Below are 144,179 nucleotides of genomic sequence, written 5' to 3'. Positions count from 1 at the left end.
ACGAATGTAGATAGACGAATTGTAGATGTGATTATCTACATATCTTTTAACGTCTTAATTTGCCAAATATCACTTCTGGATACTTTTTGTCTCTGGAAATAACATTCAGCGAATTATCCACTAATATTATAAAAATGATAAAAGCAGTTGTTTAAAGTAAGAATTTTTCAATGAAATTTGATGAAGATCCATAAGACATTACATAAAGACGTCCAATAGGATCAACAAGAAGGATTTTGATGAAATTTTGAATACACGTTTCTTATTAACATAGTAAAAATACTGTCATCGTAAACCACCAATAACTTTCTTTCTCGGGAGCTGATCTGAGGTGAGAATAATACGTCCACTCTTTATTTCAAACTAAAATTGTGATGTTTGCAGAAATGCTGAACAATTGAAAAAGCACGTGGTTATTGATGGTGTCTGCCTCTTTTTAAAAGAATTTTTACTTTCGGTTTTAACTTCCCACTTTTAGACTTGAAATTTCGCTAATTACTTAAAAAAAAGTAATACGGTTAGTGAAGATATTTCAGCCACTTTTATAGTTTTCTCAATAAATTCATTTCCACCGAGTTTTGTTTCAACCAAGCAAAAATATGCAATGATCAAAAAGCTTAGTTTCATTTCTTTTATGAAAAGAATTTATTCATTTCTACTTGAAATAATTAGAATGAAAAAAATTAATAAACGCCAGAAAAATTTCAAAATTTATCAAAACGGGGACAAAAATTGAAGCAGTGAAAAAAAGTTTGAAACTATCTCTAGAAGCACTCGAAATATCGCAGGATAAGGATTCAAACAAAACATATATTGCTGAATGTCAAAGAAATAACAGACATTTTAGTAGAATTTTAGGAATATTCCTTCATTGAAATAATGTTAATAAATACTTTGCTGTTTATACAACATCTTTTACTTGCCTGCCTGGTAGAGCGTTTTGATGAGAAGTTGCATACATTATCAACCCTGTGTCAGCTTTTCTCGTTACTTTAAAATGAGAATATTTCACAAACTCAGAAATGACAGATTGAATTAGGTAGCCATTCCCGAAAGTCGGGCCTATTCGGATTTCAATCTTCTTTAACCACATTTATATTAGTAACACAAAACTTACTTTGATATGTGTCAAACTCTAAAGGGGAGAAACGGAATCAAAGTTATTAAAAATGACTGGTTCGACCTAATGGGTGTAGAAATCTTTATATTATCAGCTGGAGAAAAATGTTTTAAAATGCTTGCTAGCATCTAATGACTCTGAATACACAGAGACTGCATTGCTATTCAATTGCATTCTAGATTGCAGCTTTCATTTCATGCTCTTATTTCACTTTTATATCACATCTCTTATCCCTGAAGGATTTGGTAAAAGAAAAGAAAAAAGTAAGATCTGCGATTATTAACCGAACCTTTTTGAATATGAACTGAGCGTGTTTGAATCGCTGTCGAAGAACGGAACTTCAAATGTTTCTTCTTCGAAGGCTAAATGAAGGTAACCTGTGGCGTTCCTATGATAATCTCAGTAAAATTCACATTGCGAAATTTTAATTGAAAATGAGACAAATATTTTTAATTCTCGTACTGCGAAACAACTGGACACACTTTTACATTCATTACATTTCTGGCAAAAGTGGCTGATCCGACGAGAAAAACTCCATAAATTCGAGAAAGTGTGCTATTAAAAATGGAATGAAATATTTATTTATTTATTTATTTTTAGCAATCGAGATAAATAATACATGAATAAATAGCAAATAATCTTATTAAATAAAAAGACAATGTCATAATTCCAGAATTTTTAAAAATATTTCTAATAAAAAAAATGAAGTAATTATAATGAATAAACAATAATGCGTAATATGAATGCAACACTTCTGCGATAAAAGTTCAGAGCGGAGAGTATTTTTCACATCGAATATCTTTCAAAGCTAATATTTAGAATTTTTAGAACTGACACTTTTTATTGCCTTTTTGATCGAGAGCATAGTCGAGTAATACAATGGCACAATAAAAACAAAATATAAAAGCCTTTAAATAAAAATAGTAATTCTGAAATAATAAGAGTTTTCAGTTTTATGTTACAATTTATTGGTGGGACATTTAACCCTGTTGCCGTATTCGGGTCCATTTCGACCCAAAAGACATTTGATTTTGTAATAAAATTAAAAGCAGCATGGCTATGAATGTGCTCGGTTTTCTATCCAGTGTGATCCTATATTCATTTTTTTTATTTTTATGACAACACAAGTCCGTTTCTCAGAAAAAAGTTTACATTCACCGTGCGCGGGTCCGAAAACGAAAAAGCACAATTTTCTCTTTCGTAATATGAAGAATACCTATATTTATAAATCGAAAAAATATTTATTATTAATGTATATTTTATATATAAGTATATGCATAGTTATAATATTCATTTTATGACTATATTTCGTTGCTCGAAAAGTGTCATGGTGACAGTACATCTAGACATAAATCAGAAGGAAGCTCCAAAAGGCTGTTTCAGGAAATTCTTTCAAACCATGATCCTTAGATTATCTGGAGACGCATGAATTCATAACCACTGTGTAATAAGTTCTATGTAATGAATAGTTCTCGTACTAATTCCAGCTTGCAACAGTGATTTTATTAGTTCTTTAGTTGATAAATAGATCTTTATTAGAAAAATAAATTTATGGTATGTTATTGGCTGCTTCAGACAACGAATTAATTATGTCGGAATTGGAAGAAAACAGTTCTGAATGGTCTGCGGACGACTATAATAATTCAGGAGAAATTGAATTTACGGACAACATCTATTTTTCCGATGCTAAATGGATTCAGGGGGCCGCGATGGTCTGGTGGTAAGGACTCGGCTCGTGAGCCTTAGGGTTTCAGGTTCGGGACCCGATTCCACCGAAGAACTGTCGTGTAAGGGGATCTGATGCACGTTAAATCTGTCAGGCCAAACGTCCTCCCGATGGTGTGGCGTGGAGAGGGACGTGCCAGCTCAAGTGTCGTCCTCGTCATCTGACCGCGGTTCAAAATCACGAGGTCCGTCCCAAAACAGCCCTAGTGCTGCTTTGATTGGTACGTTAATGTAACTAAACTAAACTAAGCTAAATGGATTCAATAGAGAAATGAAATTTCCTTGGAAGCGTGCAAACGTGTCCCGAAGAATATTTTGAACTTTATACCCGGACCTACTGGATGTGACGATTCAAGAATTTATGAAGAACTATTTATTTTAAAATTGTTTATCGCAAAAGACACTGAGAAATTGTCATCGCGAATGCAAATATGAAAAGATACTCTTTGTTTGAGTGGAAAGAAATTGATGCATTTATTTTATTTTATTTATTTTTTGTAGGTTTATTTTTGCTTGCTGGAGTATTCAAATCCTGCGCTGTATGTGCAGAAAGTCTGTAGGACGCAGATAAAGACTAAGCTGCTTTTAGACCTACGATGAGTTTGAAAAATGATTTCATATTTCAAAAGCTGATATCTGATGAGCGCGAAACACGTTCCTCAAGGGATAACAACGTAAATTTGCTGCTATTAGCGACTTGTGGAATACATGAGTAGATATATTGCCAACGTTTTTAAATTCCAACGCATGTGTAATCGTCGATGAACGGTTAGTTTCGTTTAGAGGAAATATTCTTTCCGGGCAATACATGCCTAAAAACAGCAAAATGTGGCTTTAATGAAGTTCTAGGTATGGCATTTATGCAAAACTATATTTGTAGAAGGGATGTAATAAAGTTCCCACTTTCAACGTGTACTTCTAGCTGCTATTCCAAAATGGCGCCGCCTTTTCGCTTAGGCCTGAGCGGTCATTTTTAGTCCAATCATGATAATTTTGAAGAAATAAAATCAAGAAATAATCGTATTCTATTCTTTACACCGTATTCTATTCTTCATTATATTCTTTACAGACATTTACGGAAACAGATTAAAATTTTTTTTAAAAAAAAGACATGAAAATAAGTTCCTTTTGTCCACGGCGACCTTCGTTCTTCTTCCCTCGTCCTTATTTGTCTGGTCAATTTCCTCCTCGTCCTTCTCTTGGTTTATCCCCCTCGGATACCACGTGACCTTCCCCCTCCTGGCTGGCTTGCAACCTTCGTCGTTGAAGGCAGAGAAGCGGGCCTTACAGATGTGCTTGCATCTTAAGAGGCTGCAGCTAAACTAGTGAAATGTATGCAAGGATAATCGAAGAACTTTGGATATTCCATTACCGAAGCACAGAGCTCGGTGGCCGCAAGCATCAAAAGAGCAAACTACGACATCTATACATAATAGATAATAAGTTTCAAAATATATATATGAAGGCACGTATATGAATCGCACTAGAATAAAATATTTTCAAAGTGCATTTCTACGGTTGTTCAGTGGAACATTTTACGATATTGAAAGTACCTTTGTCCATATATATGACAAAAATACAGAGAAGAATATAACTTTTATTGTATTTTAATTACTGCTATTATTTTTTAATATTGAACTATCTAATAAATGTGACAAAGTTTATCTAATATAATTGTAACTTAGCTCTCGTTTTTTATAAAAAATGAAAGTGTTTGATATGTTTTCACTCATTGTTTGTATCTTTTTGGATCAAATGTGGTTTTATTTGAATAGTCAAAAATGAAATTGTTCCTTTAATTTTGTTCAAAAACGAAAAGGTTGTTAGTAATTGAAATAAGAAAATTAGTTCCATTTGGACCGGAACATAGTGAGTATGTATTCGAAATGAACACAGCAGCAGGGTAAAGGGTGCAGATAAAAAAACTGAATTAAAAACGTTCAAATTGCAATATAAAAGTGTATTCGCAGATTCACTTCTTAGATAGTCTAGTTAACTAGCCAAAAGAAATACAGAAATCGCAGTTTCTAATTTGCTTTGCCATCGTTAACATATGTGATTGAATGTGCTGAACTCTCCAAACCCCGCCCAACGCGTGCTTTGGATTGCAATTTTTACCGCAGAACTCAATAGTTCTACACTGAATGATCGGATTTGCAATTTATGCGATGCTGCGTAATGGCTGGATTATCAGCGTCAACTCCATGACGAATTTCATTTCAAATTCAACAAGTTTCGAGATGTTAAATCTATGTACAGAATGTTATCCATCTAGCTCTCTTCGTTTTGAAGTTATCACGTTAACTTATATTCGAACAACCAGATAGGCAGATTTTTTCTTGGTAGATTTCGCTCAAAATTTGTTAACAAATGTAAAAATCTATGTATCAGATTTCTTCCGTCTAGCTAAAAGCGTTTTTGAGTTATCGTGTTTACAGGCAGAAGACAGACAGACATAATTCCAAAAATGTGTTTATTGAACTCAAGAACATGGATATTCGTTAAAATCTTGAATCGAGTTTTTCGACGATTAAAATGCTTTCTCCTTGGAATAAGAGAGCTCCTTCGTATAAGTGAAATTAAAACGAAAATGAGAAATTTCTAAAAGCACAGAATCTTCGAGTTATTTTTAAAAGGCAATGGACTTATCTGTAATACAAAACAGACTGTGCTTGTGCCCGTCACAAAAACTCCTCCCAAACAGTGGGCGGCAGCAACACGATATTCCGTTGTATTCTCGCATGGTATTCCGAGGCACATTTCAAAATGAATTAGAATAAGAAAGGGTACAATGACCGCAAAATGTGCTACTTTCACATTTGGGAAGTTAAACTCCCTAAATTATGTTAAATACTTACACTTTTTTTAAAAAAATATTTTTCGTTACACTATCTGAGAATAGTTAAAATTTTTATTCGCTACTTTTAAAGAATGAATAAATATTGCTTTTTCATGCTTACTGGTATGATTAGAATATTTCATGACGGATCAAAGATTCGAAAAAAAGGGAAATGACTTATAAAGATTCTATTATATCATTATCTATTGGAAAATAAACAATACATCATTAAACAAACATATTCAAGTAGAAATGTTAGCATCTGAATATAAATATGAAATATCAAAATGAAACATTGGTTCTAGCAGTATTTGGATGATCCGTCCATATTCAATATCATCTCCCTCTTCATTTACCGGAAAACTACATTTTCTCTAAAAGGCGTTTTAACAAGATGTTTGATTATAAACAAACCATTTTCTGCTTAGAAAATTTGAGCATTCAATTAATTCTTTGTTGCAATACTTTATTCATTCCCAGCAACCATCAAATATTTTGCCTTCAGAAAATGCCATGGCATTTCCATTTTTGATTTTTTTTCTTTGACTTTCTTCTGATTTGCTGAACTAGGTTTCTTTATTACCACAGTTTTAAAGAAAAGCATGTTTTCTTCATTTTATGCTCTGAATTCTCAAAAGAAGACGGACTGTAACCCTCTCTCCAATTAGAATCTCATCTGTTTTTGCCTAGATATGCTTTCACTTGGTTTCTATTTTTTAATGCAATTTTTGTTTTACTCCATGTTGGGGATGTTAGTGCAGAGAAAGGGAGCCATTTTTAATCCTTTCAAAAGAGATACAACAGATTTTGAAACAGCGAACGTTTCATCACCTTCTTTTGGAACTGAGAAACATTTCACTGCCTCTTTTGCAACTATAGGAGGTGTATCGGGTGGTACTGACACTACTATTCTCTACTCCCTTTCAGTTTTACTGACTGACTGAGAGCACCACTTTCAAAACCACCCGCAGCGTTTTGTGAAAAGAGTATCTCAGTGAGCTGCTTTGAAAAGGCTAGAAAAGCAGTTTCAAAAACATTCCTCATTGACTCTCTTGAAATCATTTCTTTAAAAACTTCCTTCCACTTTATCTTTGAAAGTGCAAAAAATTCAAGGTACACATTATAAAATTATGTCTGATCGATGAATGATATGAACACGAAGAAGATTAAAAGTGTGAAATAGAAAATATAAAGGAAAAAAAAAAAAACACTTTTTTTTTCTTTCTTTTTTTAGTCGTTTGCTGTATAAAGGAAAAAGGACACTAGAGCAATTTGGAAAAAGTTTTTGAATTGAACAGTTCTTCATTGAAAGTTCCTGATTGCATGTATAGTTAGGATTTTTATTCCACTTTACATAAACGATTCTGGAGAGACGTAGACGAAAAAACGCTGTGACATCCATAACAGAAGGCGCTCTTACCCACAAAATTAATATAGCTTTCTTAGATATAAAAATATTTTTTAAAAATAAGTTCTATGTTCTTGATGATACATAGGCAATGTATCATCAGGAACTTTAAACGACATGTGTGGTAGAGTAAAGTTTAAGGTTCCATAGATAGAATAATATATAAAATCAGAATGATACCACTTTAGAATGAAAAGACTGCCAAATCAATAAATTTTGTTGAAAAAATATTATTTATGATTCAAAAGACATAAAACTCTTTATTCTAATAAAGCGATACATTCTAAAATGAATGTCTGTTATTTGTAGACTGCTCGTTTTATCCCATCTCACCCTAATTATTGATATGTAATGAAACAGCAAACATTGGGATAATGTTCTCCAGAAATATGTATTACAAAAAGAACTAATTTTACACCATCTAAAAAAAAGAAATAACCTTTTAATGATATTCATTTAATTTTTAACATTTAAATTAAAATAATTCATTAATTTTTATTTTTTTTTACTTTTGAAGTTATTATAAGAACATATTTCTTTCTTTTGGCATTGACTAAAAATAAATTCATATTTCTGGTATTTCTTTTTGCAATAGCCACCTTTGGCGATCAGCTAGTTCACCGTATTTTGAAAGGATATTCAATAAAATATTTTATGTGTCTTAGCCTTAGCAAATTCCTCAGGAAAGTTCAGTTCAATTGTTTTTAAATGTCAAGCATACTGCTGATTTTATTTTACAAACTTTATATCATTCTATTCATTGTAATATGCATTTTCCCATTTTTTGGTCATTTCCCCTTAAATTTTTAATTTGTAGCGAAAATATTAACTAATATAAAAACACATTTTTACTGAAAGCAAAAATATTTAATAAAAAAAAAGAATATGAATACAGAAGATAGAATTATTTAGAAATTAAGCTCATTTTTTTTTTTTGTAATTTCTTTAATATCTCAGAGAATTATCCAATAAAAAATGTCTCTGGTTCAACATAAAATTTAGTTTACTGCAATATGGAAGCAAGTTTCAAGTTATAGAAACGATATTATATTTTAGTACATCCAGATTACATTACAGCACAGAAAAGTGATCTTTAAAAATGAATGCACTTTAAAATTTTTTCTTCATTGCTTGCAAATGAAATTAAACTATAGTTTAAAGTGAAACAAAATTTCAATAAGCATATGAAAGCAAACTTTTAGCGGGAACCTACTCATCAAGGGAATATAAGTCATGCTTCATGCCCCCACCTTCAACCATGGAAGAAAAATCAAAGGCGAAACATTTGCAGCAACAATGATACCGATTGGGATTTCTTTACAATAGTGAGATGCATTATTCTTAAATACTCTTAAGATCTTTTTAATTCAACTACAAATAGATTTTTAAAGTTCTGAACTACATTTAAATTAGCTAATTGAAAAGATAATTCTTTTGAATTTTATAATAATACAAAAATTATTTTTGTGCTGCAATGGTTTCGGTAGTTATCGTGGAAAATACCAATATTTCTCTTCATTTATAATTTTTTAAAAAAAAATCGCTTCAAGGGTCACATTTCCACCCTCCAAAGTATGAATGTGCTGACTTTGTTAGCTCTAGGTCAAATGGTCTGGCCTGTACAGCACCAGAGCACTCACGTAAAAACACAAACACACATTATAATACGCACAGATAAAAATACATCGTTGAAAGGCGCGGTTAAAATATTTTTTTAAAAATTGATTAAAAATAAAAAAAATTATACAGCAAAAATTTGATTTAATTGAAAAGAAGTTCTTAACCTTTAAGACGAAGCAAAAAATCGTTATTGTGCCATAACATTTTCGGAGGTTATCGCGAAAAAAAAAATTAATTTTCAATTCCTTAAAATTCTGATTAACATTTTTAAAAATCGCTTCGAGGTGCACATTCTCCCTCTCTGAAATATATATGGGCTAAGTTTGGTAGCTCTAGGTCAAACAGCCTAGCCTGCAGAGCACCAGCTGACACACACGCACACTTTCATCTTCATTTTAAGTAAAGAGCATCCACATCTTTCTCGGTGAACTTTCCAATGATATGAATTTGATTGCCATTGGATATTTCGCGTATAATGTTTAAATGGTTCCAATTAAACACCGAAGCATACTGAGTATCGATCCTGCCGATTAAAGAGAAGCAATGCATAATAGAAAAATTGTTTCACTTAGCTTATTTGAAAGACTTAACAATAAAATGCATTATTCTTATTCACAAAAATTATTTATTTTACGAATGCGATGCATTCAAAGTAGTCACAATGCAAGCGATCACAAAAAGAAAAAGGGGAAAAAACACGTGAATTGCATATATTTCAGCAAAGTACGAGAACGAGGCTGCTAAAGAAACCGTTTCGTTAAGTTTAAAGAAAAAAACCTAATGTATTATCAATTAATTTTTAAAAAAATCTGAAACTCTCTTTATAAATGCCCAAAAATAGTTCATTCACAGGCATTCAGTTCTTTAAGTCTATCCACAATGCTTAAAAAACTGTCGTGAGACAAAAATCGAAATTCATGAAATTGGTCAGAAATATCAGCGAACTGATGGACTGCTGAAAAAACTGAACAGAGACATTCCGACAACCCACCTGCGGGCGATCGCAAGATGCAACATCGAAGTCTCTTAGGAAAGGGAAGAGAGTCGGCCCTTTCACAAAGTTTAAACTCGAGAGCTATTGCAAGCTAGGAGCGGAGTGACCAAATGATTCATCTCGACACACTTGACAAAGAACGTTGAATGTTGACTGATGTGTTTGATGCTGGATGGGATGCACTCCAGCTAGAAAGAGACTTCGCCTTTAATCAACAGGATACCGGAAAAATTGTTTACAGATAAGTCTTGGAATAAACTGTAGCATAAATCAATTAATTATAGTCAGTATGGGAACTAGTTTGAATCTATTACAGGTGAAATAGGTTCCTTAGATAGAAAAAATTAAGCAGGTTTAAACTTAAAAATTACTTCAAGATTCGTGACTAAAGAAATGGCAAGACTGAAGAAACAAAGATTCAATCCTAATCAAAAATTATTCATGCGTTAAATTCAATTTCTTCATCTGTTCTTTACAGAATCGTACACAATTCTAATAACAAGAAGCTAATTTTTTATATATTCGAGAATAATGAGAATGATCAGATCACTGAGTTAGAGAAAATAAAAGTTAGCTGTGACCTCACCATTTTTTAAATAAAACTTAAAACAATCACCTTATCAGATATTCTTCTTTTTTTATGACTGGATTCAGATTTTCCTCTGTATGTTCAAGATGCGAGTCATTGACGTGGGAATAAGTAGTCTTTTTTTTTTCCCTCCACTGAGATTTTCATTTAACAAAGCGTCTATCTTCTTAAACAGAATATCTGACTTTCGTTTTAAGTAGATTCTTAGAGGACGAGTACCTATTACATTGGTTCTCATGACAAGACTTCGAGAAAATTTCTGCAATTCTCTCTCTTTCTATATATATTGTAATAATAAGAGACAATCGTCATGGCTTTAATCCACGTATGATTACTATTATTAAACGACTAATAGCAATTCATCGTCAAAAAAAAAAATCGGCAAATATATCATGTTAGTCTATTGACTATGTTCGCCAGTGACATACGGTTAAGCCTAAAGTTTGCCAATGGCATGCAGTTAATAATAAATACAAGAGTGCCGAGGAATATTTGTTTGAAAAACTGAATGAGAAATTTCCTCTTACTCCAATTAATAGTTATTATTGAAATATAAGATCTCAATTCTAATATTAATTAAGAAAAGCAGACGATTTTTTCCCTTCAATATACATGAGAAATCAAACGCTAAATTAGTACTTTCCACCATTAAACGTTATTGTTCGCCTTTAATTGAAAGAGCAATATTTGCAAACGATAATTAATTTAACATTTAAATTAAGAGTTAAGAGTACAGTTCTTGACAACTAATCCAAACTTTTGGCACTTGCTAAAAACTTCAAAACTTTTCAATTATATAAACTTTGTAACAAGCCTAGATTTGTATATTATTTTTATAATGTGTGTGCTTTAATGTTATTTATTTTTTACTAAATTTTTATACTAAATTTTTTGATAACAATATCACATTACCTGCGGTTGCTTCAAAACGTAATACTTCGTTTTTACTTCATTGTAAACGAAGAACAAAGAATGTATTTTAATCGACAAACAATTCAAACTTGAGATTTTGGTAAAACTCTTCGTTTCGGACCTTCCCAAGTACAGAAAACAAAACTTTGTCATTATGTCATTATATCAAGGCTGTCAGTTTGTTTGTCAGTGACAAAGATAACCCCAAAACACTTTGATGTAGATGACTGGAATTGCGTACACTGTCTCCTCTCCAAATTCGTAGATTTCTGTCAAATGTTGATCTATAGAATTCAGAGGAAGTCTGATGTCCACATGTTCGAGTACAAATGGACTGAATAGCTACAAAATCCAAAAAGCTGCGTAAATAAAATTTGGCAGAGAGGTTAAGCATCTCAAATAGAGAAGTCAAGTCACATTTTGAACCAAGTCTGTGGTTGACCATCTGTCGGTCCGTTCTTTCTCAGGCACTCATTCTCAGGCGTAATCATTGAAATTCGTTATGTTATCTTAGGACTACAACTTTAGTCTTGTGTCAAATTTTGATTACAGCCGATGACATTTAAATGCATTTAATTGCATTCAAGTAAAAATGTTTCCAAATATCTATAATATTTTGTGATTAATATTCGCCATTGCCTCAGAAGACATTCGCAACCTTACAATTTTATGCGGGAGGAGAGACCTAAGAGCTTTACGGGAAACTATGCGAGGCATTTTCGGTGAGACCATTCCCGGTAGTTAATGATGAACATTGCTGCGAATCTTGAACCCTGTCCTGTTAGTCCCGCATTCGAAAAGAGGGAGTTACAAAGCCTGCACAGATGACAGGCTAAAAATCGCTGTTGGCGACGAATATTGTGGGTATCTGCAGATTTCGTAATAAATTTGACTGTTTGGTTGAGAAAAACGATGGTAATAGAATACTAAGAAATTGTGGCTCTATCTTTATTAGGAACTGAAACCTAAAGAATCATTTGGAAAGTTCCATCTAACGTCACTCGCTGTCAGAAAGCTGCATAAATCCGAAAAGAAAAAATGAGTTCATCCTTCTGGAGTGCTGTTAGCGGCTCGAGTTAGCAAGGTGTTAGACACTAAGCACTAATGCTGTTACTGTTCTTTAATTAGTGATTTATTGTCTGCTTGTGTTATTAATTTCTTGGAGCACTGATCTTTGTGTAGTAAGAACCAAACTTTTAAAACAACTTTGAAATTCGATATATGGAAGCTCGATTATACATCTGCAAACAATTTATAAATCAATTTTTTAAAAATAAACAAAAATAGTATATAATTTATGTAACTGTATGTTTACTATCTCTACCTCGTGTTTTGGAATCATTATTCGACTTTTGGGTCTACATTCACTGTACATCCACCGGACGGGTTTTGTGACAATATATTTGATTACTCGTCCTTACAAATATTTTCAATATCTGTGAAAAATTCTGTCTAATTCATTATCTAATATCGCTTAATATGTGGAATCAATATTAAAAAAAAATAAACTGATGAAACGAAAGATGGAATTCCGAAAATATTAAAATATCGCATTTTCACCGAAAACACATATATGATATAAAATTTAGAACTTCAGTTAACTAGAAAAAGAGTGCAATTTCCACTTTTCCAAAATAAAGGATGGAAATTAAAATAAAAGCATGTAGAAGATTTGTGAATGACATCTTGTTCCTGCGTGTTTTCAAATACATCTTCGATTGCAATATTGTTTCTGTCAGATATCTGAAATAGAAGTCAAGATTCTCCTCAGAGTTTCTCCCCCACTTTAAATCTTGAGAAAATCACTCGAACAATGAAGCATTTGTTGCCTTTTCTCCCAGCTAGTAAGAGCTCGACAACTGATAACACGCTCGACCTATTCCTTGTCATAGCAGCAGCAGGCACTCTCTACAACGTTTAGCGAGCACACGCACGGCTGCGCAAGAAACGTTGCGTTTGGCAGCTTGTTCAGATGCAGGAACAACCATTTTCTTTTCAATTAGTCCCTTCGCTTTGACAGGATAATTAGGAACTGTGTGCTCACTTGAAATGGGAGAAATTGAGTGCGCTCACTGAACCGTCACCGAAGACTTTTAGGATGTGTAAGAGTTCGGTTAACACCTTTGCGAGAAGTTGTTGCGGATTCGCAAATTTGATTCCCGATTCTATTTAATTGTTTTATCTAAGTGGGAATCTGTCAATCTAAAGAATTTGGCCGTTTGATAGATTGACAATTAGGGGAAAATACGAAGCTTCGTGGGGTTCTTTATTATGTTCTGCCATTTTTTTCCAAGGTATCAACAAGAATATGATCTGCTTTTTTATTTATTTATTTATTTATCTTTAGGAATTTGAGGTCATGTCCTTTAGAAGACCTCAAGATGTATGTTTCCAAAGATTTTGGGGTCATAAGGAATGCTTTTTAATTTCCTCATAATAGTTAAGTTACCGGCAGGCGTGGTGTGCTGAAACTCCGAAAGGTTGCTTGAGATTTGCAAGAATTGCTCAGACATGCAGAAACAAATCACTTTTGTAATAGAGCATGGATTTGGAAATTCAAGAGGACTAAAAGGGGTTTCTTTGTCAGAGGAATAACTAACAGAAAAAGATATATCCTACAAAATGGGCGGTACAAATTTAATTCATTAATGGAATACAAATTTGCATTATCATGGCATCTCGGTTGTATGAATAATAGATAGTATAGATGTCATACATTGTATGACATGCATGATAACGGCACGTAGGATTCGATAGCAAAATAAACTTTAAAAGACATCAAGTAAGTGTTCAAATGACTTGTGGGTAAGTTTGTCATTTGCCCTGCAAACTTTAGGGGAACTGTCTCTGTCACAAAAGTATAATCTTTAATGTCACCTAAAAATAATTTTTAACTAACTACATCGTGTATATGACATTCCGATCGCTATCATACTAAACCATTCTTCTTCACACAAGATTTATCAGCAGTATAGACAAGTTTAACAATTGTTCTTATAATAGTTTTTTAGTAGTGTTCTCGCTTCTTTTGGATTGGTTTGCTCTCCTAATTGATCGAGATGCTTCCACTGAAAGAGAAAGGCCTGTAAAGAAGTCGCAATTGCAGGCACTAATGTAACAAAATTTTAATATCGATTAATTGCTATTTTGTTGTTTGTTTGTGGGTCGCTCGCTGTTTCTTGTGCTCGCAGTTTCTAAAGATTGAATAAACTCTATCAGGGCATTGCTTTGGGGAGGGCCTCGCTTACTAATCCAACTCGCGCCTACCCTCACGTAAGATAATCTAGTGACCATAGTAAACGGAGGCAAAAGTGACGTTATATCTGATCAGAAATGCGCTTCGCATGTTTTTATTCAAGGAAAGATGTTATACTATTGTAAATTTGTATTTCATTTCCTTTTTATTGCATATTTCATCTGGCAAATTATATTCCTTTGATCGGGGATGAAAGCCATTTATAGCGGTCCCTTGTCGCTCCCTCGTTATGTTCTATTGTAAAAAAGAATTGTGCCCGTATGCCTAATCTAACCTTGAAGTCGTCTTAGTTTTGATTCAGAAACTGCTTGACAAGACATTTCTAATAAATCATAAAAAATAAATAAGTTGGCTGAATATTTTTTAGATTAAAATAAATCATTTGTAACAATAAATCTTCGAGTTAAAATAAATCTGTCTTTCCAGTTTTTCCGTCCCTTTACAGAAAGTTACAAATTGAGTTTGTGTGGCTTTTTTTTTTTTTTTTTTAGTACGAACTTCTAAAAAATACAGTAACTTGCGATAGTAGAAATTTGAAACGTTCACGCTTTGAATAATATCTAATTTATTGTAATCTAATAAATTAAATACGAATAGGTTTCAAATGATTTTATGAGATTATTACTTGATTTTCAAAATTTTTGCTGTACTGGTGCATGAATCCTTCTGGGAAGCGCAAAGATGAGAATAGTGTAAATAAGTACGATGATGCTCTGCGCTTCTGGAAATTCATAATGAGGTAGTGGCTATCAACAGCCCTATGACGTAATGCACTTTCTAAACGTTTTGAAATCATGACAGGCTGGCAGCAGGGTCTATTATCAACACTGTTTAGGTCGATTCTTTCGAAAGTTTCCCTAGGAAGTCATTGGAGTCATTTTCTGAATCGAAAATTATGTAGTAAACTAGGATCGGAAGTATTTTCAAAGAATTTTTATGTCTTCTGTTGTCTCTTTAGCTACTTTACAAAATAAATTCAAAATCAAATAAAGAGCAAATCATGAAAAAATGGCAGTTACTAAATAAAAAAATGGATATTTGTAAAAACAACAAAGACTATGAATTTAAAGCAAATGTTTTTTAATCAATAGTAAAAGAACACCTTTTTTTTTTTAAAAGAAAGCTTTAAAACACTATATTTTCTTAATCTTAATCTTTAAAGTAATTAAAATGTTAAATAGCTTTAATTTTTTTCATGGTTTTTTTTTTTTTTTTTTTTTTTTTTGAAGAAACTAATATAAAAAAATCTTGACTGGAATTCTGTCTATTCTAAAGTCTATCTACACAGCATATGTTCAAAACAGACTTTTGACTCAAAGCAGAGTGCAGAGTCAAAAGTCTGTAATAATAAGAATCAAACTTAAATAATAAATTCTTTTCAATAAATCAATTGTTACAGAGTCATTCCTTTATATAATGGTTAAATTAGAGCGAAAAGGTGACTTTGGGTAGATATTATCGATAACAAGAATAAGATATTGAACATAAAATGCGCTGCATGATATAATCTTCAAATACACTTAATGCTCATATGGCCTAACGTGGTCATAATAAGTCAATACTTCTGCATCTTGAGGAATGCGATGACTGCTCATATTAAAAAAGTTCAGTCCGTTGAATATAAAATCCTTTGATAGGAGATCCGTTCACTTAAGGCCCCCAGAGGTCGCGAAATAGTTACAGCAGCCTGTTCTGATTATTTGTCTCATATTAAAAATGTTTCTGATTACTGCAAAAATTTCAATAAAAAAAAAAGAACTGACTCGAATTTTGCTAAACGAAATAATCGATATTTATAGAAGCTATTTACTATATATAATTTAAAAATTGCATAAATAAACATATTTTAAAATCCCAATTTGTCCTCCCCTCAGGGGCTCACCTTCTTTAGGTGAGTACGGGTGTCCCAATCCCGAGGTACCCAGGGATCTATACTCCCTTTCAATTCAATCTCCCCTACGCCTTCTGCTGTTTGCTGCCGTTCTTCCTTCCCTCGATGGCAAGCGAGGGAGCTCTCCATGAGAAGCTGTTGCTGCTCTGTTTCCTTCTTGCTTCTCATGGACAGACAAAACCCCCGCGTGTTGGCCGTTCGTGGCGTCCCATTAGACGGGTGGTACATTCCGGTCTCCGATGTATCAATCGGCCGGTATCCCAGGCATTTAACTGGGCTGCTCAAGAGGATCAAGCGAAGGGGTCACTCCTTGGGCTTGGCGTTAAGGGTGGTCACTGCCCCCGGGGGTGACTCCTAGCGTATAGGTTTCGATCAGCACCATGGTAAGCGCCGAGGCTGGGGTGAGCCAGAGCCGGTGGCTGCCATCCCTTGTTGGGCTCCGTGGTGGGCGGTGCCGTCGAGCCCGAACCTTAATCCATATCATATGGGCTCTTCTTCTAACGTCGTCGTAGCATCATCTAATTCTCGTTTCATGATCATTAGTACCCAAAATACATTTCATAGAGTTTCTCCTTTCCTTGTAAACAAATTAATACAATCAACAATTGGTGAAGTACAAAACATTAAAAAACTACGTTCCGATGACCTTTTGTTGCAGACTTCCGAGAAACAATCTCTTCTTATTAGTAAACTCACCAAATTAGGAGATTTTCCTGCCCAAACAGCCTTACATAAAACTTTAAACTTTTCACGTGGTGTTATTTCCGAGCCGGATCTCATCGACTTATCTGATGGAGATCTTGTAACAGAATTTTCAGACCAGCAAGTATGCGCCGCGCGTCGTATTAACATTCGGCGTGTCGGTCAATTTATACCAACAAAACACATTGTATTAACTTTTCAAACACCAGTTCTTCCTAAGTCAATCAAAGCAGGATACCAAATTTGTAGAGTTCGGCCATATATACCTAACCCTCTTAGGTGTTTTAAACGCCAAAGGTACGGCCATTCCCAGCAAGCATGTCGTAGCAAAATGATAATGTGTGCAAAATGTGCTGAACCTGGACATGAGATAAATAATTGCCATTCAGACACCATGAAGTGCGTTAATTGCTCAGGGTCTCATACTTTTTTCTCCAAGTCTTGCCCTAAATGGACCCTAGAAAAGGAAGTGATATCCACAAAAATACGAAAAAATATATCCTTCGCAGAAGCAAGAAAATTAATAAATGATAGAACTCCAAAAGTTGGTGCATCTTACTCTGGTATACTTAAAGCAACACTAACATGTAGTAGTGCTCAAACCGATTCTCGCATAACTCAATTACCACCCACTAGTTCAGTTTCAAATAAAACTACAAAATTGCCAGCAGTCTCCTCTGTTCCTTCGATGTCATCCAATTACCCTGTAACTGATAAAATTGCCAAACGTAATTGCAGTAATAAAACAAAAATCTCCACGACATCATCTCTTAAAGCGTTTAAAGTAAATGCAAAACAAAGAACAAAAAAGAAAGCATTATTGAATCGACCCCTTGTGGCAGAAGATTTCTTAAAAACTTATACGTCGTCTTCTGAGTTCTCCGATATGGAATTAGACCCGTCTACTACCTCTAAAAATCAATCAGGTGGGGAAAAAAAGAAAAAACCTCCAGATAAATCCCAATCTTGATGGCCAAATTTATTTCCTGGAACTGCCGTGGTTTCCGTAGCAAAACAACTCATATTAAAGATTTAATTAGTGAAACCCATCCGATTTGTATAGCTCTGCAAGAAACGTATTTGAAACCGTCAGACACTATGAAAATCAGACGTTATAGCTTTATACGAAAGGATAATGAATCCGATCGAGCTACTGAAGGTGTTGCTCTCCTTGTATCCCATAATACACCCTCGTCTATCATTCCATTACATACAAATTTGCAAGCTGTTGCTGTCCGAGTATTGAACCCTTCTTTGACGACAATATGTTGTCTTTACTTGCCACCCAGTATTTCGGTAGAATTAAGAGATCTTAATGCCTTAGTGGATGAATTACCATCTCCTTTCATCATAGTTGGTGATTTAAATGGTCATAGCCCTCTCTGGGGAAGTGAAGATATTAATCCTCGTGGGCGGCTGATTGAAGATTTTATTAATAACCATTCACTATGCCTGCTCAATAATGGAGAAGAAACATATTTTCATCATAGTAGCAAAACCTTTCATTCACTAGATCTCGTTATATGCTCACCTTCTCTAGCTCCGTACTTTAATTTTAGAGTGGGAACTGACTTGCTTGATAGCGACCATTTTCCCATCTTTTTAGAACATTTAACTGGAAGTGGTGTAAATACTTCACGTCTACCACGATATATTTTTCAAAAAGCTGACTGGATAGACTTTACCTCAAGGGCACAGATAACACGTAATATGGTAGAGAATGATGATTTAAATAACGTTGTAAACCTAATAACCGATACTATTCTGAAAGCTGCAGATGCTACAATCCCAAAATCGAGATCATGAAAAATCAAATATAAAAAACCATGGTGGAACCAAGATTGTACAAAGGCACAAAAAGATCTTCAGAAGGCCTGGAACACCTTTAGGCGGCGACCAACAACGAATCATTTGATTCTTTTTCAAAAGGCCAAATCTATAGCACGACGAGTTAAGCGACGAAGTCAGAGGACTCATTGGATTAAATTTGTATCGAGCATAAATTCTGATGCAACTTCCAAATATATATGGACCAGCATTCGAAAAGTATGCGGAATATATCCTGATCGTTCCATCTCTTGCCTGAAGAAGAATGGGGAAATTATTTCCAGTGTTCAGGAAATGGCTGATGCTCTTGCAGAAGCTTTTGCCTCTGTATGTTCAGCGAGTAATTACACGGAACCTTTCCTCACGCACAAAAAATACCAAGAAAACATCAAACTACGTTTTAAAACAAAAAAGCATTTATCTTACAATGCTGATTTTACCATCTTGGAGTTGCGCAGAGCATTATCTGTCACAAAACAGACAGCACCGGGACCGGATGGAATTACTTATTCAATGCTGCAGCATTTATCTGACAGATCCCTCCAAAATCTTCTGTTCATGTATAACAGAATTTGGAAAGAGCATGTGTTTCCCGATAAATAGAAATTTGCAATAATAATTCCCGCACCATAGCCTGGAAAAGATCCACAAGAGCCATCTAACTATAGACCAATAGCCCTGACCAGTTGCTTATGTAAGGTGTTTGAAAAAATGGTAAACGCACGCCTCGTTCACATACTGGAGGAAAATGAATTTATTTCCCCTTTTCAAAGCGGTTTTCGGAAGAATCGTTCAACAATTGATAATATTTTGGCCTTGGAAACGGATATTCGAACGGCCTTTATGAAAAGGAATCATTTGGTATCAGTATTTTTTGATATAAATAAAGCATATGATCGAGCATGGAGATACGGGATCATGAAAAATATTTACCTTAAGTTTAGAGGGCATTTACCTCTTTTTATTCAAAATTTTTTACACCAGAGATATTTTAAAGTGCGGCTTGGGAATACCTATTCCAATGTTTTTTGCCAGGAAGAAGGTGTCCCACAAGGCTGTATATTAAGTGTGACACTCTTTATTTTAGCTCTTAATCCTATTTTATCTGTTATACCAGCAACTGTCAACAAGACGCTATATGTAGATGATATGCAAATTTCTTGTTATGCCCGCGACATGCGATACATTGAGAGGCAGCTTCAGATAGCGATAAATAACATTGTAGAGTGGTCAAATAAACACGGTTTCACATTCTCTCCTCAGAAAACAGTTGCTATGCACTTCTGCAAACGTCTCCTTCATCCAGAACCAGAGTTGTTCTTGAGAGGTAATTTAATTTCCATTCAGGATCAGCACAAATTTTTAGGAATTATTTTTGATAAAAGATTGACTTTCCTTCCGCACATTACATATTTGAAGAGTAAATGCCTGAAGTCATTAAACATTCTGAGGGTTTTATCCAATACTTCTTGGGGTGCTGATCGGACGTGCCTACTAAGAGTTTACCGAGGTATCATTCGATAAACAATTGATTATGGATGTGTTATTTATGGCTCTGCTAGGCAATCTTACCTTAAGCGTTTGAACGCTGTTCACCATCAAGCTCTCCGATTGTGCATTGGAGCATTTAGGACATCACCAGTAGCTAGTTTGTATGCTGAAGCGTTTGAGCCTCCTTTGTCAAATAGGAGAATGAAGCTATAATTGTTTTATTTCTATCGTATTTTATCCAATAAACGCCATCCTTTTCATGCGAAAATCAGGAATGACGTTAACGATCGCTTGTTTAATTCGCGCAAATCCTACATACCTCCTTTGGGATTGCGTATACAAAGAATATTGCCAAATGATTTTAGCGATATACAAATATATGCGGATGATAGTCCAAATACAACTCCATGGATGGAGGATAAATTACACTTTGAAGACTCTTTTAAACAATTTAGAAAATCAGACACTGATAGCTCGGTTTTTATTGCACTTTTTAAACATCATCGTGAATTTTATTGTTCTTATGAACCCATCTTTACGGATGGTTCTAAATCATCTGATCATGTGGGTTGCGCATTTGTTCATGGACATCAAATTTAAAGTTATAAACTTCATCCTTTTTCTACTGTTTTTACCTCGGAATTAACTGCTATTTACTTAGCCCTCAAATATATTGATGAACAACAGATCCATAAGTCTGTTATTTACACGGATTCTCTGAGTGTTCTGCAGGCTCTAAACTCTTCATCTCTTGGTCATCCACTTCTACAGGAAGTGAAGAAGATATACCGACTTCTATGTTTAAAAAATATTAGAGTTTTGCTTTCCTGGATCCCTTCACACATGGGCATTTCTGGAAATGAAATCGCAGACACAGCAGCTAAGTCGGCGAGCGTAATCTTGCCCCAACGTCTTTCTTATAAAGATATGCGTACAGCTATTATCAATTGGTGCTATCGCCAGTGGCAAAATGAATGGGACATGGAAACTAACAACAAGCTTCATTTTATTAAACCACAATTGGCCAACTGGTCTTCAAAACTAAGCAGACGCTATGATGTAATTTTATCCCGACTACGTATTGGTCACACTCGCTTGACACATAGATTTTTACTTTTTGCCGAGCCACCACCAGTATGTTTTAATTGTGGAGATATTTTAACAATTCGTCACATTTTAATAGAATGCGCAAGTTTTACTGATCTTCGTTGCAAGCATTTTAAGTCCAACAATTTTACCTTAGATTCTTTATTGGGTGAGACGCATCATCCAAACATTTTTTCGTACATTAAAGATGTTGATATCATCCATGAAATTTAACTTATAGTTTTAATACCTTCTTACCTTAACTTTTGACTAGTTTGAACACTGTCAGTTACACTTTTTGTAACGATAAACTACTTTTTATCTTGCTGTGAAAATTTTAAACTGCTTCGGCGCAGCATATTCTACATTAGGATTTTGCGCCAGAAATCCAAATCCAAATCCAACCCAATTTGTCCTATGCATATAAAATTATTAAATATCCTGAATTGAGTCCCGTTTTCGTCTTTTTGTCCTGGGCTGTCCCATTTTTCTTTTAACAACAGGTTACTAACAGGTAACAACAGGTCTTTTAACAACAACTACTCTAAAAAGATTTAGCAAATTTAATTTTATAAAAAACTAATTATATATTTTTTAAAATTTGAAGTAAATTTTTAAATTTAATTTTATAAAATATTATCTTTTGCAACAATTATTGCACATAAACATGGTAACCATTATGTGACCAATAAGTGTGAATTTAGAAACAATAAAATCAAAAGAAGAAAACATTTTGCTTTGTTTCGTAATACATGAGGTTTTAGGCTGGAAACGTCTTCGTCAGTCTTTGTATTTGGTGAGTAACTTTTCTATCATGCAATTTACGGAACGAATAGAAAGCCTAAAAATGTCAGTACATAATTAATAATAATAATAATATTCTTAATTATTAATAATAATAATATTCTTTTTGTCTTGTCAAAAATTTTTTTAAAAAATCCTTGATCAGCAATGTCTAATTGATTCTCAGGGATATGTTTCTTCCAATTTTGTATTATTTTTTAAGAATTTATTCTTAATTACAACAACAAAACTATAAGTAGAAATTATACGCAGACATATAAACATGGTTACTAAAACAACGAAAGATATTATTGTAAAATATACAGGGTGGTAATAATTAAAGTTCCACTTTGAAAAGGTCATAAAAGGAAAAATACTGGATTAAATGTTATCAAACTTGGAAAAAAAAGTCATAGAAATTTCTTTCCGACAAAAAAAAAAAAAGTTCAGAAGCTCACCACCAGGGGAGAAATGGCACTGCATGCAATATTGTTAAACAAATAGGATTTGAAGACAGCGATTTAAAATATGTTTAATTGTTTTTGAAATATGTTGCAAAGCATGTTCAATGTGGCATACGCTATCTTTTGAAAGCAAGTTAAATCGCATTACTGCATTCCCAACAGTAGCTCTTAGCATATCAGGAGGAAAGTTATGCACATGTCGGTGTATCGCTTCTTTCAGTTCCACCAAATTGTTTAGATTATCATCATGAAGAGCTTTTGAGATAACCCACATTGAACATGCTTTGTAACATGTTTCAGAAACAATTAAACACATTTTAAACTGCTGCCTTCCACACTTGGTAGTGAGTTTTTGAACTTTTTTTTGGCAGAGAAGAAAATCCCGTGATCCCCTTTAAATTATTACCCAGTTTGATAACATTTGGCCCAGTAATTTTCCTTTAATGACCATTTCAAAGTGGAACTTTAATTATAACCACTCTGTACTTTAATTTTTTTTTTAATTTATAAAAATTAGTAAAAAAAAAAAAATTGCACTGAAAGAAATTGGATGGTGGATATACGGTGAAATGTTCAACACTCTCAGCAATTGATAAGATATTTTATTCTGTATTAAACAAGAAACACAGGCAATAAAATTCTGATAAAAATAACACAGAATGGCGCTTTCAAAATTCAACAACGTACAAGCAGCAAATAGTTATTAAACAGTATCAGTATCATGAAGCGCATAGAGGAAACTCGCATTCCAAGGAGATAATTCAATTTTGCTGAACACTGGCTCTCACGAATCGACTCTGCTTCGTCTGTGCACTTTTCCATTTATAACACACGTGACGGGGTTTAAAGTATTCTGGAGCATAAGGAACGCGAATCCTTATGAAGATACGGTCAAATGTAGAATAATTTCAAGGAATTTCGCTAAATTCGTCGCCAAGCGCTAAATGGTCGCAAAGTTTGTTGCCAAGCCAGAGGTCATTGGCCCAGCATCCATCCAGAAATTGTTAGACCTATCTGTGAAATTATCTTTCTTCCGATAAAACTGATTACGCAGGGAAGCAATATCAAAAATTCGTAACACTAAAAAAACATTATTTATTTATTTTTACATTTTAAAATGGCGGAAATTTTCTTGCGTTAGAATTTATTCATAAAAGCATTAAAATATCGATTGCTTTAGTCACAAATTATATTAAAATTTTGAAAAACATCTTCTCTCTCTGTGATCCAATGATCTATTTGTTCTGTAGAACGTTTTGAATGATTTTTGCACTACCATTGATGCATCAGACAATTTATAGACAATGTTCCGAACTATAAAAAAATCATATTAAAATATTATTCAGCATGATTTTTATGTCTTAAATTTTCCTTTAAATATCTAACTATAGTAACATTCCTACAAACGCGAACTCGAAGTTTTCTATCGGGATGTTGTATATTCCTCTCTCGCATCGAAATTTTTCAGTACTAGAGTGAGGGCAGTTGGAGTATGCTGGACATTCTAGGAGCAAAAATTTCCCGAATAGAGTCTAGAAAAAGTCATTTTCTAAAAACGAACGAGGTACAACGCCAGATGCTTACCACTTTGCTCAAATGCTTAAATAAAGTATTGTATCTAGCTAGTCAATTGTGCTAGAAAGTTGATGGAAACAAAGTCAATGAGCTTTTTTACAGAAGTAGCTGACAGTCGACAAGCACGTATCTATAAGAAAGCGAGCAGCTGACGCCTCAAACCGAGACGAAACAGTAAAGCAAATGACGCTTATAAAAGGTATGAAAAAAAGGTATCAACTGAACTGGAAAAAGGTGCAAATTTGCGAATAAAAATGAGTGATATATAAGGCACATACTAATATACAACTCATTTTACATGCATGGCAAGGAATAAAAAAAATTATTAGCTTATTAATATGAAAAAACTTAAGTCGGGGGAGAAGCACTCGAACGAATTCGTAAAACTTCATGAAACCATTTTCATCGAAATAAGACCGTTTGGGGTAACCTTTCTATCCTATTATATATTGTTTCTATTGATATATAAGAAAATTATTTTCTCCGTTACATGTTTTAGTTAAAATGTTTAGTCACATGTTTTAATTAATTAAATAGAGCAAGACGTTGCTAAGCAACGTCTTGCTCTACTTAATTAAAATTCGAAAATGATTATATACAAAATTAAACACTGTCTTACAAATTTTACGCTCAACCCCCTATCATAAAAATTTGATGAATTCCTATATTCCATTTTTCTTATTTTTTTAATGTCTTAAATTAAAATAAGGTTTTCCCAATCCAAATTCCCTAGCCGGCATCCGAGCATGGAGCACCTGGATTCTGGAGTCTTCCGAGCTGAAAACCGAAATTGATGACTTTAATCAGGCAGTGGACAATAAACAGCACTGTATCAATAATTTAATAAGAATATTTTGACACTGTATCATAACTATGTTTAATTTAAATGAAATTTAATGTATAAAGGAGAATCAAAGAATTATTATGAAGGGCATTTCCTCTAAGAAAAGTTTTGATTTAATAAAATAAATTTAACAAATGAAAATAAAGTCTTTAATTAGGGTAGAAAAAATACACACCACTGTGCTGGAAAGGAATCGTTCATTAGGTTCGGGGAGGGGAATAGTTTAGGCTCTAATTGCAAATTCCCCAAGTGATTCCAATGGACCAAATGCAGTGCATTTCCCATGTGGCTATAAATAATAAAGGAGGCGCTCTATAGGGTTTGTTTAGAGCAAATTTGTTTTATTGCAAATTTGTGGAGATGTGTGTCTTTTATTTTATTTTCACTAGAAAACTAAGTAAGAATTAAGTAAAATTTTGGCATTTCCCACAATGCCACTTAAAAATATTGTTATTTTTAACTTTATAATAACTCCTTCCAAAACACGAATATCACGAGAGATCTACTTCGATCTACTCTATGCAGAGAGAACTCACCAATTAACCTCAGCTTTGAAGGTCACTTCAGTTACCGAATAGATAAGCTTACTCCACCTGGAGGATTTTCCAGGAATTAAATGAGCTGCAGATAAAAATTGGGCAAAAAAATCTAGAGAAACCAATTTCTGCACACGCTATTTAGAATTACATGAGAAAAAAAATTGATTTAATAAAAAAGCGCAGATAGTAAAAAACTGATTATATATCTAGTTCCAGCGTCCCAAATATATCTAAAATCCGTTCTATAACTTAGGTATCAAACTGTTTTCTCTTGTAGGCCTATGCTGTTTTTAAACTTCAATAATTATTAAACACTTAATATATGTTTGAAACACTGCTCTTTTTCTATCTGTTATCATGGTAATGCCATTTTTTCCCATTCAGAAGTGAAACCTGGAGATTGAGAACCTTCGAGTTCATGCATTCCCTCTGTCCTGCCCCATAAGTATCATTTTCATATTCTATGACGATGTCGTGGTTAATTTTCGACTCAGTCAAAAAAAAAAAAATCTATAGACATGAAAGCTATAAGTGTATGCAACTAAAATAATACTATTGAAATGTTCGTCTCATTTGAAATTGATAAAATACTCCGTCGAAGCAAACATGAAAAACCAAGAAATGATTGAAATCAATCGGAATTAACATTCCAGACGCATTAACTGGTCGTGAAAGGCACCTATGAGGGAAATTATTAATAAGGATTAATAAAATAATTCAGATTGGCAAAAAAAGTTAAACGCAGGCAAATTTTGAATTAACTGTTGAAAAAATATCAAGAGAATCATCCAGAATGGTACGAGTCTGCTTTTCGGAGATCAAAATCTGATAATCGTGGACAGAGAGATAAATGATGGAGGAGTTCATTGTAAATTCGAATCATTTTTTGGAAAAATATGTTCAAAATATCTTTGGCTAAAATTTGCATTATATGGACTATAAGCTTAAATATATGGACTAAAGTAAAATCTTAGGTCTCATATAATCTAGAAATTTTAGTTAAATCAAAATTTTATTATAGTAACATGTTGATAGTAAGAAGACACATTTTTGTGTAATGTGAAGAAATGACCAATTTGTTACGAGTTTTCTTAATTAAATGAATTGAAAATTGAATGCTGATATTCATATTTTGAACAGAAATATATTATGGCTAAGACTCCGTTAACATATCTGCATTCGCCACAGTATAGTAGTGTCATAAAGTATAGAAGAAAAAAAAAAGAATAACCTGCGTTTTGCGTACATGCTGAATGAATTTCTTCTAGACATTTCGATCACTGGGTGAAGCATTTGACCGCTGGCGTTTGATACCGATTCTTAAGAATGGAATTTGATACTCTCTGTCACGAGTTCACTTGCACGTGAAGCAAACTTGAACCCATTTCAGAATGTGAGTCGTAAATTTCATTTTTATCTACGCCGACGCATTAACCGCCGTAGAGATCGGATTTTTGCGAGATGCGCTGCGAGAAATTTTATGCATCATTTGTTGTCCCCAGAGGATTGGATATCATTCGGAAGAGATAAGCTTCGCCTATTCGCCGCTATTCTATTGCCTCCAGACAAACGATAATAGCTCTTTTTTTTAAGTGCCTTTTAAAAAACTTGCAACTTATTAGATTGGCGAAATGTAGGTTACGAAGCGCAAATCTGCAGAGAATGCTATTATCGTATCAACTTGCAACGAAAATTGCGATCGCATTTCCGGATTATGCCTTCTCAGGTTATACACAATACTGTAAAGCAGTACATGAACCGAAGTAGAAACGAAACATAACATGGAGTGTCGCGAAAAATTAACCCCGTGCAACAATGGTTCCGTCCCAAAAGTTCCAGCTAAACTTTTCAAATTGCGCGAAAAGTCATCTCTAAATCAAACAAATAAAGCAAAAAACTCCGAATATTAGCTGTTGGGAAAATAAACGCCCAAGTATGCTTCCACTTCGACATTCCGAAGTGAATGGTTGCGACTTTTTTTCAAACTTGTCATTTTTGGCTCGACTTAAACATTCGTCATGCTTAATTTTCACTTATGCATGAAGTGAAAAATCGTTGTTCCTTCAAGAAAGTGATTTAAACTTCAGTTTTAATTTTCACTTTGCTCTTCTTTAATCAATTGATCAGTTTGTATTTCTGCAATTCCGATAAATCCGTGTGTCAGGTTTCATAGTATTTATATTCACACTCGCCTGATCAAATAGACAGACAGAACGAATGATTCCCACAAACGAATTTAGATAATAATTTATTAGATATCTACAACTCCGATGTAAGCACTGCACGCGAAATTCCATTCGCCGTCCTTCAGTTCGTAAGCTGTGTTCAACGACAGAATTAGATATTGTTACCTAAATTATTTAATTGAAATTTTTAGCAATCATTAATCTCAGTGAACCAAATGATCGGGAAAGACGTCTGATGATAAACAAATAAAAACATACGCATTTTTACAATTATTTAGAAAATTATCTTAAAAATGATAGTAAATACGTGGATGAAGTTTAAGATGTGACTAGAAACATAAATGCGAGACTCAATTAACCGAAAAAGAAGAGACCAATAAAGTGGCCACAAAATGTCCAAATCCGCTTCCGGTAATATTACAAGACGTTCAACGCTCTTAATTAGTGAATGGTTAAATGAGTGATAATGTTTTTACATTTATTGAACCGACAGTAACCATAAACGGCCCAAAACACAAGTAGCTATAAAAAGTATTCCTAAATTACGAATGAAAAATGTTTTTCCTCTAATATTTGATTCTCATTATACGAAATAATCGTTGGTTGATCTATCTAAATAAAACTTTTGGTTATAGAAATGATTGACACGCATCAAAATAACAATAAAAAATGAAATAAAAACCAAAATATGAAGAAAGAAAACCGATTTATGCTGTTGGATCCTATCCAGAAATCCATCAACCAAGACGTCTAAAAAAATTTCAAAAAAGTTTGGGAGTTCTGAGTTCACGTGAATTTTTAAGTCGGCATCGCATAAAAGACAACATCGGCGGCTCTGTTTCACAGTTTGCTTCTAATCCGTAATTATTCCTTCATTAAATGGCATCAAGTAGCAATGATTCTACGGGGATTAATTTCCCAAATCGATTGGGCTGTAACAACTAATCTGGGAAAGCACCGGGAGTACGAGTCGTAAATTCATTATTTGGGCTTGAGAAGGTTGGCGTTATGCAAAGAAAACTGTTCATTTGACCCCACAACCTTTTATCTCGGAAGTTCGCCTTTTTTTCTTTTTGAAATCGTCTGCAACCGTGACTGGCATTGAGCCCTGGGGCTAGAAGATACGGTTCGCGGTTCCCCATCTCTGGGCCCTGAAGTAAAATCAGAGATGGAATAAAAGAGGTTTTGAAGCTTCATTTTCTGTTTTTAACCTTCTGACAGCTATTTTTGTATCTTAATAGATTTAGTTGTGTTAGTAGGTGAAAATATCGTGCATATTTTTCATTTTAATCCTTGAATAACTTTAACAATAAAGTTAGAGGAGATAATAAAAATGCAGATTTTCATCTCCGCACACAAATGCAGCTTAATTTTTTTCCCGGATGAAAAAATGCTACAAGTCATTTAAAAAAAGAGAGAGAGAGCAGTTAACGCTCGTATTGATTTAAGACATAAATTTAATTACATTCTTTTTAATTAAATCAAAATGTAAACCGAGGTAAAGATGATAGTGAAATGAAATTTCATTAATGAAAAAGCCTCTCTTTTAAATCGTAAAAATACTCGATATGTCAGTGTAAAATCAACTTTTAAGAAATTTTTCACAGAAGCATGTTAGATGATTTTCAAAACATAGTAAAATAGAAAAAAAATAATAGAAATTATTTTCAATTTCCATGCATTAACTCGAAAACAAATAAATAAGAAAATAAAAATAAAATTTTAAAATGACATCAGTTTGACATCAAAATATGCTTAAAAGTCGATATATATCGGGAGAAACACGAATAAGAGTTTGGTAATATGTGCCGATTTGTGAGACAAAGCGAAAAGAAAATAATGAAATATGATTAGTTTATACATAAAAGGGAAATATCACTATCACCAAATGAAATAATTCCGTCTATCCCAATTTGTAATTATGTGAGGATGAATAAGTTTCTTGAGCCGTGAGCAGATGATATCTAAGCCTACGTCGTGTTCTCGAGAACTGACCAACACGCCAACTTCATAATACTTGAGATTGATTACAATTATCATTTGTAAAATCTACTCTATAAGCTATGGTAAAATAATTTTAAATTTTAATGGAATGATTTCTCACCTGATTTAGATGATTATGCTAAATTGGAATCAAGGCTTTTATTATCTATTTTACTCATTTATTTTGCAAAAATCGGATAAAATCGACGACAGAGTTTCTGGCCTCCCTCGCTGAACATTTCAGGCATGAAAACCGATGAGAATGACCTTTCAATACATTTTGTATCGTGTTATTCAACTAGGCTGTGTTCGTAGTTGCCCTTTCCCTATTTCCATTTCTATTGAATGGAACCATCACATATGGTGGCATGAAACCATTCCAAATTTACAATAATGGGGCTGCGTCGAAGTTTAGAGAGTGGAGGCTGCTTCCGTCTTCATCTGAATAGTGCTCGGAACGAAGGGATCCACCCTCGAAATCCCTCTTGAAGTTACAGCAAGAGCCTTGCTGAAAATAGTCAAGAAATGAAATCGAAACTGCATGATGAAAATATATACCATCGAAATCAATAAATTTCCTCATCAAACATCCATAAAGTCGACTTCTTCATTTCGTAAATGGGAGCTAATAAACTCAAGAATAATTTTATATTGCACTATGGATTCTTCCCCGCTGTGTTCGTCTAATGCGTCATCGCCGTAGCTGGTCTTCGTGGTTGCACCACATCTGGAAATTCTCAGTCGGAAATGACAAAGAAATCAAACGGAAAATAACTTTATCTAGGGAGTTCTTAAATATATCGTGTTCATGTGTGTGCTTTTTCCTATTTTTCTGGCAAAATCTTTCTACATACAATAATATCACAAGAGAGAGAGCAGAAACATTTAAAAATGAATGAACTTTAAAATTCTCTTCCCGTTTCTTATATTAAATCTTAATTATATGTCAAAATTTCTACAATTTCATTAAAATTATGCTCATACTGAAATTAATACTTATACTGTTATTAAAGTTATTTGATGTGATTTTTAAATCAGAATTATTTATTTACCTAGATTCTGTGGACAATTATACGGGGATTAAAGAGGTATTTATAACGAATTATAAACGTATTTGTAGTGAATCGTTTCCAGCCTTTAGAGGGTCGCATTAGTTTCCATAGATCAATCCTTACTTTGAGAGTGCATGGTCATTAAGGTTATTTGATGTAATATTTAAATGAGATCTATTTATTTACCTAGATTCTGTGGACATTTATACGGGGATTAAAAGGGTATTTGTAACGAATTAAAACGGTATTTGTAGTGAATCGTTTCCAGCGTTGTGGTGGTCGCCTTTGTTTTCGTACATCAATGCTTACTTTGAAAGTGTATTGTTATTAATGCAATTTCATGTGATTTTTAAATGTGATTTATTTATTTGCCTAGATTCAGTAGACATTTATACGGATATTAAAGAGATATTTGCAACGAATTAAAAAGGTATTTGTAGTGAATCGTTTCCAGTATTGTTGGAGTCGCATTTCTTTCCATAGATCAATGCTTACTTTGAGAGGCATTTTTATTAATTTTATTTGATGTGATTTTCGAATGAGATTTATTTATTTATCTACATTCTGTGGACATTTATACGGGGATTAAAGAGGTATTTTTAGTGAATCGTTCCCAGTATTGAGGGGGTCACCTTTGTTTTCATAGATCAATGCTCACTTTGAGAGTGCATTGTTATTAACGTTATTTGATGCGATTTTCAAATGAGATTTATTTATTTATCTACATTCTGTGGACATTTATACGGGGATTAAAAAGGAATTTGTAAAGAATTAAAAAGGTGTTTGTAGTGAATCGTTTCCATCATTGAGGGGTTCGTCTTTGTTTCCATAGATCAATGTGTACTTTGAGAGTGCATTGTAATTAATGTTATATGATGTGATTTTAAATTGAGATTTATTTATTTCCCTAGATTCAGTAGACATTTATACGGGGATTAAAAGGGTATTTGTAATGAATTAAAAAGGTATTTGTAGTGAATCGTTTCCAGCGTAGAGGTGGTCGCCTTTGTTTTCATACACCCAAGATTACTTTGAAAGTGTATTGTTATTAATGCAATTTCATGTGATTTTTAAATGTGATTTATTTATTTGCCTAGATTCAGTAGACATTTATACGGATATTAAAGAGATATTTGCAACGAATTAAAAAGGTATTTGTAGTGAATCGTTTCCAGGATTGCGGTGGTCGCCTTTGTTTCCATAGATCAATGCTTTCTTTCAGCGTGCATTTTTATTAATGCAACTTCATGTGACTTTTAAATAAGATTTATTTATTTGCCTCTATTCTGTGGACATTTATACTGGGATAAAAAAGGTATTTTTAATGAATCGTTTTAAGCATTGAGAGGGTCGCCTTTGTAACCATAGGACAATGCTTACTTTGAGAGTGCATTGTTATTAATGTTATTTGATGTGATTTTCATGCGACATTTATTTATTTATCTAGATTCTGTGGAAACTTATACTTGGATTAGAAAGGTATTTGTAAAGAAATAAAAAGGTGTTTGTAGTGAATCGTTTCCAGCATTGAGGAGTTCGCCTTAGTTCTCATAGATCAAAGCTTACATTGAAAGTTTATTGTTATTAAAGCAATTTCATGTGATTTTTAAATGAGATTTATTTATTTGCCTAGATTCAGTAGACTATTGTACGGTAATTAACGAGGTATTTGTAAAGAATTAAAAAGTTATTTGTAGTGAATCGTTTCCAGTATTGATGGAGTCGCCTTTCTTTCCATAGATCAATGCTTACTTTGAGATCGCTTTGTTATTAATGTTATATGATGTGATTTTAAATTGAGATTTATTTATTTCCCTAGATTCAGTAGACATTTATACGGAGATTAAAGAGGTATTTGTAATGAATTAAAAAGGTATTTGTAGTGAATCGTTTCCAGCGTTGAGGTGGTCGTCTTTGCTTTCATAGATCAAAGCTTACTTTGAAAGTGCATTGTCATGAATGCAATTTCATTTGATTTTTAAATGAGATTTATTTATTTGCCTATATTCTGTAGACATTTATACGGGGATTAAAGAGGTATTTTTAATGAATCGTTTTAAGCATTGAGGGGGTCGCCTTTGTATCCATAGATCAATGTTTAGTTTGAGAGTGCATTGTTATTAATGTTATTTGATGTGATTTTCAAATGAGATTTATTTATTTACCTAGATTCTGCGAAAATTTGTACAGGATTAAAAAGATATTTGTAAAGAATTAAAAAGGTGTTTGTAGTGAATCGTTTCCAGCATTGAGGGGTTCGCGTTTGTTTCCATAGATGAATGCATACTTCGAGAGTGCATTGTTATTAATGCTATTTGATGTGATATTAGGCAAATAAATGAGATTCATTTATTTGCCTAGATTCTGTAGACTTTTATATGAGGATTAAAACGGTATTTGTAACAAATCCTTTTTGTGAATAAAGTGGCGTTCGAATTTTACTTATTTAAGTTATTTATTTATATAAATTATATTTATATTAATGTATTATAATATGATTATATTAATTATATTATTATTAATTTTAATTATATTAGCTATATTATTATGAATTTTAATTATATTATTATGAATTTTAATTATATTCCATTACTTAATTTATTTTTAAATTATTTATTTACATGTCATTAATTTAAATTTATTATTTATTGGTTTGTAATCCTTTTTAATATACTTTGGCGATTCATTTTCATTTTAAATAAAGTTTCTAAACATATACGCACCAAAATTTGAGTCATTTCTTTTTACCTGAATTTTTTTTGAAAATTCTTAACGAATGGGTTTTGAATCATCTAGTCTTTGAAGATTACTAGATAAACTGAAAAATAAAACTTAAAGTAGAAGTAAGTTTTTCACAGGTGTTTCAATAGATGGCGTCACGGTATATGTAGTTCGAAACTGCCAGGGTAGGCTGTCTTTAACGGGAGTTTTTGGCAGCGTCGCCAAGATTGGACTAGCCACAATTCTATTAAACATTTGGGCCATAATACAAGCAATTTAGGTAGCAACGATGTAAATGTAATTTATGGAAATATTTTTGTGTGAAGGAGCTACGTGGCCGCAGTTACTGAATAAGTATTTTGCATCCTAGTTATAAGTGCATAACAATAGGATATGTATAGCTATCACCAATAAAACATTTTTACAAAAAATCCAATATTCCTTGCAATGCTACAAAGTAAATAGTGAACTATGTTGTTATATCCTTATAATAGAAATTTTTTATAAAGATTTATTGAAATAGTTTGAAGAATAAGATAGTTTTAAAAATATATTTATAAAAATTACTCTCATTGTATCAAAAACAATTCCTAGAATTGGACAGGTAATAATTTATGAAAATTATATGTTCGCCATAAATTTTAAAATTAAAAAAATACTTGATGCAACACTGATCTTACATTTTTCATTTTTATATTTCCAATTGGCTATTAATAATTTCTAATCAATAATACTTTACAGATAAAAAGAGTGTTTCTGCTAAAATTCTATAGAAATTTAATAACTTAAAAAATAATATTGTTATTTTGAAATATTTTTTAAGAATTATTATCATATATTATTACTTTTTGAAATTGCTATGAGCACCAATTTTTTAATTACTCACTTTTAAAAAAAATCAAAATTTTTATTATTTAGTATTGGTGCATCTTTCTTTATTCGTAATTGTCAAATATAAAATACTAAAAAAAAAAAAAATTAAATTGAAAAGAATTTTTTTTAACTCAGTGGATAAAATCTAAATGGTCTAGAATCTCTGTGTTATTTTGAAAAACAACTCTTTCTTCAGAATTTCAGAGAATTTTTCCAAAAGAATGACAAAATATCTCAGAATTTATTCTTTCTTTATTTCGCTTTGAGGTACTTCTTAACAGAAGACCATCAAAAGATAAGGCAAAGAGAGAAACTACAAAGGCTTACCTTATTGTTTTTGGTCTTGATTTTTTTCTTCATATCCTTAATTATTACAAAGATTTTAATCATTATAATGCTGAATTCAAAAAAAAAAAAATATTAATTTAAATGATAAAAGTGTTGTCTTTCAGAATATTATATGTGTTTGTATTTGATATATTTAAACTATATGTACTTAGATATGCTAAAAAAACAGATATATGTACTGGTATCATAGTAATTATATATATGAAAAAATACTATTTCTTTTATATTGAGAAGCATAAATTTGGTAGCATTATTTTATACCATAAATTTATTAAATTAAGTTAATTGATTAAATTTAATTTGAAAAATTACAAATAGCCCTAACAACAACGAAAATAAATCGTCTATCTCGCTTATGGTTTAAAAATTAAATCTCTCATGCCAAATCATAAGCAGCATTTGAAATAAATAAATTAAGTAATTTATTTTAAAGTTATATTTGAACATACAAGTATGCCGAAACACAGGTTGCGTTTGAAATAAGTAAATTGAACTTCTAAGACATTGCAAAGGCTTATATCCGATTTTATGTAATATAAAATCATAAAATGAGTCAATAGTCATACATTAATTTTTTAATTAATTTGAGTGGAGAACTGAATTGTAGCAGTTCATATATTAAGAAGAAATAAAACAATTCACTTAATGTAACAAGCATAAGAAAAATGTCTTTTAGTTTTTATTTCTCTTAGAAATGCCACGATTAATCTTGTTACAGGTGATGTAGTCACAATTCCGAAAATTGACAGCAACACCATAAAAACTACATGCATTTTTTAAATGTAATTTCTTAAATAACTAACATTTAAAAAAATATTATTTTTGATTTAAAAAAAAACTAACGGTAAACATTCTGTTTAAAAAAAAACAACCTCCAGATGCTTTTTTTATCGATTACTTTCGTAAAATTAGATTTTTAGCTGTACTTTACACATTTTAAAAAAAAATAGTTAATAAGTAAGTTTATTCAGAAGTGCAAAATTGTTTAATTTATCGGCATTATTGAAGATAGGTTATAATTAAGGTCTTATTTGTTGGTAAAGTCAGAATTATTCAGGTTTTAAGATTTTATTCAAGAACGATACAGTTCGTTATTTTTGTAGTAGTTTATTTATTTTACGCATAATTATCACTTATTGTATATTTTTAAGAATTCAAAGAATAAAAATGTATAGCTATTAACATGCTTAGTTTAATATTTTGTGTATTTGGCCAAATATTTAAAAAAAAAATGAGTTTTTTCTATGGAGATTTTTTTTTTTTTTTTTGTATGAATGTAGGACTCAGGAATCACTACTATTTTAGAACGCACATTTAATTACATTTAGGACGGACAATTACATTAACATGAAAGAAATGAACATTAAATAGATTTCGTCGAATAAGCCGCAGGATTAATTCACATGTTACGTCGCGTCTTTCGTTCAGAGACCCGTCTTGTCTCACACGTCTTACCTTTCGTTCAGACCCGTCTCGTCTGGCTCCGTCTAACAAGCATCAACACCTGTTGGCCTGCAGATGGCGCTCGTCACTACATTCGGCGATCCTGACGTCTCTTTCGTCCTCGAAAGTTAAATCAAAGTAAAAAAATCTGAAAGAATAAAAAAAAAGAAAACAGTATCTAGATAAACCAATAAACATTTTTTTTTTAGTCTGAAGACCATGCTTTAATGAAATCAGCTGCTGTGGAAGTTGTATTTGGTCCGTCATGACATCCAACTTTTTCCACGTCATAGCGATCCTTAGGTCCACGTCTTAACAATCCGATACGGTCCATGAAACTTTGGTCTTAGTTTGAGTACAGTTCCAAACTGCGTCCTTTGTATGACTACTAATTCACCAAGTTTGTAGATGCGTGCCACTTTTCTTCGTTTGTTGAAACGTTTGCGATTCTCTTCTTGCATCTTCAAAATGTTTTCCCTTGCTTCTTCTCTCATATTATTTCGATCTTCCATCATTGCTTTTGTGTATTCTTCTTCCAATATTTCCTTTAAATGTAAATCAGTTGTATCTCTTAATTTTACTCCAGTTAAAAGCTCAAACGGGGTAAACTTTGTACTCCTCGAAACAGTACTATTGATTATTTTCTGCACTGATGCAACATGTTTATACCATTTGGTAGGGTCTATTATCGAGAGTTTTGATAAAATGGGTATTAAAATTTTATGCATTATTTCAATTTACCCATTTCGGCGAGGAATTCCAGTGCTAATTTTAAAATGTCCAATATTTTCATCCTGACAGTATGTTTCAAATTCTTTTGAGATAAAAGCTGAACCTCTGTCTGTTATTATTCTCGTCGGATTTCCAAAAGTAGATTGTTGAAGCTTAAGTTTAGTTATTGCATCCTGAGTAGATGTTGATTTAACCGGATACAACCAGACAAATTTTGTAAAAGCGTCGACTATTGAAAAAATATGCTGATAGTTCTTATTTGTAGACGGCATAAGGCCAATGAAATCGATGTGATATGTACTTAAAGGCAAATTTTCTTTTGGGATGGGGTTAAGGAAACCTTCACCTTTCCCACGTTTCTTATTACAAAGAATACACTCTACGCACCTGGCAACCACACTTTCTATTTTTGACCTCAACTTTGGTATGTAAAATTCTTGCTTTAAAATTTCTTCCGTCTTAGCCACAGCGTAATGTCCTTTATTGTGAATTTCTCGAATAATTTCTCTTTGTAATGCTTCTGGGACTATGAGCAATTCTCTAACATTATCGTATTTGTATAAAACTCCATTTCTCACAATGTGTTCACTGTCTTCTTGCTTATCTATCAAAGCTTTTAATTTCTTAAGGAATTCGTCCTGATTTTGAGCATTGGCTATTTTAGTGGTCACTTCACTATATGAACGAGTAACAACAGGTACTGCGTTTCGACTAAGAGAATCTACGTGTGCCATTTGTTTTCCTGATCTGTGAACAATTTGGTAATCAAATTCCTCCAACTGTAAAGCCCATCTTGCAACTTTTGGTGTAAGATCTCTTTAATTGGTCAACGACCATTAGCTGCTTTAAATCTTCAAAATCGGTTATTTCTAATCAATTTATCCATTCCACAAAAAAGTTATTCAGTTCAAAACCGAAATCCCGCCATGAAGAAGAAGAATCCCGTTTGTGAGTAAAGAACTTCTGCCTGAGTTGTTCGGAAGTTAATTTAAATCTTTTAAGAAACAGTTCTTTTTTATGTAATCATAGTCATTAGCTGATGGATCAGGTTCACGAGCAATTAAATTGATCCAATAGTAATAACCCGAGTAAATAAGAAATCCAGTTTTCTTTTGCAATGTTAGCCCTACTTATTTGTTTCTCAAATAACGAAAGGTAAACACTTATGTCTCCGCTATTATCATAATTCTTTAGCAATTTTAATATGTCTTAGGCATATCTGATACAGTTAAAGTATTTTTTCTACTTTTTACTCAAGTTCTAACTTTTTCAAAATATATTCACGCTCATTCCGTTCGGCTTCGGCTTTTTCAGCATCTAACCTTTCGCGCTCCTGAGTGATAGTTAAAAGTAAGTTTTTTACGAACTCTTCGTCATAGTCTTTCGACTCTGTTATCATTGTAACTAACTGTCGCACTTTGGCATCCTGTGGTGCCGTTAGTTCTAATTCGTCAACTAAAGTTAGTAAGTCGCTCTTTCATGCTTGTGTAAGAAATGCCATACTTGAGAATAAATCAAAATTGTACTCACAATTTCTACAACGCCGATCAACACTGCGTCTGTCCACAAGGAGTTGGTATCCAAAAGGGTGATTATAGCACCTCAAATTTCACTCCTGTTTGGCTCTTCTTTCGTCTATGTACCGGTCTTCATTAAAATCCGGGCCGAACTCCCATATTTGTAGGACTCAGGAATCACTACTATTTTAGAACGCACATTTAATTACATTTAGGACGGACAATTACATTAACATGAAAGAAATGAACATTAAATAGATTTCGTCGAATAAGCCGCAGGATTAATTCACATGTTACGTCGCGTCTTTCGTTCAGAGACCCGTCTTGTCTTACACGTCTTACCTTTCGTTCAGACCTGTCTCGTCTGGCTCCGTCTAACAAGCATCAACACCTGTTGGCCAGCAGATGGCGCTCGTCATCAGGCGTTCGTCACTACATGAATTTGTGTGTGTATGTGCAAAGGCAGGTTGTAGCAATCGAGTGGAGATAAAAGATGAATAAAAAAATCAGATCAAACAAATGGCTGGACTTTTATAGTCAGAAAAAAATTATCAGTTGAAGGATTTCGGATTCATTGTTGCAAACACATTTTGATTGCGTAACATCTATTTTGCAAATTTCAAATGCTTTCAATTTATTGTGTAACATAACGCAGTAATTAAGTTCAGCATGAATGCATTATTAGAACTATGGAATTAAAACTCAGTAACTAATTAAAATTCGCTTTTCAGGACCAGTATGGCCTAAAAGGGGGCATTATGGACGTTGGTCCGAAGATGATTTGATAATGGCTGTTGCAAGAATAATGGAGATAAAGGTCTATAAGAATGGAGATAAAGGTCTCAACGAATGCAGACGCATTTATAAAGTACCGAAAGCAACAGTTAAAAGATACGCTGATGAAATAGTGTCAGCTGCAAATGAAGTGAAGGCGAAGGTGAGGTGAGTTATTCTCTACATATGGAAGCAAAAAGCTCTTTTGGAGTATATTCTTCATACTAAACTTTTTTTTATTGCTATCATTCACTTGGGAATTATGGAGATTCGTTTTTAATGAATCTGAAAAATATTCTTTGCCATGCTTATTTAATGACAGTAAATAAATAAATGGCAGATAAAAGATGATTTTATACCGCGGAATTTATAACTGTCGATAAATGTACTGGTGTCGAGAAATGTCCATCCTAAAATGGTACAAAATACAAAACTTTAACAAAAAAAAAAAAGAAAAAAAAATCAAAATATTTCTTCGACATTTTTGAAATAAATGATTTAAAAGTTTTTTTTTTTTTTTTTTTTTTTTTTTTTTTTTTTACCTTAACAACATATTTAACTGATGAATCAAAACTGCAACGGAATTATTATAGGGATGTATAACTATATATATATTATTATGGAATTTTCCCGGGGGTTCGTTTGGATAGTGGGGGTTATATGGTGTGAAGAACGCTCAATCACCAGGCGGTAGTAGAAAATAAAACAACGACGTTTATTTACACGAAGACACACAGGACAGCACAAAGACGCAACTATATACAGCACAGAAGACGATTATCTTCAGCCGAGACGTGCAGCATACAACAGTACACACAGCAGCTCTACTCCGTTAGTCCCTGGAAGACGAATTCTTCACCGTCGCTTCCGACTACTCTTCGACTCCACTGGTCCACGACTCCAATTCACGACGACGACTCAGGTTCACTCTACTCTGCTCTGCCGCTTCCGACTTCTTCTCAATTCACTGCTCCCGGCAGCTGCGGGTGCTTTCTTTTATAGGTCTCAGGAGGCGGGGCTAGTAGCCTCTCAACCAACCAGGAACGTTCGAGGCGTATCTCCGTTCCCACTGGACGGGTCGGGAAAAATCTCGATGTTTCGGCTATAATCTATTTTGGCGCCAAAGTCACCAAATTCGTCGCCAAGTCGCCAAATAATCGCAAGTTTGTCGCCAAGCTCTGGGACCTCCTATGGAACCAGCTATGCTGAGAAGCTGCATCACAGGTTCGTAACAATATATATATATATATATATATATATATATATATATATATATATATATATATATATATATGCAAAAGGTTTATGAAAGGTGGAAACTTAAATAAACATTTTGCAAATAATCTTGCTGTCTTTATAATGCCGTTGTTGCTCCAAAAATGTATTGTAATACTTTAAAAGAATGGATTGTGTTTTTTTTTAAATTTATTATGTTGCTCAATAAAACTGATAAAAAGAAAATTTTACATTTAAAAAAGTTGAGATACAAAGAATATGACAAAAAAGTATCAACTGCAAATATTTTCTTTTGTTTTTTCATTATTTTGTGTAGGTTTTTTTTTTTTTTTCCCATTCATAAGATTACACATATTTCTCTTAAAAGAGTTAATTACAGCTGAATTTGTCAAGCGTTTCAGATTTGTATCAGCTAAGAAAGTTTCAAATCAATTAGACATAAAATTTACTATCGAAGATAGGTTATAATTATATCATATTTATTGGTGAAAATAAAATTAACTGTCTATTATTCTAAAATCTGCCTTTCTTTCTATCTTTCATCACATTATTAATTACTGCTATTTTTTCAGAATTAGAAAATACAATTATGAATGCGTTGCTATCTGTTTATTAATTTAATCTGTTTATGTTATCTATTTTTTTCAAATGGTTTTTGAAAGAGTAGACGCTGAAAAAGTAAAAGTGAATATTAATAACAAAATCGCAACTGGTGTAACTAAATAATTAGGGATGGCGAAATTATTTTATGATGTATTTCGGGTTCACTATTGCATGCTATTCTCAAGCGTGTAAAATCTGCTTTACTGAATTTAAATGGTTTCAGTCCCAGAATACAATAATTATTTTTTGACGAAGAAATAGAATTTACGAATTAAGCTTTTATTACAAACCAAAATTACAAATTAATTCTTTTTCAGAATGAAATTACAGGATGGTTTTTCTACCCTTGTCAAAAGTGTGCAGAAAAAATACATGACCAAAGCGTGCGAAGAATCTGTCATTGAGTCACACATGAACAGTTTCGGGGCTAAAAGAGGTTGCTATGGACGTTGATCCGCAAAGGATTTATTGAAAGTTGTTGCAGCCTATAAGAACGGAGACAAGGGTCTTAACGAATGTTGTCGTATTTATAAGGTACCAAAAGCAACGATTAAGAAGCATGCCGATGGAAAATTTTAACTGCTAATGAAGTTAAAGCATTAGGTCGACAACCCACATTTTCCCCGCTGATGGAAAAAATACTTTCCGAGCATATTCTTCATCTAAAAGAATGTTTTTTTGATCTCACCATCACGAAAATACAGAAATTAGTTTTTGAAATGGCAGAAAAGAATTCTTTACCCCATTCATTTCATAAAGACAAAAAAAATTGCTGAAAAAAAAGGGCTTTATGCTTTTATGCGTCGGAATCCACAGCTGTCTCAACGAAAATCTGAAAAAACCTGAATGACTCGGGAACAAGATTTTGACAAAGAAATTGTGAATAATTTCTCTGATATTTTGGAAAAAAGGAAGGCAAGGTTTAGGTGGCAACCAACACTTCACAAAGACGCTGGTAAGTGAGGACTCACGACTAAAGAAGAGGTTTCTCAAAGGACGAATGGCCGTGAAGGCAGCATCAGGTATCTGCGATAACGAGTGGCGGGCGAGGCGTTCATTCAATTGAAGTGCGCGCTGTCAGTGCTATTTGGGTTTATTGCAGCTATGATATGATTTTGAAACTAAATGCTTAACAACGATCTTAAAATTCGAACATTTTCAAGAAGCATTGTTACATTTTCAGACAGGAGATGCACAAATCTTAAGTTATGTGATTTTGTGGGGTCACGAGTTTGTGCTTGATTGAATCAAGTAGTGAAATAAAGGCAATAATAAGTCTTCCAGCATTTCAAGGATCTGTGGCATGCGTCAGAAACTTGGTAACGTAAAACTTTTCTCGGGGCAATCAAATGGTGCTTCTCAACACATTAGCTGTCAATTACTTAGATTCTCTTGAGTGCCTATGAACGTGTTTTACTCAGATGCAAAAACATTTTCTTTGCTGTTATAACGGATATAAATTATATCAAACACAGATGAAACACATGGTAAAGCGGTTACTGTAGCTATAGTTGAAAGAATCCCTGGTATTTGCCCTCTAAATGGGTACTATTTTGCAACTTTCAATATTTTGCATCTTATTGGCGAGTCTTCAAGTGACGATGAAATCGATGCTAATAACTTCGTAGCAGATTATATACTCAAATAGAGAAAAATAAAAACATTTGAAATGATTTTCCCGATATAATCAGTCAATGAAATCCACAGTCGGTACCATCGGTTTTACGAACAAGATGAATGGTCCAAGAAGCAATTATTGTAGTAATATATCCACAAAGGTTGGATTTGTAATAAATAAAAGCAAAACAAAGCTATTTTTAAAATACATTTTTGTTAAAGTGCCAAAAATTAGAATTTTTTAAAACTATTTTCTTCTTTTTAGCTTAGAACTTTTAATTTATAATTATAAGAAGTTTAATTTTAAAATCTATTTTTCTCGAATTCACCACGAGATGTATGGAATCAAAATGTAATCGATTAACTGATTATTAATTTCGGGAAATATTAAACTAGAGTGCTGAAACGACTGAGTAGATATTCTGAAACAAAGCGATTGAGGAAGGAGGAAAAATTCCTTCCTTGCAAAAATGAAAATCCTTAAAAACACAATAATGGGACAAAATGGGCATTCATATTAAATTTTATTCTTGTTTTGCATGAAATGTATTGTAGAAAAATATGCTAAAATATTTGTTTAATTTTTTTTTAAAAACTGAAAAATTATTTAGCAAAGTAATAATAATAAATAATACCAGAAAAAAATTATTTTAAATTTGTTACGATGGTGTAAAAATATTTTTGTGCTATAATATTTTCAAATGTTATCGCGGGAAAAACAGTACAAAATGCCAAAGTTTCGCTTAATTTGTAATTATTTTCAAATCCTTATTAAAATAATAAAGAAAAAAACCTTTTCAAGGTGCATATTCCAAAGTGTATATGCGCCAAGTTTGATAGTTCTAAGTCAAACAATCTGGCTTGTAAAGTGCCAACATGCAGGCGCAAAAACATATTTATGTTTGTGATAAGTTAAGATAAAGATAATATGCCTTGAAATCATAAATAATCGTTTTTAACCTGTAAATAATTGTTGTGTCAAGAACCATTCGGTTTCATTTCAAAGCGGAAAACACAACGCTCCGTAAGTACTCTACTTCTGAGAAACGCTAATTTGTTTTACTGATGGAGGTGAGACGTTGCATCCGCATTTGGTCAAAATGACCAGAAGCCTCTACAGGTGGGAGACAAAATAATACGAATATTCATGAAAAAAGCATAGTCCGCTTCAGAGAAGCAGATAGCGTATGTCAAGCCTGCCACCTGGTGGTTGTGAAAGGCATCAGTCATAGGTATTGCTCGCGTCTATCGTATTTTTTGAAAAAAAATGATGGACCTCATTTTGAAAAAGACATGATTGATGGACGGAAACAGCCGGTCTTTGGGGCGTGCAAGGAATACTGCATTAGCGTGAACGATAGATGGTAATGTGGCATCAGTGGATGGAAAGAAAAAATTATTGAAAAGTATAAAAGAGTGTTAACTCGCTTAGTTGTCTGAAAGCGCAAACAATCTTTATCTCAAATAAAATCCGCGATAAACTGTCACCTTCGGAAACCCATTACATCAAAAACTATCCAAAGGGAACAAACAGTATGCTTCGAACGCTTATGGAAAAATTGCGATTCGTAAACCATTCTTCATGCTTTTCAGATACACAGTGATATAAAACACACAGAAACCGGGCTCCACAATAATGGCAACTAGTCATCTGCTCTGATGAAACTATCTTCACCATATTTCAAGCAAATGGGCGTATTTATGTGTGGATAATGTTAAAGAAGCATTTTTGTCCTGACTGCCTCTTGCCGTTTGTGAAGCACGGAGGTGGTTCCCTTATAATATGGGGTGCGATAGCTTGGACAGCTTGTTACTCTGCATAGGAAAATTACAGCTGCTCGCTGTGTCGATATTCTGGGAAATCATGCACATCCTTCGCTCCACACTTTATTTCTCGGAGAATGCCCACTTTATCGAAACAACAAAGCTTTTATCCATACTGCTAAAATTGCTCAAAAATGATTTGAAGAGCATGAGAAAGGAGAAGGACATCTGGCTTAACCCTCCTCAGTCTCCTGACTTGAACGTTAGTGACATTTGTGGTAATATTTGGAGTCAAAATTCCGTGTTCAATTTCCTCCACCATCTACGCTTTCGAAATTAGAGACTGCTTTCTAGAAATAAAGGCTTCATATTTCATTACATTTTGGTCATGACCTCCATGCATCCATCCCATACCTCATGCAATCTGTAATTAAGTGAAAGGATGCACCAATTCTTATGAATAAAGATTTTCTCTTATTTCATGGGTGTTCGTATTATTTTCTCACCCCATCTGTGGGTAACACATTGCCATAACTGGGCTCTATTTCTGCTTATTATTTTATGTACTGTTTTGGGCTGAGTTTTGAGCTTTAAGGCGGAACGAAACCTTTAGTTGATCCGCAGATTATTAGTTTCTTTGAGATGACCCTATTAGTACAGAGTATTGTTAAGATACTTCATGATGTTGGACGTTTTTCTGAATGCCGTGCAATATTGTCAAGATGGCAGCATTGTTAGGTACTCATTTTAAGCTAATGTTTTTTTAACGTGAACAAGAGTTTTCACAAGCTATTTTTTAATGAATGCCAAATTTGCAACAAATTGATTTATGCAATATTTTTTGTTGTGACATTTTAAGATTATTATCAACTTGCACAGTTCCACTACATTAGATCATTCGTTAGAAAATATTTTAGCTCTGACTTTTGATAGGCTAATTAGAAAAGTAATTTGAGCTAGGAATAATATATATATATATATATATATATATATATATATATATATATATATATATATATATATATATATATATATATATATAGAGAGAGAGAGAGAGAGAGAGAGAGAGAGAGAGAGAGAGAGAAATATATAGAGAGAGTGATTGAAACAAGGGACGCGAGAAATGTCATTTCACAGATTAATCACACAAAATTAATTTCACAGATTAATTAAGCAAGAATTAAGACATTAAACAGAAATTAATGTCTCCGATTGTCTTATTTAATAATTTTAAGTAATTGGTATATACAAAGAATTATTTTAATGAATTTTCAAAGTTATCTTCTGTAGAATTTCTTTTCCAACATTTATTATACATGGTTTATACAGAATTGAATCATCTGGAAGGAAAAATAATAATAATAAATATTATATTTCGCTTTCAAATTCTTCCTGCTTTCTGGGCAACCTGAATAACTAACCATTGCATTGGTTCTGATGCTTTAATCTTAATTTATAAATTTTACTCCCTCACCCTACCACCAGTTGGTATTCTGGATTGAAGTCAGGGAAATCTGACCATTTTAGCAAAAACCCAAAAGAAAACTTCTATGTTTACTTTGTTTGCCAACGCAGAAACAGCAACAGATACAGTTCAAAAGAATTATTGGTTTCTGATACTCCTATCATTTAACGAATAGTTTCTTTCATTTATCAAATTCAACTATGCCTTTGTTGCGGAAATGTGTGAAAAAGCGACTTTACCTTCATAATTAGTTTCGAATTTAGCATTGAAGCTTCTTTGTTATGAAACGAATAGCATGTCAGTACTGATTCAACCTTTGCATCTTCAAACGAATCAATTATTACGATATTTATTATTAACGATCTCATTTATCACGTGGATGTGATACTTGGACGCACCAAAGACTTCACTCTTTCTTGTTCACTGGGTAATTTATTCAATGCCTATCTGAAGATAGTGTAAAAAAGAAAAATTACAACATAAAACTTAGTTACCAGTATTTCTCAACAATGTTATCACTTCATTTAACGCCATGATGCGCTGTAGCTTCGAAGATACGTTATCAACAAATTATAGCTTACTACCAGCGAATTTGTTTTGAAATTTAGATAGAACATGGCATGCTTAAAGAAGATCAATTTGGCTGAGCTTGATTTATGCTTATATATTTCCCATGTAAAAAATATAGTGAATTATTTACTTACAGCATCCTTTGTCACGTGCACTAATAGAAGAGCACATAAAAAGCCATTGCATTTTTGATCCGTCATTTTATCGCGCAGAAATAACTTTATTCTAACTTATTTCAAATAACAGAATCTTTGAAATTTTTTTTTCATTATGATGAAATTGCTTTAATACAATGACTCAATTTACCTTCAGAAACATGAAAGCTTTCGAGAAAAATGGAACTGAGGATTTTGAACTTGACATGGAGCCCCAAATTGCTTGGAGCAGAAAGGAAAATCTGAAAGATCAATTCACTTCCACGGAATTCAATCTCAAAGCCATGTTTCTTAGATTTGTATTCCATCGCCTCGACAGCAAGTAATTCTTATGCGATCATATGTACAGGAATTGCAGCTTCAATTCTGACTGCATGTTTCGTTTTCATATTGACAAAAATTCTATTTTGTGGCATAACTATGTGGATGCATCTGTAGTTGCTTTCAACATCTTAGTTCTCATAATATCTTGCATTTTATGGGTTGTTGTTTGCAAGAGAAAACGACTCTTCGTACAGCTGGTTGAAAGTTTAATGGGGTCAATTCACGGTCATGTGTCAGGTACCGAACAAACCGCTTCTGTTCAATTTTCAACCGTTCTGCGCATATCGTGATGTCTGCCGATAACGTTGACGAAACCATTGTTTAGTAAATATTACACTAGCCGATCAATTATTAAAAACTTTTTTAAGATATTATTTTGAATTATTTTCTCCAAAGTTTCTTATTTATATACTTTTATTTCTTATATTAAAATTTTAATTAGTATTTTCAATGGAATTATTGTTTTCGCATAATTAATTAACATCTCTTTTTAATTCGTTTGGTGCCACTTTATTCTTTGTTTTCCTATATCCCCCCCCCTTTTTTTATCCGAAGAATACATTTTGACAAATGACTATGGCAGTGTTTTTGAAAAATTACATATGTTCTTTTTTACATATTATTTAAATATTATTGAATGTTGAATCTTATGAATATAGTTATTACTGTTGATAAGTTAATATTTTAAAGCTTACTAATAAAATTATTACATTTTTTTTCTTATGTCAGCGATTCTCATCCTGTGGGTCGCGCCCCCCTTGGGGGGCGCGAGCACACTAGAAGGGGGGCGCGAGAATATCCAAGAGAAAATATTATTTAAAAGAGAAAATATTATGACTGAAAGAGAAAATTTGACTGAAAGGAAAGCACACATACACATAGAAAACAAAATACATTTCGACTTATGTAATAATTTATTGAAGTAAAACAACTTACTTAATCAAAACATACTAAATTAAAAACTAATAATTATTAGTGACTTCCTTGGGCCTGTCTTGCAGAGCAAATTTTTTCGAAGAAAGGCTTAATAATAGAAATAGCCAGTCTCAGTTCTCGAATATGTCGACCAAGTACCTCAATTTCATCACAAATAAACTATCGCGAAAATTCTCGCCCTCCTGTCTGTTTTCTTCTTCTACATAGGAAATGGCGATTTCTTCTCTTAATTCATAAACACGTTGCAAAAATTTCCCACGTGATGACCATCTTGCTTCGCAATAAAATAGTAAAGCTGAATGTAATGAACCCATGTCTTCACAAAGTGCGGAAAAGATTCTCGATTTCAGGGGTCTCGTTTTTATATAATTTACTACGGTTACAACTGTAGTTAACACAATACTCAAACCAGGACTCATTTCTTTCGAAGCCAAAGTTTCTCTGTGGATCATGCAATGTGTGCACTGAGGCTATTTTTATTTTAAAAGTGCTTGTATATCTTGGAATCTTCGGACATCGAACAAGCACCATCGGTGCATATTCCGACGCAATTTTTCCATTCTATGTTTGCCTCGTTCATAAAATCATTTAAAATAGCAAATAACGCGAGTGCTGATGTTTTGACTTCTATTGGTTTGCAGAAAAGTAGTTCTACTACTGACATATTACCACAAATTCGAACGTGGCAATTAAATGAGCATCTTTATTACTATCTGTTACTTCGTCAAGCTGTATTGAAAACAATTCGTCACGCAAATTGTTATGATTGTTATTGCTTGTTATATGAGTTTAATTTTAATTCGAAGAATTCTCTGGGTTTGTTGACGTACTCACTATGAAGCGTTTCCGAATGTCGTTTAAGTTTATTAGGTTTCAAGCTCTCTGCGGCCAACAATTTTGAGCAAATGATACACAGGGGCCTTTTTTCTTCATTTACTTCAGTATAAACAAAAAATTAAATATTCTTGAGAATATTTCCTTGATTTTATTTTCGGAACCACGCTCGTCTGTGTACTTGTTGATGCTTGACTATCGTCTAATGCTTGCTTACTTCCGTTTAAAAATTAATTCATGAGTCTGCATAAATCTGCTGCCGTGAATATTTTATATGGTGAATTGCAATTAACACGAAAACATATATAACATACAAATTCACAATTGATTCGATTGCGATAAAAGGATCGACTCGAATGAGACTGGCTGGAATTGAAACTTGTGTATCGAATATTTTCCTTCTTCTTATGAGAAAACATTTACTCCGCGCATGCTCGAGACGGTCTCGATTGTGTGGATTTCCTTGCACAAACATTCCTATTTTTTTCAATTTTTTTTTTTTTTTTGTCATGCTTCTGTTTTATTTCTTTTATTATTCTAAAAAATGTATTCCCCGTTTCTAAATTTAGCTCACTCCGTCTAGGTTAACTTTCATTGACGAATTTTTCTACTTTCATATTCTTTTAACGTTATCTCCCTATTTGACTTTCATTTCAAATATAATATTTAAATTTTCACCGCTTTCATTCGCTTCATCTGTTCACTGTCCGCTTGTCCAAAATGCAAGATGTGGTTTCTCGCCAACGTTGGCTCACTTTTACTCTTGTTTTGGCAGTAAATTAAAAATAATTTAAAAACAAAATCCAAAATACTCAATATACATTATTGTTGTATACATTTTATTGTAAGGGGGGGCGATGAAAGTTATGATTGAAAACTGGGCCATGAATACTGAAAGTTTGAGAAACACTGTCTTATTTAATTACTTTTATAAATATTGAGACTTTGATGTTTTCAGTTTGCTCAGAGGAAAGAACATGAAACTCAAATTAGTATATATTGAATAAATTATGTTTACAATTTCAAATTATGAAATATAAAAGGTATATATACCTTTTTTTAAATCTGAGCAACTTATGAATAAATAATTTCATTTTAATTTGTAAAAATCATTAAAGGAAAACAAACAAAATCACGCTTTCATAATTTTTATTTACACATTACAAATATATATATATATATAGAGAGAGAGAGATAAAATGTATGTGATAATTATTTGAAAAAATATGATCAAATGTATGTTTCAATGTACTCACTAATTCAAAAAACTAAAAAAAACTATTTACTATTTATCAACATTTATTTTTCTAGACACTTAGAAATAATATAAACACAGTATGACTAGAATGTCAATGTAAATGATGAAATCAATTTTATTCAACAGAAACATTCTAGATACTAAAGAACAATTTGTTTTTTTTATCGCTAATAAAAACATAATGTTAAACAATATACTTTTAAAGCAGAATATTTATGAAATTTTTTTAAATGCTAAAGTTACATTAAAACAGAAATCACTGAGGTGCACAGTGTTATAACAGGATATTATGATACAGTCAATTTCAGTTTAAATACAATAAACTAAATTATGTAAACATTTTAAAACCTTCTAAGCATATTCAAAATTATCAGACATTTCACCAAATGTGAATAAAGTAAATTAGAAATGCACTCACGATTTTGTTAAATTGTTTTTGACGGCAAATCGCTTACCGATTTCTTTTTCTTCGAACAGTTTTTCTAAGAAAGTACTGGAAAAGCTATATTTAATAAATGGACACACACTGAATGAATTATTCATATCATCGACTTCAAAGGCTTGAAAAAATCTATACCAAAGCTATCAACCCAAGTCAGGATTGTTGAAAGGAAAATAAGAAAACATTTTATCATGATAGTCACTCTTGTGTTTCGCATTAAAGCATGCATCCATCAGCACACCAGCATTTCCTCTGTTAACACATAATAAGAGGAAAGAAAATGACTCAAAAATTATAACTTCAAATGTAAACAAAAAATCCGCTTTATACTTGGAGGAGAACGTTAATGGCAGACTGATCGACGAAAGCGGTGCGGATGAAACTTAAACGCCATGCGCAAGAAGTACATGACATGTGACTTTTACGTCACATGAATTGACCCCATAGAAACTCGTATTTCTACATCGAATGTCACAAACTCAGACTTCTGCAGAAACGTAATTACCATTTGCTGTTTCATTTGTTTTGTGCCCATCTGGACACATTTGCCAAATTTGTTTGCAATGCAAAAAGAAAGTTTACAATTCTATCTCCATTGCTATCTCCATGCCTCTGAGTTTCCTCAATTTCATCTTCTATTGTAAAGTAGTCATATTGTTAATGCTTCTAACGGTAGAAAATTTCGTTCACTTTTTCTTTCCCAATGTCGTGGTTGTCTTGATATTTTTCTTATGTGAATATCAACAACAATCAGTTACAGCATATACCAAAGAATGGCCACGAAAGCTCATGAAGGACATCCAGAATGGCAAAAGTGGAAAAATGGTTGAAATGTACTCAAAGCTCAGAAAAGATTTCGTTTATCTGCATGACCTCGCTTCTTTTCCTATCCTACTCGTTCTTTCTCAAGAGTTTCTCACTCTTCTTTTCTCTTACTGTTTTACTTTCCAACGGCAACAGAAAAATCTTCATTGAAGTGTTAGAATCATATCGCTTTGCTACGAATGCCATTTTTGCATTGATATTGATTTTTATGTCGGCTTTTAAAATACAAGAAGAACACTGGAAGATTCGGGAGCTGTGTCTGAATACTTATTTACAATTTCGGGATAAGTCTTCAAAGTCAAAATACCTTGAGCCTCGGCCCTGTTGAAGTCTTTTGTGGAACGAGAAGACATGACAGCTGCTGGCATCATGTCTCTAAAAAGAAGACTTTTCCTGAAACTAGGGGCTTCTCTGGTCACCTACGAAGTGATAATTTTTCAACTGGATAGTACTAAAAAGAGTTAAACTTTGGATTGACCCTACAGCGGCACAAAGAAAAAAAAATCAAAATAAATGTAGCCTAATAAAAGATGTCGGTATAATCATTATAAAAAACATACATTGTAATTGCATTGAGTACGGTACAAATTTGAAAGCTTAAATAGTAATAATTAAACTCTAGAAGGAAGTTTGCAAATGGGGATTTTTTTCCGTACTAAGAATAGCTAAGTCCATGTTCTTTAACATGGTCCAAGAGTAACAAATAATCTGTGACAGCCTTACTGAGGAAGAATCCAGCTTACTGCGAAAGATACTGGGGAGGGGATGAGTGTCGTTGCGCGTGAACTGTATTTCGAGCGCGTGGCAAAAGTTTTACTTTGTGGTTAAAAAAAAATACCTCTAAAATTATCTTGTGAAAAGCTTTATTGAATGGGTTCAATTTGAAATGTTCGATTTGGTCAGAAATTTATGCTGTTTTATTTTTTTCGCTTAAGAATCAACAAAAATGACAAAACACGTTTATTGTTTGACTAGGGATTCTAAAACCCTCCGCCATTTTGTGCATGCGGTAGGATGGGTTTAATTCGTCAAATTAGGGGTGAGAGGAACGATGAAAGGAGGAAATGTTTATATTTAACAATAAAGTAAACTGGGATTACTCGCGGACTGAATTAAAATAATAGATCAGAAACGACACGATAGTCACATACACGTGAAAAAAGAATTGAACAAATAGAGCAAAAATCAAGGTCAAAGAATTCTGGAAATGTGCTAATTCTTCCACGTCTCCCCTCTTAATGAGATAGAGTTGTCGAAAAGTGGTCGTCTCAGAATATTGAAACGAACAATATATAGACTTGTGTTTCGGTCTGACGTCGTTAAGTTTAAAATATTCGAATTTTTTCCTACTCTAAAATAAATAGAGAATTTTCAGACACCTAAAGTCTAGGTCATGCAGAATTTAAATGTGTGTTACAAATGGTTATTGTAAATTCTCCTTCACCTTATGTAAGATTTCGTTAATTCTTTCCAAACTGTATAGGAATAGCACAACAATGATATCATCTGTGATTTTGGTATATGACAATATATTTGCTATTTCATTTATCTAATACATAAAAGTGAATTTTTTTTTCGTGTTTTATGCGCTGTCATCCGATAAAACTTTGCCAACTTATTGTTTGCTCTTGCACGAAGATTATAGGCATAATACAACTATTAGCATTTATTTTGAACATAATTAAATGTACAAACAAATCGTTTCATTCGTTTCTATTATCCAACATTATTTTAACATTGGCAATTGACAAAAACAGTAAACGGAAAACGGCACGTGTCATTCAGAGTTAATCGCACATATATAAAACAAAATAAAGTTATTATCATCGATGCCAATCAATGCGAGTGAAATGAAATCGAAAATATTTAGTGCAAGAGCTAACTTTTTTCTTCTTCTAATTAATGGTCATCTGTACAAGATATTGTCATTCAACGTGCACAATATACTTTCTGCGGTGAATCGCACATATTATCCCTCACATACAAAATAGAATTATTATTATCGATGCCGATCAAAATTATATATAATGGAAATTTTCCAATGCAAACAGTAGTTTTTCTATTTATTCCCTGAATCTACAAACGATATTTTGATTATCAAAGTGCATACCGAGTTCAGTGCTTCGACAAAAAATATGCCTCCCAAACCTTGGTTACTTAGTAGATATACCAACGCAACACTTAGAAATGAGCGAATTCAAACGTCTGAAACAAACAAGGAACGACAAGCGAGCAATGAAACAGATCATTTTCGAATTACAAATTCACGTGCTTCCGAATCTCAAGATCAACATGCCGCGAGAATCGAAAGATAACGTTTATGTGCTGCCCAATCACGCGCATTAGAATACCAACATGCGTCAAGGATCGAGGCAACTGTTCTGAACGGAAAGTCGAATGAAGATGTGCTCATTCCACGCATTCCATTATTCCCATCGGCATTCCTTTTGATTTCAAACGCCTGCAGACTGCACGACCATTCGACTTGCATTCTAGACCATCAACAAGGCACAAGGTTAATCACTTCAAGTGTGCGGGTTGAACCTAGAAAATACATGGCCAGTTGGATGTTGGATGTTCACGAGTCGGAGAGCCACGAAATTTATTTGTTTTTGATGAAGACGGAAAAACAAAAAATATTGCTACCCTAAAGCGCTTGAATAATAAAGTTAAAAACATAGAATAAGTATTATTTACGCTTTCCTTTATAAACCATTCCATTTCAATGAATGCAATCATTGTCGACAAGAAAATAAACATCATTCTTTCTATCATTTGTAATTAAATAAGATAGCCATTTCAAATTTCAAAAGATATTTCTAACATTATTTCTTCTGCGGCAGCAACGCACCGGGTACCAGCTAGTTTTTAATAAAACTGTATACGGTTTTTTTTTTTTTTTTTAATGAAGTAAATTCATGTAATGCACATTTTCGAGAGTTTATGTATTATGAATGACGCTCCAAATTTGTCACGAATGAAATGCATTCATTATAAATATCATCACCAGTGTACTCGGAGTTATGTAATTGACGCTTTATTAGTCATGGCTCATATTCTGCGCATCATATAGAATCATTGCTGATTCACTAGCCATTGCTTAAATATTTATTTACATTACAAATATGGACATGTGACATGTCTGTCTTTTTTTTTTTTTTTACTACGCAATCGAAATCGAATCTATGATGCCGATGAGCGTGCTTTTTATGAACAAAGGAAACCTGATCATGAGGAAATTGAAGAGAAATGTGTATGTATGATATATTGCTTCTTAATGTTTTTTTTTCTCTTGGTTCAAATCCATGTAAATAATGTAACTGAATGCCAATAATTTGTGGTTCTGAGATGCAGATACTACTCATTCCCTTTGCGATTTGTTGGTTTACATTTTTTATAATGACTCAAACCGGCCATTCACCAACCACTACTCCATACCGCGACATTGGATTAGTGACCTTCCATTATTTTGTTTCACTCATTTAGGCCAATTGTTTACATTCATTTCACGCAAGTTCCATCGGAAAATGCCTTACTGGAATCCCTTCCACCACTACGCACCCCGCCTCTATACCTGCATTCAATAAGTGTCAATTAAATTTTATGGACGAGTAGTAAAAATCGGGTCAAGCTAACTATATAAATTGGTTTTTAATTAGAATGAATTTGTTTTAAAACCTTGGATTATAAAATTGTATCAAATATAAACTTTGTCTTTTGTTACTTCATTAAAAGTTCCCCTGACCCCCTAAACCAGAAGGATTGCCTTCACTGTCATCACTCTTCTCTACTAGCTGCCGCTGTCTTTCCCACCCGAGTTGACTTTTTATTTGGATAGCATTTTCTTTTTCATATTTATCAAAGTATTGCTTAAGGTGGCTGAGGGTAATATAGCCACTCATATTTCAACTTAAAGTATATTAGTTGTTATAATATTTAAAAAATGAAAAACAATTGGTTCATTATCCTCTTTGTAATAATTTTTGTTTTCACTTTCAAATTTAAAATTTCATTGAAAGCCTTTAATTAAAATTAATATGACCGTGATTCAGGCATCTTCCTATGCTTTTCCATACAAATTTTTATTCTTAGTTTAATTACAATTAAGCAAAGAAAAAAAGAAACGATAAAAAGATACAGCGTTAGTTTATAAAAAGAACTTATTTATTTCTATTTGAAAAAAAATAATATAATATATTTCAAGAAACAAAAACATTCCAACATGTCAAAAATTCAAACGGCTAAAAAAATTTGAAGCTATTTCCTAAATACATAACAGGACAGAACAAATATTTTAACAAAAAGTTACTGATTGTTTGTTTGTTTGAATGAGGGGGATTTAGGGATTTTTAGCTACAAAGACTGTCATCCCAACTTTCAACAATATCTCTAATTAATAAATGTCAAAAAATTTCAAGTGTTGAAGGAAAATATGGAGAGAAAGTTTATCTGCAAATGCTTTGCTCGTGAGTTGTTTGAAATTACAGGTTGAAAGAGAGTTGAGGCCCAACTTCGACCACAGGCAACGTCTGATGCTTGAGTATTTTTGGCAGTGCAGTAAGACATGATCCAAATTATTCAAAGAATGGCATGTCTCGCAATTTGGTTGATTCGACAAGTTAAAACGATGTAGAAGGCCAGGTGTGATGAGTGCTTTGTTAGAAATTCTAGCGCAAATGATGTCTTCTCTTCTATTTCTTGTCCATTTAGCAATATTTTTTATGTCTGGAACTTCTCCAAGAATTTCATAATATTTGCTCTGTCTGTAGCTGTCTGTTTGTTTTTCTTTTTGAGATTTGTTTGATGCGTGAGATGATGTCTTCCGATGCGATCCATTCAATGCATGGGCTGATTTCTGTTACTGATTTTGCGATCAAGTCCGCTTTTTCATTCCATAAAATTGTCGAATGCCCTGGGATCAATAGAAAAGTAATATGTTGGTTAATCTGAGATTTTTCCACAATTTTATGAAAAATGGATGGGGATTTATATGAAAATTTTTGAAGTGCTGTAAGAACTGAAAGACTATCTGTAAGAAGAAGTAAATGTTTCTCATCAACGGAAAGATAGTCCAGAGCCTGGCAAGTTGCAAGACCTTCAGCTGTAAAAATTGAATTGATGTTGTGGGTTCGAAAAGCAAATTGAGACAGATCCGAAATGCCGGCGATTGAAGTTAAGTTTTGTGATTTCGATGCATCAGTTGCGATTATGAAACATTGTTTGAAGTCCTTTTATAGCGTTTCTTGAAAACTGCCATTAATAGCTGAGTGTGGGAGAGATTTGTTTTGAAAAGGGTATTTTGAAGTAATAATACTGCAATTTTCTCTTGGAAGTTGCAAAAAATGTTGATCAGAAATAATGCGATTCCAATTAATGTTTAGATCAGAAAAAATTTTATCCAGAAGAATTTTGTCCTGTTCAATAAGAGCAAGATTGAAATGTTCTAAATCTAATTTGTAGATGGCGGAGAAGGAACTGATAGAAATCTGCTTAATGAGAAATTGTAAGGATAAACGTTTGATTTTTTCACTGAGAATTTCCTGATTGGAGATGTAAAGGAGAGCTTTATTTGGTGTCCACTGTGGAACACCAAGTGCAATGCGAAGTGCTTTGGTCTGAATAATATTACATGCTTCCATGTGAGTTTCTGGAAATTTATTGATAATTGGACTGGCGTAAAAGTGGAGAAAAATTAAGTGGAGCGGTGACTTCATTGGAAAGTGTGAAGTCGCCGCTCCACTTCATGATAGTAACCGGTCTTACTAGTATTCGTATGTGTTGATGCACTGTTCCATACAAATAGTTCTTAATTGCTTGTGATTTGACTTTGCATATATTCCATTTACTGCTGGCGCGATCTATTGGTAGAATATAGAACTAAAGTAAACAATTTAAAGAAATAACATTTATATTTAATTCAAATTTTTCAGAAAATGGTTTACTCCAATACAAAAACTAAATAAATAGTTTTGTAAAAATTTGTAAAAGTGTTTTTGTAGTTACAATAAATAAATAGTTTTGAAAAAATCAAATTTAAGAAGTAAGCTGAAATAGATAAATTAATTCAATCACACGTTACTTAAATTAGTAAATTAAGTATTAATTACAATTAATAAATTTTATATTTAATATTAAATAATAATTTTAAATTAATAATATGATAGAAATAACAGATATTTGGAACAAATATTTAAAAATAACAATAGCAAAATTATTTGTTATTCAAAAAATAGTGGATTTTGCATCTCTAATTCTTAGGTTGCAGAGTGTTTGTCTCCATCGCACTTGGAACGTACGGTGACTAAGGAATTGATGCAACCAAGTGCATATCTTCCCGCAAATGCCCAATTCCAAGCATTTATTTATCAATCCGTCAATATAAACCGAATCATAAGCTTTTGCGATGTCGAGACTAATACCAATGAAATGTATTTTTTTCCCTCTTTGCTTTTGAAATGCTGTAATATAATGAGTAAGCGGCTGCCCTATTGTCCTTGTATGGTAAAAAACCAAATTGTTCTGGATGAAGTTTTTTGTTCTTTGTAAGAAAATCAGTAATTCTCTTACATAAGATACGTTCAAAGATTTTGGAAAAAACAGATGTTAGAGCTATTGGCCTATATGATGTTATCTGAAGCTTGTCTTTATTTGGTTTTGGAACGGGAATAGTAAGTGCATGTTTCCATGTTTTGGGAACATATGCTGTGTTAAAAATCTGTTGAAATAATTGAAGGATGTAATAATTTACATTTTTGTTAAGTTTTTTGAAAAAGGATGCGGGAATATTGTCTGGACCTGGGGTTGTTGCTTTTGATTTTTTAATTGCAAATTGTAATTCTTCCATTTGTAGTGCTCCGTTTAATTCGCTTTCCTGATTGTCCGTAAACTGGATTGGTAATCGTTCGTGAGAACTGGAATTGTTGACATAAAATTCTGCGAACAGATTACTTTGCACGAATGGGTTTGTGATAAAAGAATTCTTAACAGAAATGGTGTTGAAGGAGTTGTTATCTTCATATTGCTGATTCGGTTTTCTTAAGATAGAATAAAATAAACGAGGATTTCTTGCACTATTACATAAGTTATCCCAAAATTTTTGTTTTGCTTGTTTACTATAAAATTTGAATCTGCTTGCGAATTTTTTGTGAAGAATCCAAAATTTAGTTAATATGCATCTTAATGCTTTCTTCCGATATATGATTTTAAGGTTGTAAAGTTTGTGACAGGTTTTATCCCACCAGGGTGGGTATTGTTTGTTATTCAAAGGTATTTTTCTAGTATTATTGGATATGATTTCTGAAATGTTTGATAAAACTGAGTCTAGGTTAAAATTTGTATCTTCAAAAATTTTTTCCGATTGAAAAAGAATAGATTGCCATTTAATTTCTGTGAGGAACCTTTGTTTGTTGTGTAAAACTTTGCAGGTGGAAATTATGGGGAAATGGCCGCTGTCAAAAGATGATTCAGCAACAAAACAATCTGAGCTACAGAAGATTGATTTGGAACAAAGGGTAAGATCCAGAAGTGATTGGTTACCTGCAGGAGTAATGTGCGTTGGGTTCGAAGTATTTAAAATGACAAAATTTGAATCCGTTAACCAATCGACAAAATTGTTGCTGAGTCTGGAAGAAGTGGTTGAACCCCAAAAAGGGTGATATAAATTAAAGTCACCAAAGATGAACGTTGGTTCAGAAAGTTAGTTAAAAAAGTTTCCGAAAATTTGAATGTCAAAACCTGTAGGAGCGTAAATGTTAACTATACAAAAGTTTAGAGAAGCTGTAATGATTTTAACGGTGAGTATTTCCACGTCCGAATTTTGAGGTACATCGGAAGGGATTATGTATGCCGACAAATGATCGGGGACTCCAATTAAAAGGCCCCCTCCCAGTCTGCCTTCCCTATGAGATCTAAAAAACCTTTTTTTATAGAAACTAAAATCTTCTTCAGCATGAAGAAAAGTTTCTTGAAAAATCCAGAAATCTGAAATTGAGAAGGGGCGGGGGGAACCAAGCCAGATTTTTTTTATTCCTAATACTACGGCAATTCCACTGAACAAAACGCATCCTAATAAATTAAACCAACAGAAAAGGAAAAAACAATCTGCAAACTCTGCAAGAGGTCAACCAAACACCGGGGTGACGTACGCGCACACACACACACGCACACACACACACGCACACACACACACACACACACAAAAAAAAAAAAAAAAACCCAAGCATTTGGGAAAGATAAAACTGAAGCAGCGCTTTGCAAAGAGAAAACAAATAACAAGCAGTAAAGCGGGAGAGGAACAGAAAACAGGAAAAAGAAAACAAAGCGCAAAAAAAGATTATTAATCCGAAGTCCCAGCAGGGCCACCAGCGTCCCATTGCATGGGTTGACTAGTAGAACTAGTGAAGTTTTTCGAAGCATTAAGTAAAGCTTTTTTCTTCCTGGATGGAGATTTAATTTTTTCACCTTTGTCAATCACATGAATTAACTGTTGCACCATAGACTCGACCGTCTTTTGAAATATTTCCAATAGCTCATTGAAATGCTGCTCCATCTTTTTGTTGATGTTTTGAATGCTGGATTCCATTTTGTCGTTTAAAGATTTTTCAAAGTCAATGGGTTCCGTGCTCGATGTAGCAACAGTCGCATAAGTTGTATTAGATAATGCATTAAATAAGCGTCGTGCTTCCCCTGTAGTGAGGTGGTTACGACATTTTAGATCCAAAATTTGTTGTTCTTTGACGTACAAGGAACATGCTTTAGATGTTGCTGCATGAGAACCTTGACAGTTAATGCATTTAACTGGGTTTTGACAATTTCCAACGTGTTCTGTTCCACATAATTGGCAAACTTGGTCTTTCGAACATATCCTAGATAGGTGTAAGAAATTGTAACATTTTGAACACTGTCTAGGCCGATCGATAAAAGGTCGAATTTTCTGGAATGTAAGCCAAAGTTTAACTGAATCTGGAAGAGAAGTACCCAGAATTGTTACGAGAATTGAAGTTTGTTGTGTCGAATTTTGTTTGACAAAACGTCTCATCTCTCTGGTTTCAATATCATTAAACTGTCGCAGTTCATCTGCAACTTCTTTGAGTGGAACACATGTGAGCATATCAATAAGCAGAAATCTAGAAGTAACTCCTTCCCAAATAACGTTTGAAGTAACTTTAGTATCGTTAATCTGTTCTAAGCCAAGAAGTTGTTTTGTGCATCCCAGATCCTTTGTAGTAAAAATTAGTTTCCCTCGCCGGGTAAATCTCATGTTCATGATATTTGAGTGTCTGTCGATATTTTGCTTTATGAAAGTTTGCATCAGAATGGGGTTTGTGAGCGGTATTTGAGAAGAAGAATTCGCATTAGAAAAAATAACGTTTATTTCCTCGTAATGTTTCTGACCTAAATTTAGCACAAGGTCCTTGGCAGGTTTTTCATTCAAAAAATAAATGTCAGTAATTTGAGGCATCGTGTTGAAGGCGAGAGATTCAGAATTCAATTGAAAGGAATCATCACTAAAGTCTTGCACTGATACAAATGTGTTACTCAGCTTGCAATGAAGAAAAAATACACAAAATATAAAGGAACAATCTTACCTCGGACAAATTGAATCAAGCAGAGTAGAAATATGAGGAGAAACAAAAAATAAAACCTTGTCTAAACTTGAGAGTAAAATGCAAAAAAAAAAAAAAAAAAATCCACCGTAAAGTATTTTTAAACGCAACTTCGCTTTTTTATAAACAAAAGACCGTTATATCTTTCAAATCAAAAAACGAATTCCCTCTTAAAATAATTCTAAATTTTTGCTTTACACAAAATATTCCGTTTATTCGTTAAAATGTTGTTTTATTATGACGTAAAAAACCAAAAGTTACTGAATTTTGGATGAATAATAGCATACAAGTATTACAGGCACTAATGTATTTTTCGCACAGCTTGGTAAATTAAATATCTTTTACAATTTATGCAAGAAACATAAATTTTTTGAAAATATTCATCACATTGTATTGAAGTGCTTTAAAGTCTTTCTAAGCTCAACCTAGGCTTACGTTAGAAGTTTGAGGCAACCTGTTCTCATTCCTTTAACGATTTTTTGAATATTTCATTAAAACATTCTTACGAATTGTGTTTCTCAAAGAATCTGTAAATATTAAAATATAATCTTAAAATCAAGCTGCATTATATTCGTGGGATTTTTACCATACATGAAACAGCTTTCAAAATATTACAATAATAGCGAACTTGTGAATTACAGTAGACTCCCGATTATCTGCGAGCGGGTTATCCGCGGTGCGGATTATCCGCGCCTGCCGCAAAAAGTTTTTTTTTTTTTGTCTGATTTTTTCAAAAAGGTGCAGTTTTACAGTTATGCTTTTGTAATTACATAATACATTACAGTATTAAAACAGTACATATGTATTAATTTTTCTGTGTATCCTAGACGCCTCTCGTAAGTACAAAGCACTTTTCTGTTTTCATTAACAAAATGCATTTTAGGTTAGTTTTGAGTGATATACTAAGATATTAAGCGTTAGTTAAACATTTCCTGCTGTTTATTTTACGTTTTATTGTACATAAAACGATTTTTCAAAGTTGGAATGACTGTTTTCCTTTTTGCTATACCCATTTTTAGCTTTTTTCGGATTATCCGCGATTTTTGTTATCCGCGGCGGCCGCGCCACCCAATTCCGCGGATAATCGGGAGTGTACTGTACTTGATATTATTGATTTGTTATTTTCAATTACCGCATCATAAACAAACGAACGTGGGAATTGATGATTTTATCTATAATTTTCATTTAAAAAAAAAAAAGAAGTTCCGACCCATCTGGTGTTTCTATTTCCTCATAAAGAAAAGAAATGCAGAGTAAGAAAAAATTGGAAGCTTTTTTACGGGTAAGAAGTTTGAGCTTGTCCAAATTAGGAATCTTGTGCTTCAGCACATCCATTACGGAGCAACAAAGAGCAGAAAATTGCCGGCAACCATCTAAATGACCGTTTGGGTGAACCGGGACGCTGGCTGATCTAATGGAGAATGAAAATTATTATTGATATCACGAAGGTAAAGCCCTTCCACAACAAAAATATTCTGTCCTAAATCAAATATAATGATGAAACTGAATACCTCGAAATAACGTTGAATAAAAGACTTAAGTATAACAACTATATTAATAGTTCAGTTAAGAACTGCAAGTTGCATATGGGTCAATTTTAGCCTTTTCTAGTAAAAAAATTTCAAACTCTCTTTAGAAAACAAATTATCATTGTGGTTAATTGCACCATAGAAATTCCAGAATGTAGAATAAGAGAGGCTGACCATTGCTTTTACAGCGTTTAATTTACAGTACAGTGTTATATATATATACATTGAGTGGCTAGATTATTATGATCCCCCCCCCATACAATGTTGGACCACATCTTGTCCTTAACACTGCATATGGATTCTTCTTGGAATGGAGATGTGGTATAAGGAATTTGAAACCATATCTGATGGACTGCATCTGCCGACTCTTTAAGCTTTGATGGTACTGGATGTCGGTTCAGCTATTCTTAAATTTAATATTGCAGTCCTGGGTGGCATGATAGGCGACGCACTTAGCGAAGTGAGGGTTGCATTTACAATTTATTGCGCTGTGGTAGAAACCTCTACAGCTGAAGCACATTGTGGCTTTATTTTTGCATCTATAGGTTTCAACTCGTATTCTGAGGTAGAGGATGGATTTCAGGTTGCAGATGTCGGCAGTAAATAAGTTTTTATCAGCATCTACAGAGAGACTTTTTAATTCCGACTTTTATGAGACGTTCATCTGGGATTTTAGAGAATACATGCTCTTGTTTCTTTTTGGTTAGGAATTCTATTTTTTTCTTGCGAGATTCTTTACTTTCAAAGATCTGGATGAATCCATTACTGAACTGTTTATCGGTTCTAGGGCACATACTGTTGATTTCTTGTAATATAAGATTGTATCCCGTTGTCAGCTTCAGATTGATGAGAGGAATTTTCCTATTGGAGATATCATCATCTACAGTGATCTATTCAGTTCTTTCCAGGGCTTGGAACTTCTTTTGAAGTTCTAAAGCCGAAGGGGCTTCGCTGGAAAGTCGCTTCTTTTGTTTTTTCCTTGGCTACAGATTCAAAAACATCAGAGAACCATTACAGACTTGCTTTTTGAAGAGGTTCCATTGCTTGCACCTTCCTAGTTCTTTATTTCATCAGAATTTGGCAGCGTTTCTCTAAGTAGGGACTAGTAGCTTCATCTTCGGAGCGGAATTCAGAGAGAGAAACTTCTCTAATTCCATTACATTTGATAGACTGTCTTAGCCCTTCAATTGCAGGCGGAAAGGTTTTTAAATTATATTCCAAGTTTCGTCGGCAACGTGTGTGCTGTGATTTAGGTGCTAGGGGTGGACTCCTGGGAATGGGAACTACCGGTGCCACGGTAGGAGCTTTGCGAGGAGGATGGAGGTGGTCTACTGGAATGGATTTCTTTTATTAGCAATCTGGACTCGGATTCTAGTATCAGTATCAGACTGCCATTACAAGAATATATCAGCGGTCCTTATCTCTCACGATGGGTTGAAAACGCACAGTCCAAAACAGCTAAAACAAGTTGCAATTTCTTCAAATAATAGACGGAGAAAAGCCCATCTATGTAAGGAACTATGGTACATCGTTAATCAATAAAGATTTGATACAGGGCAGCATGCAAAAAAAGTTTGTGTTTAAGAACAGAGCTATCTATATCAAGAAAGGGCCTTGGATGCAGAGCAATAAATGCACGTCATACTGAATCGACTGTCAGAGCGAAAATCTATAAAAAATCCAATTGAAGTATTCCTTGTCCCGTATTCACTTTTAATAGCTCACCCTCTAGTGATAGTAATTTGAAGTTATGGCAGGTGTATGTGTAAGTGTCAAATATAATAATTTGGTTACTCAGTGTATGTATCAATAAAGTTTAGTCCGACATTTCCAAATCAGTTGTAATATAGGAGCCCTGCATAACCATTTAGCTTTCAAAACCGTCCAAGACAGCTTTACAGCAAGAATGGAGCGACTACTACAAGAGTTCATAAACTGCCTAGTTTCCACAATGAATCCGAGTTGCATAACTGTGATCATAATCTAACTCCCATTTCGTCTTTCCATCGTTTAACCTTTCTCGTATAAATAAGCAATGAGGTCAAGGGTGTGGATCATACTCGTATTTCTTTCGTTTTAAATTAACCAATAAGTATACTTTCATTAAAAATCTGTCCATTACTTCTAAATATAAATGATTCTTTTTTTTTTATGTAGTGCAGTCTCTAATCTAGAGAAAATCTAAAGTTCCGAGTCATTCTTAAAACTTCTATATAAGTATCCTACATAAAAATAATATAATAAAATATGATCAATTTTATATATACCAATTTCATTGAGAAATTATTTAATCTAACACTTTGCAAACAAATAATTAAAAACTCCACTTCAATTTGTTTTTAGAAGTATTAAAATATTGGGTTTTTTCCCCCCTCTCTTTCTATCTCTTGTGATACATTTTGAACGTCTATGCGTATATATTATTATTGAATTTTTGAGACCCGCTCGCGTTTAAAATAATCTTGACAAAATTTTTTTATATATATCTGCCATATTTTTAAAGGATAATGTATCAATTGAGGAACATAACAAAAGAAAATATAAACATATGGTAAAAATAACTCTTTCCTTGGTAAAACAACCGAAACACGACTTAAAGGTAACTTTTTATTTCCTGCTTTAGTACAAATTTTCTCAAGTGGGATTTTTTTTAAAAATGTCAATATTTTTTATTGGTTTTTATGATAATGAAGGTTTTTCTTTCATTTATTGACATTACACATTTTTTAAAACAAAAATATTTTTTTAAACGAATACAGTAGTCATTTCTTCAAGTGGGATTCATTCAATAATCTGTACATCTTGACTGAGTATTATCTTGCAAAAACTAATTGTTCAATCCTAGAAAAGAAAAATAACATTTTACCAACATTGAAATTCAATTTTAATCTTCTCGTTCTTGAAACGAATTAAGAATCACATTAAGTAATAAGAAATAAATTACTTGACGGCTTTTGGGATTTATGTCAGATTTGTAATTAATCAATATTTAATTATTTCAAAATTTTCCAAAATAGCAATTTATTGAAATTAATTCAGCTTTTCTCAACAATCTATCACAAAGTGAACCTAAAACTACAACATGCATAGTATATTAGTTTTTGTGTTTCAGTGGCACAATGATTATTCTTTTCTAAAACATTTGCAAAACCATTACTAGGATTTATTAGAACTATGTTTTTTAAGATAAATATGTTTAATCGGTTATTACTACATTCATAAAAGTTTTTGTGCATATTTATACTGTTATTGCAATTGTTGTTTTTTAAATAATGTAAAATAAAAAATTCTTAACAAAATATTTTAATACAGTAAAACATATCCAAATCATTCTCTTGTTGTGTTAAGTATAAAAAATAAAAACCTGAAAATAAGAATGAAAAATTCATAATTTATTTTCCAAGCACCTTTTATCATAAATTTTAAAAAGCGTGTGAACATTAATTGCTACACGTGGATACTGAAATAAATTTTTATTTTATTTAAGTATCTATAGAGTTCTGAAACATGTATGACACATATTAAGATAGTTTTGCGTTTTAAATATGAAATCCTAAATATTCAAATTTATATAAGCTGCTGCCACAATTTTTTGCTATGGAAATTAATGAAATCTTAATACTAAGATTTGTAATAATTTACATCACACAACGGATTTGCTTAGTGTCTTTCAAGTAATACTAAATAATTACAACTAATATATTTATCTCTCTATATATATGCATTTTTTTCAAGTGCTGACTAAAAAAATGAAAAGGATACACAGTAATTTACCTTAATATGAAATTCAAAATTAAATTTTTAATATTCACTTCAAAGTAAGAGATCTTTGAATAGCAGATGCTGAAAAGGTTTCCACATGTAAACAAGCAATAGATATACAACAGAATATTATAAATGGATTAAATGAATAATTTACAGAACAGCAAAAAATTATAATTGTTAAGAAAAAAAAAAAAACCTTTTGTTTCCAACAAACAAAAAATAAAAACATTTAAATACAATTTTTCAAAATAATGTACAACAATAAAAGATATTTATGTACAACTTTACATAGAATTCAACAGCAAAAAAAGTATTAAAATATAAGCAGAATTTATGCAAATTGTTCTTTAAACATTTGTGCATCAGCTTTTACATTATAGTATGATTAAACCATTAAGCATTTAAAGATAGCAAGTAACTGAAATAGCATTCTTAAAATATTCAGCATAAACTTTGAAATCAGAACTCTAACATACAATAGGATTTTTTTAAGTAATTATTTATTTCCATTCAAAAAATCTTAAAATCATGAAACATTTTTCTATTTGGCTACTTCATAACTTGAAAGTCTACTTTCCTTAAAACAAACATTTACTTAAATAAGATTTATTTATAACTACTGACAATGCCCAACTATGGCTAATTGTAATAATGTTAAGTGAAAACATTGATAATAAATAAATAACAGAAAATTTTATTATAAAAGGAATACAGTAAGATGGATAAAGTTTGAATCAAATCACAGACAAAACTGAAAAATAAATACTGATATAAAAGTTAAAACGCTTTTATATAAGACCTGCCTTTATTCATCTGAGGATAAATTTCACTTAATAGAAAACCATAAAAAATTGACTTATTTTGAAAAAAAAAAAAGTTAGAAATTTTCACATTATTATTTATTAAAAAAAACCCCAGAAAAAATACAAATATAATCTCAATGCAAATATGTTAATTTTTAAAATCAAATGATGTAAAATATTCCATTGAAAAAATTCTATCTAGGATGTGAATGTAACTACAATCGGTAATAGCTTTTATTTCCTAACAAACTTAGTTTAAATAAATCAAGTCTTGGAATTATTTAAGTACAATTACAGTTAGTTTAAATAAACCAATTCTTGGAATTATTTAAGTACAATTACAGTTAGTTTAAATAAACCAATTCTTGGAATTATTTAAGTACAATTACAGTTCAAGCTGAAATAACTAAACATAAAATACTATTTTTCACCGATTTCTTTAATACATAATTTTTTTTAACTATTATATACATTCATTTGTATTGTATAGTTTGTATTTATTTCTAATGAGATACATGAAGAAACAGATTTAAAATTATTTGAAGATCCTAATTTTAGGGAGATGTAATTTCTCAGAAATGCACAAGTTCATGAGACAAACAAAGGTAACTGCAATGAAGATGTGACACATACTGCATTTCATTTTTCTTAAAACTTTAGACCTTTTGCAAGATGAATGCTTCAGAACAAGGATACATCTTCCTATTTACAAGACGATGATCTCTTGGTTGTATGCTACAGAAAACTTTAAAATGAAACACAGAAAAGCAAATAAAAGTTTTATGCTAAAAAATAATTTACTAATACAAAATATATTTATCTAAGAATTTAATATCTGTTCTTCTTCTTTTAGTAATATCCAAATTTTCATGAATTAGAATGCTCATACACTGACGAAATAAAACCTTCAGTACATATTAAATAGAATATCTATAGATGTTTACAAAAGTTTCGAATTAACTAATCATTCTATCACAATACTTCATTTTTTTATAAATGCAAAACAGGAATATGAGATGAATGAAAAATAATTTATCAAGAACAAAAAATAAATTTCAAAAAGTGACCAAACTACACTCTAATTAATGATGAAAACTATAAAATTGAAATAGATGGCCATATATTCTGAGAACATTTAATTAATTAATATCACCTGACATATAAAATGAAATATAGTTTAAAATAATATTAAAAAAGTATTTCAATAAAGTTTACGAACAAATATTTATAATTCTTGAAAACACAATATTTATTTTAGAAATTTTTCTTTTATCTACTTTTATAAGTTTATGCTTAGACAGCTACTGAAACTGGAAATGAAATTCTTTAATACAAGGGAAATTAAAAAAATTACGAGAGAATCCTTTCTTTCTTCCTCAATATAGATAATTTAAAGTTTTTATTCAATTATATTATTTCCTTTTCGATAAAATAACTTCAAATGAGAAAAAATAATTTTTATCATAATAGTAATTTTTAAGATATAAATTCAGATATTGTTTCAAAACGCTTTTTAAAAAATCAATCGTTGAACATAAAAATGAATTAAAAAAAAAAAACACAACTTTATACACATATTATGCGATTTTTTGTAGAGTAGTTGATAATTATATAATAATAATAAATAAGTTTTTCTATTAAAACAGTAGCAGCTCACTTGCATACCAAATGTAACAAATACAGTATTTTTAAATATAAAGACATTCTAATCACAAAGTAAACAAATAAGAATCCATCAATTTCCTTTTCTTTCATTTCTATTCAAAATTTATTTCCCAGCAAATTCTATACCAGACATCAATTACAGATGTGCTAATGGGAAAGTACTCACAAGATAGCCTATTGAACACAAGAAGATACAAAATATGCATCTTCAGGAGCATCACATACAGACAATATTAGAACATTTAGCTAATTCAGAATATTTTTGACTTGTTTTATTCAAAATTCATGTGAATTAAAATAAAATTTCAAGTAACATTAATACTTTTAATACAATTTTTTAAAAAAAACCAGCAACATTTTTACACTACAACAGACGAAATACATCATAAATAATAATAATGAAAAAAAAAAAAAAAACTACATCATAATCAACTTGCAATTATATTATAAGCAAAAAATACCAATATGGTAAACAAAACCCTAAATTCACATTTTCAGATTAAAATTTAATTACATTAATTTAATAATATTCATATATTAACTCACTTGGAGAAACTTTGATAACATTTTTATATTTACTTCTAAAAATTTGAAGATTTTTATTAATCATCAATAGGATATGTACTTTTGCAATAACACAATTATCAATTTCTCTTGATACTGTAAAACAATTTAAGCTATAAGACTGCCTGTTTTACAACTTTCATTTGATAATATGGCATATTCCCAACAAATATAACATTAAATAAAATGAAATTTATTAAAAAAATCTTCACAATCAAAATATAAGAAATGTATATACATTAATAATATAAACGTGCTATAAAATTGAATCTGTAAGGGAGGAAAACTTTTAATTATAGCACAAGACTTTAGTCAAATTTTGATACTTAAATGATGAAAAATTAAGACATTTTCTTACTGCATATTGCAAAAGAGAAAATATAAATGTATTTATATAAGATTTGAAATAATAAAAAAATAAAATGCATTATAAACACTGCTTAAAGTTATTTCAATAGTTTAATGATTTATAAATTATAACTTTTACTTCACAGAGCAACTATGTTAACAAATGTTAATTTTAATAACATAAAATCTTTCAATGGCAATGTTAACATAGGCGATGATCAGTTCAGGAATAGTTTGGGCAACAAATATTCTTACAAAAATATTTAATGTTAAAACTATTAACACCTTACAGAAAAAATATTTCAGATTCAAAAATTCTATTTTCTATCATTATTTAGTGCTACCAGAGGAAAAACGAGTAGACAAAAATAGGCTACCAAAAGATTGAAAACCGAAGCAACAGCTAAACAGAAATCAAGACAAAACTGAAAGTGAATATTTTTATATTTCAATGAGCAATTTCAGGGAAGAAAAATATGTCGGAAATCTTTTTTGTACCATTGTTGAAGTTTACTTTCTTAATATTTGAAAAGCATCTCCTCATCTTTACTTGTAAATAATTTTATAATAATGAAGTGTAATGGAAATACAGTATTAGAGACTGTACTTATATAAAAACCATGCTAAAAATATGTATTTTTTCATATATAAACAAATGTAATAAATTATGTCATTTTAAAAATTTATTGTTTGGACTAACAAAATCAGTTCAGATAATTATATTCAAATTCTACAGTAAATCAACAATTAAATAATGAATATCACCTTTGAATGGATTGATACTATATTGTTCATAAAATATTTTTATTTTGCTTTCAAAATAAAATAATCAAAATAATGAGAAAAAGTTTCAGTTGTTAATTTTTAAAATACAATCATAATAAATATTTGTGTGGGTGAGGAAAATATGAAAAACATAAGCATAGAGTTTTTAAAAAATTATCATACAATGTTATAGAACTATACAAAGATGTAGTAATGTCCAGAAAGTTTCTTAAAAATTTTTTCATATATAAATATGAACAATTGAGCTATGAGCCATTGAAGATTTCTTTTTCATAATTGATAAACTGGATTATGTAGAAGTTTTACAATTAATATAGAAATAAAAACAAACCGTAAGTAATTTTTCTGCATATTACTATTAAAAAGAAACATTTCAAGATAATCTGTTCTACTGGAATCATTCATACAATCCAAGATAAGAATCAATAAGGGGGGGGGTGAAACACTTGCTTTTTAATTGAAAGTCATACTGAAACTGTGAAATATTAATCTTATATCTCATTGGATTCATCAGAGTAAAACAATACAATAGGATTATTTCAATAACAAAGTTTTTTTTTAATATAAAGCTTCACTTATCAAAATTTATTTCCTCAATAAAATATTCTTAAAAACAAATGACCATTATATTTGCACAAATTCTCAATATCAAAAATTCATTAATTCCATTTATAATAAATATCCAAAAAAAATTTGAGTGAACTGAAGCACAACTGATGAATTTTTATAATAATTAAAACTAACAATATTTCGAAAATATTATAGCAAATAAATAAATTGATACCAATTTTAAATAAGAACTCACTTTCCTAATTAGTTATTACTTTATATTTGATAATAGTAGTAAAATACAAAAGCTAAAGAAACTTATTATTCTCTTTAAATAAAAAAAAAAAAATCAAAACAAAAATTTGGGTATATTTGAAATTCCAAAAAACTATTTATATTTTTCTAAACAAAGCATTGTTTGTGAAAAAAGAGAACTGCATACTCAAGAAGAAAAACTTACCAATAATAATTTCTTCAACAAAGAGATTAAATAATTTACTGGCATGCTGATTCAGTTTTAATATCTCAAATGTAAAATATTATTGAAATGTATTTAAATGCTATCAAATGTTAACAAAATATAATTATGGATATAAACAGCAAATAATTTTTATAAAACTTTACTAAATAATTTATATATTAAAATAAACCAAAAGTAATTATTAGTAAAATGAAATAAATAACATTCTGAAAAAAAAAAAATATTTTCAACAAATCATGAATAAAGTAATTGATAAATTTTCATTTACTTCTAATGCAACATATAAGAAACTTAAAAACGCATTTCTAAGTGAAATGACGTAATAAATGAATAATGATTATAATGCTTGCTATAATTTTTATGACTGCTGCAATTGGGGTCGAGGATTGTTCTGTAAAGCAAGGCTAAGGAATGCTAAATGGCCTTTAGGACATTTATTAGCATAATGTCCTTTCTCGCCACATTTGAAACATGTCACTTGCTCAATTGGTCTGTATCCAGATTTCAGACCATCTTGTATTTGTATATTTACAAGTTGTGCAGTTGTATTTGGTGCAGCTGCTCTACTGCCTTGTTCTTCTCGTACTTCTGGCGGCAAGTTTGGGCAAGAAATTGCCTTATGACCTGGCTCTGAGCAATAATGACAAGTAATAGTATTCTTTTTAGGTTGTTGGCCTGGATCCTGTATGGGTAAATCAAATTTTGGATGCATAAATTTACAATTAGGGCCTTCTATACAAAACCCACACATATAGTTAGGACAAATCACTCTTCTAGTATGTCTATGCCTACAATTAGGTCCATGCCTACAAAACCCTCGATCATACCAAGGACAGTCTTTGATCTTTGCCTCTGGATCGATATGTAGAAAAGGACATTCTTTATTACTACAAGCATTAAATCTAGAATAGAAATAACATTCGGGCATTTTGCTCATATCATACTCATGCAAAAATTCACATTGATCACCCTTTTTACAAAGACCCCGAAGCCAATGTTTACAGACAACAGTCCTATCACCTTTAACATGTCGAAAAGGACAAGATGAACCTTTACTACATAGGCCTCTAAGGTAAAAATCGCATATAGATGCTCCCGATTTATCCATGCCGGGAAAAGGTAAGGGTAAAGCCCCTAATTGTTGTTCTAATGCAACTTCGATATCAAATCTTAAATTCCCCGAATAGGCGACGATATCCTCCATGTTTATTTTATTTTATTAGCCAAATAAAACAAATAAAATATTACAAAGTTATCTTTGAATTCTCATTTCATACCAACAGCACCAACTACAAACCAATCAAATCCAATATTTTTTGCACTTCACTACAATTCATAACTCTCAAATTCAGTGAAGGTATTGCCATATCAGTATTTGAACTGAAAATGTATTTCGAATAGTAAGCAGTGAAACGTTTTATTTTAAAATAAGAAATATATGCAATTGGAACTAATGTCATATTGGATATTTTTTTATTTTTGTAGAATTTAAAAGCAGATTGTGCAATAATTTTGGAAGAAAAACAGACTGAACGAAAATCTTTTTTATATGTGAAATGGCAACAAATTGAAAAAATTTCTTTTCTTGATCAAGTTTCGGCTTTGTTTTTGTTGACGTGAACAGCATTGAAGTGTTTTTAGAAATTCTTATGTACCAAGAAAATTGTAAAATTTTAGTATTGAATTGAGTATTCATTTCTTGAATAAATCTTCAATTCCTTCAATCATTAGAAAAAATTAAAACATGGCAGTAAGTTTCATCTGAATACCGGAAAGATTATTTTTGCTTTAAATTTTACTTAGTGAATTCGTTGCAGTAATTTGCTTTTAGTTTCCTTCATATAATAATTTATATTTAAACTCAAACTTTTCATTGTATGGAAGAGTAATCTATTAAGCTGTGTCAAATAATAGTAACATATTAAAATTCCTTTTTGTGAATAAATAAATAAATTACATTGCAAAAGCATTGAAAGTATATTCGTCTTTTAAAAATATTATGGTATGGTAATATATATATTTGTTTGATAGTTTGTTGATTCAATATTGTTGATAGTTGTTTGATTCAATATCTTTTGATCTGCATCATGATTTTGTTCTGTTTAATACTGAAATTATTCCTGTCTTGATTTGATAGGCATCCATTATAACTAATTTTCCAATGTGGAACATATCTGATATTGAAAAATTGCTTTTAATTTAGTCTAATTAATTTAATTCAGTTTAGTTATAATTTTAGCATTTTATTAAAAAGAGGAAAATCATCATCTCAGAGATACATCTAATTTAAATATAAATTAGCATTTATAATTCTTGTTGTGTAAGATAATTTATTTACAATTAATATTTAGGTTATATTTTATGTGTGTATTATATAATTCTCTATTAAATTATCTGTATAATTATAATATGCATAAAAAATATAAGAAGCAGAATGTAACTATTTATTAAATTTTTTAAACAGAAATTTAGTAATTCTAGTTTTTGTGATATATAAATTCTTTCCTACCATATCTAAAAAAACTGCTTAGTAAAATTTTAAATTGCAATATGTGCGACGGAGTTAATACATGAAGGTAATTCTATCAGCTTTAAAATTACAAGAAAGATCTATTTTAACTTAAGACATCGGAATATTATTTTGATTTAGGTATATTTTGCATAATCTTTTAAAATTATTTTTTATAGAATGTTCATTTCAATTGGTGTTTTATTGTTTAAAGATGTAATTCATTGATGCTTTAGTAATAAGAATGTGCAATTCATATTTGAAACAGTAATATGTAGATTAAAATAAAGAATCAAGCATTAAAATTCTTATTCATAGACATTAGATGGCAAAATATTAAATTTTTATTTGAAAAGAATGGAGAAATGTATTTGTGGAATTAATTCAAATCTCTTCATAATCTTTTGACAATTGTTTTAAATTACAAATATGTCTTAATAATTGCATTGTTTAAAGATGGGACATTAATATTACAATAATTTTTTAATAATATCCAATATATAAAAATGAATTTTTGTTTGTTTGCACCTTATGTGCTGCCGTACTGTTTAACCGATTGTGGTGAAACTTGGTAGACTATCTGCTTGCATTTGCGCGAAGGTTATATTTTAAAATTGACAAAAGACAAACAGTAGACGGCATATTTCATTCTGAGTTAATCGCACATATATCAATCCAAATAAAATTATTTTAATTGATGTCAATCAATGAGTGAAATGAAATCAAAAATATTTAGTGCAAGCATTAATTTTTTTTCTTCTTACTAACCCCTTACCTGCCGAGTATAACTTGCTAGATTCGGTCCCCAGTGCTACGTATATATATACGTAGCACTGGGGGACGTATATATATGCCAGGGGCAATTAACACATTGACTTAAGGAGACGTATATATATGCCTGCAGAAGGCAAGGGGTTAGGGAATTGTCATTTACCAAGATGTTTTCATTTAGCGTTCATAGTACTATTTTGTCTGCAGCAAGCAGCACATATTATTTAGAGTTTATCTCACTCTTACAAAATGGTATTATTATCGATGCCGATCAAGTTACATTATGCACAATGGAAATTTTCCACCTCAAGCAGTAATTGTTCTATTTATTTAGTGAATAGTCAAACGTTATTTACAAGCATGTATCATGCTGATTGCTTCGACAAAAAATATGTTCCCAAACTTTCATCACTAAAGAGATCTACCAGTGCAGCAGGTAGAAATAAGCCAATTCGAGTTTCTCAAACAAACAAGGAGCAACAAGGGAGCAATAAAGCAGATCGCTTACGAATTGCAAAATCACATGCTCCATAATCTCAAGATCAACATGCGGCAAGAATCGAAAGACAATGTTTATATGCTACCTGATCACACACTTCAGAATCAAAAGAATATTTTGCAATAAGAAGTGAGGTAACCATTTAATGGAAAGTCAATTGGGGAAGATATGCTCATTCTACGCATTTCCATTATTCCCACCGACATGACTTTTGATTTCAAACGACTGCTGTTCCCCATTCGACTTGCATTCTCGATGATCATCAACAAGGCGCAAAGTCAATCACTTCAAGTGTGCTGATTGTACCTAGAAAATCCATGTTTTTCTCATGGCCAGTTGTATCCTGGATGCTGACGAGTCGGACAACCAAGAACTTTATTTGTTTTTGCTGAAGGCGAAAAAAACAAAAAAGATTGTCTACCCTTAAACACCTGAATAAGAAAAAATATTATTTTTATTATTTGTGCTTCTCATTTATATATTATTAAATTTCAATTAATGTATTCATTGTTGACAAGAAAATAAATATCATTCTTTTATCATTCCTAACTAAACAAGACTGCTGTTTTAAATTTCAAATGATATTTCCAAAATTATTTCTTCTGCGGAAGCAACACACTGTTTACCAGCTAGTATGATAATATTTCTAAGAGTATTTAAGATGAATTTACTTAAAATTAGTAATTTATCTTTTTATATGTTGAAATTCTCTTGATATTTAAGCAATTAATTATGGAGAAAGAACTTGTATGAACACTTAGTCATATATGCCCAAGTTATTAAAAACTATAAATGTAGTTTAAATTTTAAATAACAAACATCATCATTGCAGATAGAAGTACGGATATTTTTATTGAAAGAAAATATGCAAAAAGGAAAGTAATGCATAATATTTACATTGTGAAATAACTAAGCAGGCACAGTGCTTGCTGTGGCAGTCATTAACAGGGATATAAAATTAAAGAATCAATAAGAGAAAATTAAGTACTTAAATCATTTGCTTTCTAGATACTAAATTCATAATTTGTACTTAGGCAAGCCCCCAAGAGAGAATAATTTTTTTTTTTTATATATATTGCAGATTTCATTTTTAAAAATTTGAAAAATTAAACTATGACAATGGTATTTTTATGCTTACTTTTCAGTTAAGAAATTATTTATTTAATTAGCAATACATTTAATTTCTAATTAAATAAAAAAAAACTAAACAATCTCTTCTTTTCCAAAAAAAATAATCTTGATAAAATTATTAATAACTTTGCTTCTTTAAATTATATACAGAAATTATTATTATAGAAGTATAAAAATAAAATTTACTGAATTATATGCTAATAATATTTTCCCTTGATTATATTGTATATTTTTAATATATTTTATAAGGCATTAAATAGCTTCAAATACCATATTCATTTTGACTTAATTGGACTAAACAGGATCTAAATTAGTATATAACTAGCAGCAACCCTTTGCAACCAGCCAATTCACCAATATTAACACTCCCTAAAATTTTTAATTAAATATTTTATGTAACTTTCTTTTAATAGCTTCTTCATCAAAATAATTTTAAGCTTCAAATTTTGATACTCGTATAATTCACTCATACTATTATAAAGGCTTTAAGCCATAATGTACTATGTATCTCTCTAATTTTCTTTCAGCTACTGTAAAATTTCAACTTTAAATTAAAATGAAAATGAGTAAACTGCAATTAATATATATATAATTTTTTTTTACTGAAACCAAGCATTTTTTTAGAGATATAAGTGCTAAAAACAGAATTGTTCAGCATTTAATTCTTATGTGCACTACAAAATAATTTTTGCAATATTTCAAAAGTTATTCCACAAAAATTTCTCAGATTAATCATAAAATTCAGTTTTTAGTTTTACTTTTAAAACAATTTAAATGATGTGACTATACTCTGTTTCACCCCAACTTGGCAGTATTGTAAAAGGCAGAAAATGTGACGCTCCGCGCCGGGAAAGAGTTCCCCATCCATTTTGACTTTAAAACAACTAAAATGAGCTGAAATTTATCAAATTATATCATAAATTACAGATATCTTTTTTTTTATCAGCATGTATTTAAAATTATTCTCAAGTTAGAAGTGCTTACCTGTTAAATATTTTGTAAATAAAGCGAACGAATAAAACCAAAAGATTGACATAATGAATTCCACTTTGTAGAACCGGTCTCCAAGGTCAAATATTTGGCGCGCTTCTCTTTACGCCCTCGCCAACTTTGCTCCATTTAGTTCTCACCGTTATTATCATCACACGTACTTTTTTTGCTCTCGCTTTTTAATCAGCTGATATTTTTTGATCTTGTTAATCACATTCATTTTCTATTATTGATATTTATTCAAGTCGTCATTTCTAAAATGTCTGAAAAAGTGTTATCACCGACTACGCTCTATACACCTTCAAGACGAGGGAAACCAATAAAAAGTGCAGCACGTAGAAACATATTAAATGTTCATTCTCGACTCCGAGAAGAAAACCCTCAAGACTTTATCAATGAAATCATTGACAAAGTTTCGCATCTTACGGGCGTTTCGCAAAGAACAGTTTTCCGTTTGAAAAAAGAAAAAAAGGCATCCAGTCCTTTAAGTACCCCTGGAAAGAAGCGACCAGACTCAGAAGGTAAACAATCAAGACTTATAAAATATGATGACTTTACCTTATCCTGCATTCGACGAAAAATTCATGCATTTTTTCGTAGAAATGAGATCCCAACATTAGATAAAGTTTCAAAAGATGTGAACGATGATAGAGATATCTTTTCGAAAAACATCAGCAGAGCAATGCTTTACAGAATATTGAAAGACTTGGGATTTTCTTTTGAAAAACGAAAAAGACAAGCGTTACTCCTAGAGAGACAAGATATTATTTTGTGGCGGAGGAATTATTTGAGAAAAATTGCTCATTATAAGAAACAAAACACGCCCATTTATTAATCTGGATGAGACATCGGTAAATGAAGGCCATTGTCAGAGTCGAGTATGGCAAGATACTAAAATTGAAAGTAGCTACGAAGCCTCCTCTTCAAATTTAACAGTAGGTTTGTCGGCACCAAAAGGAAAAGGAAGAAGACTCATTATTACACATATTGGAAGCGAAGAAGGTTTCGCTCGTGATGCAGCTGAGATTTTTATTGGGAAAAAAACTGGTGACTATCATGACGAGATGAATGGTGATCATTTTGAAAAATGGCTAGAAAGTGTTCTTCCTAAACTGAAGAAAAACAGCGTAATCGTAATGGACAATGCTTCTTATCATTCTGTAAAAATAGAGAAAATTCCTACAATTGGACTAAAAAGTCTATTCAAGAATCGTTATCCCAAAAGCATATTTCATGGGATAAAGACTTGATTAAAATCGAACTTTTGCAGAAAGTTTCTGAAGTGAAACATTTTTATGATATATATCGAGTAGAAACTATTGCAAAAAAATATGGACATACAATTTTGAGATTGCCACCTTACCACAGCGAGTTAAATCCTATCGAGATGATTTGGAGTCAAATTAAAGGACATGTTGCACGCGAAAATAAAACTTTTAAGCTGAATGATGTAAAGGAGCTCGTAATCCAAGCAATACAAAAAGTAACAATTGACAAGTGGAAAAAATGCATTAACCATGTAACAACAAAAGAGAAAGAAATGTGGGAAATTGACGGACTTGTAGAGGAAGTATGCGAAAACCAAAATTTAATAATTTCCATGAACAGTGATTCAAGTGACAGAGAGGTAGAACTAATGAGTGCTGATGATTTTTGATGTCTCATTTATAATGCATATTATAATTAATATATTTTTAAAATGTTCTGAATAACTTTAGTAAGTAAATTTTTTTCCCATAAAATAACTTATTTCTCTTGATATTCTCAATCACTTCGAATTTTAATATTTTACGATATTTATAATACAATAATTTACGATATTCTGAATATTTAGCGTATTTATATATTTGTAAATACTTGATTTTCTGGATTAAATTAATAATGTTTGATTTTTAAATTTGATTTTCATGAATATATTATATATATATATATATATATATATATATATATATATATATATAAAAATTATTTATTATTAATTTAAATTTTCGAATTAATACAATAATTAACGTATTTATATTTTTTAAAATTTCTTCCTTTTGTTAATTTTTAGACTTTACTGAGAAAACCCTAAAACATTTGAAAAAAAATCTCAGTTTAACGTTACTTTTTACTAAGCACTGCATATTGTTTCATCGCAAATAATGTCATACATTGTTATTAATGCAAGGCTTATTACTCAAAACCATTATTATATTTTGTTTAACAGTTCTAAACTTCAATCTCTGAAAAATCAACTTCTTGATATTGAATATTCATTTAAGAAATAAAAACTTTAGCCACTCTCACTTATGCATTGCTTTCAATTATATGAGATTTTAATTAGTCATTCAATCGCGTATAAATAAGTATAAACTTAAAATGAAATTATTTTAATAAATCAGTAAAGTTATGTACCAATAATATTGAACAAAATAATGAAAATAAGGTAAGAATTAATTCTGATTTAAAATGACAATCTAATAAAGTTAATAAATATTTATTATTTGGCGAAAAATTTGGGAGATAAAGTTTCGCCTACCGATCTACATTTGTTTTAACTTTGTATTTTAAAGTAACCCAGTTCCCTTGACAACGACTGCGATTCGGCATGCGTAGAATATCCACTACTGCCAAGTTAGGGTGAAACAGAGTATAACAATATTTTATTTTGTTTCAATCTATAAATATACTTCAAAAATTTATGAAGTCTAAATTCTATAAAGTTCTTTAGGTCCTAAGGAATCATAGTCTGTGAAATATTCTTGACCATTCAACTTTTTAATGAGTTGTATAATAGTTATATAAATAATATTTCTATCTTCTACTGTTGAATCTGAACAATTTATGAAGTTTTGAACAGAATAAAGAGCAATTAAAATTTTCATAATTTTAGGCCAGTCAGTTTTGAGAAACCCTGGGTGCTGATTGTGGTATCATTTTTGAGGCATTCAATGAAATGGTCCAAAATCTCTGTTTTTTTTATTGAATAGTGATATTCAGATGTTCATAAATTAGTCAGTATTTAATGACTGATTTAGTTGATTGGAGTGCAACTCTTTTTGAAGGATATTTTGTAAAATATTGTACACAGAGCAGAAGATCTATATAAAAGCTAAATATTTGCAATTTATTAGAGCATTTATTGACTGAAGTTACACAAAATATAATTATTTACTTCATTTGGACCATTTTAATGCATGTATTTCTATTATTAAAGGCTTACAAACCTGCCGTTTGGCCTTGAAAGGAAAGAATATATATTAAATCGTGTTTGTATTAAATAAAGCTGATTTATTGAATGAATAATGTAGATAGAAAATTAGCATAGAAAAGAAAATCACAGAAAATTTTGTCTTACATTTTTAGAAAATATTATATTTTTTTATTTATTTCATTTCTTTCTCTTAATTTTTAATTAATTAAAATTCTAATTAAAAATTATTTATTTCTTTCTTTTAATTTTTAATGAATTAAAATTCTAATTAAAAATTCAAAAGAAATCACTCCGAAGTGCATCATTTCTGACCTCTAAGGTATATATTTGCCAAATTTGATAACTGGAGGTCGAACGGTCTGGTCTATAGAGTGCTAACACACTCATACATTTATCTTTGTTATAAGCATGGATAATGAACATTAAATAGATTGTTATAAAAAAAGAAGAAGAAAGCATGTGATTTAAATACGTGAAGTTCAGTATTTTAAAAATGATCGACTTTAACAAGAAAAAAAATATCTTTAAAACTCAAAGAAACTATAAAGAATGAGAGAGAATTGTCATTTGTTGCCCCGTGACTCTAAGTCTTTAACTATGTCCTTATAGATTCTTAAAAATTAAAATGATTCCAAATAACTTCTAGGAAATTATAAAGGAAAGAATATGTTTAAAATACTTTCCTGGTGAAGTGAATTCTATTATCAGAGAATTTAGACTCAAGCACAAAATAATATTGAAAAGATTATTTTTATATTCAAGGGAAGGGGGGGGGAAGACTTTTCTATAAGAATTAATTTTTAAAATTTGATAAAACTGAATAAGAAAATAAGGTGTAAAATTCAAATGGAGTTTATTTTGTATATTCTAGCATTTGCATTTTTTAAAAATTAAAATGTTTTTGAAATAAAGTAATAATCTCTATTTGATAAACATTATTTTGTGTCAGTTGATTAAAAAAAAAAGTTTTTCTTGATTATTTTGTTATTCTATAAAACATTATCAGGCCCAAATGTGAAATTTCTTTGAATATGAGATAGATGATATATATATTAGGGTGGCCTTTAACAACAGATTATTTTCTGAAAGTCAAATTTTGTTGCTTTTACCCCCTAATCTTGTTCTGATGAACAGTAACAAAAAGATGCCTCAAATGTCTTGAAGTTGGAACAATCCTTGAAATAACTTGAAAAATTTTAAAGTATTATGTTTATTTTTTAATATGCAACAATTTTTATTGGGGAAACTCTTTTTTTATTTAGAGCAATAATTTCTATGGATTCAAAACTTAATGTGAATGAACAAAGATTGGATATTATTTTTTTTTTCCCAAGAGAAGATTTAATAGCAATTATTAAATCTTATTATTTAGGTCTTTTGCAATAATCTGCAAGATGAATCTTTTATCTTTTTTTATCTTTTCTGAGAAGTTTATTGTATTTCTAAATTTATCCTGTACCTCTTTCTGCAGCATCATTCGCAACAACTGTCTTACCAAGGTTTTTAATTCCACTTTTGTAATCAGGATTATTCTTCCATTTAAAAGGGTCTTTGTCAAGGGAATCAGCACTGATACAAAATCTTGTGAAGAAAGTTTCTGTAAATCGTTTCAGAGCAGAATGTATATCTTTGGGGTTTTTTCCCCCTCCTTCTCCCTATTCTTCGCATTTCTTTACTATCAGTATAACTTGAACCATATTTGACTGTGGTTGGAACATTGTCATGAAATAAAGACAGTCATAGTTTCAGGAATTAATACCGGAGATGAAAATTTTTTAAGAGCAACCATATCGATTTCTAGATTAATATCCTGAAAATGTATCTGTTGGCATATGAATAGAAAATCATGATAAGTTGCTTTAATTGCTTCTGATGATACAAATCAACTTTAAACATATACTTGAATAAGAAGAGTTATCTTTTTAAGGAGTCCTTCTCTCTAATCCGTATCAGATAAAGTAAACATCTTGTAATGAGTAAATTTTAAATATATAAATTGCATTTAACATCCAACTAGATTAACTTACTGCCTCTGGTATTTAAAATGACATCTCACTCTTCAGGTACTTCATTGTTATCAGTTTTGTAAATGCTCTTGGCAAATTTTGTCTAGGGCTTTTCAAAATCTTTTGGAAAATACCATATCTAAACCTGAAATTGCTCTCAATAGTGAAGTGAAGGAGCCTATCAAAATTGTGATGACTGTAAGAGAGATACAACTAATTATGATTGAGCAATTTTTTTAGGTACCATTTTTTTTATGTGTGTTATACTGGCTGTTGAATTGCAACAAAATGCCTGAATTTTATTGGTTGTATCCCGCTTTTCTACTACTTAATAAATAGCCGTAATTTGCTCTGCTCGTTATTCAAGGACTCTCATCAATCATTGCCTTGAAAAGTTACTATTATTGTCAATATAACAATCTTTTCAACAAATCCGAATGCTGGTAGCAGCTTTCCATCCCAATGCAATACTAATTTTTGGCAAATGTTTAAGTTAAGTTTGTGCTGAATTTGCATATCTTGCTACTCTAAAAAAAAATTTCATAGTGTTAAAAAGAAGATACCAGTTCTTAATATTCATCTCTTAATATCATGCTCAAACTCTTCTACATTTGCCATTAATATGTAAACCTCATTTCTGGCAAATGATTTTGTTCTGATCAAAAATGAGGAATAAGAAACTGCAATTACCTTGGTTTTCTGGAACTGTCACTGCTGTTATTTTAGTTTCTGATGTTTCTTTTTGATGACAGAAGAATTTTCACTATCAGTAATTTTATTTAACACAATTTTTTGTGTTTAAAATAAAGTATACATTTCAATACTCCAAACATTCTACCAAAGTTCTCATGAATTGAGCAGTGAGAAAATGGGCCCATGGGCACTGTTAATCAAAACATAAAAGATTGACAAAGAACTAGCTCTAATGAGAACTAAAAGTCCTAGCTTATGGGTAATGGTCTTTCAAGACTAAACACTATCAACAACTCATTGTGTCAAACTTTTTGAAATACAATTTCTGATATGTATTAATTTTGCAACTATCATCCTTAATTGTGTTTTATTTATTCTGTTACTAATGCTTAATACATATGATGATGATTGTGACTAAAATGTAACAATATCACCTTTTAAGCACCAAGGAACCTTTTTTAATTGTGAACAGCTTCTTTGTGGTGAAACTTTGTTGACCAAATTGGCATACAAAGTTGTAGAAAGAAAAATTTTCAGCCCAATAAAACTTGTAATGAGAGGGAAAGTTGCCAACTATGCAAATTTGCCAGAAAATGAGATAACTAAGAAGAAAAATTTGTAATCTGAAAAATGACTTTCTGGGTAAAACCTGTAATACTTCATAGTCGATGAGGATCCCCCTGCAGTTATTATGATACTTACCATATTTTGCAATATCATTTTTTGTTGTTGTGTTTTATTGAACAGGGACTTAAACTTTTAGAGGGTTGAGAAATAAGGATCACTTCAGTATATATTTCTACTTATTGTAAATATGAATGTGTGTATTGGCACTTTACATGCTTGACTGTTTGATGCAAAACTATCAAATTTGCCACATTTATACTTTGCAGTTACTATTATTGTCATAAGTTACTATAATTTCCAAGCAGTTTTTTTTTTAATTTTAACTAGGATTTTAAAATAAAATTTCATTTAATAATTAATGTTTTTCATTAATTATTTATTAAATGAAAATTTGATGTTTTATTGCAATAACTTTTGCAGAAATTACAACAAAAAAAAAAGTGTAGCATCAAACATCTAATAAAAAAAAAATGGTGTAAATGAAGTAGTAAGATATATTTTGTTTGAGTCAATAAATGCTCTGATAAATATTGAATTTTCAATTCTTATACAGATACTTGATAATATTATCAATGTTTATTAACTTCTTTTTAATGTATTAAACATATTTTTATGTTGAATCAGTGAAATTTTTTCAGGTAAGTCTCTGGAATATATTGTATAAATTATATTTAAAAAAAATTCTTGCTACACATAAGATTTAAACACTGAATGATTCTGTCTTCTGTACTTGTAGTTTGAAAAAATGTTTGTTTTTAGCAAATTTCCTTTATTAATTGAAATTTAATCACTTATGTTTCAAATTAAAGATAAACGAAAATTAAAGAAATGTATTATATTAGAGATGGGCCACATTAAATTATCTCAAATATATTTTTGAAACTTAAAAGTATTTTGCTGATAAAGCTATTAAAATCAAATTGTGTAAAATAGAAAGAATGTATTTAAATAGTGACATATTTTTTTTTTCTTTGCGCTTGTCATAGTGGTACCTTTAGGTACCTTAGTGGTACCTTAACTTTCTTTATTTAATTGTTTGAAGTAATTGAAATAAATGTACCATCTTAATAACACAGATAATATAAAAAACATCTTTTTTTAATTATGGATGTTTTTTTTAATTATTTAAATGATGAAATAAACAATGTTTGAATTATACATATAGGTAGTTCGCTTCTTAATATAAACATTTCTAGATATTTCTTAGTCCTTGCACAGCCTATGATTTTGATTAGTAAAACAGCAATATATTATCTCATGTAATAATAATAATAGTTTTTAAATTAGTGTGACCATATCTTTTACTAATCATTATTTAATTGTAAAAGATTTTGTTTTCTTTAAAATTAATATTTGTTTCCCACAACATGACACAACTACTATGTCTGGTAACAAATGAGTTAATTAAAAATTTTCTGTAAATAATGCATTCAATCATTTCATATGAACATAAACTGCTTTCGAAGATATTATTAAATAAAATATGGTTTAATTTTTCTCTTTTTAGCCACAAAAAGGGAAACAAGGAACAAAAGGTCAAAAGCAGATTGTGGAAGAGAACAAGCAAACTTTAAAATTTTATGCCATTATGGCTGTAGGTGCTGAAGTATGTATCCTATTTATTGATGTTGATGTTTTTAATTTTATGACTAAACATTTTTCTAACATTTATTGTTGCAATCTAAATCTAGGTGATATATAATGGCCTAATGCTGACAGTATTTTGGGAATCTTTTACTGCATTCTATATGGTAAGTATAATCAGCAAAATTTTGTATTAAAAAAAAGTCAAAATTTGAGGAAGGTTTGTTTTAAAATGTAAATTATTTTTTTAATGTCTTACATGCATTCTTTTTCAAAAGATGTCTTGTCCTGCATATTCTTTTTAGGGAAGAAAAATTTAGGTGTTAAAACTTACTAGCAAGTCTCATGTTACATTACTTTGAAGTATTAGTATTGTTAATATATCTACTAGTGTAATTACTGAAATTCAAACTTAAATAATTTTTTGGCAATGAATGCGTTGCCAAAATTGATCAAGTCTTTAAAATATTGTTTAATCTTTTTTTAATATGTATTAATTGAAATTCTTGTAATTAAAATAAAAATTGTCAGTCTTTTGGTTAAAATATCTTACAAAACTATTTTAATAACATTGCTGAAAAACTATAAGAATTATAACCATTTCAGATATTTATATACATTTTCCAATTAAATCAGGCCATTTGAACATTTTTCATAGTTTATTCAATAAAATGAATTTAGTACATAGTTATATTTAGTCATTAAATCATAGCTATAGTTTTTGTTTTTACTATGCACATTTTTAATGTATAATGTAACATGAATTGACAAAATATCTGTGTGAGATTTAAATTTTTAAGATTTGAAATGATGACTACAAAAAATATTATTGACAATGAGCAATTCTGAAATGAATTTTTTTCCAATAATGAAAATTTTTAAATTATTTAAACTAATACTGTAATTTTTGCTATTGATAAGATGGGATTTTTATTATAGCATGCTTTCAAACTCTTGCTTGTTCCCCTACAAGGTGAAATAATATTTACTATAATTTTTCTAATGGTTTATAATTTTTGAACGTTTTTTAATGATTGAGTAATATCTCTGTTTCATTATAAAATTATTGCTAGTAAGTAGAGCAATGCTCAAATTGCTCAATTTTTTTAATTTTTATTTTTGTTTCAAAATGGATAATAAGAATAGTGAAGAAAAGAAAGAATGATGTTCTCAATGTAAGGTTGAATTGAAAGAAAAATTATTTTTGAATTTACTTAACATAATTGGAATTAAGGTTTCACACAAAACAAGTAAATTGGTCACTTCATTTTACCAGCTAAGTGTAGATATATTATCACAGTGAAATTGTTTTTCCAAATACTGATGTTATGTAAAAATGCCTCTTGTTTTCTCAATCTTTTTTAGGAGACTATCCTTTTTAAAATTATTAAATTGTTGTAATAATTTATAAATTGTCAATTTTATGCTGTCTTTCCCGTGCTATCTATTCTCAAGTACACCATATTTCAATTTACTAATAAATATTTCTATGTGAAGTTATTAGCTGCCGTGCCTCACGTAGCTATTATTATTTTCTGTTTATATTTGAGAATTTTCAGTCCAGCTTATTTATTGTAGCAAAAGTCAAATTAAAAATTAAAAGCAAATTTGTTTCTATTTTTTTTTATATATATAAAAATTGCTTTTAAAAATACACACTTATTAAAATACTAAAAAAATTATAATGTTTTTTTAAAAATTTCCTTTTATTTTTATCTTTTATTTAGAAATCTTTATTATAAATCTTATAGAATCTTACAACTAAATTGTATTAGATTATGTCTGTATATGATCTGTATTAGGTTTTGTCATCCATTAATGGGTGACAGTGGATGATCAATTATCTCTATTAGTTAAATTAATGAATAATTAAATTCCAAAAATATTAAAATATTATTTTAGTCACCTGGAAGACATAAATCTAAAAAAGATCCTAATTGAAACCCTTCAGGAAAGAAACAGCTATGAAATTTCATCTTTATTAGACCAAAAGATAAATTTAAATGAATAAAAAGATAAATTGAAAGATATCAATTAACCTAAATGTATAGTAGCTACTTTTGATGACTAGCTGGTTTGCTGAAGACATTGATTGCATTTAATTTCTATAAAATCTCTTGACTTTAACTTCATGTCCAGGAATCAATCAGCAATTTATTTTTAAGCTTTTAATTGTGATGCACGTTAAAGCGATGTTCATTGTTTTGTTGAAACTTTTTCTAAAAGCGAATCTTATAACATCATAGCACAGTTAAAAACATAATTTTTTTTTCAATTGCTGTCAAAAAATGGAAGAAAATTGTGATTAAATATTTGACGAAATAGTGAAATCAATTTAAATCTCAGAGTAAAAATGTAATTTTATTAATAAAAATTAAATTAAATAAGCTGCATTTTAAAAAAATGCCAAAATGTAGAACAAACTGAAATATTAAATTGATATAATTAAAATATTATTTTCTAAATTTTAAGATGGTGTAAAAATTATTTTTCTCTTATAATATTTTCATAAATTATTCTTCAAAGTACTAAAATTCTATTTAATTATTAAATGTTTGTTTAAAAATTGTTCTGAAATGCACATTCCCAACCTCCAAAGTATATATATATATATTTGACAAGTTTGGTGGTGCTGATTCAAGCAGCCTGATATGTATATATGAACCTGTAGATATCAATACATACATTCATCTTTGTTATTTGTAGAGATGTACGTGCAAAACTTCCAATTTATCCACTTTCTTAAATTAATTGTTTTCTGTCAGTTGAATTGGAATTTCACTTTAACTTCTGTGTTGTAAAATTTTTGAATTGGCATTCTCAGATTATACTAGATACCAAACTAAAATATTCCCTCATTTAAATTCCTTCTAAAGCTATATTAATTCTTAATGCTTTTCCGTGGTTCTTTTTAACTGATTTGTGCTGCTTTTCAGACTATGTCATGAACTTTTAAAATTCATGAAATATTTTCCACTAACTTCTGACAACATCAATGAAATTTGTTTAAAGAATTCAATGTGTATTTCCTTACAAAAAAATGTACAATATTATATATTTATAAAACTTGATTTGAAAAAGCAGTCATTGTGTTCTTGAATACTTTTTATTTTTTATTTTTCATAATATCAATGAAATAATCCAAATATTTCTTTTTGTCTTAACCAAGACAAATACAGTGTAATGTACTGAATAGGATGTCAGAATGCAGAAAAGAGTGACCGTGAGAAAATATCTGGAACTTATAGTTTTAAAAAAAGAGTTTGTGAGTTCATCAATTTATTCCATGGGGAAAATAATAGTCCAAACTTATAAATCAAAATTACAATGAAGCTGGAATTTGAGTGATTATATAATTATGTTTAGAATATATGTGATATGATGATCGGTAAAATCCATTTTAAGCCTTTTACAATCAAAAGAACATATGATATAGCCAGGAAAGTAATATTACCTATAATAAATTGATTGTTCTGATTTATCATGAGAAGTTACAACATCGCTAATGGTGGAATTAAAAAGTTACAAAAAGAAAAAAAGCTAAAAAATAAAGGAGAGTTGGGGGGGGGGGATCCAGTCAAAAAGTGTAAGTAATACTACAACAAAAACACAGGAAAATTTTCATGGAGTTAATTGTAAAAGTGCTGGAGATATTTGCAATTAAAATTATGGACATCTTGTTGCTTGAAAACAGATTAATTGAATATTGAAGAATTTATTCTCTGCTATTATTATATTGTTTTTCTGAGTTAAGCAATGGTGATATGAAATTTAAGCAATAAAGAAAATAGACAAAAAAAAAGCCCCTTAAAAGGTACTGTATGGAAGAGGTAGAGGATCTGAAGATACATTTTTCAATTTTAGGACAAACCCTTTTTCAAGTCACAAAAAGTTCATAATTTTATTCATAAATAGCACCATAAATCTTTTTCCTTTGTTTTTATTAGTGTAGCATAAAAAACACATGAAAACATGTTTTAGCTAATCTTTATTTTTTTTTTCACTTATTTTTTGTAATTTTCTTACTTTGCCACTAGGGATGCTTTAACCTATCTCAATAAATTCAACATAATCACTACTATAGGTATGCGTTACTTCCACTGTTTTGAATTTAAAGGACTAACAATCTACCTGTGTGTGTGCATATATAATTGCTAATCTGGGTTTTTTCTTTCTATAGTGTCTTGTATTTTTTTCTATCCTTGTATTTGCTGGAAGTTTGCAATTTATGTGGTCCATGGCCAAAGCTACATATTCTGAAACAGGGCAATTATTAGATGGTGGAATTGACTTGAATATGGAAGCTGGTTTTGCAGAGTATGTAATCTTATTATGTTTTTTAATTGAATTTTCTGTATAATGTACAAATCTGCATGCTTCAGAATACTTTTTAAGAATTTAGTATAATTTTGGCAGTTACATGGCCAAAAAAAAAAAAAAAAAAGAGAGACCTTTTTAATGAACAATTTATTTTACTATGGGAGTTTCCTCCTTCTAGTTTTCTGTGACTCATTTGCCTTGATAACTGACTTACGTGAAAGGATGACTTGAAATGATAGGAAGATAAGATATACGGGGTGCTTTATTAGACAATTGTTGCTTGGTGTTCAGTGTGGCCATGTCACTTTTTAAAATTATTCTCGTTTTCTGTCCTAGGTTTGCAAATTTGAATTGTGTTATTTGAAAAGAATATAGAAACATGATAGAAATATATTTATCAATAACCAGAACATGCCTTTTGAACATATTTAACCTCATTAAATGAACAAAAGCACAATATGTTTTTCATACCAGAAGTCAAGAGCGAAAATTTCAGAATTTTTTCATTTAGTGGTTTTATTATGAGATTCCAATAGGGATTTCTTTGACATGTATCAGCTTAGGAAAGGGAATTAGGTATCTTTGAAGTAAATATGTAGTTGTTAAGGATTTTTATCAATTTGCTCATGGCATGGGAAAAAACAGAGTAAGGAATTTTTTAGAGCACATGTTAGCAATAATTCAATAAATTTAAATTTAAATATGAAATAAAAGAACATTTTAGAATAAAGTTAACATAGACTAATTTAAGATACAAATTAGAAAGTTAATTAGGATTTAAATTTATTAAATGATTAAGATTTACATATACTACATATCATATGATTAAGAAATTTCCACTTATCTTCTTGCAAAAAAATTTCTGTAAGCCTTTGCATTGCATTTTTCATTTAATAGAACACGTAACTTCATTTCCTTTTCAAACCATTAAAATAAATTATAAATGAACAAAAATAGATTTATTATTCATTTTTTTTTAAATTTATATTTTAAAAATAATTGGTAGTAGCACAAATAATTGATTTCTCTTGGAATATCTATTAGTAAGTTCACAAATGTAATTTGCATCTGAATAATATTTAAATAGTTCCTTAAAAATTCATAGATTAATTTTGTAAATCTTTTAGTATTAATTACATTAATTTAAAATAACATATGGTCAATGCTAGTAATTATAATTACTTAAAAATCTCGTTTGCTTCAATTTTCTAGAAAAGAAATATATCTTATTAAAGATCAGGAAGAAAATTTCTTCATTAAATTATTTTTACAAATATCACATATCTTTGCTTTAGAATACAATGAAATTACTGGTTTAATTAATAAATTTATATAATTTCTAGGAATCTCTTTTAATTTATGTTCTGTCCTATCTAAATAAGTTTCCTGGTGCAAGTATATGTGTTCTCCTGTATTACCAAAATTCATATCTAATAAAACTTTTACATTACCCACAATCTTAACATCAAATGTATCTTTTAATGATTTAACAATTTCATTTCATATTTCAAAAATTTAATAAAATATTTTCAAATTGTCTGTTGAAAAGAAATATTTATCTTTAAGTGAATAAGTACTTTTAAACAGATTTTATTTTGAAAAGGTTATTAAAGGCTTTTCCTAGATTGTAAGGCCATTTCATAGGCTGACTAGTATCATCCAGTGACTAGTATCAGGCCAATGTATCATCGATTCAAGTTAAGGGGATAACTGCCCTTTTTTGTGATATCATTCAGTTGGTGATAGTCTACACAAAATCTTGTAGAATCATCTTTCTTTCGAGCATAAATGTGAGGAAAAACTAAAGATTTGAGGAGGCAATGAAGATATTTTTTTCTTGCATATTTTTCAAAAGTTTTAACTTCTCTACTTTGACAAATGTAGCTTTTGGGCTTTCTGCCTGATGGGGGAATGGTTTCTTGTGTCTATTTAATGCTGAGTTAATTCTGATATCATCGGTAATATAGAAAATTATATTTTTGAATTTTTTAATAACTATCTACTGTAATTTTTTGTTTATTATTTAATTTGGTGTTCTTAAGTAATTCCATTCTTAAATACTTAGAAAACTTGTTTGATGTCGAAAAAGTACTTCTCTCAATACGAGTGAATAGAGCACTTTCAGCTAACACCTTACCCTTTTTTATGCCTCTTGATTATCACTTTCTCTGATAGGTATGGCTCATTTAGAAGGATCTACAAGTGATGAAGCCACTATAATTCCCTTCAATAGATTTCTGTTGAAAAATTTAACAAAATCAGAAATTTTTCTTCTCATCAGTAGTTTTTTTTTTCCAAAATGATCTCGCTTCTAGCTTGGATGCTGAAATTCATTCGGGCAATAATTTGATGACATGATTGGATTCCACCAGTACGTAACTTAAATAAAATGACATCTTCTGAAATTCAATGTGGAGAATTATGAGATTTTATTTCCTGCCACAGTTTGGGGAGCATCACAAGGTGGAAGGAGATAATTTTGTGTTTAACTCATTGTACAACATCTTGACACTTGATGTTTACATTACATCACCAATTATTCAGTTGAAAAATCCATTGATGAAGGCTTCAGTGAAAAGATTGTTTTTTCGGTTGCTTCTATACGAGATTTGCAAAACTTCAAAATGAGGCTTGTTATCATTTTGCAGCCTGTTTGCAAACTGCTATATTCTAATTTTCATACTGGTTATTTTTGACCCATTGACCTTGATAGACTTGGCATTTTTGTTGAGCATGGGCTTTGGTCCCACATTTCTAGTACTTTATGGCCCTCTATCTGTATTTGTTAGATGACTAGCTGATATTCTTGGCTTTGAAATGGTCAATACTATATAATGTGTAAATTTTTTAATACACATAATCTTTGAACTTTTTATCAAACAGAGAGCATCAAACTAAAATTTAAAATAGCTAAACATTAAGAAACTTCATAAAATGTAATGCTTTTAGAGGCCTTGAAAATTAGAGGTCATTAAATTTCTTTATTCTTTTAAAAAAATTTAATTGAGAATTGCACCAGAATAAACCTGAAAGATCGCTTTGTTAATAATGTTTAGTTTTCAATGCATAAAACACTATATATATATATATATATATATATATATATATATATAATATTTCTTTGAAACAATAGACAAAACACTTTTTTTAAGCTTTTTGTCATTGGCATGGAAAAAAAAGGAAGAAGAAAGCTATTTAATTTCTAAAATTCTACAAGCGGGGAAAATAGTTAAACACACTATCCATATGTGAATAATCTTCCAGCCATTGGGTGCTTTGCCTCATTTATGTGGGAAAAGAATTGGCCACCTTCTCCCATTGGCAAAGGAAAAGAGATAGAGAGATTTGAGTAGCAAAAAATAGTTTTAAATTAATTTAAAAAAAGTAACTATTTGGTTAATTATTACAGAACTTTCCAGGAATCATCTTGATGCCTCATTTACATGTATATGCATAATTTGAATAAAATCTGCCCATTAGGCTTTTAGTCTGTAGAAGAAACACATAAATGGACATTGCTTTATATATGTATATATAGATAGATGTAACTTTCTTCCTTATCATAAAACACAATTTTTCCTTTGTGTTTGCCAAATTTGTTCATGCATAATCCAACTGATGTTGAATGTCTACATCTTTTGAATGAATAAAAGGATGAGGAAAAATGCATTATGTTGTATTTAAAAGAAAGTTTTTTATTACAGTTGTTTCTATGTTAAAAAAAATTGCTATGAAATTGTGGTAGAGAGGACTGTGATAAATAATACAAAAAATAAAACCATGCAATCTGTTATTTTTATTTTATTATTATTATTGCATTGAATCATTTTTCTCCATTATAATAAATTCTTAAAATTTCAACTGATACAAATTTCTTTATCTCATCCATTTTTTTTAATAATTGTATAGTATATATTTTTTTTCAATTTATGATTTCAAATTCCGTAATATTTTTTAAAAAATAACTGTGGATTATTGTGTCAGATTTTTCAATCAATGTAATGAAATTTTTAAGAGAAGGGTTAATATGATTATAGAAAAATAAGAATGTTTTCCAAAGGTTTTTAATTGTTTTAAAATGTTTATTATATTGTAAATAATAAAAAACATGCGAACAATCTTTTTTTAAAATTATTTCTCACTCAAAAACTGTAGGTCCATTCTTCATTTTATTATTTTGAAAGAAAAAAACTTATTTTTCCTATTAGAAATATTTTATGACTTTTCATAAAAATATATAAAAATCAGTTCTAGTGTTGGCTCTGATAAAACCAAATAAGTAATTATATTTCTTCTAGTTATAAAATGTCATGAAATTACATTAAACTCAGTTTTAATGAATTAATTTTTTTCCCTGCAGGAACTTAAAAGATTTAATTATACTAACTTCTAGTATCTTGTGCCTGTCTTTGATATCCAATTACTTTTGGCTGTTGTGGCTACTGGTAAGTTTCCATTTACCACATTAAGATTTGGACAACATGTGAAATTTTAAATTCAAGTTCCAGAGTAATTCAACGTAATGGTGAAGTTCAGATTAAATTATAACCTCTGAAAAATATTAAACAAATCTTTATTACCAAGGTTTCTACAATATTTTGTCAGCTTATAATAAATATTTTTGTGTGTGTGTGTGTAAATTAGATGCTTTAAATTTTGATTAAAAATGTGATTGTTTTTTTTTAAGTTATTGAGGTTTGGTAACTATTTTTTTATTGACTTCAATTTTGTTATTCATATAAGGGTGTGGTAATGTCATGAAAGGTGGTTAAATTTTGAAAACATTTTTTAACATTTTGAACATTTATGATTTTGGTGAAATCATACAAATAATTCTTGTAATGTCACATAGCAATGCAACTAGATTTAGAATCAACAAAGATGTACTTGTAAAAAATGTAAAAGAAGATTTTTGTAATTAGTATAAGAATTGTGTATAATACCATAAAATTATTCTTATATATTCCAATTCCATCTTAAATATTCCAATTTCAAGTGATTTGTGTAAGTATGCAAAATAGTACATGTGAAGTATTATTAAGTGTTTGGAACGCAGTAAAAAGGTCAGGGGGGGTGTAGAGTCTAACAAAGCAGTGCAGCCTTGTAAATTAAATTGTTGCAAAAAAAAAAAAAAATATGGCTGAAATATTTACAGAAATTAATGTTCAATTATATAAATTGGCAAAAAGAGAGATAGAGAGATTTAATGTTTTGTTAAGAAACCATTAAATGGTTTATATCTTGATAGAAAGAATAATATTTTTTGTTTTATTTCACCAAGTCCTTAATTTTGTTTAACTTTAAATTAAAGAGCATGAGGTTAGTAATCAATAGGCAATAAATAAAGGAATTTTTTATTCTCTGTATGTAATAATAAAATTCATTGAATATACTTTTAAGTTAAAATTAAATTGTTGCTTACTTCCCCATGCTTTTTCCATTGGTAAGAACTAAGAGGTTGTTGTTATTCTATTATAACTTACACATGAATACTATTTGGGCCTTTATTCTTATACAACATAGGCATACTAGAATTTAGAGTACATTGGCAACCTTGAGTTTGAAATGTATATAATAAAATTAAGTGAGCAGTTTATCAGAAATTATTCAATGAAATTTAATTTTTACACTTAAATTGCAAAAATCTATTTTCTAACTGTTCAGGAAGCAAATTCATTAATTATTTTTTCATGATTTATTTTGTTGTGTTTAATTATTCATATCTGAGAGCAATGTTTAAACTGCTTATTATTTTCAACCTCATACTGTTTTTAAAAAAAATGTATTTTTATTATTAAATTCAGTTTTTATGAGGAATTTTCAGGCTGTAAGGAATGTAATGCATGAGTGCTGATAATAAAATGAAGCAAGAAACCTCACTGAAGGTTAACAGCAATTTTGCTAATCCTTTAATTTTAAAAAAAAAATTTCAATTTCTTTTTTAAATGATGTTTTTACTGAAGGTAATTGATATGGAAATTATGAAAACGCTTTTTTAGGAAACTTTTGCTTGTGATCAAATACATTATTATGCATGCCTTTTTCCTTTGCTTTTCTGAGAAATTGAGGATGAATTACTAATGAGGATCAAGAAAATTTTACATACTTTACAAAAAAGATGACATAATTTTGTGTAGAAAGTATCTATCATTAGGTAAAATGCAGTTACCTAAAATGAATCAGTAGACCAGAGGTTCCCAAACTTTTTTTTCTCGTGGACCACTTTCTAAGTTTTCCTACTTTCGGTAGACCCCCTGCTGCTACATTTCTACTGTATTCCCAAAACTCCTAAAAAATATCACCCTAAATTGGGGGTGTTAAGAAGAAAAAAAAAGTAGCACATTTTCTTGTGTCCTATTTATAAAAATGATACTTGTGGTTATACAAAATTATAAACATTTAAATTTACAAACAATCAACAATTGACAAAAAATCAACAATGAACTCTGAAATGGAAATCAACAATAAAAAATAGTCATACTTTTAATGAGACGGATGTACTTGATCAATTGACAGCAAATTATCAATATTTGGCTTCAGTTTTGTAAGAAGTAATCTCAAATCTCCCCGTTCTGTGATGTTCAATCTGTTTTTTTTTTTTTTTTTTTTTTTTTTTGTCAACAGGTTGGTAACGGCACTAAAACTTCTTTCGACAAGATATGACAAGGGAAACGCTATCCAAAATTTCCTCGCAATTTCCCACAGCCCAGGATATTTTTCGGGGATTTCAGCCTGCAGCCAAAATGTTTGATAGCCTTTTTTAAATTTCACCTTCAGTTCCTCGTTGGTGCTGGGTTCAAGTAGCTCCTCTTGTAATACACATTCGCATCTCCCGTTTCATCAAATGGGGTTATGATCCATGGTGGTATTTCCATCGTCAGTATATATTCAAATCTATTTTTGAAGTCATCATGCAGGGTATTTAAATGTTGAGCGTATGTCTGAATATCCTCATCAAGACATTCTATCTGTGACAAGTTCGGAAACTGGGAGAATTCGCACCTACTAATATTTTGCTTCATTAATTTCAATTTACCAAGAAAAGCCGAAATTACACCCTTTGTTTTTATTAAATTAAGGCTGTCCCCTTGTAACTGCAAGTTAACATCATTGAATTTTATGAACAAATCTGTTAAGTACGCAATTTCCACTTTATATTTGATCAAATTTTCTTTTAAATCTGGTGCTTTAGTTTCCAGACACTCTATCACTGATTCGAAAAGTGAGTAAAATCTTGATAAACATGCACCTTTCGACAACCAGCGTACTTCAGTATGTAAGAGCAGTCGTTGGAAATCATCATTTTCATCGCACAATAGTGCAAATAAACGGGTATTCAAAGCATTGCTTCTTATTTCATTAACTGCGTTAATCATAAATTGAAGCGATTGGTGCAATCTATCACTCAAATTTTTCACTACAAGGTGTTGTTGGGGGATGACACAGTGAATTATAATTAGTCCTGGTATTATTCTTTTAAAATGGCTTATAAACCCACGATATCGCCCAAACATGGCAGGAGCTCCATCTGCTGCCATCGAAATAATGTTTGTAAATGGAATAGATTTTTCTGTAAAGAAATCACTCAGGACATTAAATATATCAGGTAACAAATGAGTAACGTTTTGTTCTTGGCATTCGTATTTATAATAATGTAGATTGCAAGCACAGCGCAAGTCGCATTTCATCCCTTTGCAGGTCTAAACAAGCATCTCAGACGAGCAGGCGAACGGGCGGCACTTTGCAAGTCTCGACATGTGGTGTACACTTGTACTATTATCTATTGTTCTATTCAATTCTGTGTTTGAACTGAGTCTCGAATATTTTTGAGTACCTACCGATGCTACCTGCCTACGTTGATAGGTAAATCCAAGCCAAAATTTTTGTTATTTATTATGAAAACTGGAAAATTTTTCGTGAACTCCCACTTACAACTTGTGAACCCCTGTTTTCTTTTCATTTCTACGTGGACCCCCGTGTGGTCTCCTATGGACCCCTGGGGGTCCACCTGGACCACTTTGGGAACCTATGCAGTAGATGGTTACCTAAAATGGTAATAAAACATATAACACAGTTATATAAAAGATTATGGATCTTTTGATTGGACATCATTGCATAATTCATCGTAATGTTTCTTCACTTTTCTAATCCTACTCTGGGTCTTCTTTAACTGTTTGTTAAGAATCAAAATTCTCTGTTACAATGTATAACAATTTCCCAAATGTTGGTAAATTTAAGCAAAGAATTTGCTAGCAACACATATGCTAATAATATATCTGTGGTTCCAAGTTACAAGGACTTTGAAATAATGGTTAGAAAACCTAAATTTTTGCATTATATTATTAAAAGCAGAACTAGGTCAAATATTTCCATTTTTTCTTCAACTGTACTTCATACCTTTCCTTCCTCTTTTGGATAATAAGAATCATGTGGTTGAAGCATTTTATCACATCAAATTTAGCAAATTGGGTTGAAACTTCTAGTGTCATTATCATATTATATAATTTTATCTAGTACATGATTTTTAATTCTTCCTGGCTAAGAAATAACCTTTTGTAACCAAAACTGTAATATGCATTTTTTTTTTGTTTACTTCTGTTGTATTTTTAAAAAAAATTAATTTAGATTATGAGCAACATATTGTATGAAGTAAGCAGTTATAGCTTTTCTATTTATCTATTGGTGACATTATTGCACTGCCACACTACCCTATAATTTACTAATTATCACATCTTTACCTGTGACATTTTATTTTGTTTCTACTTTTCTGGTGCAGCAATATCGTGATTTTTTCTTTCCTTCAACGTGTTTTGAGATTGATCTTTTATTTTTCCAAAAAGGAATTTTTAAAAATCTCAAAATGTGAATTGAATAGTTTTCCAGTTTCATCATTCACTAATTTTTCACATATCTACAAAATTCTTTTAATTGGCCATTTTCACTGATATTTTCAGTTTTATCTAAAATAAATGAAAAGGGGGGGGGGTGGCCATTATGGAGTTACCAAGTGGTGCTTTCTGCAACATCAGATGCTATGAAGTTGATATGCTCATTTTTGGTTTTCGACAGAAGTATTTTACTGCACTTTGTTGTTGCTTATGACAGTGGATTATATTTTAACATCTGCTGCATGAATGACAGAAAAATTCCCTTGCTGCTATATTTAAGGTTCTCTATAATTCCATAGAAAGTAAGATTGTATGTTGCTAGAGTAAAAATATCACATTCAGGATTCTCCTATAACTTTGCTCTAAAAACTTTTTCCATCTTCCAATCAATTGTTTCATCTAAGTCTGCTCTGTCACTGTCATTCATTTTCAGTAAATGCATAATCATGAAATCTTCCTTGACTTCCTACCTCTACTGTAACATGCTTCCAATATTTAACTCCGAAACTTCTTGATATCTTTTGTAGTACAACTCTTGTTCTTAGGAAAACAACCAGCAGGATAATCGGTAAATACATTAAGCTTCTTGGACTTGCATAACCAATTTAAATTTAGGTTTTTATTTATTTATTTATTTTTTTTTTTGACCAGCTTTTAATATTTTACTTGCTTTGGGTTCTCATGAACTATGAATCAAACTGCAAGCAAATGAAGACAAAGCCCAGAAATCCAAATAATATTATATTTTGTTATTTTATATTAAATTTGCTAATAGTATTATAATAGATTTTGCTATTTTGTATATAGTAATAACACTGTATACAAAATGGCAAAATAATAAACATATTCATATTATCTTTTGCTAAAATATTTTGAAAAAAATATACAGAAATGGACATAAAATAATACCAATTTTTATGTCTGTTTCTGTAAGCTTTGACATGTACATTACTAACATACTTCAAAACACTTGTCATTCACTTTTCATAACTTGTGAAGCCTCTCCTCATTACAGATTTCATTGTTGCTATGATTCTATATTTTAGGTGACATATCAGTAATTTATTCACAGCACACAATATTTTTAAGGATTCCTAGAATAAGTGCAAAGAGTTGAGTTTAGATACTTTGTCTTTCCCTATTTGTACACGAAACTTTAAATAAGTTCCAATTCATGGAATGAACATTCAAGATAATTCAAGTTTATCCTTCTGGATTTCATCAAAAATGTATACAAAGAAGAAATTGTTGAATCTGCCATCTAAATACATAAACCCCCAAAAAAGCGGCACTTGAAATTGTAACTTCAGAAATTTGTTGCAAAACTAAAAAAGATACTATCATCTTAATATGGTATGAGTGATTAATAGTGTGTATATTAGACCTACTTTAGCAGAAAATTTTGAGCACTTCATCATATTTTATGTGTATATATCCCCCCCCCCAGTAGCAGAATTTTGTAATTATGCCTTTTTTTTTATGATCCTATATTTTCTTCAACATCTTTTTGAATTCGAAATTTTATAGTATATTTCTCTCTGTCTCTCTTTTTATTTTATTTTGTTCATGGTCACTATCCTTAGATTTTCTTTAAATTTGCTATATAGAAACGTATTTATTGGGTTTACTGTCATCTATTGTACTTTTATTGTTTTTTGAATAAATCTACTTGCATCTAGATTACTAAAGAACTACATGTGTTGCTGTTTCTAAGATCTTGCATATTCAGTTAGACTTTTTGAATTGAAACTTGGATTAGTTTAGCAGTAGAAGTAATTTCCAGATATCACTCATGTATTTTGTAAAATGTTCTCAAATGGTAAACAGATATAGAACATAGTAAGGTTTGATCAAGATATGAATTCTGTTATATTTATTATTTTTAACAGTAGGTAATCAAATAACAAAACTGTTTAGATTGTAAATGTCACAGATGTATTAGATTATTAATTGTTAATAATTTAATTGAGATAATTTAGATCAATATTACACAACCAGTTTTTGTGTGAAAGATTTCTGTAGGATTTTTGCCTCATGCTTGTATACTTTTGTCTACTATCTTTTGATGACACTACTGGAGAGACAAACAGACAAATGTGAAGTACCAGAGGATTGTCAGGAGTAGCAATAAATTGCTAGATGAACACGAGGAAAACAAAATTGGAAATGAAAACTGCAAGATTTATAATATAGAATCTTTCTTAACTAGTAACTAAAGGTATCCAAATTCAACATTTTTCTGGATATTTGAATATCATTTGCTTGTGTATATTTGTGATGCCATCTGTAAAAATTACAAAATGCACATCCTTTGGTTATATTTTTCAATTAATTTTGATTAAATAAATAATATCAAAAATTATTTAAATTGTTTAAAATTAAACAATGTATTAATATCTCAGTACATATGTTCATATGAAAGTTACATATATCTTTAATGTTTTGGCATGTGAGTTTGAATATCTGCCTATTTACAAGATTGATATCAGCATTCAGAAAATTCACTATGTATTCATTAAATTCTCATTATACTATGAATTGATATAAATAAACATCGCTGAGTAAATTATATCAATGCTTGCAATCCCTTGCTTGCTTCTTTCCTTGTAACTTTCTGGATCTTTTTTTTTACAGAGTATGTAGTTTCATTGAAGTCCATAAAAACTGCTTATTTTTTAGGGTTCTTATATAAGGGCTGTAGAAGTGCCTTTTTTTTTATAAAAAAATTCAGATGCTATATTTTCTTTCTAGTAATGGGGGGGGGAGAGTATTTTCCAATTATAGGCTTTTTTTTTTTACCTTGGTGGATTGTTCAATGTTTAACAGATTTAATAAATCTGGAGATCAGTGGTTACGTTTTTATCTCAATGTTGGAAAATGATGATAGAATAGAGGAAATATATCATTTTCATGCACTTAACTCTTCTTTCACTTTTTTTTAAATAGGGGCAAATATATTCATAATTCTTCTTTCAGCTCCTTTCCTGCTTTAGATAGAGGGAAATACTTTCTAATTTAATTTTAGTGTTCAGATAGATAATTTTTTTATGTTTATGTAAAACCATGAGTATGGATTTTTAGCAGTACCTTCAACTCATTGTTACTTTTCTACTCATTCTTGCTCAAGGTGCCTAGGTTGTCAGACAATAATACTTTATTAGGGAGTAGGGAATGAAGTATTGGAGAGACACTTTCATCTGGTTTTACATATGTTGTCGAGCGTATTAAGCCATTTCTTGAAATATGCCAGAGTGCTGACTCACTTTTTCCTTTTTAGGTATTTGATATACATTTTGATGCATATTTAGTAAAACATATGTTTGTGTTTTTTAAAGTTTTAAGAGAAAATTTCAAGGTTGGAATTATTTTTTCAGAAAACTGTTAATGCAGACTGATTTTTCTAACGTATTTTGTTCTGCCATTGGTAAAGTGAGTGTAGGCTTAAGAATGATCAACTTATTAAAAGTCTTATATTCTGCAAAAACAGTATCCAATAAAATTATATTCTTTGTAAGCATGATGATCAGTATCTTGCTTTTAAAATATTATAATAGTTTATGAATAGTTCTTCAATAAATTTTACTTCCGCCGGAAATGTTGTTTGTCGAAAACAAGTAAATGTGGACAAAGGAAGCATGTCTTGTGTTGTGAAGAAAGGATTAAAAGATATTATGAAGATGCTATTCCCTTGGAATTTAAAGATTTCCTAATCAAATCATCTTGATTCAATTTCGATAATTATTAATAATTATCATATCAGAAAAAAGAAATTAGAGTTGTTTTTTTGTTTTTTTAAAGAACATAACTTTAAAAAACTCTGGAGTATTTTGAAAATTGTTTTCATTCTTTCTCCTGATCAAGCATTTAATGACAGAGGATTCAGTATTAATTAAAATATTGAAGTGAGAAATTTAAATAAAAAATATCATACATTTCTGAACATTTAATCTGTGAAGATATAAAACCATCTTTCAGAATCCATTCAATAAACATTACTAAAGTACGTTAGTAAAAGACAAGAAGTAAAGTAAAGAACATTACTAAGCTGATGTTGCTAGAGAATGCTAGCAACATCAGCTGATTCAAAATATCACTTATTTTTAGGGAAGCAGATAGTGGAATAAATAATTTTAAATGACATTTTTAAAAAATTAGATTGATTTCTTGATCTGTTTGTGGAAAAAGGAAATGCCTAAAATTGAATATTATAAGCTTATGCACTTGTTCAACAAGCCAAAAACTTTCCACCACTTACAAAATCTGTTGAGGTGGAGAAATTTGTTAGTGAAAAAAATTGTATGAATTAAAAATCTCTCTAAAATTGAGCATGACTTTTGCATTCTAAATATGTTTATTTATGCTTACCTTTTTTTAAGAAACTCGAATATTTAAATGAAAGTCTTTATATTTTTCAAACAAAACTTGCATTTAAAAAAACAAAAACATTTTAAATAACTTAGTTTTGAAGTTGGTGGAAAATGTTAATTAATTCCTAGTTGTATTTTATGTTTATATTTGTATAAAATTGGACAACTTACTTAGTTAATACCATCAATTTATCTCATTAAACTCATGGTTTTATAATTTAAAAAATACTATGTTTTATTTATTTTTTTCACGAAAAGTACTTAAAAAGTAAAATAAAATGCTTATTTTTTAAGATAAAGCTAGTTTGTGCACCCTGACATATCATCTTCCTCTTTATCACCATCATTTTTTACCCTTATATTTGATTATTTCATCATAAAAATAGAGTATAAAAAAAAGGAAGGGGGGAAAAAAACAGAATTTACTGTATCTATTTAAACCTCCATTAATCCAAATTGCTCGCACGCACACATACACATACATTTGTACATATAAAATTGTGGCTTTAAATTACCTTCAAAAATGCCTTTATTTTAATGCTGACATTTAATTGAATATCAGTTATAAAATATTTTACTGTACATCCATGAATATTTTCTGCAACCAGATGCTGTTACTTGCAAACAGTATTTTTTGGTACATAATTGAATTCTGTTCTATGAATTTTTCTGAAGAATCTTTAAAAATTATAATAAATAAAAAAATAAGTACATAATATTTATCTACTGATGAAATCTTGCACAATTCACTCTCGAATGCAGGGTTGCGTTCGAGAGTGCACAGAGAAAACCAGGAAAAAACAGGAAATTTTCGTAAAAGCAGTTAAAATACAGTTTTCTGGTTATTTTTTTTCCCATCCAAAAAATGCTGATCGCTAAAAATTTCAAAAAATAAAAGGTCTTAATCATAGCTCCAAAAACAAAACACTACCATTTGTGATTACGTAATGCGGAAAATCATCCCTTTTCTCATGCCCCTTTATTCTGTATAGATCATTCGGGTTTCGATTTGTGAGACAGTTGTTCTTTTTCCATGAGATTCATTAATTTTGTGTGACTTATAATTACGGAGCCTGAGAGGTAATATATGCCTTCTTAATATATAAATTTTGTTTTGCTAAATTCTAAATAATAAATAAAGATTTTTATTTCTGTATGTAAATATAAACCTTCTTATATGCTATTATTTTGAATAATGTTAAATTGTTCTTTCCTTTCCTTGCCTTTTCCACTCTTTAAAACCATATTCCATTATAACTAGCACAAGCATGCTGTTTGCACATTTTCTTATATCTTGAATGGACATACAGGGAAAACAGGAAATTTTTCTTTCCAGATTTGCCTGGCAACCTTGCGAATGCCACTTGATACACTGTTATTATCACCCTTGTCAGTACAGCCCTCCTAATTTAAGATTCTGGAACAAGATCATTTCTTGGCTTTCCAGAGCTGTAAGTGCACTGTTAGGGATGAAAGAAAAATATTTCCGAAATCACGTACATATGTTTTTGGCAGTTATTCAGATTCTATCAAAAATATGATAGCCTGCTGTCAAGGTGACATGTATTGTCTTTGTTTTATATGATGTGAAATATATTGTTTTCCTTTATGCCCATTAATTGATTGCTTGTATTATTAATTAAAAAATTTCCATTTTTATATTATTTCATACTTTTATGTATGTGTGTTTATTCATAAAATAGTTATAAAATAATTTTTTTAGGCCCCAGGTAGAGCATTTTACATGCTTTGGGTCAATGTTTTGGCTCCTTGGATTTTCAGCCCTGCACCAGAAGTGGATGAAAAGAAGCAAAAGAAATTAGAGAGAAAAGCCAAAAGACGATGATCTTATTCTTTTTTTAATCAATCTAATTTATTTATTTTTTTGTTATAAATTTTATAATTTTTTATGATCTTCCTAAATATTCCAATCTGTTGTTTTTTTACTTCCTTGGATTTTTTTTTTTTTCTACTATGACTGTTATTATAGAATCAGAATTTTTATTTTACTATTGTGGTTTATTAGGACTGTTTTTGTACTTCAGAGGGAAAACCCCAAAAAGAATGTTATTTATTTCAATTATGGACTGAATTATATTGATATTTTGTGCTCATTTTCATATTTTATGAAACTGAAGCTATGAACTCAATTGCAGTGTTTTATAGAAGCTATTTTTACATTAAAATAATAAAGATATCAATAAAGAAGCCTTTTGTTTTTCATTTCCTTTTGTATAATGAATTGTTTGATATGTATTAAGAATTTCTTTTCCATTCATGTAATGAAAGCTCCATAATTTAGAGTAGCTCCATAATAAAGAATGAATATCATCTGGCAAAAGTTTTCATTTACAGTGAATATTATATTCCTTTCAATAACCTATGATATTTTATTTTAAAAATATTTGTCTCAACTTTTTTTCATATGAAGAATAAAGATCCTGTTCCATCAAACTTTTTCTTTGTTCCATTCATTAAAAATTTCATTCCAACTGCATTCTAATCTGTGGGGGGTTTCTAAAAATTATTTTGGAGATTAATGTATTCCTTTTATGTTGTTTTATCACCATGTATGGGATCAGTAGATTATTTTCAATTAATTATCCTTAATGATCAGTTCATTTCCTATAATAGTGCAAAAATTCCCTTTCATTTGAATCTCTTATGCATGTTTATCTTAACATTGGATCTTTAAACTTTGAATTACAATTCATATTCAAGACATTTTATTTTAGTATCTTTTTCTTTGTATATATGAGAACTTACTTTATTCTTTGTATATATGAGTATCCATCATAACATCAAGACACAATATAATTTTCTATTTCCTTTATAATTTAATAGCACATTGCCAGTGTCTTTTACAATTTCCCATGCAAAATATATAGTTGGTTCAAACATTAAAATAGTGCTAGATATTTTATGTCCAAATAGCAAGTTAGTCAGATTTGAATATACTGACAAAAAGAATTTTTTTTATAAAATGGCATCTATGCAAATTGAGCTTACTGGACATAATTTTTGCATAAAATGTTAGTGAGCTTTATATATAGATTTCTTTAAGTTATTGCAAAAAATGTCAAGATGTTGCTTTATTTTTACATTAGCAGTACTCGTAATCGTTTTTATTTTTAATAGAGGTGACTTAAATCATGAACAATTTAATATACAGTGGCTCCCAAAAGTGTTCGTACACCTACAAGAATCAATTAAAAACCTCATTATTTACCATTATATATTCTTATTTTTACATGAAAATTTTTTCATAGCATATTTTTACAGTTCTTAATAAAGCAGTGAAAAATAAATTTTAATTACGATGCAAATTATTTTTTTAAAAATGACAATAAATAAAATTGCACAAAAATAGGACACAAAAGTGATCATACACTTTAAAAAAACATCACTAAATATGAAATTTTCTAAATTTTTATAAATGTTTAGTATTTAGTAGGATATCCTTTATTCTTTATAAGAGCTTTTAAACGTTTGGGCATAGATTTAACTAAACGGTCGGTTACTTCTGCACCGATCTTGTTCCATTCTTCGATCATTACTGCTTTCAGTTGAATTTTCGATTTAATGTCGTGACTTCTTATTCGCACCTCTAATTCTTTCCAAATATGTTCTATAGGGTTTAAATCCGGTGATTGAGCTGGTGTTTTAAGGGTTTGAGGGCAATGATAGATTCAAAAAAGACGAACATTCATGGCCGTGTGCTTAGGATCGTTGTCTTGGTGATACACAAAGTTGTTTAAAATGCCCAATTTTTGTGCTGACACTTTTAAATTATTATTGAGAATATTTATATAAACTCTATGATCCATTATACCATCAATGAATACTAAATTGCTTACTCCAGCCGCTGACATACACCCCCAAACCATGACACCTCCACCGCCATGTTTTACTGTTCCAACTAAATTCTTGGGATTAAGTTCTTCATTTTTTTTTTCTCCATACAATGATTCTCCCATCCGACCCAAAGATGTTAAACTTACTATCATCTGCAAATAAGACACGATTCCAATAGTTCTCTGGCTGGTTTATCATAGATTTGGCAAATTTAAGCCTAGCAATTCTGTTCTTCTGACTTACAAAGAATTTTCTTCGTGCAGAGCGGCCATGTATACCAGCATTCCGAAGAACTCTACGAATAGTTTTACAGGAAATAGAAGTTCATTTTGATTCATTATATTGTGAAGTAAACTTTATTGCACTCAGACGTGGATTTTTTAGAAATTTACTCACAATATTTCTTTGACTTCTTTCTGACAGAATTTGAGGGCGACCATTACGAGGCTTGTTTGCAATCCTTTTTCCCTCTCTGTAACGTTTTATTATGCTTTGCACCGTTGAATGAGGTAGATTAGTTATAGTTGCAATGCCTCTAATTGATTTTCCAGCTTTAAAATGAAATATAATTAATTTTCGTACGTCTAAACTCGTTTCTTTACGAATGCGCGTCATATCTAAGAATAAAGTAAATAGAATAAATAATTGTGATATTAAATACTGAAATCAAACGATTTTAGTGTATTTTTCAATTAGAAGAAAAATAAGCCGCAAAAGATATTTTTATGATGAATTTAAATAAATAATGTTTGGATGTACGAAGACTTTTGTGTTCTAATTTTGTGATATTTTTTATTTATTTATTTTTTAGAACAATACTACTTGATTTTTTATAAAAATATTTGTTCAGTTTTATTAAGAACTATTTAAAGATGCTAATTAAAAAAAACCAACTAATAAAATGCTTTATTAAGAAGTATAGAACACAATTTCTGCAAATTTCTTTAATGTACGAACACTTTTGGGAGCCACTGTATATGTGGTCAAAAAGGATATTTCTTATCTCTTGAAACTTGAAAAGTAAAACACTCTTCAATTTTATTGCCAAATTTCTGGTTTTAAAAAGAAATTTGTGATTTCACCTAATTTGTTTTCTAGAAGTTTTAGGGAAATTCACAATATTTACATTGAACTTTTCTTTTATTCCATTCTACTAGCCGCCTTTGGCGACCAGCCGGAAGCCAATCTTAATGCTCGTTAAGATTTTAATAATTAAATATTTTATGTAACTCCTTGTTTTAATAAAGTGTAAATGGTTAAATTGAAATTAATATAAGAACACTTTTTACTAAAACGAAGCATTTTTTTCGAACGCCTGTGGAGTGGCAACACACATTGAACTTTATATGGATATAGGTTATTGAAACATATGTTTATTATACTACATTGTAAGTTATGACGAAAAAGATTTTTAAAATTTAGTTTTTAAGGAAAATTCTGTTTGGGCCGATTTTTTTATTCCCTGAGTTAGGATTTAATAGGTTTGAATTTGTAATTTTAGAAACAATAATTGGGCTGCTAGTATGGATTGCGCTACTATCTCCAGGAAAGCTGATATGAAAATATTGTTGAAGAATTATTATTTGAAAAATCCTGTTATATTTCTTAAAAGTTACACGGAGTAAAAACAAATGAACTTAATTAAGCGATTTATTTCCATATTTTTCTCTAAACGCCTTTAAGTTTATAATTGTATGATTAAACTCCTTTTAGCTTTTTGCAAACTAAAGTTTCTAGGATTCATTCTCAAAATTAACATTGGTTTAGTGTATTCAACACAAAAATTACCTTATTGCTGTATAATCTGCAAATTAAATTGCAAATACTCTCCCATAGATTTTTACCTCGGGCAAAGTTGTGTTACTTGTTTTAAAATATTAAAAACTACAATTAATATAAATTTCTTTATTTCAGTGTCTAATTATGCAAATAAGATTTCATATTTAATAATTATTTTATAAGTAAGACATTCATGCTTGATTTTTAAAGGATGACTTTCCTGTTAAAATAAAAATAGATAAATAAATCATTGTATCAGCTGAAGTTCAATTTGCATGGATCGTCATCTTTTGGGAAATTTGCTATCGTTCATTCATCATAATTCACTGTTACCATCATATTTCGTAGCATAATCATGTTTTCTATAATTTACCCTCTTCCATTTTGCACCACCCATATAATCGGAGATGGCGAAACATCCACAACCAAAGCAGGACATAGCATTTATTTTGCAGACGTAGGATTTCGGACGAGCCATTTCCATACCTTTTATTAATAATAAAAGAAATAAGAGCGCATTGATTTAAGGTCTTGAATCTAATAATTTTCAGCTGCTATCAAGGCGGGATTTTTTTTCTGTGCTTCCGTCAGTCAGTAGTGATGTCCACACTTCGATTGAAACACCTCCCCCATCGGGCTGGCAAACGTGGCTGCGAGTCGTGCTGATAGAAGTAACAAGCCGGGGTGCTAAAGGTGGGAGGGGGAGATGCGATGTTCCCTAGCAGGGTGGGGTGGAATTATAAATAATGACCAACTACAGTACAAAAATGATTTTTACATTATCTTAAGATTTAAAAAAAATAATGTATTTCAATTTTACTTAATTTATATGTTCAATTTCAATTGAACATATAAATTAAACTCCTATTTTTAATCAATTTTTAGAAAATATTTTGTACTACCGCCTTTGGCAATCAGCAGGTTCGCTAATCTTAATGATCGTTAAAATTTTCAATTAAATATTTTATGTGACTTGTTGTTTAATAGCTTCTTCATCAAAATATTTTTAAACTTCAAATTCCGATATATTATTCCAAAGGAATCATATTCTGCGAAATATTCTTGACACTACACCTTTTTAATAAATAAATGAGCGTTTCTATCTTCTGTTATCAAATCTGATTGATTTATGAAGTTTGGAATAGAATAGTTTAGAACAATCGAACATTTTCATAATCTTAGCCCAATCAGTCTTGAGATGAATAGGGTATCTTTGAAACGATCGATGAAGTGGTCTACAATCGCCCATTTTTTTTGAATAGTGACATAAAATATATTTATTTTATAAAGACCATTTTAACACATGTATTTCTATTATTAAAAGTACAAATTAAACGTTGGTCCTGAAATGAAAGGATATGTATTAAATCACGTTTGCCTTAAATAAAACTGACATATTGAATTAATAATGTAGATATTATAAAAGATCATAGAAAACTTTGTCTTCCATTTATTTTTCAGAAAATATTATATTTCATATTTATTTCATTTCATACAGAAACGTGCTAAAAGTTATACTTTTACAGATATAATTTCCAGTAACACTTAACTTATTTTCTAATTTGAGCTTTTATTAATATAATAGCAACACGTTGATAAAAGCTAATTTCTTCCATGTACGCAAAACGTGCTCTTGCAGGTTAAATTTTATTTTTATTTTGCGCGAAATAAATGGCTGAAAAACTTGGCTAAAATATTTTTTTTAAAAAATTCGTTAAAAATAGAAACATTTTATAGATTAAAACATTGGTGTAATTGAAAAAAAAATTATTTTTTGAACTTGATGTAAAAATAGTGTTTGTGCTATGATATTTTGGAAGTTATCTCGAATAAACATCGCAATTTCGCTTAATTTTTAATTATTTAAAATTCAAAAAAAAAAAATCTCTCCAGTGTGCATATTTCCGAGCACTATGTATACACGTGCCATTTTGGAAGCTGCAGGTCGAACGGTCTGGCCTATAGAGAGCTAATACACACACACACACATTGAGCTTTATTATAAGTACAGTACACTCCCGATTATCCGCGGAATTGGGTGGCCCGGCCACCGCGACAAAATCGCGGATAATCCGAACAAAGGTAAAAACGGGTATAGCAAAAGAGAAAACAGTCATTCCAACTTTAAAAATCGTAAAATAAACAGCAGGAAATGTTTAACTAACGCTTACTATTTAAGTATATCACTCAAAACTAACCTAAAATGCATTTTGTTAATGAAAACAGAGAAGTGCTTTGTACTTACGAGAGGCGTCAAGGATACACAGAAAAATGAATGCATATGTAAATTAATATATATGTAATACATATTATTCATCAGAGGGGAAGGTTCCGAGAAGACCTGGGATATTTTTGCCATAAATATGCACGATGTTAGCAAATTTAACGTTTCGCTCAGTTTTGTGAACATTTTTATTTTCTTTGCTTTACGCTTGTACAAAAAAAAAAAAAAAAAAAACTTTGTGCGGCAGGCGCGGATAATCGGGAGTCTACTATATATAGATATAGAAAATAAAATTTAACTTAAAATTTAATAATTATAGAAAATGAAAATAAAATTTAACCAGCACGCACACATTAGGATTTAATGAGAAAAATTAGTTTTTATTAACACGTTAGCAGAAACTCAAATTAAAAGATGAAGGCAAACTTACTGCAAACTGAAGTTAGAAAGGGGTAGCGTCAGCAAGTATCTGTAAGAAATGGAATAAACCCGATATATATTAAGCACGAAATTCGATATTTTGTAGAAAAAGATTCCTCTGAACTTTTAAATCTTTTTTTTTAATTCTATAATTCTGTTATATTTATGGCAAATATGGATTGTATATACAGGATAATCATTCCAATCTTGCCCCATAACATAATTTCTAAAAAGTTAGTATTAAGCATATACATCTAATAGGAAGAATATCTAAATCAAGTAAAGAATACTATTTTATGCAATTTTAGCCAATAAATTTTCTGTTGAATTACGAAATTTATATTTTTATACTGACACTTAGTTCTATTTAATAATATTTGGCAGAATACTCTTGAGAAACTATTATTTTAAATAAAAATAAAAGACTACTCTATTGCGCATAAAGCAGAGAGAGTTATGAAAATTTTAATATTGCTAATTTATAAAAACACGCGATTTCGGACCACTCTATTTATTGTCTAAAAAAATGCTATGCCAATCAGCGATCGGATTTCCTCAAAGCTGATTAGTTTAAATTATGAAATTGAAAAAAAAAATTGTAATGTTATTGTGCTTTGCCAGATTTAATCACAGAAGACTGAAAGTTTTTTAAAAAAATTTAAATATTGAAGTGTAATGCATTGAATTAAGATCAAGAGACTGTTTTTCAGAAATACATTTATTGACTAAAACAAAAGAAAATATTATTATTTGCATCACTTATTCTTTGAAAGTAAAACTAAATACTGGATTTTATGAAGAATCAGAGAAATTTTTATTATATATATATATATGCAATTTTGAACGATTCTGCTTACTTTAATCATGGTTTAAAAAAATTTAATGCCAGCTAATAAAATGTTTCTTCATTTTTAATCATTTTCATAAATGTTTAATCATTTTTATTTCAAGTTCAAATTTTACAAGAATTGAGCGAAGGGTAGTACGATGAACAGAACAACTTAAGGCTTCTAATAAAGTAAGAATAATATGACTATCAAAATTTGAAGTTTCACAATATTTTGCAATTAAGAAACCAAGTTACATAAAATATTTATTTGAAAGTTTTAGAAAGGTACATTAATCTCGGTGACCAGCTGGTCGCCAAAAGTGGGCAGTCCATAATAAAACATTTAACAAACCTATTATTCTGCTTTATGAAATTTCAGTTCCCTTTGCGAAACTCTACATAATTACTTATACTTCATATATTAGACATGGGACGGTCCAAAAGCAGTGACCGGGTAGCTGCTTGGAGCTCTGGGCTGCAGGGCGACTAAATAATGTTACTAAGATAGTTGCCTAAGAAATGAATTTCAAATTACAAAATGCTAAGTTGTGCTAACGTTGTATGTTGACACTGAATTAATAATTGTTAAATAAACGCTGACTAAAATAATTGTTAAATAAAGTATGATGGATTTTTTTTATTTGTATTTTACCGGCAACCTGGTACAACAGAAATAACTGCGACCACTGATTTGCTGAGGATATTGTCTATATCTAATTTCCTCTAAACAGTTTAGATATAAGTGCACGTCCATCATTCCTTAAAATTGTCAGACAGTAAAATCTTGCTATTTTTTATTGTTTAACATATGTTATATACATGAACTATTCTAATGGAGACCATTCCTTTGTCATCACAGCGCTATTAAAAGCGTCCATTCATCTCCTAAATTTTGTAGGGATGTTATTTCTCTCTCTTTTTTCTTTTTTTTTTTATTCGTCGCCTAAACTACGCAGATTTTGAAACAAAATTTTACTTTATTTTTAAACAAGGGGTGAGAAGCATGCAATTAAGTATTTGGTGTAATAATGAAAACAATTTGAATTTCAGGTAAAATCTTTTGTTGGAGTTTAGACAAAACAATTTCATGACTATTAAATGAACATCATTAAAATTTTGCAATAATATCAAATTTATTTTTGTACAAAATGTTTTCGAAAGTTATCACATGAAAAATGCCAAAAATTTAAATAAATTTTTGGCATTTTTAATTAATTAAAATCTTTAAAAAATCCTTCCGAATGGCACATTTTCAGCCTCTCAATTTATATCTGTAAATATACCAAATTTGGTACCTATATGCCAAACGGTCTAGCCTGCTGAGTGCCAACCAAAGGCCCCCACAATAATCATTATTATTAGGAGAGATGGACATTGGAAATTGATTAATCTTTTATCTAGTAACATTTCAATCCACAGATCCTTCAAAAGGATAATTTATAGCACAATGTTAGTTTGAAACTTGTAACTTATCTCAAGCTTCATACTTTATCAGAATAATTAAATGCTTTTATTTCTATGTAGGTAAATCAGTAACTAATAACTGTGATCGGACCCGCCCTGCCGAGCGTGCGTGCACACTCGCGACCGCCTTCTGAAACTCGCCTTCTCCTTTTCAAATGCCAATAACTTGCCGTAACGAAATTCAGATCATGAGACGTGAAGTACCCAGCCCATCAACAGAATTTTCATGTTATGTTCAGTATTTGTTTCTACGATCTTTGTTATTGTTAAAACTCGAAAATGAAACTTATACCCCAGGGCATTTTGGCTTTTGAGTTTTACAAATTAATTAAACTTTTAGCCAGATTACAAAATTCAAAATTTCTTCTAGATATTATTTTCGAACTTTTTTTTTTGACATAAAAGAAACTGCGAAAATGTTTAGCTTGAGGCATACAGATTAAAAAAAATATCTTCATACTATAGCATGGTTTTTTCAAACTATTATACATATACCCATAGAAGGCATATGTTAATAGTTTGAGGTTATATTGTTTTTATTACATGCATAAGCCACATTATTTTTAGTTTCGCAAAAAATCTAAATGAATGTAAAATAACACTTTTAACATTTCATCTACATTTTTAGCATTTAATTATTCTGATTTTTAGTAATAATTTTAATTAAAAAATAAACTGAACATTTTTGACTTTTTTTTTTATTTATGGACATATCGAAACTTATTACAACAAACAGGCTTACACTTCACATTCATCCAAATTTTTATCTCTACCAGTAATTGAGGTGAAAGTGCATGCATGTTTTGGCACTCTACAAGCTCGACCGATTGAACCTATTGTTTCCAATTTTGGTACATATATACGTTGGAAGATAAAAATATGCATCTCAGAAACATGTTTTAAAAATTTTTATTAATCAAAAAGCAGGCTGAATTTTCGAAGTTTTTTTGCGATAACTGCCGAATATATTAATGTAAAAACATGAATTTTGCGCCTTTGGGAAATGTAAGTCTTTTTTAATGATAATAATTTAACAGCCGTGGGAATGTTTACTGAATTCTGATAAATTTTTAAAAATATATGTTTGTTTAATTTCCAGAAATGTAATGCAGTGCTTCATGAGATTCAACACCGAACATTTTCACTGAACATTTAATTGCATGATTTTCTTCCATTGCTGAAAGAAATTTTTTTTCAACTTTATATAGTTTATTTACGAGATGAATATAAAAGTGAACTTACAATATCATTAAAACTAGGAGTTAGATGAACTAGAAATCAATGTTTTTAATAGCATTATGAATGCTATAATATTGCTCTTCATTAGAAAGGTTCGTGTATGTAATGAAATAAAACATATGTTAGACAATGAAAATTAGGAGGGCTCTAGTGCCTGAAAATTGGATGGAATCCTCAAAACAATTTAACTGAAATTAAATATAATCACTATCTACGGCGAATTGTCTGTCGCCAAAGGCAGTTCGTCAAGAATAAACCTTTTTTAATATGTGTTATGCTTTATTACTACTCACTATATATTACAATATATGGTATGGTTATATTTTGTTATAATGTAAAAGCTTCATCTACAACTTCCTTGAATAATATGTTTAAAGTGCTTTATTCTTTGTTTATAATGCTTCCTTTTAGGATGTATTGATTCTTAAATGAAAAGTGCTTTTACTTTAGAGTATCAATTCTACATCCCTATTTATGTGATGCAAAATTTTAAAAGTTTGAGAATTTCACTATTATCGGATGAAGGTGGAACCGAAATTTAATGGCACTAAAGCGCCTGTACCTCTAGAATTGGGCCTAATTATTTCTACATGTGCGATGACTTTCTACAGACCATGTCGCTTGACCTAGAGATGCCAAACTTGGTTCATAGAGAGTGGAAATGTGACCTCAGAACGATTTTTTGAAATTTTAATTAAACAAATTAAGTGAAATTTTTTGCTTTTTTTACCATCGTTTGGTAAAATATTACAGCAGAAAAGCAATTTAAAATTTATCTTAAAACTCAAAAAATTATTTGTTTAATTATACTAACTTAATATATATATATATATAGAGAGAGAGAGAGATTTCACCAATAACGATCTTCTTCAGCATTAAATGAATCACAGTCGTATTGACATGAGACGTATTTCATGTATTGTACTTCAAGCGAAGGATTTCGAATGTGTGGTGCCACTGCCCGCTTCTGTATATATATATATATATATATATATATATATATATATATATATATATATATACACACAAAAAAAAACTGCCACTAAATACGATCATTTCGAAAATTTAGAATTTTGATTACATTAATCAATTGATAATAATAATTAAATTAAATAATTATATTTTAATCACATCAAAAAAGGAGGGTGAAAACACAAATTTCAGAAATATCTGTAATTTATTTCAAACATAATTAATGAAAAATCCTTAATTATTTCCTCTAGATAATTATTTTATTTATATGTAGACATTAGACATTCTGCATCATATTATTCAACACTTCACTCGTATGTATTTCTCTACTTGTACAGTTTTATGAAATGTGTTCAATGAAACTGCGGGCCGAATTTCAAATGACGAAATGATTGACTCATTTCGGCCTCCGTTACATTTTCTTCGTCTCCGTCGGAATCATCAACGTTTCTCTCTTCATCTTGATGCACAAAGAGCTCATTATTTTATAGAATTTCAAAAAGAAGATGCAGTGAAATTTTCATTTGCGCAGCTTTGCAGTGGTACGTTTTTAGTAAATTTTCATACCTGCTAAGAGTTTTATTTTTGTCGTAACATTCAGTTGAATTTTTTTTGTATACCTTTTCCTCTCGTAATTCAACCGCAGGCAACAGTTGTTTATGGCTGTTCAACGGATTTTTCAAACCCGAATGAGTAGCACGGCTGTCCCTTCAAAGCGGTGTGAATGTCGCTCCATGAGGAAAGCGACTCCCAGATGTTCCTCGCAGGTGGAGCAAGAAGCTGTCAGTCATTGATGCTGATTGAAAATGAAGGGTCGGTCAGTTCTCTGCTTCAAATCTGGTAACATTCAGATGCTGTTGTAATGAACTAAAGATTTAATTACTATTATTATATGGTTTTATTTATTCTAATTTGCACATTTGAATAAGCCGGTTCGGGACCAGAGGTTTTGATAATCTAAACGAATATAGCATTAATCGTGATCATAACATGTAGCATCCACTACATTCACAAAGTTAATAAAATAAAACATTAAAATTAAATAAATGATTAATATGTTGATCAAATTCAAAACGTGAAAGTCTGAAGAAGGGATTTAAGAAGTATGAAAATAAGTTGACCTGGTATGAAAAAAAAAAAAAAAAAAAAAAAAAAAAAGGCCTCACCTGGGTCAGGAGTGCACCCTTCACCCACCCCCTCTAATGGAGGGGAGTTAAACAAACATAGATTTACTTATTTGATTCGTGCTATCGAGAGTTTGACGTCCTCGGCTTAGCTAGCAAGAATGCGGGAAATCAATCAATCAATAATCAACATTTGTAAAAAAAAAAAAAAAAAAAAAAAAAAAGATAGAAAGAAAGAAGGGGGGAAAAACAGAATAAAATATGATTTTCTAAAGAATTTTCATTCTTGCACATCGATGAACGAGTTTAAATGATATTTAAAAAAAAACACTGATTCATTACAAACACCGAGAAAGAACAAATAACCAGAAAGGTGTCTATCGATGTAGCATACGCCATTTAATTTTCTGGAGTTATAGGTTTTCTTTATTGAAATTTTTTTACTAAAACAAAAACTTTTATTGATTTTTTTAATTATTTTTTTAATTTTTAATTAAAATTATTTTAAAAGGAATGTTATCAAAAGCGCTATGTGTATATCGATATTTTATTCAGAGAAAATTCAGTGAAAGTATTCGTTATAGATTGAATCAATCCGTGCACTGACGAGTAATTTTAGTCTAAAAATAGTTATTAAATTTTTCCGGTTGACAAGTTTGTTTGCTTTTTTCCCCACAGAAATCTGATTCATGTCATTATAAATGAAAAACAAATCTAATTCTAATACATAGTGGATACAGTTTCATGCACCACAAATTCATATTTACCGGTCTGTTTCCCCCCCCCCTAATTAAATAGAAAAACAGAAGCAAATTTGCTAAGAACTGACTTAGGAAAGTTCGATGTATGCCCCGTTTAGAAATTTCATCGATGATATATTTACATAGACTTCACAGTTTTGAAATATGATCAGTTATACAGAGAAAAATTATTTATTCTTAATTTATTAAAAATTTACCTTTATGAGTCAAATGCTAATAAGAGCAAATGGTTTGGTTATGAAGCCATTTCTTATTGCCTGCACATCTATCTGACCCATTTATAAAATAAAATTATTTATTTTTACAATTACTGTAATTTCTCTATGAGAGCAGATAATAAAACATCGAAATTAAAAAAAAAAATTCTAGAATTTAGTTATTAATATCAATCATCATTCTAGAGTCATTTTTTCCAGAAATCTCCCCCAACAAATGCATGATTAGATATATTTGGTGGCAACGCATTTCTAAGGGAGGAAAAATTGGTATGTACTGGTTACAATAAATTTAACTCTGCATTAAGATGATACTAAAGAATAAGATGCTCCATTCAGTGGCATAGTATTTATTTTTTATCCACTCCTTTTCCAATTATTGACTTCTCCTTTAAAAACATAACTACTGAACTGCACAAAAATATTGTCCTCTCTTCGTCTCTTAGACTGACAATCGGGACATGTCGTAATCCATTCTTGTCATCATTTGCTAAGCTACTCATCTCCATGCAAATAAATAAATAAATAAAAAATGCGCTCTCCGAAATAAAGGCCTTATCTGCCTACTTTCGCATAATATTATATGGCGGTAAATGCCTTGCGACGAAATATAGATCTTTGTCGTGAATCTAGCATCTTTGATTTGAATAAGATGAAGGTCTAAAATATAGAAATATCGCGATTTGTTAAAAAATCGAGTTCAATTTTTTTTTTTTTGACGATCACAATATTTCTAAACTTTGTATAAAAAAACTGTCATCTGCGTTAGGGCAGTCAGTATATGTAGCATAGAAAGAATCAATGAAATCAATGGATTATATTCCGTAAGAAAAACGACGTCATATAAAATGTTTTATTTTTGTGTCATCTCACTATGGCTTAAAAAGAAAGTCTGTTCCTTACGCCTGTGTTTTCATGCCAAGGATAGCGTTCCAATGTCTTGCATGACTTTTCGGCTTGTCAAACTATTACAAAGAATAAACTTAAAAACCGCGTGCTGCCATTTGATTTTTTGAGATTTTATTACTGCCTTTTCGTCATTCTAGCACGCATGCTTTGAAAATACTTAGATTTCGGATTTCTTACATATTCATAGATCATATTAGCGAAATGATATCGGTTGGAAGAAGTCGCCACTTTCCATGCAGAAGAATGAGATGAGTTCTTTTTTATATTAAGAGAGTGTTTACAAGAAACATCCAAATTCTTTCCATTGGAATGAGATTATTTTTCTTTTGTAGCTTTTCAACGTTTTAATGGCCGAATTCTGAATCGGCTAACAATATTCATAAGATATTATACTTATTTAAAATTATATATCAAACAAATAAGCTCGGGTAAAAAAATTTCATAACTTAAGTCTGCGTCTATAAGAACTCGTATTGATATAGGATGGCAAAAAATCTGCATTAACTAAATTCAATTCGTTTTCTTTCTTCTGTGAAGACTGAAGATGAGAGTCACAGTCACTTGAGATTATCAGAGGGTGCAAAGGGATCTTTCCACATTTCACTTAAGTATTTTCTTATCATATTCACTTCTTCTGAAATTGGCAAATGGGAATCATACATTTTGATTTTTACGGTAAATATATTTTTCTTAAACTCCCCCTTCAAATGGCAGATGATCCCAATTTGTGCCCGCCACTCGGACTAGAATATCAGTTTTTCATCGATCTAGCCTTTTCTCCCACGCATCCGACACTCTCTTAACCACTTCCTGCACCCGCAAATAGCGGCCGCCATCTACCTCTTTGTTATAGCATTTTCCTTCTGCGAGGCAATCTGCGTTGCTAATCTCTCCACTTTCTGCGAATGCCGCTCTCATCACCATATTCTGTACCCGAATTGCCGGCAAGCAAAACAGCAACAGCTTCCCACTCTCATTCATCACACGAAAACGACCGTCCCTTTTTGTTGCTGAAATTATTTACCAACTCGATCAGGTCGCCTTCTTATATCTTCCGATCGGCGCTGAGCGCTACCGAAAACTATTGTTTGTTGTCCATAGTGCGCTCCATTTGATGAATAGACGAGCCAACCAGCTTAACAAAAGAATTGGCCACCGCCAGATCGTGACAGAACTATTGAAGGTGGCTTCATCTGCCTTCCATACATCCCCTCCGTCTCCCTCCTCCCTCTTGTAGTACTTAAGATTAAAAGAAGTAAAAAAAGAAAAGGGAACACGGTTATGGGTAGAATAAAAAATGTAGGCAAACGATCTCCCAAAAGGGTATGGTGGGTGGAGTGGACAAGATGTTTTCTTGGGGCGTCCGAAATTACCCGCTTCTGTTCTTCAACCACCGTTCTGGGACGTCCGCATTCCTTGGACCTACTCTAATGGGCAGGTTCATTTCGCGTGCGGTAATGGAAGTTCAGCAAGGGTCATCGGAAGGTGGGATCAGCGCGTTTTGTCTGCTATCGTCCGATTCAATCCAAAAGCTTTTTTCTTTTGGGAAAAGTTTTTCTTCAGATTCGGTTGGATGATCGAGTCGATTAGGTGACGCGGTTTTCCGCGTGGTTAAGAATCCCTTTGCATTTCGAGGAACAAAATGGAACGTTTCTCTCCCCCTAGAATCTCTTAGGAGCACAGAAGCATGGTGGGTATTTTATAATGTGGGAAGAGTGATATTAAAGAACCCGTGTTCCATTTCTGCAATTTCCAACTCATGGTCCGTGAACTCTTTTAAGTAGTTTCAATTGATGGGGAACATGGAGTCAATTCCAGAATAAACACGAATTCGTCCCGAAAACGATGCAAACGTTTTCATTCGCTTTTTGGAAGAAACTCATTCTTCTTGCCGGTCACTTGCGTAACATCTAGTTTGCTTATTTTGAAAACTAGAAAAATTCGGAAAATACTTTTTGTTTACAAATCAGCAGGCGAACCTTATAATAAAACTATTTTTATGACAAAATTTTTGTGTATTGGAAGCTTTTTTTTTTTTTTTTTCCCATTGAAGGCTAATTAGTTAGTTTTTACCTTGGTTACTATGGTGCGTCTGTTATACACTTTTTTCAAAGCAGAATGATTTCTATGGGAACAGAATAATCTGAAACTTAATATAAAATATGTAGGAATTACTATCCAATGACGCAGCTAAGGCAATCATATTGAGAGTTACATCCGCGCTGTCATAAAATTCGGAGTAATTTGAATAACTGTGTCGCTACGGAAATAAAATAGGCATTGCAGCGATCACATTATAGCTACTATTACGAGAGACTCGTGCATCCTGCCCTTAAAAACTTATAATAGGAGTAAGAGTGACTAGCTCATCTTATACCATTACTGCATTCTCAGGGAAATTGAGAACCAGCCACCATATCGGGAAATTTTCATTCTCATATTTGAGTTGCTTCTGGTGGATAGCAAGCAAGTATCTTCTTTTATCCCTGCCATCACATTCTATTGAGTTCATTTGGCTTTCAAAAAAATGACTTCGTATATATATTGAGGAAAGTAGATTCTTAGTGCTTTCGAATTATTATGCGTAATAAATATCTCATGTTATATTGATGATGGGTCAAACAATAAAGTCATATTCTTGTTGCTACGGTCTTTTTAAAGTAGTGAGTTGTAGCAGTATTTCTCAGTCACTGGTTTCAAAAATAAAAAATGTCGAGAAAAACCGTATACAATTATCTCTCACCAAAAATTCATAGATACATAGTTGATTCATAGATGGCATAGTTTTAAAATATATAAACGAAGAAATCATTGGGCCGAGATATTGCTAGAAATAACAGGAAAAGTCGTTTTTAAAATAATGTTCATTTTTCATATTATTGCATATATTCTTTTATACAAAATGAAAACAATTGATGTTTACATTTTAAGAAAGAACCCATTTTCTGAAAATTGGAAAATTTCAATGAATATATTTACATATGATGTTTGTAAAGAGTCATTACATCTCCAACTTGGAAAGGTTTTATTATTAACATTTATAATTTGCAGAAACGGAATCAATTCCTTAAAGATTTTTGTTATTTCGATACGGCAGTGTGATTCACAGTGATGTGGCAGCACTGAAGCTGTTATATAAATTAAATATAGATTGACTTCCGAAAAAAGTATGCATTCATTTTTCAGTCTAATGTTTACATTTACGTTTTGGAAAATATCTACAATATTTTTAATGGTAATTCTTCTTCCATTGCAATTCGCCTTTGTCAGATAATTAATATAATCAAGACAATTATTTCATTCAGAAAGAAAAGAAGTGGTGCACAGAAAATAAATGACAGGCATTTTTTGTTGCTTAATAAGAGAGATCATCTAACTCATTTTTCTAACTTTTACAAAAGAAATAAACAACCATTTTGGTTCGGGCAGGAGCGATGCATGATGTTCCTATGTGTGGAAAAAATCTGCTATCTTCGTTATTTGTGATAAAATATCGTTTCTTATAAAATTCAAATACAAAATTATTGTTCAAAATTTAGAAAGTTAGGATTGGTGTTGTTACTTGTCAAGTGACGATTTTCAATTATTAAGCTATTTGTTAAATAATTTTTGTCAATTGTGTGCGTTTAATCATACACTTTTTTTTCTTTCAATACAACGAATCATATATCTCATGTCCTGAACTTTGAAAATAAAAATCTGGCTATTCATGGCTTTGAAGGCCTTGCCCAAACTCCCCTATTCTATGTGGAGAAGGGGTGGATAATTTTTTTTAATTGGAGAATTCTCGAGAAAGTTTTTGAAGATTACTCCCGTTTGTTTTTCACTTTGATGTGTACGAGGGTACACAGTGGCAGTACTGATATCCTTCAAACATTTGAAATAGATCGAATGAATTGAACTATTTTAGATAATTCGGATGAAAAAAAGGAAGGAAAAATTTGAGAAAGATGCATCTATTTCTCTATATTAGCAGCAAATTCCAAAGCTATTACAACAAATTTTACAGTTCTCTGAAATAAATTATCAATTACCTTCCATTTTTTCCCTTTCTTAAGCACAAATAAGGTAAAGAAGGTTTGAAAAAATTATGAAGAATTTCCATACTTCAAAGCATTCCTTGCCTAGAAAAGCAAAAGCATTTTTTAGAATTATGTTAGTATTTTTGCCTGTCATGTGAAGGTGATAGCTCAAAAAGGGATGAAATTTAGCAAGATATCCTTGCAACAAAATTGCAGATTAAAAAATAAAAATTTCGTCAAAGCACTTCAACGGACAAAAATGTACGTACATCAAACGACAAAAAAATTTCTTCTCTGTGAGCTTTATTAAATATCTTTTAATTAAGTAGAAAGAGCCATTAAAAAATTTTTAATATGTGCCAATCTTTACATGCTGAAAGAAATTAGTACACGTATTTTAGTCACTGTATTTTTTTAAAGAAGAAATATCGACATATATATGCATGTTTTTATGCTCCTAATTTTTTTAGCTCTCTCTCTCTCTCTCTCTCTCTCTATATATATATATATATATATATATATATATATATATATATATATATATATATATAGAATGTAGATGAAGAAATAATTCTTAATAAAAGAACAGTTAATTGGTAGAATTTACGACGCTCTTTACTTTTCTATCGAGTTCATGTTTCAACTGTATTATTCTTTGTATTGATCAATTCATTATCCACAGCAGCGTTTCTCAACCTTTCAGTATTCGTGGCCCAGTTTTCAATTATAATTTTCATCTCGCCCCCCTCCCCGCTCACAATAAAAAGTATACAACAATAATGTGTATTGAGTATTTTGTATTCTGTTTTGAAATTATTTTTAACTGACGGCCAAAAAAAGAGTAAAAGCGAGCCAACATTGGCGAGAGACCCCATTTGGCATTTTGCAAAGCGGGCAGTGAACAGATGAAGCGATTGAAAGCGGGACAAATTTAAATATTATATTTGAAATGAAAGTTAAACAAGGAGATAACGTTAAAAGAATATGAAAGTAGAAAACTTCGTTAATGAAAGTTAACCTAGACGGGGTGAGCTAAATTTAGAAACTAGGGATACATTTTTTCGAATAATAAAAGAAATAAAACAGAAGCATGATTAAACAAAAGAGAAAAAATAAGTAATGTTTGCGGAAGAGAATCCACACGACCGCTGCCGTCTCGAACATGCGCAGATGTTCTCATAGGAAGAAAGAAAATGTTTCATAACGCAAGTTTCAATTCCAGCCAGTCTCATTCGAGTCTATCGCTGTCGAATATATCGTGAATCTGTACGTTATATATGTTTTCGTGTTAATTGCAATTCACCATATTAAATATTTACGGCAGCAGATTTATGCAGACTCATGGATAAATTTTTAAGCGGAAGTATGCGAGCATTAGACGACAGTCAAGCATCAACAAGTACACAGACGAACGTGGTTCCGAAAATAAGATCAAGAAAATACTCTCAAGAATGCTTAAATTTTGGGTTTACAAGTACTGAAGTAAATGAAGAAGAAAGGCCCCTGTGTATCATTTGCTCAAAAATGTTGGCCGCAGGCAGCATGAAACCTAATAAACTTAAACGACATTTGGAAACGCTTCATAGTGAGTACGTCAACAAACTCAGAGAATTCTTCGAATTAAAATTAAAATCATACAAAAAGCAAAAATCATTTTTTAAAGAAATAATTTTGTCTGTGAATAAAAAAGCTTTAATTGCATCTTACAAAGTTTTATATAAAATAGCCAGATGTAAAAAACCTCACACTATTGGTGAAGAGCTTATTTTGCCAGCAGCAATTGAGATTGTAGAAACTATGTTTGGAGATAATTTTTCAAAACGATTGCAGTCCGTACCTGTTTCAAATGATACTGTTGCTCGTCTAATTGGTGACATAGCTGAAGATGTAAAGTGTCAGCTTTTCTCGAAGTTGCGTGACAAATTGCTTTCAGTGCAGCTTCATGAAGCAACAGATAGTAATAAGGATGCTCATTTAATTGCCTATGTTCGATTTTGTGATAATATGTCAGTAGTAGAACTACTTTTTTTGCAAACCAATAGAACTCAAAACAACGGCCCTCGCATTATTTGCTATTTTAAAGGATTTTATGAACTAGGCAAACATAGAATGGAAAAATTGCGTCGGAATAGGCACCAATGGTGTTTGTTCAATGTCCGGAAGATTCCAAGGTATACAAGTACTTGTAAAACAAAAATCGCCTCAGTGCGTCTGGACACATGGCATGATCCACAGAGAAGCTTTGGCTTCAAAAGAAATGAGTCCTGGTCTGAATATTGTGTTAACTATGGTTGTAACCATAGTGAATTACATAAAAAATAAGACCCCCTGAAATTCAGAATATTTTCCGCACTTTGTAAAGACATGGGTTCAGTACATTCAGCTTTACTATTTTATTGCGAGGCAAGATGGTTATCACGTGGGAAATTTTTAAACGTGTTTATGAATTGAGAGAAGAAATCGCCATTTTCCTTAAAGAAGAAAACAGATCGGAGGTCGAGAATTTTGGCGATGGTTTATTTGTGATGAAATTGAGCTACTTGGTCGACATATTCGAGAAATTAAATAACTGGAATCTTCAACTCCAAGGAACAAATACACATATGTTGGATACGAGTGATAAAGTTAATGCTTTTTGTGGAAAATTGGAATTGTAGAGCAGAAATTTAAAGCAAAGAAATCTAACAATGTTTGCAAATGTGGATGATTGTACTAAAACTTACAAGGCTGAAGAAGAACATGTAAAAGTTGTTTTTGTAACGACTGAAAATCATTTAGCCATGCTGACAAAGAATATTAAAAAGTATTTTCTTGCTAAGACAAACTGAAAGCAAGTTACGAGTGAGTTAGGGATTCATTTCATAAGACTCCTGAAGGACTCTTGATGAGGAAGAAAAATTCATAGACTTCACGACAAGTGGCGAAACTAGAAGACAATTTAGTAATAAATCACTATTTGAATTTTGGGCAGGAGTAGAGGATGATTTTAATTGCACTAAAAACAAGGGCATTTCGCATTCTATTACCATTTTCAACATCCTACCTTTGTGAAACTGGATTTTCTGTTGTGGCTACTTTGAAGACAAAATATAGATCTCGGCAGAACTGAGAGTGGCTATTTCTAATATTAAGCCTTCCTTCGAAAAACTTTGCTCTGCAACACAAGCCGCAGGAAGTCACTAATAATTACTAAATTTGTTTTAGTTTAGTATGTTTTGATTAAATAAGTTTTGATTCAGCAAGTTGTTTTACTTTAATAAGTTATTAAATATGTCGAAATGTATTTTGTTTTCTATGTGTATATGTGCTTTCCTTTCAATCAGTTAATCATTTTTTAAAATAATATTTTCTCTTGGATATTCTCACCCCTCCCCCATCTAGTGTGCTCGCGTCCTCCTAGGGGGGGGCGCCCCACAGGTTCAGAATCGCTGATCTACAGTGAAATTCAGATTTAAGAGCTAAAATAGAAAGTTTGGATGATTAAATAAAAAAAGTAACTAAAGAGACGCAACTTTGGAAGAGGGAGGGATGTTGTTTTTACTGTGGCTTTAAGGCAATATTATATTATGCTTCCATTTGATCGATAAAGGAACATTTCTTTCATTCAATTCATTTGAATTTGTTCAAATTAAAATCAACTAACGCTTAAGTTTCAATATATTAACCATTTTCTTGAAAATTATATTTATCTTGAAAATCCAAATGATCTATTTTTTTATATTTTTATTTTATTTATTTTGTCTTGCCTTTTCAGTTGGGTTACTGATTTACAAACCAATAGACTTGGAAAACATAGTATTTGAATATCTGAAATGCATTGAAAATGTTCCATTATTTTTGTAACATTAGTTTTTAATACTGCTTTTAAATTTAAATTTAGCTTTTTTATACATCAGGTTCTTAAATCCCCAATTTTGAAGTTGACTTAAAATGAACAGTTTTAATATTACGTTTTGTCGTAGCATTTGTACGTTTACGTATTTGTTACATAAAAATGTATTTATATAGATTAAAATCAACTAAAAAGGTGCGTCTTTGAAAGTTTGAGAGAGGGAAGGAAACTTTTCTTCCTTCGTAGTCACTGCCTGTCTGAACCATGTCTTGTTTTCTTGGAACAAATTCGTTGCTAGAGAAATAGAAAATTTAAATTTAAAAAAATCTAGAATAGACTCAAAATTTCTATTAAAATAGTGCGCATCAAATGAATGTAAAAGATTGTTAAAGTTTGGATTTATTTTCTTGCCTTGAGAATTACATTTTATGACGGGATGATTAAAATCAAAAGGGGAGGGGGGGGGGACGATGTTTCTGGCCAGATAACTCGTCTTCGTAAAAGAAGAATTCCTAGTAAAAATTAAGCAAAATGTGCACTTATTTAACTATTGATGCTCAGCAGGAGGGATTTTCAGATTTAGAAATCAGGAAGGAATTCGGAATATTGTTTTAGAAATGCGCAAGAAAGCGAATCTCGGAATAATTTTCAATCGAATACGAATATGCGCACACGCACGCACGCACGCACGCACGCACGCACGCATTTATATTTATCATTCTAAGGAAAAGAGATAGGATTTTTCAGAAGATGTATAAATACATACTTTTCTGCATCTTCTAATACCTGTCAGTCACATGTTAAATATCGCTACGCGTAACATAACACTTAAATGCCTTAAGCATGAATTACGTGAGCATGAGTCGCCAGAAATGCCTTCAGCGTCAAAAAAGCAGGGGGAAGTAAATTTTAGGTTTTCCATAAAAATTTGTTTTGCCTTTTAAGAATTAGAGCTATCTGTGGATGAATTCATGCGCAAGAAATTTAATGTTTAATAAAATCATATTCACACATACACACACACAAAAGAATACTTTGAATGTTATGTTAAGTTATGGATGTAGTGAAAAGCAGAAGCGTTTATAACTTAATGCATAAAACATCTATGTTGAATTTAATATTCGGTATATGAGCACTGTTTTTTCATTCGTGAAAGGGTTAAAACAATACCATGACTGTTTCAACATTTCAAAACAGTGGTTTTTTTTTAGATTTTCAATTTAACAAAATCATCACCATTGTATAAAAGAAAAGGCCTTCACTAAGCATTTCATTAAAATTTCCTGGGTCACGTGATTTCTTTTTTATCACTTATTTATGCCGCTCTATTATTATAACTTTAAGAATTTATAAAAATTAGAAAAAAAATGGATTGGAAATAAAATAAATACCATCGCTAAGCTAAATTTTAAAAATGGGTTAAAATGGTTTATGCGGAATAATACGCTTCGAAGTTATTGAGAAAAATCTTAATATTTAGAATTTTTAAAATAAAGTTTTCAAAACAAAATCTAGAGTTAGTATCCGTGGTAAAAAGAAGATAGGCACTAAATTGGATGACCATCGATCCAATGGCTTCCCTTCAGAAGATTTTGAACAATCTTTGTATGATGATAAAATGTTTAATTAGTATCCAGGGTATAAGCATGATAGAACTGCGATTATTTGGATTTAATGAGTTGGAACCAGAGCCGATCTGGATAATCAGATGACTGAATAACTGACAGGGGGGGGGGAATCATTTCATGGAAGAAGGTCGAAGCGTTATTTTATTTCAAAGACAAGGTTTACGTTTCTTGTACACTGTATTGTTTCCTTGTACACTGTGTTATCATATTGTATTATCAAAATGAGTTTGTTCTTACCCGAGAAGATTTACTTGGGGTTATCATTCCCCCCCCCCTCCCCCTCTCAAAGAAAGGGATTGGAGTCATTGCTGTTCCACTGTTGCTTACAATTACATCACTGTCGAACAGGATCTGATCATTCTCCCTTCTGTCGCCAGATGGCAACACTGTTGCGAATGAGAAGATTCCTAATTGACCGTGAGGGCTGAGAACACGAAAAAGCCGAAATGATAAGAGAGAATAAAAAAATCAAAAGGAAAGGAACTCAATAAAACGGGGAAAGTGAGACGCGGAGCAGTGCAAAGAAGAAGAAAAACAATAACAGTAATAAATGAGTGCCCGTCCACTGCTCGGATAATGGCAGGGGCTCGTATCCATTGTGGGAGAGAGCGGTCTGTAATCTCGTTTTGTATTTGCCCTTGTAAAACGAACGCCCAAAGCGGATGAACACCTTGTTCGAATGAAGGCTCTTCTCCTACGAGACATTTGCGGAATGTTTTTTGCTTCTTCCTTTTCGGAAATCGTTTGCAATTTGCTGGCTATGAGCTGTTGCAATGCCAAGCGCCGCAGAGTGCAGCGGAGATACTTGATAAATTATATATATATTTATATGTTTTTTTTTTTTTTGTTCTTTGCTATTGTGATTCATTGCAAACAAGGTTGTGATCTGCTTTCATCTGTGTGCATCTAAAAAGTTCATTTTAAAAATCTTTAATTTGAAAAATACTTTTTAAAAGTTTTATCGACTAATGATTGAAAAATATTCAATGCTGAAAAGGAAGGATCTTCTCGCGTTCTGTTCTTTCGGAAAGCATCGATTAAAGATTGCAATTCTTTCAAAAAGAATTTTCTGCTCGTTGCTTCTCAGCGCTTATATCATATTTTTCATGAAAAGGAAGGACAGACTCATTTTGCATCTTCAGTAAAACATTATTGAATTCTTAATAATAACATTTAAATCGTTATTAAATATAAACAACAAATAAATAAATAAAATAAAAAAAATATATAATTAAATATTTTGGGAGAGATTTTTTGGTTGCAAATATTTTAAAGCTATGCACTGAATTAAAAAAAAAAAAAAAAAAAAAAAAAAAAAAAAGCTTTTCTTCTGTCCGTTTGCAAGATTTTGAGAGTTTGGAAAAATGTACCGCTTATTGTCAAAATTTATTTTTTATAAAAAAGCTGAAAATCATTTTCCACATTTTGCAAAAGTTATTTAAATTGTTTTTATAATAAAAAATAAAGTTTGAAATGCTACCAGCATTTTGTTGAGCGCACTTTGTCTGAAAATGATGTGGAAGTATCGATTCCATGCAAAAATGCAGTAAACCTATCAAAGCGACCAAATACTTAAAAAAACAGCTGCAGTTTGAATTTTGAATAGTTCATAAGAAAATTAATTATCAAAGTTGAAAATTCATAAATAATTGACCTTCAAAGGACACATTTCTCAGACTGAAATCTGTCATCGTATATAAGTTGATAAAAATAAGTTTGCACCACGTAAATTCCTCTCTTTCCATTTCATTCATTTTTATTTCTTTATCAGGATTTAAACTACGAAATCACGATCTGTTAAAAGACACTTCCGGATCAGAAAATGACTTTTCATGCTTCACTTGACACTGCTGAGTTTCCGTCGAATGATCATGCATTATATCACCGATCGAGAAACTGCCCTTCGTAAGCAGCATGCGACAGACAACTCTCACGAGCTGCCCTAGAGTTTATTATTGTTGCTAAAGAGTGGATCGGGAAATTGCGGCTCATAAGCACAACGAGATCGATGTAAAACTGCAAATAAAATTATAACATCTTCCTTTTCCAACATGCAAAAGATACAGGAAACACGGCTATTTCGCATATTTCGCTGATCTCTTGAGATTTTGAAAAGCTAAGGCTTGCGGCATTATAGTGATTTTAACAGGTGCCAGTACGAATTAACTTTAATATTTAACATCTAATAGAAGTAAATTCTACTCAAACTGTACTGTTTAATTTTTTATTGCAAAAACACAGGCGGAAAATTAGTGTCGTTGTATCTGCATGTTTGGAAGGCACAAATCCTTTATATCACTTTTTAATATTTGATGTTTATCTAAAGCAACTTTTTACAAACTTGACATGTAGGAATTTTTTCATTACTTCCGTTACTTAAAAGTTATAGAAGCAGTTTTTTTTCTGCGATGTTCCTTATCGGAAAAAGTGTTGTCAATGTCTTTATCGATGTATGATTAATATTCTATAATTTTTCTCATTTGTGGAAATGATACCTACATATAGCGAATCAACTGAATTTTATGAGAGATGGACTTTTTCTCCCGGCTGCCAGACTCCCGGGACGAAGAATTCAGCTATTACTTCTCTCGTAAAATCAGTTACTGCGTGATTAAAAAACTATTTCAAAGGCAAATATTCCAAAAAAGGTACGATTTTTACATTTTAAGATACGAGATCTTCATTCGCATTAATTTTAGAAATATAACAATTTTTAAAGAGGCAACAGGTTTCAATAAATGGTAAAATGTTTAAAATGATACGAAAGTTTAAAAGCTTAAATAGTATTTTTCATGAATTTAAACTAAAATTAATCTGTATCCTTCAAAATTATAAAAAAAAAACTGGTGATTAATAACAATAGTTAAATTCACAGGATGAAGTTGAGATACATCTTTTTTAGAATTTTTTCGAATGTCCAAAGGCGCCGTCATGTTAGCAACATTCTTGTCATTCTGGGCCTTTAACTTCTGAAAATCATTCTTTTAGGCAAATTATCGCATTTCATCAAATCAGTGTCACAATTTTCTCAATCTGAATGTTTTAATTTTTAAATCAAAACCAAATGAAAGTAAGTTCTTTTAGAAAAAGAATAATTCTCTTTATATTTCATATTTCCAAAAACAATTGCCTTGGAAACTTGATCTTAAATCTGTTCCAGCTGTCACGACAGACACTCTTTTTTTACTTCAAATAACATACTAAATTCTAATTCGCAAAAAAAGAATAACAATTTAATTGTAAGGACTATTATGCTCCGTATCGAATCGTACTTCGTAATAAACATTCAGTTACCTCAGCCTTATTTTTAATGGTCCAATTTCATAGCATTCATTTAGTTATGATTGGAAGATGCTGCAAGGATATGCACAAATATCCATTTTTCGTTAATTGTTAAATAAATTCAAAATAAATATTTTTTTTTCTTTTTTGTAAGGGGTGGTGACACTAGAGTCCAAAATATTTTTTCGAATGTAGTGTTTTACAGAATAATTTGGTAATATTTAGGAAAAGAATCCAATTGAATTATACTTTGACATGGAAAGATACATAACAGCCAATTTATAGCTATCCAAAACAGACCTCTAAGTTGGCACCTTGATATGTTACTAGATAAGGAAAGGGGGTGGAAATTTCAACACTGACCTTTCACGTTTAAATGAAGAGTTATTAATATGAGAAGAAAAATTTAAATTAAAAAAGCTACAGACATTAAAAAGATTCATGCAGTGAAGTGTCTAATGTAAACAAAGCATTCGAAAAATATTTTCTTGGGTTTTTTTTTTCCCCTTTGAATTTGGGCCAAATTCTTGGAATTCCATTTAATATTGTATTATATAAAAGAAAATGATTGGTAAAAATTTCAGAAAGACTACATTATTTTTTAATTAAATTTGTCAAAATTAAGTTATTGAAAAATGTCTATAAGAGATTTTTTATGACCCAGAATTCACGGAGAAAAAAAATCTTCTTTTGAAATTATGGTTATAGAAGGATTTCAAATGACTTCATAATTGTGTATTTTAAAAAAAAGTAATAAAACTTAAATTTGATAAGAAAAAAATTGTCTACTTGGCATAAGAAAGTTAGCATAAAATACTGTATTTTAACTGATCACCGAAAATCATAAAATAGTAGTGTTCATGATCATAACAGCCATTGGAAAATGAGTTCAAGCTTGATAATGAAGGAAAAAAATGCTAAATCCAAATTTAATTTTCACCATTTTTTAAACGAGCCGTTATGATACTTCCAAGTCTGTTTTGAATAATCGGATACAAGATAATAAAATTGTTGTTATGTATTTTTTTCCCCCACATTTCGCTATTTTTCGTGACAACTCGACTGAATGATACTCGTAAACAAATTTATCGATATAAAAATATTTAGATTATTTTCAGTCTTTGCACTTTAAATTAAAATTAATCATTTGTATAACGAATGTTTGTTCACTTGTCATATAAATAAACTTGCAGTTTTGATCCATCTTGAGGAAATGTACCAGGTGTTCTTTTTACTACAGTATCAAATTACAAGAGATTGCGAGACAAATTACTATTATCTTTTCGATGTGAAAAAGTTTTAAAAATTTTAGCAAGCATTTGACTTTCTTTCCATTATTTCATCTGGAAATAATACCTCGCGAAAATAATATTTACAGCGTTATAAAAACTTTTTTGAGTTTAGTTGACGTACAATTTTTCCTCTAACATTTGAACATTAAAAAAACGTTTTATGAATTGAAGCGAAACTTTTTATTGCTCCTGAAAACTAACATAATTTCATAGTTTTCTTGTGATCCATTTACGAGATTTTATTCTCTATTCTAGCCGCCTTTGGCGAGAAATGTTGATTAACTTCAATCAAATGTCTTTCTTTTGCATAATTTTATATTTATGAATGAAGTATTTTTCAGCATTAAATCATAATGAAATAAGAGCTTTGTTTATTTAAAAGCCTGGCATCTGTCCTGTCTATTATGAGCATGAATATTCCTTTTGCAGTCGAGTCCCATGATGCCATAGTGTCATTAAAAACTTAACTATCCGTCTAATATATCTTCTAATTGCGCGGTGTCTTACACAATATTTCAGCTTTTATTTCTTAAGTTTATCATAAGAAAAAAAAAATGCAAAACCAAGCAGTTAATTATTCAAACAACATAAATCGTTTGAATTTCATAGCAACAAAAATGTTTTTTTTTAATTATTAAAAAAAACGTTAAAATTTTTTTAGTGTGTTAAAAATTGCAATTTAACTGGTATCCCCAAAAAGAAGATTTTTTTAATTTCAAAATGACGTTAAAGCCGTTTCTGTATAAAAAATATGTCTGGAAATTATCTCAGAAAAAATGTTAAATTGTTGATTATTTTTAACACGTTTTTATTCACTCGCTTTCCTGTCTGTTTAATACAAATTTTACAATCTATTTTAAACTTATTATCTATTATGCAACTTCCCAATGAGCCATTTGAAACTTTAAGTGTACCTCAGAACCAACAACAATCAATATTAACTCGTTTTGTTATCTGTTCGTCGCAAATTTTTTCACTGGGTATAGATCATTCACTGGACATAGATCTGGGAAATTCGTTTAAAACCGATCGTAAAATTTAACATGCAGGAAAAATTAAAAAAAAAAATAATAATAATAATTACATAAATACCATTTTTTTATATACCATATTTTTAAATCTGTCTTAAAGTATTATCAAATGTGGCAAATCAGAAAATGTTTCTCATAGAAGAAGCGGATGTTTAATAGTAATATTCCGCCAGTTTGGATAACAAGAAAGACATTACTCGTCAATCACGTTTTGTGATGTCTTCTAGCAAAGATCTTTCCGAATTTAATGATGGGACCCTATAATGCTTTCTAATCACGTCGATGATTTAAACATTTTTCTTGATAATGTTTTAGGAAATTTAGTTCCTTTTTTAAGTTATTTCATTCAGTATTTCAGAACAGCATATTATTCTTTCATCCAATATATATAAACGAAAATATTTTACAAATTTATCAGCTGCTGATTCTTGAACATTTAGTTTGGCCATACACGGACATTTAAATCAAAATATTCAGTATTAAAATATTTTATTTAGAAAATGGACAAAGTAAAAGCAATTTATTGTCAAATAAATTTTGGTTTTCATTCAATTTATATTTTCTGTCTTATCGAGCAATAAGAGTGAAGTTATTAGAAGCTACGCATTTTTCACCAATATTTTAACATCCGGGAAGTCAGGCCGCTGGTATCAAAATTTGCCTTTGAAATGAATCTCCTTCCGCTTCACCACCAAATGGAGTTTTGAGTACGGAATTTGGAATTGCTGTAATTTTGAGATTTACTCTCGGGCGTGTCGGAACCCTTTTTGCTCTGATTTCTTTTCGTAGGTCTAAGTGAGGACCGAAATCTCACACATTTTATTTTTAAATTGCCCTGTTTCATACACGCATGTGCACAGACACGCGCATATAATTCCAAAAGTGTTCATCTGGGACATTTAAAATATCAACGTTTATCAATCTTTTGAAGCAGAATCCTTCGTTAAATACAAAATGTTATCTTTGTTTGTTTTATATTCGATTAAATCAGTGTAATTATAGTTTAAAATCTCAGTCATCTTTCTAATTAAAAAAAAAAAAAGAACGCCGTATATTTTAGTAAATGGGAACAAAAAGTATTTTTATAAGAAATCGTTATTATTATTTACGTTCTAATTTTCATTTCATTCAATTTTCTTGAGTAATCTACTAAAATTTTAAAGGAATCAATCCGGTTCATTTTACGGCTACTCTTTAATACTCTTATCGGGATGTTACATTTTAACTCACATGCTCTTGGGTATGCTCACATACTGTTCGTAAACTGCTTGGCATCATTTTAATGATGGAATCAATAAGGCTTGAGGAATGATAGAAGGTGCAGTTTAACTTAAGACGATGCACAACTGGATAATGCTAATGCGCGATGAGATTCCATTGGGAAGGCCTGCTTACACAAAGAGCAGAAGAGAAGTAAAGCAACTAAAATAATTTTATTTAAAAAAATTCTACCTCAGTTTGAAGTTTCAAAATATTTTAACGAATATCAAATCAACTATAAAAGATTTAATTTCAATCAAATGCAATACACAATTTTCTAGCGTAGCCAGTTGATGCCCCGAGGGCATCTAGTAATCAATATTGCCATTATTTTGAGAATGTGATAACATGGTGCTTATGAAACAATTCTGAAATAGCGAGAGTTGCGCTGTGTTGCATGCACAGTGATTTCGGTTGTACGATTAAATATCATTCGACGTTTTATCGCCTTACTTCCACTCTTGATGAATTTTTTTTACTGTCATTTAAAATTCATTTTCAAGAATTATCCTTTTTGCTGCAGTTGTTTGAAAAATGTTTCTGAATGTTAATGCTATAAACAGTTGCTAAATGAGATGAAATATTATTGATAAAACCAAAACCATTGACGAATTTTCTAAGAAAATGAATGAAAAAGTTTCATTGGATTTGTATCTAAAATATTATTAGTTTTTAAACAATTTTATTAGTTATTTTCTTTTGATGCGCTGCGATTGAATTTTGAGTGAATTGTCCTTGGTAATAAAGGATTTGTAAAGAATTAAAAAATCGGTGTTCATTGCACAAAGATTATAAATAGTCTTCATTTTGCAATTTTTCTTAAACCCGAGAATCACGTTAGAAATAGGGAATTCAAAGCATTGTAGTTTTTTTAAAAAAGAAATATTAAATTGATTTAAAAAAATAAACGACAGGACAATTGTCAAATTCAGTTATCTTGATATAAATAAAAGTTATTATGGCCACGTTTCACATCTCCTCTCCAGCGATTTAACTAAACATTGCACTTTCATTCATTAATGCAAGAGAAAAGATATTGCTATCTTTACCAAATACAAAGATTTAAAAAAAAATTCAGAAAATAATCGAAAATTTGTCATTTTCTGCAGTCATTTCTTAACAAATAATCTTAAAGAAATATTTTAATACCATCTTACAAGTCACTATTTCAATGATATGTTTTGTTTTTACTCTATATTTGTTTCAGTTATTATTAATTTTTCAATAAATTTAATGCATCCATGTTATTGTTAACATTGAATCACTATTTTTTTTAAATTTCTGTTTCTTTAATACACATTTTTTTAGCAGGTTTTCATTTATTTCAAAGTATTGTTTCTTCAATGCCTGAGACTAAGCATACCTCAAGAGCTGAAAAGAGGGTAACAAATGCAAAGCACATGAGAGCAACTGGAATAGAGATACATCGACACAGCCTCTTCGGGCCTCCCAGAAATTATCATTTCTTGATCCGAAAAAATGTGCATAATCATGTTTTTTTTTACATTTTTAATCATTCCAATTTTTTTTTTCAATTTTTGTTAATTCTTTAGAAATTTTTAGGTGCATGATTTTGAAATGTGGAAGTTTTCTAAATAGGTATTCTTTTTCTAGACAACATTAAGAATTTGAGCAATTCTACAATAGTTTTTTTTAAATTTCTCCTTTGTTTCAATTCTTAATCTTGGAAAGAAATTTGTATATTACAATATTTTATACAAAAAAAGTTTCTACATTAAAACATTAAATATGAAATAATTTTGATATCGAGTCACTTGGGTGTATCAGCTAATTATTAACAAAAATAACGATAGAAGAATCAATATTTGAAATAATACATATTATTTTAAAATTGATATCTCACCAGAATATATGCATATGTATATAATCTCATTGTTGAACCAATAATAATATCAATAACGGAGTAAAAGGTGACAGATCCATCTCATTATCAATCTAGTTTACTAAAAATATCAGCAACGGATTTTAAAGAGACCTCTTGAAATGCTAATTGACCCTCTCTCTCTAAATATATATATATATATATATATATATATATATATATATATATATATATATATATATATATATATATATATATATATATATATATATATATATATATATTATTATTATTATTATTAAAACGGCTAATAACGCCTCTTTTAATGAATTGTAAAGCGGCTACAAGGAAATAGATTATAGGCAACGGTGAGAAGCAGGAGGATGAGACAGATTTAACGATAGGAATTCGCTTAATGTGCAGTTGTTGCTTAAAACAGTACTGTCACTGAACGGATAATCATGACACGAACAGGCATCAGTTTTGGTGACGGTGGGCGGCACAGCCTGATGATTGCATCGTTTCGCACGAGTCGGTCCTTGGTAACTCAGAAGTGAGGGGAATTCGATGAATGAAATTCGGCATCATCAACATCGTAAATGCATATCCAATTTATATCCAAACCCGTCAATAAGATGATATCCTGTCGATTCATTCATTCCTTAGCATGTGAATGCGATAACTCGAGGATGAGCCAAATGTATGCAATTTTAAAATCGAAACTGTATTTTTGTATCAAATTTTTGGCCGAATTCTTCGATTGCCGATGGTTTGTTTATCATATTATGAGCAAGCAGACATGATCGTTTAAAAACACAAAGTGTCAAGTGAGTGAATTTTTTTTTTTTTTTTTTTTTTTTTGAGATCTGAACATTTCAATTTATTAGATTTTCGTAAAAAGGCGAACACTCAAAATCCATGCATGATTCTCTTCATTATGTGACGAAATTCAACGCAAAACCATCCTATGGGAGTCGACGGCTAAACTTTCTTTCGTTTTCTTTCACCTTTGTTTGTTCTAAACTGCTTATTTATATCAGTTAAAAACATCAATCATGGAAGTGCAGCTGCTTTATTTTGAACAGAATTTGCAAACATCCAGTTTATTCGTAACGTCTGTGTTGTTTCATTCCCTCCCAAAATCTGCATTTATGAATGTTTACGAGTATGATTCATTTTTACGGCACTTTCAAAAGCGATCTCGGACACTTGGAGGTAACGCGTGGCGAATCTAGACACTAAGTGGCCCTGACTAACGCGCAATGTGTATCCCCCTTTTAGAAGGGTTTTTTTTTTTTTCCTTGAGAATGCTTAAAACTATTGTCTTAATACTTTGTAATTCATGACATTTATGTTTCTTACAAATGTATCTAGTTGCTAGTGAGAGTGATGATATTTATTTAATTGACTTGTTTTCGGCCCCTTCTGTCCAGCTGTCTCAATAACTGAGCAGTCCGACGACGGGGGTAAAAATTATTTGAAACACTTCCATAAAGTAAATTAGAAAAATAAATAAGTAAACAGGAATGTGTGGGTAAAAGTTTTCTATTTAATTTAAAATTTTGGGTTTATTTATTTTGTTATCTCCATTTATCTTACCCAGAATCAGAAAGATAGTTGTCGGCATTTTGGAAGGTGTTGCTCCTCACGCAAATCAGAAAAATACATGATCCCCATATTATAATTTATCAAAATTGATTCTCGCTTGATTTGGATGAAAATTCACTTTCAACACGGCCAAATTTATTACTTTTTTTTTCTTTCTGAATTTTGTAATTGAGATAATTATAACAAAAAAGTTTAATGTTTTATCTAGTTTTCCTATCAAAAAGTAGAAAGTATTTTCAAATTTGAAAACTGGAAAATGTTCGATAGTGATTTGAAACATCGACACTCCCAGTCAACATTCATAAATGCTGTTTGCTCAACTTATCGTAAGAAGTAAGCTTCGCTATTAACGGAGAGGTAATATTCTTGAAATTTTAATAATTTTATTACATATGATTTTAAAATAAAATTTTTGTAACATGCTGCCAAACAATCCGATACGTCCACAGAATTTCTTTCTCACATCGTGACTTGATATCCAGTTTCATATATAGAGAGGCACATATACAATTAAAGATAAATGGCTTTCTTCTCTTGGCTTAGCTTAACACAATAGGATTGTCAACCAAATCATGCGTGATACTTGTATTTCTTAGTAAAGCGTAAACAATACAGAAAATATTGATCCGTTTTTAATGGTTTTCCCATAGTATAAATTAGATTTATACATGAAATTCTCTTTTTATTCTTACATGATATCAGTTAAGTTTTCAGATGAAATTTGAATGCTTTAAACAACTTATTTAATTGCTGAATTTAAACCATGTCTTAATTTCTATAATAATAGTGGTTTGTAGAAAATAATGAAAATAGTTTTCTTCACTCCTTTTTCATTAAGTGTTTGTCATTTTTTGTCCATGATTGTCTATCGCGTTTTTCAGTTACTCTGTTGCTCAAAAGTTCTTGGGGTTATGCTTCTGGCGATTTAGGCGAAATGTATGATATTTCTTCTTTCATTTTTTCAAGGATTAAAATGTGGATTTAAATGTATCGTTGCTTTCTTTATAAAGATATCTGGATTCCCACTTTTCAATGAATGTATGTATGCTGCTGCGCAAGACTGAAATTGGAAAAAATCGGTATTCTTATTACACATGGATGTGCACCAAATGCGTTCATAGAAGACCGCATATTTTGTTATATTTTTATGCATTCGAGCCATCGCCAGTATGAGGCAATAAGTGCAGATAATTTCTGGCGGGAGGTAAAATGAGAAGGCACCGCCAAAGAGGCGAACATTGTACCAATAAATAATATTTATAGACCTATTCACATAATTTTTGAATAAGTTTATTATTGGTGTTTTTTTTTTTTTTCGTTTATAATGTACTGTTCGTTTTAAATTCAATAATTCATCAAAATGTGTTGTTACTTCAGATTTCTTCCATTTTGATATACATTATAATATGATTTAATAATAAAATAAAGTTAGTTTTGTTTCAGCGTTACAAAAACATTTTTAGTCAGTATTAGTATTTTCTGAATGCCTGTGTGAATGATATTTAGCAAATATTTTGGATGCATATCAAACGACGCTAACATTTACTCCAGAATTTTGACATTTACCGGCTATCAGCAATATGCATCTAATGAAATGATATCCCCCCCCCACCCCGAAATATTTGCAAAGAAATGGAGTGGACTGTCAAGTAATGATGATTTGTCTAAAGTGACGGAGAACTGCGACTAGTGTTTTAAACTATGTTGATAAACAGATCCGTATTGTGCGTAACATAAATTTTGTATTTCAACTGAATTCTACATTTTTTTTATTTACTTGTTTAGAAAAAAAAATTTACTAACTTACTTGCTTCCTTATTTTGAAAGTGAAGTTGACCGATTAAAAAAGTAGCATCTCATTAGTTTATGTGTTTAGAGACGTTTGAAGTTACCAAAAATCGTTCGATAATTATTATTATTACGTCATTTCCAGTTACGCGGCATCGCTCAGCAGAAGTGGAAGGGTGAGCCTGCTCACCTCGAAGCAGCTCTCTTCATCACTTCCAATGGCTTATTAGCTGCTGTCCAATTCTTCTTGAAATTCAACAAAGTTTGAATTATAACTTTATGCATAGCTAACAACAATGCTTTTCTTTATCGATATCAAATACGAACCTGTTTCATTGATGATGCAAATATTTAATTACTATTGAATCACGGAATCGCGAACCTTCCTCGCTTTTCTCCATGCTCAGAACAACCTGAATTCAACAAATCGGTATGAAATGAAAGATAGATGAGGAGATGTTAGTTTATCAGAGAAATTAAATGGTGTGTGTACCCTGAAAAACCGCAAAAGTGAAATCCGTAGTATGGAAAATAAATCGAATTGAAATATGATAGTATGGATGAAAATGTCAAATGAAAAAAGGAACTGAAAGAAAGGGCATCTAATGGAACGAAGGCCTCAGATTTCCAGAAACACTCTCATCATGCTTATCTCTATGCGAAAAAATGGCCCTGGTCCCGGGTGCCTGAAACGAAAGGCATTACAAGATTTATTTTGATTATATGCAAGGATGTTTGCATTCCTCTATTTCTCTTTATTTATAATTTTCTATTGTGCTAGGAGGATATTCAAAAACTAAGTTCCGTTACGCTACTAAAAAATAGGAAGTGATTATTGGAGAAACATTTTACTTGCATAAGGAAATAAAATGCTTAAATTTCTTAGTAGATTTGACACAATTTTTGAAGTATTAATCACAGCAAGGCTTCTATATACCTTCGATGTACAAAGATACTGCTAAGAGTGATAAAGATGTGAACGGAAAATGTTTCTTGAAAATGCATTATTAATGTCGTTAAGATGAATCTTCATTTTCTCTGCAATCTTTATAAGAAAATCAACATCAGTCAGAGACTGAAGCTCAATTATTTCTTCATCGTGGACATTTTCATAAACTTCATTGATACTTCACCCACCTATTTACCATCGAATCACTTGTAGTAATTTCTCTCGTAACTTCACAAATTTGTCTGCGAATTTTAATTGATGTAGTTTTTCTAACATTAAGAAACCGGATGACAAAATGTAATTCGGGCGCGGGGGATGTACGATTTCTTTAAACATTTTAAACGTGAACAAAATGCAATAGATCCTAGACTCAGTAGTCTAAAAATAGCTTCTATTACTTCTCAATGAGTCAGTAAAATGAGCGCGCAAGCATGAAATCACAAGTACAGAGCTACCGTGGTAAAAATTTAAAATGGAACTTGTAGCACTTTTGCATATGTGCCAGAAGGCAATTATTTCATTCAAGTAGGAGTGAGGTGAAATGAAATGATTTTAACGAGATAAAGATCAAAGTCAAGACCTAACAAGAAATTCCAGAATCATGCACATCTTATTGATGTCATCCCTTTGCGGAATTCAATCGCCCGAAAGTTCTAGCCTCGGGATATTAAAATAAATGATAGTTCCCGAATACTTTCCCAAAACATAAAAAAATAAAAAATACTCTCGAAAAGTTTCGATTCTTTGAGACAAATTTTCTCCTCCTTTATAGTGAGGCTGGGCGTTGACCGAACTTCATCATCAAGATATATCGATCTAGTAGATAATTGATATCTCTCGATATATCGCGATTTTATTAATTATTTATTGCCAAAATGAATGTAAAATAATCTTTTTTTTAACATACTGTTCAATCAGAAATTCTTTAAATGAGAGGAATTTTCAATTACCTTGCTCATTTTCATTTAAATGAGAAAGGTATTCCTCCCAATGAAGTCATTAATATATAATGATATTCAAATCATTTCAACACAGAGTGTTGCGATTGCATTCCATTTCAACTATATCCGCGTTTCTCAGTACATCACAATATTTTATTTCTTCAATAATGAAATAATTTATTTAAATCTTACTTTTTTTTAATGCCACTTAAGAAACTTTCGAGCCCTTTCATCGTTTACACCCATGGAACAAAAATAAACATTCCTTATTGCTTTTTCAGAGGTATGCTAAATTAAGTTGTTTTGAATGAATCGCGTATTCGAAATCTAATGTTCATGAAAAATTAATTCGGCACACGAATAATATGAATTGTTATTAACAAAAAATATTAGTTCCATGCTTAGTTTAAAACAGCAACGAGAATTTTAACCCAATTCGTCTATAAAATGATTGCAACTGAAGATGCTTGAACATAACCTGAAATTTTAGTCATCAAAAAGACATATAAAAAAAAAGTAGTTCCGAAATGTGCATGAAAATTAAGTATTATGGCATGTAAAGTATATTGTCTGCATTACATTAAAGTCTTAGAAATAGTTTTCAATTCTAAAAGCAATTTTAGAATACTTGGACAAATAAAAGAAAAATATTCCTATATGCAGCATTATTAATATAAACTTATAGAATGCATGATATAACCCCCATCCAAGCAAAATACACATGTTCCTGAATATTAAATATATTTCCGGTTAATCTATTAACAAAAAAGGAAAGCAACTCAAGGAGCTTGTGTATGAAATGTCAGATAATAATTTCGAAACTATGTAAGAAATGATGCACTCCATGTTAAGTATTATGGAGTGTGAGAACATTTATGAAGGAACACTGCAATATCTTAAAAGTTTCAGAAAGACTTTCCATTTTGAAGCAATTAGAGTGTATGGAAAAAAATAAAAGAAAAATACCTCCATTTATATCATCATTAATATAAACTCATCGAAAATAAAATCAACATCCAAACAAAGCACTTACCTTTTTTTAATATTAATACTATTTCCGATTAGTCTATCAATATTCAGATGTACTGTGAATTTCGAATTATAAAATTGAAAGATAATAGTATTGAAAGACAATTATAGCGAAGAACTGGCACTATAAGCAATCTTTCTCATGAAAGTAAAGCATTTCACTAAAAAAATTCTTATTTCAGTTACTGAATATCGGAAAAGAAACAAACATTTTTATTCGACTTTTATGCTTCTTGAAATCGTAAAGGAGTGTAAAAAAAGTCCAGCATATTATTGAATCATATAATCTGAAATAAAAGTAAGAAAAGGCATTTATCCTTTCACCACCAAATCTTTCCATTAACATTGCCCATTTCATTAGCATAGAAGCCGTTTCAATGTCACGCAATGTTCCCTCAACGAAGGGGAAAATATTGCTAGGACTGATTCTCTATACTTTTAAAAAATCGATTAGTATCGAACGCTCGATCAAACTCGATAAGTGTTAAAATTCAAATGATAATCGAATGATGGGTGGAACAATCTATCGGTGAAAGGAACTTGAATCCTAAATGTAAAGTGAAAAAAAAACCTGATAAACAATATATTAAGCATTAGAAATAAAATAATTCTTTTAGCAAAATTAAGCTCTGAAAAATTATATATTTTTTTTAAATGTCTAGAATTATGTGAATCAAAAATTAAAGAAGATAAACATCATATATATCCCATCATATATTCCACTCATATATAATCTGAAATTAATCCAAATGATAGACGTCTGTCAATCCAGCTTTCCCCCTTTTCGAAGTAATTACATAGAATGTTTCCGAATCCAAGCAGTAGATATTACTAGATTTATTCTCAATTACATGAATGTTCGATCAATATCAAAAGCTCGTATC

The 144,179-nt window shown here is 30.7% G+C and overlaps 3 protein-coding genes across 3 annotated transcripts; 1 reads left to right on the top strand and 2 right to left on the bottom strand.

The window, feature by feature from the left end:
* Positions 1–59,658: 59,658 nt before the first annotated feature.
* On the bottom strand, positions 59,659–60,582 carry LOC129983905 (uncharacterized). Its single transcript, XM_056093603.1, has one exon. The coding sequence runs from the start codon at positions 60,580–60,582 to the stop codon at positions 59,659–59,661; it is 924 nt and encodes a 307-aa protein (XP_055949578.1).
* Positions 60,583–71,548: 10,966 nt separating this feature from the next.
* Positions 71,549–72,728, bottom strand: LOC129984400 (cleavage and polyadenylation specificity factor subunit 4-like). Its single transcript, XM_056094278.1, has one exon. The coding sequence runs from the start codon at positions 72,620–72,622 to the stop codon at positions 71,777–71,779; it is 846 nt and encodes a 281-aa protein (XP_055950253.1). The 5' UTR covers positions 72,623–72,728; the 3' UTR covers positions 71,549–71,776.
* Positions 72,729–73,001: 273 nt separating this feature from the next.
* Positions 73,002–105,207, top strand: LOC129984252 (transmembrane protein 208-like). The gene is made up of 6 exons (XM_056094092.1): positions 73,002–73,168; positions 85,348–85,446; positions 85,532–85,591; positions 89,605–89,741; positions 94,105–94,189; positions 104,723–105,207. Exons 1-6 carry the CDS (start codon positions 73,163–73,165, stop codon positions 104,843–104,845), a joined length of 510 nt encoding a protein of 169 aa, XP_055950067.1. The 5' UTR covers positions 73,002–73,162; the 3' UTR covers positions 104,846–105,207.
* The last annotated feature ends 38,972 nt before the right edge of the window (positions 105,208–144,179 follow it).

The sequence above is a fragment of the Argiope bruennichi genome, chromosome 9, assembly GCF_947563725.1.
Source record: "Argiope bruennichi chromosome 9, qqArgBrue1.1, whole genome shotgun sequence".
In the NCBI taxonomy this organism is placed as follows: domain Eukaryota; kingdom Metazoa; phylum Arthropoda; class Arachnida; order Araneae; family Araneidae; genus Argiope; species Argiope bruennichi.
This window is presented reverse-complemented; position numbering and strand designations above follow the sequence as displayed.

Bases quoted from the DNA above. Each gene is read 5' to 3' on its own strand.
- LOC129984400 (XM_056094278.1), bottom strand. From the start codon at position 72,622: ATGGAGGATATCGTCGCCTATTCGGGGAATTTAAGATTTGATATCGAA.
- LOC129983905 (XM_056093603.1), bottom strand. From the start codon at position 60,582: ATGAGATTTACCCGGCGAGGGAAACTAATTTTTACTACAAAGGATCTG.
- LOC129984252 (XM_056094092.1), top strand. The intron at 89,742-94,104 runs GTATGTAATCTT...TTTTCCCTGCAG, and splicing joins ATGGAAGCTGGTTTTGCAGA to GAACTTAAAAGATTTAATTA. The intron at 94,190-104,722 runs GTAAGTTTCCAT...TAATTTTTTTAG, and splicing joins TTTGGCTGTTGTGGCTACTG to GCCCCAGGTAGAGCATTTTA.